General features: G+C 34.2%; 16 protein-coding genes across 31 annotated transcripts in view; 8 read left to right on the plus strand and 8 right to left on the minus strand.

The window, feature by feature from the left end:
- The first annotated feature begins 7,111 nt into the window (after nucleotides 1-7,111).
- On the plus strand, nucleotides 7,112-9,363 carry LOC120775612 (ubiquitin-conjugating enzyme E2 G2). Its single transcript, XM_040105854.1, has 5 exons — nucleotides 7,112-7,424; nucleotides 7,566-7,647; nucleotides 7,741-7,859; nucleotides 7,933-8,073; nucleotides 8,375-9,363. Exons 1-5 carry the CDS (start codon nucleotides 7,382-7,384, stop codon nucleotides 8,491-8,493), a joined length of 504 nt encoding a protein of 167 aa, XP_039961788.1. The 5' UTR covers nucleotides 7,112-7,381; the 3' UTR covers nucleotides 8,494-9,363.
- Nucleotides 9,364-10,859: 1,496 nt separating this feature from the next.
- LOC120774533 (MAP kinase-activated protein kinase 2) lies at nucleotides 10,860-31,508 on the plus strand. Of its 8 annotated transcripts, none has more exons than XM_040104250.1 (7): nucleotides 10,860-11,081; nucleotides 28,141-28,462; nucleotides 28,542-28,606; nucleotides 28,674-28,880; nucleotides 29,861-30,288; nucleotides 30,353-30,479; nucleotides 31,477-31,508. In XM_040104250.1, exons 2-6 carry the CDS (start codon nucleotides 28,155-28,157, stop codon nucleotides 30,446-30,448), a joined length of 1,104 nt encoding a protein of 367 aa, XP_039960184.1. In that variant the 5' UTR covers nucleotides 10,860-11,081; nucleotides 28,141-28,154; the 3' UTR covers nucleotides 30,449-30,479; nucleotides 31,477-31,508. The 8 variants fall into 8 exon arrangements, with proteins under 8 accessions (XP_039960184.1, XP_039960183.1, XP_039960187.1 ...); XM_040104249.1 differs by having other exon boundaries at nucleotides 10,861-11,081; nucleotides 28,122-28,462; XM_040104253.1 differs by having other exon boundaries at nucleotides 10,876-10,972.
- Nucleotides 31,509-34,232: 2,724 nt separating this feature from the next.
- On the minus strand, nucleotides 34,233-35,998 carry LOC120775663 (protein arginine N-methyltransferase 1-like). Its single transcript, XM_040105932.1, has 2 exons — nucleotides 35,148-35,998; nucleotides 34,233-35,068 (listed from the first exon to the last, which is right to left on the minus strand). The coding sequence occupies exons 1-2, from the start codon at nucleotides 35,877-35,879 to the stop codon at nucleotides 34,403-34,405; spliced, it is 1,398 nt and encodes a 465-aa protein (XP_039961866.1). The 5' UTR covers nucleotides 35,880-35,998; the 3' UTR covers nucleotides 34,233-34,402.
- Nucleotides 35,999-37,319: 1,321 nt separating this feature from the next.
- LOC120774207 (N-acylneuraminate-9-phosphatase) lies at nucleotides 37,320-39,360 on the minus strand. Its single transcript, XM_040103654.1, has 3 exons — nucleotides 38,947-39,360; nucleotides 37,919-38,404; nucleotides 37,320-37,846 (listed from the first exon to the last, which is right to left on the minus strand). The coding sequence occupies exons 1-3, from the start codon at nucleotides 39,136-39,138 to the stop codon at nucleotides 37,328-37,330; spliced, it is 1,197 nt and encodes a 398-aa protein (XP_039959588.1). The 5' UTR covers nucleotides 39,139-39,360; the 3' UTR covers nucleotides 37,320-37,327.
- A 504-nt stretch (nucleotides 39,361-39,864) lies between these two features.
- LOC120774206 (RNA pseudouridylate synthase domain-containing protein 2-like) lies at nucleotides 39,865-41,975 on the minus strand. Its single transcript, XM_040103653.1, has one exon. It carries the CDS (start codon nucleotides 41,914-41,916, stop codon nucleotides 40,240-40,242), a length of 1,677 nt encoding a protein of 558 aa, XP_039959587.1. The 5' UTR covers nucleotides 41,917-41,975; the 3' UTR covers nucleotides 39,865-40,239.
- A 331-nt stretch (nucleotides 41,976-42,306) lies between these two features.
- On the plus strand, nucleotides 42,307-43,378 carry LOC120775200 (protein lin-52 homolog). Its single transcript, XM_040105263.1, has 4 exons — nucleotides 42,307-42,388; nucleotides 42,447-42,533; nucleotides 42,868-42,972; nucleotides 43,033-43,378. Exons 1-4 carry the CDS (start codon nucleotides 42,352-42,354, stop codon nucleotides 43,179-43,181), a joined length of 378 nt encoding a protein of 125 aa, XP_039961197.1. The 5' UTR covers nucleotides 42,307-42,351; the 3' UTR covers nucleotides 43,182-43,378.
- Nucleotides 43,379-44,047: 669 nt separating this feature from the next.
- On the plus strand, nucleotides 44,048-45,809 carry LOC120775966. Its single transcript, XM_040106382.1, has one exon. It carries the CDS (start codon nucleotides 44,485-44,487, stop codon nucleotides 45,031-45,033), a length of 549 nt encoding a protein of 182 aa, XP_039962316.1. The 5' UTR covers nucleotides 44,048-44,484; the 3' UTR covers nucleotides 45,034-45,809.
- Nucleotides 45,810-45,962: 153 nt separating this feature from the next.
- On the minus strand, nucleotides 45,963-49,783 carry LOC120774754 (regulator of telomere elongation helicase 1 homolog). Its single transcript, XM_040104513.1, has 8 exons — nucleotides 48,601-49,783; nucleotides 48,009-48,541; nucleotides 47,530-47,944; nucleotides 47,225-47,473; nucleotides 47,018-47,163; nucleotides 46,797-46,926; nucleotides 46,397-46,699; nucleotides 45,963-46,339 (listed from the first exon to the last, which is right to left on the minus strand). Exons 1-8 carry the CDS (start codon nucleotides 49,633-49,635, stop codon nucleotides 46,127-46,129), a joined length of 3,024 nt encoding a protein of 1,007 aa, XP_039960447.1. The 5' UTR covers nucleotides 49,636-49,783; the 3' UTR covers nucleotides 45,963-46,126.
- Nucleotides 49,784-49,868: 85 nt separating this feature from the next.
- On the plus strand, nucleotides 49,869-50,830 carry LOC120774755 (DNA replication complex GINS protein PSF1-like). The gene is made up of 3 exons (XM_040104514.1): nucleotides 49,869-50,053; nucleotides 50,111-50,175; nucleotides 50,232-50,830. Exons 1-3 carry the CDS (start codon nucleotides 49,964-49,966, stop codon nucleotides 50,677-50,679), a joined length of 603 nt encoding a protein of 200 aa, XP_039960448.1. The 5' UTR covers nucleotides 49,869-49,963; the 3' UTR covers nucleotides 50,680-50,830.
- A 662-nt stretch (nucleotides 50,831-51,492) lies between these two features.
- LOC120774243 (integrator complex subunit 6) lies at nucleotides 51,493-58,536 on the plus strand. 4 transcript variants are annotated; one of them, XM_040103704.1, is made up of 2 exons: nucleotides 51,493-52,015; nucleotides 54,654-58,536. In XM_040103704.1, the coding sequence occupies exon 2, from the start codon at nucleotides 54,840-54,842 to the stop codon at nucleotides 58,209-58,211; it is 3,372 nt and encodes a 1,123-aa protein (XP_039959638.1). In that variant the 5' UTR covers nucleotides 51,493-52,015; nucleotides 54,654-54,839; the 3' UTR covers nucleotides 58,212-58,536. The 4 variants fall into 4 exon arrangements, with proteins under 4 accessions (XP_039959638.1, XP_039959639.1, XP_039959641.1 ...); XM_040103705.1 differs by having other exon boundaries at nucleotides 51,493-51,839; XM_040103707.1 differs by having other exon boundaries at nucleotides 51,493-51,645.
- Nucleotides 58,537-73,890: 15,354 nt separating this feature from the next.
- On the plus strand, nucleotides 73,891-107,153 carry LOC120775091 (heat shock protein beta-1). 2 transcript variants are annotated; one of them, XM_040105091.1, is made up of 5 exons: nucleotides 73,891-74,295; nucleotides 94,970-95,008; nucleotides 100,283-100,352; nucleotides 103,028-103,123; nucleotides 106,501-107,153. In XM_040105091.1, the coding sequence occupies exons 1-5, from the start codon at nucleotides 74,117-74,119 to the stop codon at nucleotides 106,693-106,695; spliced, it is 579 nt and encodes a 192-aa protein (XP_039961025.1). In that variant the 5' UTR covers nucleotides 73,891-74,116; the 3' UTR covers nucleotides 106,696-107,153. The 2 variants fall into 2 exon arrangements, with proteins under 2 accessions (XP_039961025.1, XP_039961026.1); XM_040105092.1 differs by lacking the exon at nucleotides 94,970-95,008 and having other exon boundaries at nucleotides 73,892-74,295.
- A 3,433-nt stretch (nucleotides 107,154-110,586) lies between these two features.
- On the minus strand, nucleotides 110,587-111,942 carry LOC120773728 (coiled-coil domain-containing protein 86). Its single transcript, XM_040102784.1, has 3 exons — nucleotides 111,938-111,942; nucleotides 111,200-111,514; nucleotides 110,587-111,132 (listed from the first exon to the last, which is right to left on the minus strand). The coding sequence occupies exons 1-3, from the start codon at nucleotides 111,940-111,942 to the stop codon at nucleotides 110,841-110,843; spliced, it is 612 nt and encodes a 203-aa protein (XP_039958718.1). The 3' UTR covers nucleotides 110,587-110,840.
- LOC120774043 (solute carrier family 25 member 40-like) lies at nucleotides 111,918-114,051 on the minus strand. Its single transcript, XM_040103343.1, has 5 exons — nucleotides 113,713-114,051; nucleotides 113,489-113,646; nucleotides 112,887-113,390; nucleotides 112,649-112,730; nucleotides 111,918-112,590 (listed from the first exon to the last, which is right to left on the minus strand). The coding sequence occupies exons 1-5, from the start codon at nucleotides 113,831-113,833 to the stop codon at nucleotides 112,352-112,354; spliced, it is 1,104 nt and encodes a 367-aa protein (XP_039959277.1). The 5' UTR covers nucleotides 113,834-114,051; the 3' UTR covers nucleotides 111,918-112,351.
- Nucleotides 114,052-114,390: 339 nt separating this feature from the next.
- On the plus strand, nucleotides 114,391-117,377 carry LOC120774042 (BTB/POZ domain-containing protein 17). The gene is made up of 6 exons (XM_040103342.1): nucleotides 114,391-114,729; nucleotides 114,796-115,116; nucleotides 115,183-115,660; nucleotides 115,739-115,942; nucleotides 116,730-116,887; nucleotides 116,959-117,377. The coding sequence occupies exons 1-6, from the start codon at nucleotides 114,610-114,612 to the stop codon at nucleotides 117,214-117,216; spliced, it is 1,539 nt and encodes a 512-aa protein (XP_039959276.1). The 5' UTR covers nucleotides 114,391-114,609; the 3' UTR covers nucleotides 117,217-117,377.
- A 17,021-nt stretch (nucleotides 117,378-134,398) lies between these two features.
- The window catches only part of LOC120774051 (ras guanine nucleotide exchange factor P), a 46,726-nt gene continuing 36,945 nt past the window's right edge, over nucleotides 134,399-144,179 (minus strand). For 4 of the 5 annotated variants that reach the window (XM_040103356.1, XM_040103354.1, XM_040103353.1 and 1 more), the window contains one exon: nucleotides 134,399-136,388. In XM_040103356.1, the coding sequence (XP_039959290.1) occupies nucleotides 135,541-136,388 (848 nt within the window). In that variant the 3' untranslated portion in view covers nucleotides 134,399-135,540. The remainder of the gene's footprint in view (nucleotides 136,389-144,179) is intronic. The other variant, XR_005705218.1, reaches the window with a different exon arrangement.
- The window catches only part of LOC120773520, a 50,074-nt gene continuing 42,220 nt past the window's right edge, over nucleotides 136,326-144,179 (minus strand). The window contains exon 2 of the mRNA XM_040102477.1: nucleotides 136,326-136,388. The gene's annotated coding sequence lies outside the window, so the exon portion shown is untranslated. The remainder of the gene's footprint in view (nucleotides 136,389-144,179) is intronic.

A 144,179-nucleotide genomic window follows, 5' to 3' on the forward strand; every position in this document is an offset into this window, starting at 1 on the left:
GAGCACTCGATAGATTTTTGGACAATTTCGTCATGTCAGTCATGTTCAAAAGTCCCGTCACCATTAATAATGCGTTTGATGAATGTTCCTCAGCTACGTTGCCGATCATCTCTTTTGCGGCTTCTACTCGACTTCATTTTTGCAAAAGAATCATGATTATGGTACGAGTCTAGCATCGGCACGCTTTATACCTAAAATTTTAACCCAAACGTGTTAAGTCAATCCCTAAGTGATGGGTCTGGTACCAACACAACGATTTTCAATCTGTTTTTTTGTTATTTTTTTAATGAGGCAAGATTTCGATGACCTCAGGACCCTCACTAATTGGTTTGTGGCATTCATAAACTCGTGTTTCTGATAAAGAAGTCTCCCAAAACAGTTCTGCAAGATTTTCCATGATTTCCTAACCATGTTTCTAGTAGAAACACAAAATTTTAAGATAAACTCGTTCTTCAGTTTTGGCTAAATATCGTCAGACAGATATTGATACTATATTTTATTTAAGATGAGTGCATATGTTATGGGGTACTCTGTAAATGAAAGGGTTCACACTTTAGATTAATACAAAAATTTTGATTTGACCAGTATAAGGTTATGTATTATTTTTTTAAAAGAATATTCTCAAATACTAATCCCTTGGTGCACGGTAGTGAATATATAAATACTGCATAATTTCGGAGATAATGATTCAGCAGATGTACATACATACACACATATGTACGCTTCCACATTACCAGGAGTAAAAATACATGCAAATATTTCGTAACCACTTTAACAGTAAACAATTCGCAGCCAATATACTGCCAAATAGGACAAAAAAATTATACACACACATAAACAATTTGATATCGAAATGCATTTGATTTTATAATTAACGCCCTGAGCAACGCGGAACACATTTGGCGGCGTTGATAATGGTTCTGAAATTGAAAATAATTCAAAAACGGGTACATTAATCAAAACCAGTTTTGCCAGAAGCCTGTGGCAACACAGAAATATTGTCTACCACCAGCAATATTTGGCGAGGCATGCACCGGCATTGGACAAAAGTGCAACGCAATGCAAATCGTGGAAATTGTAAAATTGGGAAAATAATTTTAGTTGCACTTTTTAATTGAATAAGCGCAGTGGCAAATACTTTAATCGATTGGAGCTCAACCAAAAGCGCTGGTAGCATATTGATGCAACGACAAACCCTTATCTGGTGGCATGTCCGCTGTCAGAGCACCTACACCACCCGCAATGGTGTAAAACACATCCGTTGCATCCGGTTCCGCCAAACAACACGCAACGGTGCATTAAATGCATTTCTGCGCAGATATCTACATACACATGCTTACATATGTATATATATTTTTTTTTTGTATTTATGCCCCCAACACTCTGTTTCGCATAACGGTAATGAAATAAATCCATTATTTGTTCATAATTTCCATAGTGACCACAACAATCGTCATATGAACAATGCCTTGGTGGCAGCCACTGTGGCAGCAGCAAACAACTGCAACGGCTGCCACGCAATCTCAGCCCACACTATTATGCAATTCGACCAAATCTGCATCCGCTGTGGCTTTCATTACATTTATTGTCATGTGAAATTTTTTCGTTTTTTGTTTAATATTGTAAGTCCAGTGATTGCATTAATTTCTCGTTTATATTCGTATTGCGTATCACAAATGGACTGAGGTAGACACTGCACAGGGTTGTGTTTGTGGCCTATATGAAGAGAGAGTGCACTCGCGGGTATAGTAGTTTTTTTTCTATGAAGCATAGCAATTTTTATTGCCAGTATTTAATTTAAAACGTTTAAGAAGGCGTGCCTTAGTGTGATCGCTTAAAAGTTGCATGATATATATTAATGGGATATATTTATAAACAAATGGTGAATATAAAAAAATAAAATATAGCGATGGCGAAAGAAGAGATTTCACAAATATAAAGCCTGCCGATTAAAAAAAAAACTGAAAAATTTACGTGAAAATTTGTGATTGAAAATAGGGGTATTTTTATTTTAAGTAGAAATAATATTATTTTAAATTAAATTAAGTGCAATGTGTTAGGGACTTAAGAAGGTAGGATTACACCAAATTTTCTGAAGTAATTTTTTTGTACAAGATAAAAATAAAAACTTGAATATTTGAATTTTTGATAAATTTTAAGGTTATGTGAAAAAGTGTTAAGACTGCTTCGACCTCTAGAATTTTAACTGTCATAAGGTGTTACATGGATTTCAAGTTTCACGGCTTCAAAAAAATTATTTTTTAATGTCTTATTTAATTCTATATCAGATTTGGAATGTTGTTTTGAATGCTCAAAACATTTGTCCAAGTAATATTTTTGGGAGATACATCTTTGAAAAGATTTCTAATTTTTCTCGGTCGGTTGTCAAGATTTCTCCTGAACTTTTCAGTCGATCTTAATAATATTTTACGTATGCCTTCGAGATATAATTTACAAGATCTTAAGCGAAGAATGTTTTTTCAATTACAACTATCTAAAAAAACTGACAAATTTTAATTTTTTTTCTTAATGTCTGTTAAAAGTAATGGTTTGCCAAAAAAGTCTTGCGGTATTTTTATTGAATATTTTTTTTATTGAAATTGAAATGAACTTTTGATGACTCACACCCAGCTCTTGACCGATGCTACGGCTGCTACTATGCCGTAGTAGTACTGTAAAATATGCCGTATTTTCTCTTTATTCGACTTAAACGAAACAACAATCAATCAAACACGTGTTAGCGCGTGAAATAAGCTTTCCAAAAAGGTATAGCTTGACCCGATACGACGAATAAAACTAGAACTACGCGCTTTCAGCGCCAACTAGCGAAAATACCACAAGACTTTTTTGACAACCATTATAATTCTCACTTGTTTTACTTCATGAAAACAAAGTAACCCCTTAATACAAAAGTTGTAGCGCTTACAAGATATTAAAGGTCAAAAAGAAAAGCCAGAGCTTAGCTCTTGAATATACAAAATTTAAAATTAATTAAGATATTTTATAAACTTGTAAATAAACAAATTATTTTCATTTGGCATATACATATGTATGTCGAATGTAAGTACATATGTACATATGTATATTTGAGAATATTCTCCGAAAATTTATTAAGAGCCTGCAAATAATTTCGGAAATATGGAAGTATTTTAAAGTTAGTGAAAAGCGCTGCCAACACTTTAATCGCTTTTTTCTCGAAAACTCGGTTTCAGAATCGTTAAGCAAAATTTCTTCGAAAGGGCTGGACGATCGGCTTAAAATATTCACACGTCCTTCTTGCATTTGTTTGCAGGTAACGATCAAATGAAATGTCTGTTCAAAAAAGAATCACCAAAAACCGCGTTTTTTTTTAGTTGCATGTAAATAGATTCAAATACTTATTTAAACTTGCTGAAACTTTGTTACTCTAGTTTAAATTTTCAACAAATGATTGTCAAAGTATTTTCATAAATACAAACCTGTCCATATTTTTACTTTGTCAAAGTGAAAATAATCACAATCTTGAAATTGAAGAAGCGTACCATAAAAACTGCCAATGAGGAATGTACATGAATTCAACTGGGTTTTTGTTGCATTATATTACTACTTACCCTGAAAATAAGAAATTATTTAGTTATTCTCATATTGATAAGTAGAAAAATAATACCTGAATGACATGCAACTTATTGCAGCCTCAGGTGCAGCTCACCTTTCATTGTAAGTTGCTATTTTCCAGTTACGCTGGAAACACCAAATTATAACCAAAACCCTATTATATGGACAGGAAACACACAACACTTTTATTTATAGCTTCCGCACAACTTTTAGACACTATAAAGCATTCCACAAAGTTTGGGGCTCCGCTTATTTGCAAATGCGACTGCACAATATAAAACACACGCATTTTATGAACTTTTCACTGCACTTCACTTTCACCATTTCACTTACACTACACTTGCACTTTTTCACACTTTTACGCGCACTTAAAATAAATATTTATAATAAAATTCTTAGTTTTCTGATTATAACGGCATCCGGAAAAATTTTTCAGCGACGCGGCGGAATAGCGGGATTTTTATTTGACAAATGTGTGTTCTTTGTTATTTTAGTAGAGACAACAACCAATTACCAATGACGTTCCAGAGAACGTATATTACAGAGAAGGTTCACGACGCCGATATTTTAGGGATATTTAATTTTGGGATATTACCTGTTTTGGATGGGTGCATTTCACCACAGAAAATTATTAGCGCATTTCACCATTTAACATCAGGGGCACGACAATAACAGAACTGAGTAGTTATTAGAGCCAATGGGAAAAAATATGTTAATTTCAATGTTTAGAAATGTACGCTTACAGATTCCCTTTTTACTATGCGCAAACGATGCTGCATATAATTTATAGATCGATATACATATGTACATATATTTGTTATGAAAGCACATAAGTGTGTACATACATATGTATATATTTTAAGATTGAGCTATTTTATGATGTATTTCATAAAATCTTTGCAAATATGTACATAATTCGATCAGATTTGTATTACTACCTAAATATGCATTTTATATAGGTTTGGTACGACATACATATGTATATTTATATACATATGTACTTAAATAAATATTTGCTTTGGTCATTAAACTTTTCGATATCATGTTAAAAGACCAAGCGGTCGCACATTTGTCCATATATAATTATGTGTGCATGTAAACAAATATGGACAGAGAACGTAAATTTATAGAGAAGGTCCAACAACGGACAGGCGTGTAAACTGTCAAAAGCTAACAAAATGCGATGAGTGCATTTCACCACAGCTAGGCTAAGAAGGAGAAATCTTAACAGTGGCGTGTGAACAGAGCTGAGCATTTAATGAAAATTATGCTCAGGAACATGCATTGCTATTACAGACGTATGTTGGCCTTTTGCTTATATTTTTGTATGCTCATATGCCATCATGTTAATTGATGTGATTATCATTTTGCGTATTCTATGAATATATGCATAATGTATATCATTCTAATTAAATTATGCTATTTTCAAAACAATATTTGTTAATGTGCAGTTAAGAGTTATTTATTAAAATATTTATTATGTTTGAGAATATACCTATTATAATTTCATATGTATATGAATATGTTTGTAAATATAATATACCTATGTATGTATATATATATGAGATACTATCATAATATCATAAAAACTTAATATACATATTACAATAATATGTCATTTAATTTTCATACGCATCTACATATCAGCGCATACATAATTACATATGCACATATGTATGTATGTAAGTACAATTCAAATTCAAATCGTAATGTCATTTATCAGTAAAAAGTGTGCGCGCACTGCTCTATATGTTTGTACATGCATATGTGTACGACATTGCCGAACAAATAATGTATACCAACCAACATACAAATATGAGTACACATGTAAATATGTGCGCATGACATTCCCACACAAATAATGCATACACAACATACATACCTATACATACGTTCACATGTAGATATGTCACCCGCAAAAACTACGAATATTGCTCTACAAAAACCACAATGGTTTCAAGTAGCATCAGCAGCGTCATAAGTCAATATGGCAGCCAAGTCGATGCCCAAATTTGTAGAAGAACACACAACAACAATATTTTCATTCATGAACGCAAGCACACTTTCAACAGGCAAACTTGCTTCATTCATAAAAACAGATGCCGTAACATCTCCCCGAGCATGCCTTTGCCTACAAGCGTCTTTTCGCAACGATGGCAAAAGCTAAAAATCATAAATTGAACAACTTTCTGATGATTCTTCACAGAAAGAAGTGACAAAAGTGGCAACATAGCCGTTGTCGATTTACAATATTTGTCTAAAATATTTTTCCGTGACTCGCAAAAATCTGCGTCGATATGTATGCAAGCTCACACACAAACATATATATCTACGCTGGTTTGCGGGCGAAGCTGGTACAGCGGCAAGGGAAGCAGTGGCAATTGGCGATCGTTCGTTTGTGTTTTCGGCACAGCTCGGATTTTCTACCAACAACACAATGTTGTGAAGCTTTGTCGTCGCGTCATTCTTTCGACACATTGATTCTTTGACATGAAAGCAAAAAATATGAGCTTCGCCATTGGTTGTCCGCGTCAACGTAGATTTCGCATGAAGCATTGAGTGTACATATGTTGCATGTAGACAAATTTACAAACATTATGCGTATGGTTTGTCATATTTGTTTACATGCACACATAATTATATGTATATGGACAAATGTGCGACCGCTTGGTCTTTTAACATGATATCGAAAAGTTTAATGACCAAAGCAAATATTTATTTAAGTATATAAATATACATATGTATGTCGTACCAAACGTATATAAAATGCATATTTAGGCAGTAATACAAATCTTATTGAAATATATGTTGGCAAAGATTTTATGCAATTCATCATAAAATAGCTCAATCTTAAAATATATACATACATACATATGTATGTACACACTTATGTGCTTCCATAACAAATATGTATATGTACATATGTATACCGATCTATAAATTATATGCAGCATCGTTTGCGCATAGTAGAACAGGGAATCTGTAAGCGTACATTTCTAAACATTGAAATTAACATATTTTTTCCCATTGGCTCTAATAACTACTCAGCTCTGTTATTGTCGTGCCCCTGATGTTAAATGGTGAAATGCGCTAATAATTTTCTGTGGTGAAATGCACCCATCCAAAACAGGTAATATCCCAAAATTGAAATATCCCTAAATTCTCGGCGTCGTGAACCTTCTCTGTAATATACGTTCTCTGCTCTGGACGTTCTCTGCTTTACATTCTCTTTTTTTCTTTCTTCTTTTTATGACTGTTTCGCAAAATTAATATTGTATGTTGCCATATTTATATATACATTTGTGTAAATAGACTTATTTGGAATGCAAAATCTTTTTCGTTGAGGAGCCATTTATTTTTATTAGAAATATTATAAAAAAAAACAACAAACCCAATATTTTTATATTTCGTCTACATGTTAAACAATTATTTGCAGAAAAAAAAAAACAAAAAAGATTGTGTTTTGTTCAATTTTACGCAAACATTGTCAATCTGGCAATACTTAGACTTCGCTGACAAACAACAAAAGACTGCTAAAGAGTTGCTCTGAAAATCTTCGTAGAAAGTCGCAAAACAACAAAAAATTAAATGTGTGGCATTAGTTTTATTTAATTCGATTTAAAACGTAAAAAACACAATTCAAATTGCAAAAATTACGTCGTAAGACGTCCGGGCCTCCGCCGAAACCATAACAGACAGCTGAAGACTGATTTGGGGTCGAGTGAACCTCTGGGATTGTGCGTGACGATTGTTACTGTTGCTGTCAGAGCAAAATAAAGAGTGACAAATGGCCGGGTCTGCGCTGAGAAGGCTTATGGCGGAATATAAACGTAAGTTTAGAAATTCCAAAGTTCGTTTATGATTTATTGCACTACAAATTGCGTAATTTGCTTAATGAAATAATAAAAATAATGTTCAAACCGAACACCTGACCCTACCTACTATTTATGTATTATGTTACATATTTACAGAATTGACCCTGGACCCACCAGAGGGCATAGTGGCTGGTCCAGTTAGTGAAGACAATTTTTTCGAGTGGGAAGCGCTGATAGCGTAAGTAGTCATGGAAAGTTGTTGTCAAAATATGAATTTACATACATTCCATTTTTGAATGTTTCTAAATTTCTTTCTCGGTCTCCTATACAGTGGCCCTGAAGGAACTTGCTTCGAAGGTGGTGTATTTCCAGCGCGTCTCCTATTTCCGCCAGACTATCCGCTGAGTCCACCGAAAATGAAATTTACCTGTGACATGTTCCACCCCAACAGTAAGCAATATAAACTTTCCAAACTTGAATACTTAGAAAGCATTATATATATTAAATATTATATTATTAACAGTTTTTGCCGATGGACGAGTTTGCATATCAATATTACATGCACCTGGTGATGATCCCATGGGATACGAGTTGTCTGCCGAACGGTGGAGTCCGGTGCAAAGCGTTGAAAAAATTCTACTAAGTGTGGTTTCGATGTTGGCTGGTGAGTTCACGTGGAATTCGTTTAAAAAAAATATTAATAGTCGGGTAAAAATAAACATTCAAAGTTACATAAATATACAACAACAAACTAATTTTATCGACCTTTGACCATTGAATATTTTTTTCCACATATCGGACCGATGAGGACATTTAGCATAGGTTAATCATGTTTTGAACATACATATTAACGAACTTGCGGTATGTTGTAAATTTATGTAACTTCAAAAGCAAAATTTGTCCGTTCTATGATATTTTTTGCTTTGGCGGTTTGTTATAAATTATTATTATATCTTATATTGCAGAACCAAATGCAGAATCGGGTGCTAATGTAGATGCAGCTATAATGTGGCGTGAACGACGCGAAGAGTTCAACGAAATCGCCAAACGTTTAGTGCGTAAAACACTCGGTATACCATCTTAAAATAGCCAATGGAACGACTACAATCAAAACGATAACGACATTAAGGACACTGTATTACTCCTTCCACAAAAAGAGATTCATTCGAACATCGCGACGGAAGTAATGTTAAATACAGTTGATCAACACCTACACACAAAGCGCGACTAAAATCAGTTAACAGCAAGCGAAATTTATATAAATGGCGTTTGAAAAAGCAACCAAAAGCATCTATTTGTTTGAAACTCTTAAAAATATATAAATACTTATATTGTTCTCGCATCTTGATTTTTAAATGCAGTTTTCTATGCTCTTTCATACTTAAATCACGCATAACAAAATGCAGCACTCTGAAACTATCTATCAAACTATCTTTAACGCACTTCAACTGAACTAATATTCTTATCTCAGTTGCATTTTGCAAACGCCAGAGAATTGCTACTATTTTATGTGCTCCATATATATATACATATACTATATACATATGTATATATGAACATAAATACAATAGTAAGAAATAAGTCTATAACGCAATAGAAAATTTGAATTATATAAAGTAACATATATAATTGTTTAGATTTAACGGATTAAAGCAGTAAGGAAAATAAAACTTAACGCAAATTTTAGGTTAATATGCTCTTTAAAACATATGTTTGCTTTACGCCGACGCCCATAGAACGATTAATTGTGTAATATACTTAACTACTACTAATCTATTCTTATAGGCTGTACTGTAGATAAAAATATAAAATTTTCAATTAAACTATACTAACAATTACTTCTTAAAAAGTAAAATTTTATCTACTTTCCCAAATTATTTGCAATTATTGTTAAAACTCAGCCCAAAAACACACAGGTTTTTATGTATTAAAAGATAAAAATGTATAAAAGGAATTATTTTTGAGTACCTTATTTTTTAACTTGACTTAAACTGTAAGAAAGAAAGTCAAACACATGCATCAAATTGCTATGTTAGTGCGAAATAAAATATATGCAAAGTATATATTTAATATGAAATGCTTTAAATTATTTGAAAATATTGGTGATATCAAGAGGAGGGTATATTTCATGTTTCATAGAATTAAATAAAACAAGTTTTGTCAAGACTGAATCGAGATCATTTTCCACAAGAAAGCCGACCGTCAGTCAAATGTTAATCGTCTGACTACGCGTTTGAAGAAAACACAAACTACTAATTCAGTGACACGCGGTCAAAGACCATTAAATTTCCATTTTTTCCGATGAAAAGCTTTTCACTGTTAAAGAAGTTTTCAATAAACAAAACGACAAAAACTTCGCAAAAAATGTTGTTCCAAGGTTTCAAATTGTCACCATCCAACTGCTCCCTTTAGTTCAATCTTTCACTTCTGTGAAAAAAGAGTTAAAACTGGTTCAAAAATGTAGTAGCACGATATTTTAGAAGGCGTGGTAAAACAGTTAAACAATACTCTCTTCGTTGGAGAGCATTGGATCTTCCAGCAAAATTCTGTTTCTGTACACAAGGTAAAAACCAGTCAGTGATCTTCCTAGCTGCAAACGATTGGCCGGCGGAAAACCAGATTTGAACCCCTTGGGCTACAGTTTGCTGTCAGAGTTGAAGAACATGGTCTGTCCATACTTCACAGAAATTGGGAGAGTCTCAAAAACTCTTTGATTCGAGCAGCATCGGCAACAGCACAAAAACTGTGCGCCCTGCTATTGATCAATAACCAAATCGTTTGAGAGTTTGTGTGGAAGCAAAGGAGAATAATTTCGAAATCGAAAATTAACTTTATTATCAAATGTATTGGATTGTAATTTCAATTTCACAACGGCCTTAACCTGTAACAGAATTTGTGGCAGGAGTGATTATCACAATCTTTCCACAATGTCTCAAACACTGGATCCTTGTGAACTAAACATTAATGCTGTTTCACTGATAATCTTTGGTCGGATATACATAAGTAAATCCAATTTCTTCCGTAAAAGACCAGCAGAACTTGTTTACACTCCGGCACTCCGGAAGAACTCCAGACGTGCTTGTTATTAGCACATCAAACGCCATTTTTTGTATTAATAAAATAGCTAGCAAATGCTATATGCAAACTTTTTCCAGCTAGTTATAGGTCCAATTGGTTTCTTCTGATTTAAATTCACCGCCACGCAAATGATTTTTAAAAATAATAAGTGTTATTTCAATTAAATGCAAATATTGAATTGTTTTCCTGCATTCTAATATCGTTGTCAATGTTTTATTAAAAAATTATATTATTTTATTATTAATTAACACTTCCAAAATATTTTTCATTTCCCTTTTCACGCCGTATCCGGTGTAAGCACTTGTCAAATCATGGAAATAAAAAGGTTGGCAGCAGTGGCACTTTGACACTAGCACTTGAATGCTGCCTCCAATTAGACAGTTTTGCCTTTATTGTTGGTGTGTGACAAGCCGTGCGAGTATCTGCATCTCGCCGATACTGTGGAAATTTTTTTAATATACTAAACCAAGCCAAAGCGCATCTCGGTAATTGTTTTTCTTTTGGTTTCAGCCATTTTGTACCTTTACAAAATTCAACCAATATAAATAGTGAAATAAAGAAAAGTGAAACGTGTAAAGCATTTACAAAAACAAGGTATGTTAAATACTGCATCAGCGCAAATAAAACGATTGTGAGTTTAAAATTGTAAAACTTGTGAAATAATGAAAAATCGGTGGACGCATGTACGGTGAGATAGTCGAAACGCTGGAAGGGAAGGTCGGTCGGTGCGTTTTAAAAGGCAGACAAGCATTACGGGTACGTGTATGATTCATTGAACGTATTCGAAAACGGTTAGCTAAGTTGGCCGCTTGCCTGTCTGCCTGCCTGCTGCCCTTGTTTTTAGGTCTATCGGTCGACGGTGTAATAATACCTAATTGGTTAGTTGGTTGATTTACAGTGTCTAGCAGAATAGACAACAATTTACTGGCTATATACACCACAAACCTATTCAAGGTTTTGTTTTCAATATATTATATATGTACATACATATGTATTATATATGAATATGTGTTAGTAAGTGATAGCATTAAGCATATAATTTTTAGTGCAAGACTTTTTTTAGAGACGAATTGTACTAACCAAACATACTATCTACTTTCAAATTAAGCTACATAATTGAATTAAGAATGTAGAATTTAATTTCTTTTAATAATAGAAAAAAGAGTTGAAATAAGATCACCATAAGCGCTTAGCACATAGTATTCAATAAGAAAAACAAACAAAATGCTCTCGTTGAAATTTCATCGGCAGCTGGTATTGCTGTTGTGGTTATATGGTGATTACCACATATTCAATAGGTATGTGCCCCTCAGATACAAATGTTGTATATTCATATACATATACATATGTATGTATATAAGTGTGTGCATGTACGTTATCTATGTTCGTAATTGTGTACATGTGCATTAATGCTAGCGCACACGTTCGGGCGGAACTGCGTACTTTGCAGCGACGACGACGACGACGCGTTTGGTTAGGTAATTAATGAAGAGCGACGCGACTGCGACGCAGCAGTGGTCAAGTGGCTCATGGTGCAGGCATGCGGTGAAACACTGGTGTAACTCATAAAATAATAAACTATGTAGATTTATGTGTATATTTACATACATACATACATATACATACAATATGTAAAATTCCAGACAGAAACCACTAAAATGCAAAATGTTTTGTTTTAACAAGAATGAGCATTAACGCCACATTAGAAGTAGATTAGCTGGCACTAAGTTATCTCCCGGCACACGCTGGATAAATCATCATCGCTATATTAAATCCACTGCTCAGATTGAGTTACGGACGCTTCACTTGTTGTTAGCGCACAAAGGCAGGCAGATGAAAGCAAACGTGAATTTGACAGCGTAAAATAATTTATGTGGAATGTAAACAAAAGCATTTATTGGCAAAGTTTTAATAACAAAAAAGTAAATGCGTGCAAAACACTGTGTGGGCTTTTAAGAACAAAATTTGCGCCAAACTTATTTATAAACATTTACAAATGTGGGCGTGTGTGCGTTTGTACGCGCAAATGTTATCAGCGTTATTTTCTCTAAATTTCAAAATTTTGTTTTTTTAAATTAAATCTTTAAATAATATAAACAAATATTTAGTTAAATAGCACCGCTCATGAAGATAAATATTGTTTTAGAAATAAATACAGTTATTAAGCAAATACGAAATTTTTTTAGCACCTCATAGACTTCATACTAATTGCGATCTAGTTGAAACCAAACAAATGAAAAGAATAAATGATTTTCCCGTGACGTAAATTTGTAACTTCCGCTGAGTTTACAATTCAAATTATGAATCCACAGCGAAGAAAACAATTGAGCCAAAGTGTTAGTCACGTTATTAAATATGCGCTTTTCATATTAATTTGCACTCATGATATTGCATTAATTTTAATTGCAAATAAATTTATAATCGCAATATTTACATAGCTCGACTTGATGTAAATTTAACGCCGAAAGTTCTAAACTTTATGTAAATATATTTTTATGCACATGTTGGAGTAAAAACAAATTTTAAATTTAAATTAATTATAGTTAATTAATGTAAATTGCTGTAAATTATTGAAAGTGTCATATACGTCAATGGCATTCAGAAGTACTAATTGGAATCAGCTGCTTCTCATTTCGTTGGAAAAAAATTGTTTACCTGAACCGGATCTATGAAATAGTCCCTTTTTTGAGATATCGATCTTAAATACTTCACACCACTTTTATTTCAAAAAAAACTTTTCATTTCTCGGAACAACGGATATCGCACCACTATAGCTTATTGCTGCCATACAAACTGACCGATCTAAAACAAGTCCTTCTATGGAAAACTTTTTTATTTGACGAGATATCTTCATGAAATTTGTTATTTTCTAAGGCAACGTTATAATATCCCAACAAATTGTTCAGATCGAATCACTAGCGTCTATAGCTGCCATACAAACTGATCGATCAAAATCAAGTCTTTGTATGAAATGTGATATTATAGCTTCGGTGGTGCCGAAATTGATTATTTTTCTAGTTTTTAGTTTCTAGTTTCTAACCAAAATTTTAAAAAACTTGTAGATAGAGAAAATTTTTACATAGACCAGCGTTTCTCAAATTTATTTAGCAATAGTCTCATCAGCTGGTTGATTGAAAAAACTCGATTTCATTAGTTTTAAAACAACTTTGCTTTATCATCAATTTTCTTGCTGAGCTTTAATTAAATGAAATTTGTTTTTGAAAACAAATTTACTCACGTGCAGGACATTTAAATACATTTGTACAGGCATACATACATATATTCAAAATCTGAACACATAATCCGCCTATCGCTGATATGGAAGATTTTCAAACTATTTTTTGCAAACTCATTTCATTACGAGTAAACAGGAAATTTTAACTTTTTTATTTGTGCTGTATTTTTTAAGAAAAATATTTGCTTTTGTCAGATTAGCTGATCTCTGAAAAGAAGCGTTTATTTACATACGAAAAATGTATGAGTACATATGTACATACATATGTATGGATGTCTGTGAATGTGATTATCTAAAATCACATATTTTTTGATTAAGAAAAGAGATTAGAGTCTGTTAAGCATGTGTAGGAAGGCAACAGTAGGCTTTTTAAAAGATAGGGTTAGTGAACTGATAATGTTTTTTACCCGTACCTAATTTACCGGTTATAACTGCATTATGAAAATTTCAACACTAATAAATTTAAACCTGATCGTTTAAATAGCCAAGGGTGATCGGTCTAATGCGATTCAGGTCTATAGTTTTGGAATGACCTGTTGCTCTAGATACAATTTTCTCTTTCGGTATAGCGTTTCGTCGTTTGTGAAGAATGCATCATGGAGAATAGAAATATGTATGTATGTATTAAACATATCGGATATATGTACATATATTATTTATAACTGAATGTCATTGAAAATCCGTCGCGTCAAACATTTTTCTCTCTGTTTTAAATTTTCTCATTCACGGTTTTTACATCTGCTGATCGCAATTTTGAACTTAGTGTATAACTTTATTATAAAACTGTTGATTTTTCAACGTTCTGACGTACTTAATTAAATAACCTGATTGTTTGTAAGCTTTCTTCCATTCGAGTACACTTCGTTACACACAAAAGCTCACGCGTGCATTTACATAAGTTTCAATTAATCTGCATCGTGTTAGCTAATTATTACATTTCCGCATATTTGCGCTTTGCTCTGGATCATTTACAAATACAAATATTGTCCGTTTTTTGTAATCAACTCAACTAATAAATACGCAAATTACACATAAAGTGCTGACGCTCTTCTAATGAATCGAGAGATGAGTAATTTTATCAGCATTGAATGTTTTTCTCAACGCAGTGTGTATGTACATAAGTTTGATTATATGTATGTACTATATGTTTGTAAATTGTCACTACTTTTTTAAACGATTTTTATTTGTTGAAAATTTCAAGTGTTCGGAATATTTATTGGATAATAATGATAATTATCGCATCAAAGGTTGCCACATGTTTAGATTTATTAATATGACTTCAAAAATGGTGTGTTTCTCCACTTTTTAATCCTCTTACAAATATATTAGCTGTCTTCGATGTAACGAATCGAACTAATTATAACGGATGTTCGAACAAATTGGTAGCAACTGCTTCTTTCTTTAATGCAGAACTTAGGTCCAAGGATCATGAAATGGTTGTACACCATGATTGTGCGACGTATAGGGTGGTGGCTTGGGCCTCAAAAGCTTTGCAGACTTCGGTAGGGCTCGATCTATCGAAGTCATGCTTGAGCTCACACCATTTCATCCAGTGATCGGTCAAGTAACAAGCACACACTGCTACAAATGACAGCAGACGGGTGTGGCTAAGGTAAGGTACTCGTCCCAGCGGATGAAACAGTTAAGTGATACAAGACCATTGGCCCTTATTCCAAGAGACAACAATACCAAAAGGGTTAACTTCACCATAAAGTTCAAGCTACTGCTTAGGAATAGTACGATCAAGTGGTACATTGACGGCTCTAAAACGTCGGAGAGAATCGGCGCAGGGGTCGCAAAACTCCCCTTACTTATGGGAAGTTTTCCGAGCATTTTTCAGGCCATAAGTCGGTGCATAAAAGTAAACCTCCAACGTAACTATCGACATATAACCATAGTTAGCGATAGCCAAGCGGCACTTAAAGAAATCAAATCGCTACTGGCTACCCCTCGCTCGCTACCTCTTCAGTGAGGTGGGCCCTCATACTATAAAGGAGCTGCTCCGCAAGGAATAAGGAGTAGACAGAGAGAGGTATTGGTAATATCTACACGGCATGCGGCATGTCAAGTTGCTAATGGGGGGTATAACCTCAGCAGGTTTAAATATGTAGTAAACTTCCCTAGGGATAAACTCAGACTACTAATTGAATTTTGCACTGGCCACAGCAAGCTTCTTGCCTGAAATGACGGTTCTACGACAGGGAGCTTGAAACACCAGAACGCCTGCTATTTGACTGCACAACAGTCTGCAGGCGCAGGACAAAAGCTCTTGGATCCACGTTTTCAAATAGGGATTACATCGCTTCGCTAGCACCCAGTAAAATATTGGACTTTATCAATATGCTGTGGCTAGGTGAGTCTTTGAGATTTAGGAGCAGACACAATAGACCTAAGGTCGTGGTGCGTTCTTCATTTATCAATAAATCAGGTCCGTTATAATGCCATGGATCCAACTAATGTAGGAATGGACCCTCAAACTTTCGGGGACTTCAATCATAAATTTTCAACTATTTTCTCAGTCTGACTAACAATTCCAGGCAGCGTTAGCAAGAGAAATTTTACACCTTTTAAGAAAATGTCAACTTCATTTTTCCGGATCATAAATGATCAGCGTGACAAGTTGAGTTGATTTAGCCATAACCGTCTATCTGTGTATACGGAAATCATCCCTCAGTTTTTGAGATATTAATCTGAAAATTTCCACTTGTCCTTTTCTCACCAAGAAACTGCTCATTTGTCGATACGGTCGAGATCGAACCATTACTGCATATAGCAGCCATACAAACTCAATAATCGGAATGTAGTCCCTGTAAAATTTTTTAATTTGACTAGATATTTTCACGAAATATGGCATGGCTTATTGTCTAAGGCAAATTTTCAATATTCGAAGAAATCGTTCAGATCGAAGCACTATACCATATAACGCCCATACAAACTGAACGATCCAAGAACCAAGTTCTTGTAAGGAGCCTTTTCTATTTGTGAAAAGTATTATAGCTTTGATGCAACCGAAGTTAATATGTTTCATGTTTTTTATTGTTTTCATCAACATCACACGATTTTGTTAAAAATACTTGAAAAAAAATCACACTTTTCTTTTAAATTATTTTGCAAACTAAATCAAAATGTGGAATAATCGAACAATTTGTTGAGCTAAATAGTCACTTCCATATCAGAAGTATGTGTGTATGTACATATGTATATATGTGCATATTAATTTGTATGTGTGTGCGCGACGCGTGCTTTTGGCACTCACATTTTCATTGAATTATAAACAAATCGACAAGTCACATTCATCGCATTGTTGTTGGCACTTGAAATGCTAAATTGATAAGCGTTTTATAAATGCTTGCGTGATTACAAAGTGCCACACACACATACATACATACATTATTTTAGTATATATGTTATAAATAGGCGTTTAGCAAATCGTGAGCAAAGTCGCACCTGCCAACGAATGGAGTAAGTAAAGAAGTTGGAAAATACTTAAAAAAAATTGTTACTTCGACGTCAGTTGGTCGATTGGTGCATGAAAACCTTTTAGTATTGGCAAATAGTACTAAAAATAAAAATTCTCGCATATTATGCAAAATGAACAACAACAAATGCTGAGCCATCAGCGCAAAAATGAAGCGTACCATACAATTTTAGACGGTACCATTTGCGACAACAGCAACAAAAACAAAAGTACTTGCGCTCGCATATAAGTATGAGTACAAACAAAAAAATGTACAAAGCAAACATATTTATGTATATTTGTATGTGTGTTTGTTTGTATGTTTGGTTGTATGATTTTAATAGCTAGCATGCCCAATAGAATACGAATGGGCGCGTTAAATTCAAAAGCAAATTTTGAGTTTACTTGTGGGCGCCCCGGCTTGTACCCGCACTACTACATTCCTTTGATTTTTTGAATCTATTCGGTAATACATTTTTTATATACATACATTTAGAATTATTATATACAATGTGAGAATGATATATGTATGTATTCATGGGAAGACACCTACGTTCTACATACGCTCTCATGCAGAAAATTTATGGAAAAAGGGCTAGCGGTAGTATGTCGCAGATCTACTTAGGAATCTGGCTCCTTCGTTGTCAGCTGTAAAATTGCTAAAATATTCAATTTTTTATAGAGCTACCTAAGTGGGCGTTAGAAGCTTTACAAGCTTATCTAATCTTCCTTCGGCGATATTTCTATGGTACTCAAACTCTCACTAGAGTACTAGAGTATCCTATAAGTTCATCAGCAGAAAATATTAATTTCGCTTATCTTTAATCTCAGGAGTTTCCAATATTGCCTGCCCTTACTCAGTTAATGAATCATGCAGAGTTGAAGAATTAAATGTTGAATAGATCTGCCTTAGTTGACTTCACATATCAGCTAGTTTCTTATAACAGTAGGATACAAGTTTTATGAAGGACGGAGCTAGCAACAATATCTATCTAGTGAAGAGAGCGGTGCTTATTTTTGAATATTTAATGATAGACAGGTCGACATAACCGAACCGATCCCAGATTTGTAGATTTAATGGCAGCAATATTTTGCTACAAATCCTTGACACATTCTTAAATAACCGCATAAGGTACATGATGATGATCAGCGTGATTAATTGAGTCTGTTTGTATAAATGTACATGAACTAGTCCACCAGTTTGTGAGATACCGGTTCGAATTTTTGCACACGTCTTTATCCTTCTAATAAGGTTTTTATTTTTCGGAACCGCCGATATCGGGTCATTACAGCAACAAACGGGTTTTTCAGCAGGGACGCTACAAAAGTAGACCGATTGGAAGCCAACGACGTTATATTTTTTCTCGCTCTTTTGACATTTCTCTTCAGTAAGGTTTGCCATTTCATCATGGAAAGATATACGATCCAACAACGAGTCGAAATTAAAAAAAATTACTACCGAAATTCGGAGCCAGCGGCGTCAACTTTGATAGTGATAAAAATTACGGTTTGGTGCGGTTTATGGGCCGGCGGCGTCATTGTACTTCTTTCGTGATGTTCAAGACCGGGACGTTATTGTGAATAGGAATCGCTATCGCTCAATGATAACCGAATATTTTTGCAGCGAATTGGATTATATGGACATGGACAATATGTGGTTCCAACAGGACGGCGTTAAAAGCCACACACCGAATGTCACAATCGATTTATTAAAAACCATGTTTGGTGAACTTGTTATCTCACGAAATGGCCCAATCAACTATTTCCTGCGGGGCTACGTCAAGTCTATGGTCTATGCCAACAAGCCAGCGACGATTGATGACATTTGTACGAATATCCAACTTGAAATTGCAGTATTATCGGCCGATTTATGCTTGAAAATCGTCGAAAATTGGGTTGAGTGTCCGAACTTCTGCTGTCCTACAAACTGACCGATCGAAATCAAGTTCTTGTAAGGAAGGCTTCTTTATTTCACAAAATATCCTAACGAAATTTGTAAAGAACTATTTTTCAAGATAGCGCTACAATCACCGAACATATTATTAATATCGGATCCCTATAACATGTAACTGCCGTATAAACCGATCAAACCGAAGATAAAGATTTTTATATCTTTTTATACTCTGCACAGGGATATTAAGTTTGCCACCAAATTTATAATACCCAGAAAGAAACGTATGAGACTCTATAAAACTTGTATATAAAAAGCATGATGAGCTGAGTTGATTTAGCTCTGTCCGTCTGTCTGAATAAACGAGAACTAGTCCCTCAGTTGTTGAAATATCAATCTGAAAATTTGCACCACCCTTTTTCTCCACAACAAACTGCCCATTGTTACTTGGAGCCGCTGATTTCGGACCACTATAGCATTTGACAAAATATCTTCATGAAATTTTCTAAAGCAATCTCCGCAGAAATTGTTCCGATCGGATCACTGTAGCGCAGCCATAGAAATTGAACGAACGAAACAAAGTTTTAGTGGAGGGTATTTAGCTTCGGTGCCACCAAAGTTAACCTTTTATCTTGTTATGCTCTAAAAATATGCCTGTCAATTGTGTAGGGTATTATAAGTTCGGTGAGGTCGAAATTAACGATTATTCCTGTTTATATTTTACAATGGTGTCACATACATCCCAAAATTCTAATGTCAAATATCGAAAATATGCGTTCAATGTAAACCAAAGCTGCCAAATTTTGTTGATTTTGCATGACCGCTTGTCAGGTATAAAAAAGTCTATTAAATACCGCATGGATCAACAGCTAATGCTCCGACAACGACCTTTCATTCTGTGTCTACCGTTATCATATGTTGCATGAAGGAACAAAACTGACGTCGTTTCCGCATGCTGTCTGACAGATGACAAACTTTGAATACCAAATATAGACACGTGTGTCTTTAAAAAAGTATTCACCACCATGTAATGCCAAGAGTCGACCACAATGTGGGGTTATTGTCGTCCATGCACACAGAAATTGGCTAAAGCGTTGCATTATCACGTATTGCTGGCGTTATCAGCTGTCACGATATGACAGAATCAACCAAACTCGGCGATATACACATCACATAATTATATAACATATAATAAGCAAATATGGTTATATACATACATTTGTATATGTATGTGTGCGCACATGTGACCGCTATTGTGTGCGCTTTTTGTTAGCATTTCTCCACTTGTTGCGGTTGAGTTCTAAATTTCTTTGCTGTTGTTTATTTTGCGACAAACGATAAAAATCACAACACACACACACGCAGACACTGGTCTTAAACGGTACGTTGACAAAACAGGTTAGGAAAAACAAGTTGTCGCATTTCACGTTTGTATGTATATTTTCTTGTCATATTTATCAGTCGACGTTTAGTGTTAATATGTATGTATGTGCGTGTGTGTGTTTAGAAGTGACATTAGCTGGCTAACGAGCCCACCGGCACTCTCGGGCGGTTAATTAAAATTTTAAATGATTACATACGTATATGTAAATATTTGAATTTGTAAACTTAAATACTTGTCTATATATAGTATGTAAACACCGTCGGATCAAATTTAAACCGGACTGATAAAATTTTTTATATTTTCTCATATTTCAGCACAAATCTTTATTATCGTCTGCATAATCGGCTCTTGCTGAACCTATGTTAGCATTACTTATCCAATTTTCCATACACTTGGTATACATACATATATATGTAAGTCTCGTCTGGGATGGCCTTCAGTGGCCTCGACGAATTTTGGTTTTTTAGGTTACGGCAAAGTTTTGGCGCCATTTGCTAAAGTGTCACCTACTTCTCGTCACCAGTAATGATGCGCTAGCTGACTGTAGCTACCTGGTTTAACATCTCTTTTCCGCCCAGTTCACGTCAGGACTTTCGGTAGAGTCTAGCATTGACTCGCTTCATACACAAAATTTTAACCAAAATGTGTTTAGTCGATCCAAAATAGATATTGAGATCCTTTGGTGTCTTTCTGATGTACGATTTTTAAGCCCTGGTTTTTAACTTTTTGAGGTTATGGTCATTAACAGAGGTGGATCGATGACACACACGACTTATTCGATGTTTTGTGCCACTCAAATACTTGTGTGATAAAATAGACTCCCAAAATACCTCTGAAACACGATTCAGTAGCCGTGTGTTCTTTGGGAACAAATTTCAAGCAAACTCGTTGTTTGACTTTCTTTCTGTGGTAAAAATCGGCAAACAAATTTAGGCGTCATAAAGAAAACGCTGCCAAACACACACGACATAGGCAAACCAAACTTCACACGAACAGAAAAAAGGTTTTACCAATTTAAGGCAAAAATTGTACCAGTCCGGTTCAAATTTGATCAGATCCTAATATACCAAGCTCTATAGTTATTGTCTTTAAGTGTGTTTGTTTGTATATATAAGTATCCATATCTGGCTCATTTTTCATTGACCAGTCCGGGTCAAATTTGATCAGATGCTCATATACCAAGGTCAAATAGCTATTGTCTTTATGTATGTTTGTTTGTATATACATATATACTTACAATTAAATATCTGGTTTAGGAGTCTATTTCAAGCGTGATTCGGTTTGCGTGGTGTTTTCATTGACCAGTCCGGGTCAGATTTAATAAGATGGTATATTTGCATATTCAAGCTCAAATAGTTATTATCTTTATGTGTGTTTGTTTGCATATATACATACATATAAGTACCCATATCCGACTCAGGAGCCTATTTTGAGGGCGATAATAAAAATTTGTATTAAAATACGTGAATATTTTTTAATAATCCGAGTCAATTTTGAACAGATGGTATTCTAATATGCTCGAACTCAAATAGTTGTAGTCAGTATATATGTGTGTATGTATATATTTGTCTATATATATATTATGCATATTTGCGCATCTATATTTAAACGCTTCTCATTAAAATATATGCTAAATTTAATTAACCGCAAATGCCACAAGAATGACGTCACGCATTGTAAAATATTTGCACAAAAATGCAAATATATCAGACTCAACGTCCATTTGACGCAGCCACTGAACCGCATTTCGTGTTATTTTTCACTTTTCGCTTTCGCATTGCTGAAATTTACAAATTTGCCTTGGCACAACAACACAAGAGTCGACTTTTAAGGCCTTATATGACTAGGTAAAAATCGAGTTTACTTTTTTAGAGCTTTTTCTGGCGCTTTGTGCTTAATTGTCAATGTGGTCTTTTTGCGCAGGCGTCTAGAATTTGCATTGCGCATTAGTAGGCGCTGCGTTTGGAAAGTTCAACAATGTTGTTGCAATCGGAATGAGTTGCAATAGCGCCAGTAGATATACATAAGCGAACTGGACACACATAGACACATGCATAAGTCTTTTTTATGCATACTTATCTATGTATATATGTGTTTTTATATACCTTCATACAACTATCGCTGCTTCCCCATCCGCTTTTCAATGCATCGCTCACGCCATGCGCTGGCGCATTCAACGCGGCTGCTTGTTTGAAATTATTCCGATCGTTAAGGCTTGAAAAAAATTTCCACCGTTTTATTGCTAAAATAAGTGTTGCACAATTTCTTTCGAATAATTGTGCGAAACAATTGACTGCATTCAATGAGACAATTGAAATCGCATAATTTGCTTATAGAACTGTACTTTGTGCATGCATGATAAATACAGTTATACTTACATAAGTATGTACATCTGTCCAAAGGTACAAATGAACTCAATTGAATTTATGGATTAAGACGGATGCACTGCAAAAACATAGCCCGCGGGCAGCATAAGTAACTGGTCCAATACCAACTAGTTCATAACTAGTTATTTTATCGCTTCTTATACTAATACATACATATGTATATATAAAAAGTTAATGGATGTCCTGTCACGCTTCGACAGTGGTGGCAACAATGATCTACACATATGATTATCTGTTTTATTTCGTATTCTCAAGTTTTTTTAAATTAAATTTAATGTTTCCTCCAACTCTAATTTTTTATATTCAAGAAATATGTGGCAATAATATCTAAACTATATAAATATATCAAAAAATATTTAATATTTAAAGTCAGTTCAATGTAACCTCAAAATTTGCTTGTTAAGTAAGTTAAGCATTGATTTGGTCAGATTATTGCTCAAAGGATCTCCTATGTTATAGGGCAAAACATAGTAAGACTTTGTTCATAATTTTAAAACTCTTAATTTATTCTTAAAACCTATGTCATCCCCCTCAAAGTAATCCCCCCCTTGGCCCCAATACTCTAGTGCCAATATTTTTTCCAATCTTCGAAACAGTTGTCAAAGTCAAATTCTGGAATAGCCTTCAATGCGCGTAGCGATTCACGTTTAATGTCTTCAATTGATTCAAAACAGTTTCCCCGAAGCGGTCGTTTGAGTTTGTTGAATAGCCACAAGTCACACGGACCTAAATCAGATGAATACTGTAGTTCCGGCGCGATATTCGTTGAAAAATTGCGAAAGACTCACGAAGAATCAACGCAGTTTGCGACTGTGATGCAAAAACCAAGATTTGTCGGCCCATAATTCCGCCCTCTTTTTACGAATAGCTTCGCCTAAACGACGCACAACACTCAAATAGTATTCCTTGTTGACAGTTTGGACGTTCGGAAGGAATTCGGTGTGCATCACACCTCGATAATCGAAGAAAACCGTCAACATAACCTTGATTTTTTACCTGCTTTGATAAGGTTTTTTCGACTTCGGCTCACCTTTGCCACGACATTCGGTCGATTGATCATCTGTTTCCGGGTCGTAAGCATAAATACTAGTCTCATCGCCAGAAATAATACGTTCCACAGACGTCAACACGACGCTGTTTTTCTAAAAAATTGAGTGATTTTGGAAACAATCGCGCTTTCACCTTTCTCAGGACCAATAGATTGGTTTTCACTGATCCTTCCGATATTCCAACGATGCCAGTAAGAGCTCTGACTTTTAATTTCGATTCTCAAGCACCAGTTCCTTTATTTTATTCATGAGTTGATTATCTGTTGATGTTGATGGCCGTTCTGGACGTTGTTCATCACCAACGCGTTATCGACCCTCTTTGAATAATTTGTACCAATCGAAAACACTTGCTCGCGTCGGAAAATTATCACCGAAGACCTTTTCCAAAATTCTGATCGTTTCCGCACCAGAATTCGATTGAGCACATAAAATTGAAAGGAACTTGCTGAATAATTTCACTCATCGTAAAAATCGCCGAATGCTCTTTATGTTCTTTAAAAAGACAAGCGTATACTAAACACTAATGATTATTTTGATGTAACATTTGGTACAGATACCATCCTAGAAAAAAATATATCGACGAATGGTTTTCGCGCGAAATTTAAATCAAGAAGTCTTACTATTTTTTGCCCACAGGAGTACAGGCTTGTTTGCACGATTAAGCATACTATATACATACATATGTATACATACGATATACATATATCGATGGAGCTGCATGTGAAATGAATTCATTTGTTAAGTCTCTTAATTACGTATGAATTAATTGTATTTATGTGTGTAGATATGTGCATATATTAATTTATTTATATTGAATGCACGATGATTCCGCGGAAAACTGAATTGCTGGAAAACTAATATCAAAACGGATTTACCGAAAATTTCTATTTTAAAACGTTCAGATATACCTGAATCACTTTAAATTGCAATGCTGAAGCACGAGTAAATTAATTGTGGTTATTGGTGGATATTGAGTAGGTCTTGTGGTCTGCTACTGACGTACAACTGTATTCTTGAACTGGCTGACAAATCCATATACTCTGTCATGTAGAATAATCACCTTTTTTTTGGAAAAATATATTATTATTCGTGTTTTAATCAAATAAGAAAACAAGAGGCAAAGATGTACTCTCATTCCTACTCAAATCATCTACTAAATCCTAAGTTCAAAAATCAAAAGACTAAACTCATATAGGGTCGATCCAATTTAATTTATATATGCGTATGTATTATTTTTCGATGGATTTTTCACCCATAAGTTATCCATGAGTAACTTAAACTTCAAATATCGTCTATCTTGGAACCAGTGTAAACACCACCAACAATGTCAGCCTAGGAATCCAACACAAGATAACTTCGGCCAACAGGTGCTACTTCGGACTGAGTAGGCAATTGAGAAGTAAAGTCCTCTCTCGACGAACAAAAACCATACTCTATAAGTCACTCATAATTCCCGTCCTGCTAATTGGTGCAGAAGCTTGGACTATGACAACAACTGATGAGTCGACGTTGCGAGTTTTCGAGAAAAAAGTTCTGCGAAAGTTTTATGGTCCTTTGCGCGTTGGCCACGGCAAATATCGAGATATATGACGAGATTGACATAGTTCTGCGAATTAAGAGGCAGCGGCTACGCTGGCTAGGTCATGTTGTCCGAATGGACGAAAACACTCCAGCTCTGAAAGTATTCGACGCAGTACCCGCCGGGAAAGGAGAGGAAGAGGAAGACCTCCACTCCATTGGAAGGACCAGGTGGAGAACGACCTGGCTTCGCTTGAAATATCCAATTGGCGCCACGTAGCGAAAAGAAGAAACGACGGCGCGATGTTGTTAACTCGGCTATAATCGCGTAAGCGGTGTCTACGCCAAAAAAGAAGAAGAAGAATCTAACCTTTTCACACTATGTTAAGCTTCGGATATTGTTTCTCACTCTATTTACGAGAATACCCATCAAGACTTCTATTTTGTAAGATGATTGTTATATTTATTATCGAGATCGAAGTACCAATCTTTGGTCCGACATAATACAAGCTCTAGTAAAAAGAAATCGATTAATTTTTCAACCTTTTTTAATATTGGACACACCAGATGTGACAACTAGAAAGGCTTTGCTATGTACTTGATGAAATTCGCAAAGAATCATCGATTATAAGCTACACACCTTCGGCCCAACTCTTAATTCAGACCTGTACTGTCAACAATTGAACCGTCTGAAGAAGGCCTGGAATCGCCCAGAAGCGGCCAACCTTGGCCTAATGGTAGGATTCGGATTCCATCAGAACAACACTAGCCCACAAATCTCGATAGGGACTCGTTAGAAGCTCCGGAAGTTTGGTTAGGAGGTTTTTATGCATCCGCCTAATAGTTTAGAACTGCCACAAAGTGATTACTACATGTGCCCGTCTATGGCAAATGATGTTTTTAGTGAAAAATTCGTCTCAAGACAAGCTTGAAAAAATCCCCTGCTCCAGTGTTTGTAAATAGGCTCGAGGGTTTCCATAAGCGTGACATTTTGAAATTAACTTCAAAATGACAATTAGCTGTCGAACAAAATGGTGTATGTTTGACTTAAATCGGATTTGAGCTAATACAAAATTAATGAATTTTTCGACCCGGACTGGTCAATTTGAACTTTACGCACATAAAGAAAGTTATATCGATATAGGAAATGAATCTTTATCTATTAATTTTACATGCGTAACTTAAATGAACAAGTCCGGATCATGTTTGTCCTTGAGTCTATGTAAATCCGGTTCTGTAACGTAACGGGTTTTTCAATAAAAGCGCTACAAAAGTTTTTTTGACTGAGCCATTTCCTGTGATAACACGTTCACCAAACATGGTTTTCAATAAATCGATTGTGACATTCGGTGTATGGCTTGTGGCGCCGTCCTGTTGGAACCACATATTGTCCAAGTCCATATCATCCAATTCGGAGCAAAAATTTTCGCTTATCATTTAGTGGTAGCGATTCCCATTCACAGTAACGTGGCAGTCTTGATCATCACAGAAGAAGTGCATCCCAATGACCCATGACGCCGGCCCATAAACCGCAACAAACCGTAATTTTTCGGGATGCAATGTTGACTCATAGCGTACGTGTAGACTGTTACCTGACCAATAGCGCATATTTTGCTTATTATCGAAGCCATTGGGCCAGAAATGAGCTTCATCGCTTAAGATGACTTTTCGATAAAAACTCGGATCATTTTCAAGTTGTTGCTCACGAACATACTATACGACGATTCTGGTGGTCGAGTGGCTTCAGTTCTTGCGTCAATACGATCTTGTAAGGATGTAGGCCAAGATCTTTTTGCAAAATTTGCCACAACAACGTCACAGAGATGCCTAACGCTTGAGAACGACGTGTGAAATAATGATTTGGGTCTTCCTCAATTGATAAGCCAGCGACAGCAATGTTCTCGACACTACGGGCACTTCTTTGTCTCACTGGCACGGGAACATTTTGTACTGACCTGTGGATTAAAATTAGTCCACTAGACGCTCAATTGTCGATCTGACAGTACGATTATGATGATCATAAATTGGATGTAGCGCTCTTAAAGTTGAGGCCAATGAGTCCAAATTTCGGTAGTAAATTTTAATAATTTCAAATCGTTGTTGGATCGTATATCTTTCCATCCTGAGTGAAATGGCAAACCTTACTGAAAGAGATATGTCAAAAGAGCGGGAAAAAATATGGCGTCGCTGTCCCTATCGATCTATTTTTGTAGCGTCCATATTGAAAAACCCGTCATATCCATCTCACGTGGAAACGTTTTTTTCAATAGTCCTACAATAAAAAAACAGATCTGTCATATCCTAATATAACTGGTGATTATATTTTCGTTTGAGTAGATTAAAACCTATTACTCATCAACGCCTCCACAACCTAACTAAAGCAACTACAAAATGAGTTATTGGATATAAATTATGCAATAATACAGCTATTTATCATTAAATATTGATTAGAATAAAGTGTAAACGATGAAAGGAATGCGATAAATCTTGATAAGCATATAAGCGACGATAAGATCAGACATTTCCAAGTGTTATCTGCTCATGAACCACCCACGAAACGATGAGTGTTTCCGATGAGAGCGTCAACATACAAGAGCTAGCGTCACCTACCGCCGATTACTCAAACATTTCAAACACATTAAATTGGTATTAGTGTCACATTATTTCCACTACTCTACACTAAGTTATTATCTAATCAGCGCCATTAATTTAGGTTCACCACAATTTTGCAGTGACTCAAGAAGACATGTTCAAGATTAATACGAAAGCGGATACTAATGCCGCACAGAGGCAAGCGAAGACGACACCGCTCGTCGACGACTACGAGATCTCCAACAAAGTGTTGGGCCTAGGGATCAACGGCAAGGTGGTGCAGTGCGCCAATCGCAAAACCAAACAAAAGTATGCGCTCAAAGTGCTGCTGGACAATCCGAAGGCTAGGCGCGAGGTGGACTTGCATTGGCGTGCGAGCGGTTGTCGGCATATTGTCAACATAATAGACGTCTACGAGAACACATATGGCGGCAATAAATGTCTGCTCGTCGTAATGGAGTGGTGAGTTGTTGTTTTTATTAAATATTTGCAATATATTTTTAAAATATTTACTTGATTTTGCAATTTTTGCTTATTCCAGCATGGAAGGTGGTGAACTGTTTCAGCGCATACAAGACAACGCCGATGGCAACTTTTCGGAGCGTGGTAAGTGCTGCAGTTGACATTATCTTATCACACTTTAATTGCATTGTCTTTCATTCTGTTTGCTCAGAGGCCGCACAGATCATGCATGAAATCTGCATTGCCGTACATTACCTGCACAGTCGAGATATTGCGCATCGTGACTTAAAGCCAGAGAATCTGCTGTATACCAGCAATGATAAGGATGCCATATTGAAATTAACAGATTTCGGTTTCGCAAAGGAGACGTTTGTAAAGGACACATTACAGACACCCTGCTATACGCCGTACTATGTTGGTGAGTCTCTTACAGTGTATATATAAGTACGTACGATTACGGTCTAAATTTCCGACAAGAACTGAGTTGTCGGGTACGTTTATTAATATAGGGTTGGATCGAATTTTGGATGTTAGGATGGAATAACAAGGTTCTTTTTTTCGAAATTTGTGACAATTATTGACGAGTCTGTAGAGTGAATCATCGCTAGCCATTAAACGAGGCAGAAGAGAAAGTAAAATTAGGAGAGCCAATGTTCTAAGAACTGTCTGAATCTGGAGTGGTGCAAGATTCAACATTACTAGAAGCTCAAAATAAACTGTGTGTTCAAAGCCCGTTAAGGAATGCCAAACCTCAGTGGCATCGAATAACTTTGGGATAAGTTTCGAGACCACAGCGGAATCGCAGGGCACTGAAAAGCTGACGGGCGGGCAAGGAAAACCACCCTATCACCGCTATCAGAGGAATGGGGACAGAAAGGTTTGTCTCCTAGTACGCGGGGGTAGAGAACTGGGTGCATATAATTGGATAATTCCCTTTGTACTCGGACATTAGGGATCTAGGTGGTATGGGGATTAGCTGGACTGATGGAATGCCGAAAGTATGACCAGAGACTTAATTCCGGTACCACGGGGAGCAGGAGCCCTTGGAGTTCCCGCCAAGCTGGTCATGCGGACTGATCCCTGGGGGAATATCATGATGTCTGCGGTTAAAACCCAAATGCGGGAAGAACTAACGCTTTATGGAGTTGCATTACAACCGGGCGCCAGACCCAAAATACGTTATTTGTGATCTCTACACGAAAAAGAGAAGCGAGAACTAGTGCTTCACTTAGTCCCAAACAAGGATATTTTTTTTTTTGTTAACTTATTCACTGATGATTTCCGGCAACGGAATTGAGAATTCTACTAATTAATTGACTCATTTTAGATATTCAATACTAATCTAGTATTCGTTTTCATCTGATTACAAATATTTAATCTATGCCTGCCCACTTGCAGCGCCCGAGGTGCTTGGCCCCGAGAAATACGACAAAAGCTGTGACATCTGGTCGCTGGGTGTCATCATGTACATACTGCTGTGCGGTTTTCCACCATTCTACAGCAACAACGGCCTGGCCATTTCACCCGGCATGAAGAAGCGTATACGCACCGGTCAATATGACTTTCCCAACCCGGAATGGGCCAACGTTAGTCAAGCAGCCAAGGACTTAATCAAAGGCATGCTCAATGTTGACCCCACCAAACGTTTGACAATCGAACAAGTGATCAGAAATAAATGGATTGCACAATATACACAAGTGCCACAGACACCGCTCTGCACGGGGCGCATGCTCAAGGAGGGTGAGGAGACATGGCCGGAGGTGCAGGAGGAAATGACGCGTTCATTGGCTACAATGCGCGTCGACTACGATCAGGTGAGCGAAAAAGTAAATTCAAATTATATGCGAATAAGTAATTCAATGAATTTACTATATTTTTGTATTTCTTTAGATGCATGTGAAAGCGCTGGACAAATCCAATAATGCATTGCTGACGAAACGGCGAAAAAAGTTAGAGGAAGAATTGGCGGCACAGAAGAAAAAGTAAATAGTTTTCAGCGCGATAAAAAGATGAAAAGGTAAAATCACTTAGAAATAATGAAGTTTAGTCTTAAATCGAAATTTTTGCATGTTTTTTAAATTGTTTTGAGGTTTTTGTTTCTTGATTTGGATTCAATTTAGTACCAAACGTGTTTGCTTTACCTTTCAATATTTTATTACGATCTCAAAAAGCAAATTATACACTAATTAATTACACTAGTTATGTTTCTTAAAAAACCCTTGCACATATTCTGGACACTTTTTATACTCTTACAACCTTTTGCTACAGAGTATAATAGTTTTTTCTAAATGTTTTGAATAAATTAATGTGCTTTCTTAAGAAGGTTAGAGATGTAAATTGTCAAAAATAAACAGTTTTATGCTAGTTTATTGATTCTTTTTTTAACCAAACAATTTTTGTGATTGAAACTATTTCACGTGGTTGTAACATCTGATCAAATTTGACTCGGATTGGTCCATATAAACTGTGTGCACCCAGTGCATTTGTGCTTGTATTGACACAAAAGCCTATTTTATAGGTGATAATAAAGATTAATATTGAAAAACGTAAAAATGCATTCTTTTGTCAGTCCAGGTCAAAATTGATCAGATTTTAAAACTAGATTTTAATGCAATTTTTTGTCAGTCCGGCTCAAATTTGATCAGATTTTAAATCTAGATTTTAATACAATTTTTTTACCAATCCGGTTCAAATTTGATCAGATTTTAAATCTAGACTTTAAGGTAATTTAGCTTTAACAAAGGCAATATTTTTATTTAAAAATTAAAAAAGAAGTTTTAGCACCAAAAGCCCTAGCGCTTCAAGAGCTTAGTAGTAGCATAAGAAGCAAATAAAATACTCAAAGGGCCTGTTTTTGTATTATTTTTTTTGTCTGAAAGTATTATTCAATGTCTGCAAATCTCCCGATATGGGTTTTCTTAGTTAACCAGTAATTATTATATTAAGAATTATGTTTTTGAAAATTTAATAATTAACATTTTAACCAACGAATTTTTTCTTTCTTTTTTCCCCAGTGAGTTGCCGCAGATTTATCAATAATCAAACATACATACATATGTATATGTATTTTGAATTAAAATGTGAAAGGAAAGTATAATTGTAAGTGCAGGAATTGATGCAGCAAAGTAAATTACATACTTATATGTATATGTACATACATACACACTTAGTGGAGCAGGCGAAAGCATAAATACGTAGATGGTAAATGGTAAATGGACTCGAGGTGCGTGCGGAGCTGGTTTGTATCTACAAGCGATCCACAGCAGCTCCCGAAGATTTCGGTTAATTTTTTTTTTAAATTGATAAATACAGCAATTTTGCTGGTGTTTTTGTGCTATTTTTACATGAATACAATAACTAGTATTTACCAATAAGTGCATAAATAAACATGTACGTATATAGCATACATACATACATATATGTATAACACGTAAGTGCTCTTTTTCCTTTACTGTGTAAAAGCTTAGTTTTGTAGATTAGAATATGCGCGTTGATTGCTTATAGCAAACGCTAATTAATTGATTACTTCACTTAAATATAAATACTTGAATACATACATATGTATGTATTTACGTAGCATTAAAATACGCTAAATGTAAAACGGTTGCGTGAGGCAAAAGTGATTTTTGTGGCAAAGAATACATTTATACATTAATATTTATGTATGTAATTGAAAATAAAATAAAAACATATTGACAAATCAGTTTGTATTGTTGGAAAAATAATTATGAAGCATTTTGTCGGAAGTTTTTTAATGTGTAAAAATATGTTTGCTTTGCATTTGTTTTGAAAATTTTTAAATAAAAATCTGCTTACTCAAGAAGACTACGTGTGGACAGAAAATAAACTGCTTTATTGCAACGAAAAACTAAATTGTTGTCACCGAAAGATAATAAAAAATGTACAACAAGCACGCATACATAAATATACATAGTTAGGCCTCTTCTATAGCTATATACATATACTATATATGACATTCATACTATATGCACAATAGGTTTCGCGTTTACATTAGGGTGTACGATATTCTCCAAGTTAATGGTTTTTTTACGAACGCTCCCGAAAGTTTCAGTTTTTCCCCTAAAACCCTCAATCCAATGTAAACAAGCGTTTTATTTTCAATTTGAACCGTGTCTAAATCATACTACTTACATACATATATGTACCATATATAACATGGGAATTTTTGATACATATTTTGTGATAAGGCAAGTAAGTCTACTAATTTGAAAAATTGATAATCTAATACAAAATTTTCCGCTTTATAAAAAACGTCTGCATGACTTTTCCATAAAAACTTTGCTATAAAAGTTATACGCAGTTAAAGTTACACATCAAAACGGCTGAGCATTCATACAAGTGATTTATACATTTTGTGTTGCTCATACGGCATGGTGTACTAAATGAATACAGTACATTTGGTGCATAAATTTAACTTCGCGTAACTTTTAAACAAATGTTTTAATGTAAAAATTTTTTCAGATTTTATGTAGAGCGGAAATTTTTGTGTTAAAATATTACCTCTTTAAAGTTTTGTATTTATTTACTTTGGAGATAAGGCATTGATTGCAAAAGATCAAATCAAAATATCCTTATAAAATACAAAGAAAAAAATTTAAATACAAAAATGTAAGAAATTAAAATAATTTAGGCTTAACTTAAAAATAATACGCTTGTTTACTTTGGATGCTTATTTTAAGCACAAAACCGAAAATTTCTCAAGGCGTTTGCAAAAAAAAACTTAAATTGGGAAATAACGGACGCCCTGATACGTACTATTTAGCCCAAAAAGGTGGTATTGTAATTTCTTCGTGCTTGTACATAAGTACATACATACATATGTTGCCTGTATACACACCTTGAGACAAACATAAAAATATGTAAATGTTTGTACCTACATAAGTAACTAAATGAAATTGTATTGTTAACTGAAAATTGTGTTAATTCATTGAAAATATATGCAATTATTAACTTATTATGAAAACAAAACAAAAGTACTAAAATTGTTGAGATAAAACATTTAAAGCCAATATTTATAATAATTGGTTAAATATATTATGAGTGTATGCAGATGTATTAAAAAAAACATTAATAAAGTATTGAATTAATTTTTGTAATTATGGTACTTCGTTTCAAACACACAATTTCTACTAGCTAGCAGCCTTCGTTGGTTTGTGAGAGGCAACAATGTTTGGAAGTAATCCTCATGAACTGCAAGAAGCAGAGTTCGTCTACAGTTTTATTTAAAAAAAATGGTATTAAGTGTTCGAAGATACTCGAAGTGTCTAGAGTAAGTATAATACCCTTCAGAGTTGCATTTCTTATAACATAAAACGGTATAAATATATCTTTATCTTGATTTGGATCGGTCAGTTTGTATGGGAACGGTATATAATAGTGATGCGATCTGAACAGTACATTCAGAGATTGTAAACTTGCCTTGGAAAACAATCTATGCCAAATATTGTGAAGCTATTTTGGCAAACAAAAATATTTTCCATACAAAAACTGAATGTTATCAGCCAGTTTGTATGGCAGCTATATGCTATAATTGGCCTATATATACGACTTAGGGAGAAAGAAATAAAGCTTTCCTACTTTTTTCAGCACAACTCGCATTGTTTCTATTTGCCTACAAATACATATGTATATGAGGCATTATTTTGAGTAATTAACATTTGTTTGCGCAATCATATGTGCCATCTACTGCCATCCAAACAGCAAAATTAAAATCAAAATCGATATTTTTAGACAATATAAATTTATTCTTTTTAATAAATGCTCTATAATTTTTTCTTTTAGTAACGATAAATTTGGTTTAATTCGTTATCCAAATTTCAGCCTTATCTCAGTGTGTAAAACATTTCATATAAATGTACATATGTGAAGTTATAATATACTCAAAAAAATAATAGAAATATTAAACTTTTTAAAAATAATTTAGCCTTTTTTTGAGTTCTTTGCTTTTTTGTTCCTCCTCACTACGTTGCAGGGGTATGAGTAATTTCCTATTTCTACGCTGGTAGGTACAATTGTTGCCGATTTCACTTCGACTGTTTTTGTTATTGGCTCTTTAGATACACAAACACTTTTCTTTGGTGCAAGCACAGTTTTACTTTTATCGGAATTAATTTGGTTTTCATCTTTAATAATTTTGTTTTTTCCACTTGCCTCACTCTTTTCTAAAATTCTTTCATTTATTATGGCTGCATGTGGTTTAAGCCTCCAGCGCATTTCTGCTTCTAGGTGCAGATGAGCTGGGTCTCCACTGAACATTTCGAGGCTTAACTCCATATTGTTGAGATCGCAACCGTTACCAACTGAACACATTTCTATGCCACCATAATAAAGTTCACCGGCTTTGACATACACAGGTTTGTCGAAGAAAAATACGGTCTGCATCCAATGTGTACGCCACACAGAAGGATCCGTGCTTAAACCCATTGATGTATGAGACTTCGAAAAGTAAACATGGAAAAAGGTCACGATGCCATCCATGTTTCCACTACGTTGCATTTCTAACATATATTTACAACGGAATTTCAAGTCTTTCTTTGTGGCGGTGTACATGTTGAGATACTTTACGCCGAATTGAGTGCTTATCAGCTGTTCGTAGAATAATATTGAATAAAATAAAAAGATTAGTTGAGTTATCACATAATTAAGTAAATAAAAAGTTACACACCTGCTTCGGCTCCACCTGCTGAAAACAGGGTTCGGATAATGCAAAATTACGCACACATTTCATATTTACACCATACACATCGTTCCACCATTCTACACGTTCATTCTTGTGCTTGGTGTCCTCTACTGCAGCCATAAATAATTTGGCCACATCGGGTAATATAATGCCATTTTCCTTATTTAGCCATTTGTCCCGAGCATAAATTACCATATCACAAGCCGCTTGGAATAACATTGAATATCCCAACCAATTACAAATAATGATATCAACTTCATCAACTGGTAGTACAATATTCTCCAATGATCCTTTGATCACATGAATAATGTCGGCATAACCATTATCGCTTACAATTTGTTCTGTGTAGTCTACTACATTTGACGAATCCACAGCATATACATGTGCTGCACCTGCCTTGGCAGCAAACAACGAAAGAATACCCACTCCACAGCCTATGTCCAAAACCTTGCGTCCACGAAACAAGTGTTTGTTATGCATTATCGCCGCTTGAAAGAAATTTATGCAGCAAAAATCTTTCAAATGCTCAGCAATTACTTCTACGTGTGCGTTTGTATCTCTTTGAAAATCACGGGAAGTCATGGTGTACACCGATTTTGCTGGCCGTTGGTTGATTTTTGGTGAACGGCATATCTGATGTTTTTTCGTAGTCTTCGTCTGAGGTTTTTGAGGCGAGATCAGTGGAAGTGGCGTGCGAGCTGTGCCTCGTCTAGTCATTGTAAACAAATTTAATTTTTTTTTAATAAGCAAACGTGTATACACAAATATGATGGCTTTGTTTTAACGGAACAACACAGATTTTGGCGCAGAAAAGAAACAGTTTATTTAAAATTTGTTTTGGCATGAAAAACTCAAATGTCAAACAAAATAAGCTGCCACTTAAAATCTAATGCAATCAGCTGTTGAAGTGCTGAGCTCGATTATCGATTATGTATAAGAATTAAAAAAAAATTTTCTTCACATGACCAAATATTGATATTTACAGCTAATTTTTTTAAAAGCGAAACTTACTTTCAATTTGAAGTGATTATGGTAGTAATCTAGAACAAATAGACACCTCGCAATGGCTTTATTGGAATGAGTGTAACGAATTAAAATATCTGAAAGGTAAAAATGTTCGTATTTTCAACATTTTCATGTGTGGGTCAGTAGCAATCGGATATATCGAAATATTATCGATATTTGCGAATCAACAGGTGATTGTATGAACCAAATGCAAAACTTTTCCTTACTGGGTATACTGTAGTAGACCGGATATCAGGATTCAATTATATAATATAAGGTTGTTTTATTTCAGAGCGTGTAGAGGATGATGATTTTTGTAATGGTATCCAGTTGTCACTCGAAAACACATTTCATTGGTTGAAATCATAGAAGTAGTAGAAAGTAACAGTTCTTTCATAATTTTTGACTAAAGAAAGCTTATTAAACTTGATATTTTGCTCATTTCCTTACAATTATTATTAATTTTGAAAAATTGTTTGAGCTATCGACACAATCTTGTATGAATGATATACATTCGCAAATAACTGAATGATGGCCGCAAATAAAATTGTTTTCCCTATTGTTTAGTCTTTTCCATCCTATACCCGATAAAGCATTTCAAAATCATACTGACATAACATACAAAATAAAATTCACTATAATTTTCTGGTTCTCAAATACATGTTCATATTTATTTATTAAGAATATTTTTACGTCTACGAAAAATATGAAAGCAAATAAACAATGCAAAAACTTAAAAATATTGATTAAAATCTTTTAGCTGATAAATTGTATGTTTTATTTTAAAATATACATACTATTTTATATATGAATTCGAATTTATTTAGTTACGCTTAGTATATACATATGTATGAATGTACACATGCAAAATGTATATATACATTTACTACCCATAAAGCAGCGTGTAAAGCACAACCATTCGAAGCTAGTGTGCGGGGAAGAGGGTAGACTTTTACGGTAACTATCTACATACACACAAATGTGTCTAAATTATAATCACGTATGTATCACGCGAAGTTCCGAAGCCCCTTAGTTTGTTGCGATTTATTGCAATTATATAATTGTACGTTCGTTTATATTTAGGATCGTAGAATGAGCATGTATGTTTGAGGTTTACATGTGAACAATATGCACAGCCATTATTAATAATAATTAATTATTTAGCTAAACAAACTGTCCGAGCTATTTTCTGCTTCACTATTCAAATAATCCATAGTTGGTAATGACCCACCACGTCGTTGTCTGCACTGCTCTTGATTCGAACGTTCATTAAACCATTCGTCATGCGATTCTTGTTCGTTCTGTACTTGTCCAAATTGATTTGGTTGTTGTTGATGTGTTTGATGACGTTGAAGATCACTGTAACAGGTACTTATGGTTCGACTATGACTAATTTGACTACCTCTACGACGATACTGAGGTAGAACAGCTGAAGCACCGTTAACACCATGTGCTAAGGAGAATGTTGTTCCAGTATTACATTGTGCATTTGTGCCGTTTGTATGACTATTTGAATTCGCACGCACATTTCTAGTGATATTTAGTGATGGAAAATATTTATATAAATCTAACAATTGCTTGAGAGTAAAGTCTGGCTTATGTTGTACATCGTTTAAGTCAATTTCGCCTGCATTCAATGGTATCCAAAATGTAGCACTAAGTCCCGCTAGACTACCACCCTAAAAATTGTGTAGGTGCATGATATTATAAATGAGTGTAATTGTAAGGCTTTTCCGTCAATTCATACTCACTTTAATGTCGGACTCGAGTTTATCTCCAAACATTGCACATTGCGATGGAGCTACTCCTAAGTAGTTGCATGCAGCATAGAATATTTGCGGATTTGGTTTCTCCCACGGAAGATCTGATGACACTAGCATGCAATCAAAATATTGACTTACATGCAACTTGTTTATCTTTTCCCACTGTGCATTGGATGGTCCGTTGGTAATGAGGGCCAATAGAAAATTCGACTCACGAGCACGACAAAGCATTTGTATGTAATCGGCGGATAGCGCCAAATAACGATAACGTAATTTCAACCATTTTGGGTAGATTTGCTCAGCCAAATGTTTGTAGCGTGGTGGTAGTGCTTCACGCCATAAATATGTACGCCAGGAATCTAATGACGTTTGCGAGTTATCTGGGCAGCGACGAAATGCTTTCAGGAAAGATTGAGTAGCGGTGTTGGCCTCCTCTTTCGATAAACCAAATTGATTTTCAAGCACTTCACTTAACTACGTATTAAAAAAATAGAACCATAATAATAAAAAATGACTGGTACAAAATTATTGTTCAAATTTTATATTGAACAAATTTCAGTTATTAAGTCTGCATTAGTTTTTGGATTATGAAATAAAACTGAAAAACATTTCTAACATGGCAACTCTATTAATTATCCTTGAACTCCCCGGAATACGGAAAGCATTGTCCGCAACGTAAACCACTTGTCCAGTTCATTGTTTTATTAATGTGTAACTATAAATACAAGTCCGCAAATATATACATACATATTCATGTATTTACGTTCTCTGTACGCTGATTTTTGCAATTAATCAGCACTTCGGTTACGGTATTTCCGTAATCTCATCTTCCTATCCCCTGACGTATACCCGGAATTTGTATGTATCATCTATGCAAAAGTATCGCGCGTGCTAGTCCCCCTACCTCCTACCTCCCATCTCCTGTTATCAATAAAACAGTGGAAAATTTCCAACGATTTCGCGTGTATCATTGTATGCCCAACCCTACTCCGTTCTCCTTTTTCTTTCACACAAACCTTTTTGACTGCTTTCAAATCACCCGAACGCGTGGGAATCAAAGTGTTGTCCAAGTCGAAGAAAAGTGCTGTAATCTTTCTTAACTTTTCACCCAACACAGCGTTATTTATAGAAGAGCTGTTGGTCGCGGTTATACAAAAATTATCAGCATTTTTTATGCTTTTGTCGTTGGCAGTTTCACCTTCGGCCATCAGAGTATAAACTTAGTGGACAAGCGAATTTTCTCGCTGATGTAATAAACAAAATGATATATTACGCACTGTATTAATATAAATACAAATAGGAGGAACACAAGTTTATTGTGATAAGAATTTAGTTGAATATACGTGTTTAGCACCAAATTTAGCTTAACTATAATTAATTAAACAATTAAAACTAGGAGACCGAACAACTGCACACAAATTGCAGTTGAGCAGGTAAAATGGAACTGGTAGAAAAAGCGCACGGGTGATGATAAAAAGGCAAAGAGAGATATTTTAAAGAGAAAATATTTGTTATGAAGAAAGAAATATACAAAAAATGAGAACTAAGAGATGCCAGATAACATAAATCAATGTACGCGATTTATTTTCAAATGATGATTTTCATTTTTAAATCGTAATTGTCTTTAGTTTAACTTTTGGGTTTTAAATTAATTATATTTATGAGGTATAAATTTATTTTATTGGTGTATATATTCAGTTTAATGTTTGATTGCATTGCAGTGTAAAAGTTAAAGATTCCTATATATTTTCTTCTAAAAACAACTTTAGCAAAATTCTTGAAAATAACTAAACGCACTAAAAATATATTTCAATTAATGTTTATTGTATTATTTTCAACTTACGTAAACAAAAATAAGTTAGTGGAAAAATATTAGAACAACTGTGATATAAATAAAATTATACAATAATTTATTTAAAACATATTGTCCTCTCTCTATAAAACCTTAATTTTTAAATGATTGTTCCGCAGACACAAATATTATATTTTGTTTTTCGTTATTTGAATTTAACACAATTCATTGTTATAACAAATATTTAAGAATGTTTATATATTACAATTATATGTAACATTGAATTAACTGTTTTCGTTCATACAGAATTTAGAGCACTTCATTATTTCACAATGAAATTAAATGCTTAGTTAATTTACTGAATTTGTTTTTAAAGTAACTCTTCATAAACTTACACGTCAATAATAAAAACTACTTGACCAGTATAAACTGTATAAAAGTGTTCCTAATATTCATCTAATGTTTATACAAGAATGACTTAAGGCGTAGAAGGTTGGAAACCCACAATAACTTTTATTTATTCAACAGATGTTTCACTCCAATCTTTATTTGCCCAGTTTGGTAATTCTGTCTCATACGCCCAACCAGGACCTCTATATTTCCACGCGTGTAAATACATAATTAAATCGTTAGGTTTAGGATCTTTAAAACGCACTTTACACTCATAACAATGTTCATCCACAGTTGCTTTTTCTTTATTATATGCAGTATCAGGTGGATCATGGCCGGTTTGTGTACCAACTGACACTCTATTAGTCTGTCCTTTCTCCTCTTCTTCAAGGAGGGGTTTATCAATTTTATTAAGATCATTATTAACTATAGTAGAAGTTTCTGAGACTGTCTCAACTTCTTTGTCACCATTTTCTATATGATCATGTTTTTGCAATATTAGTCCTTCACTTCCAAAATCTCCATCAACACCTAACCAATTTTCTGCATTATGTACATGAATCAAATCTTTTACTAGTTCTTCATCAGTACGTCCGCCAATATCGCCGCCACGACCTTTGAGTGGTCCGAATACTTCATGATTATACAAAGGATCATTTATAATAGGATATCCTAAATATTGTAAATGAACACGAATTTGATGCATTCTTCCGGTCAAAGGCTTACATAATATAACACTTGTGGTGCCATTGTAACTGATTTTTTCAAAAGTTGTGGAGCAGTCTTTGCCTTTTGGCGATACTTTGCAAACACCAATCTTATAACTGACAACTTCAATGGGTTCCTTGCATTCAATGATACCATCAGGGAAATTTCCTTCTACACGGCACACATACTCCTTTTCAACGTCTCTATTTCTTATTTGCTGCTCAAGTAGTCTAGCCTTCTTAGGCGTGCGACCGAAGAGTAGTAAGCCGGATGTCAATCGATCCAAACGATGAATTGTGCGTAAATTCTTTAAATTATATTCCTTAGCTAAAATAAATACAACAGTATTATGTCGGTATCTACCACACGGATGAACAGGTATTGAAGCGGGTTTGTTTATAACAACAATATCCTCATCCATATGCACTATGGTGATAGCTTGATCTGTAACAGGTACTTCATGCCGATGAACCGTATTCGACAGTAAGTCGTTATGTTTTAATTTATAGTCCACTGGCACACATTCGTAATTAACCTTCAAAGATCCAGTCAGTATGCTGCGTTTATATTCCTCAGGTGGATGAGCGCGAAATTCACGTGAAAATACATCTAATATTTTCTCATCCACCCACCGTCCTTTGGTGAAGGTTGTAAAAGTAAAGTAATATGGATAAACTTTACGTAAGCCATTCTCAAAATAATAAGATGTTTCCTCATAACGGTCATCGGAGAATCCAGGGCGCTTTGCTTTGAGTGCCTTAGTTTCCAGTCTGGCTTTCTTTAAGGCATCAACTTGTTCCGTATTATCCGCTTTTCTCTTTTCAGGAAGTGCGATTTTCAGATCTTGACTTACGATAGCTGTTACATAGTTGCGAACAGGCACTGCATTGGGATCTACATTATAAAACCACGTGCATGTTAAAGGCTCAGTGCTAGGCACAGTTTGATAGATTGCGTTTTTTAAGAGCACAATGTTTTCTTCATCAACCGTCGCGTCACCATGTTGCGTCTGAGCATGTCGTGGCATTTTAAGTATAAAATGATGTTGGAAATTTGGTAACATACGGTAGAAGGTACCAAATTTCGTTAAATTCATTAAAAAATTAAATTAAGACCACAGCCACCAATTTGCAAAACAATAAAGCAAGAGAATAAAACGAATTAGCCCGAAATAGATTTGTAAACAACCTGGGATAAAAACAATTTTGGCGGCAGTAAATTAAAGCAACGGCGATATAATAAAAAATTAAGTTTTTGTACAATTACTATTGTACAATGACACTTAACGCATGCAATATAATCATTTATCATTGATTTAATATTAGCTATTAGAAATAGTTTTGTTTTATGAAATTAAACATTAATTAGTCAATTTTATCTAAAAAGTATTTGTTAAAACTTGTTCAAAAATTAGAAATAGAGTTCGAAATGCAACTCTGAACGTATTGAACGTTACTTTTGACATTTGATATCCTTTGACATTTTATATAGTCTACTTTCGCATTATTTAATTCGTATATTTTGTTTTAGCATGTCGAGCTCAAATCGAAGTCGTACACTTTTAAAAGGTTTATTCAATTAACAATAATAATTAATAGAAGCTAATACTTCAACAAATGTTTACAGGGTCTTTGATAAAAGAGGACTCACCCGAGGATGGATTGTATTCGCTGGAAAAATTACGCACGTCCCCCGAATTGTGGCCTGAAAAAAGTGAGTGATGTTAAATAGAAATTTAAATAACGAAAAATATTAAGAAAAAGAAGCTATATAGTATATACTTTGGTTCTTGTTATATATTTGGTATTAAAGTCCCACTTTTACACGTTTTGTTAATTCAATATAAATAAGAGCTTTTCAAAAACACATCCATTTAGTTTTTAGGGTATGTTATTTTTTCGCAGGTTTTTTATTTCTACTATTTGTTCACAACACAAGTCTTTTTTTGTTAAATGAACGATTCACACAAAATGAAATGATACAAATAAATTCATGTTTAAGTAGTTATGTCAAAAGTTTTGAAGTTTGAATTTTGTTGACTTTGCAGTTCCTGGTATAAGTAATTTTATAGCAATGAGTGACACTCCTATACGCACCCCGGTACCGCAGTGGTCCAAGGATCTCTCACAGGAGGACATAAATGCCATGATACGTAAGTGCACCCTTTACTGAATTATTAAATAAATACTAAAGTAATTGTAATACTTTACAGAGCTTAGCAATATGCCCTTCAGTAATCTAATAATGGAAATAAAGAAAATGTACGATGAAGCCTATCAATTGGGTGTATCGGAGGCCAAGGAAATGACACGCGGCAAATACTTGGGTATTTTTAACAATGCCAAAAAGAAATCCATATGATTTCAAACCACATTTAATTTTAGTTTGGGTTAAATATTTGTAATAATTTTAAAAATAATAAATTTACATAAAATAGTTTTAATTGTGCAAACACTGATAGATTTAAATGAGTACAAATGCATTTATAAAAAAAAAAATAAACAATGAAAATGAGAGACTTGTAAAACTTAAATAAAACGTGAATGCTTTGAAAATCAATTCAACGTTATTTGTGCTTGTGCGTTTTGCAAATAATAGAAAAGTAAAGAAAATTTACGAAAATTCCGTTGTAGCGCTTGCGCACAAACAAACAGATCCCTTATGGACACTTGCAGCCTTACGTATGTATAGGGTAGTTAATTAACGAATAACTTTAGATTATGCACGTAATATCCAACTAATGTTACAAAATGAAAGGAAACTGATATGGGCTCCCATGAACGTAGCCAGGTTAAGCTTGAGGCAGTTCCATGAGAAGATTTCGAAAACGTTTTGATGAACTTAAATATGGAAAGATAATTATGCAATAAGAACAAAATTGTTAGCTTTGTAGAATAGACTACAGAATTGATGTAGTAGTGATCGCGGGGTTCGATCTGAATTACGGCCCAATTTCAAAAATTTGGTAATAATTTCAAGCGTTTTAGAGTAGCAATAGTTATCTTCGAACGCATTTCTGACATTCGTATGTAGAAAAATGTTATTTAGTACAAATTATAATGGAGGACTTTTGGTAAATCTTATTTTTTTAATTTATCACCATTCCGAAAAAAAACCTTTAGTAACTGTAACTCTTTGGTAACATTAATAATTTGCACCCTATATCTTCATTGACGTCTTCTTGGATCTACTCAAATGTATTTGGCTATCGATTGCATTCAGCATTTGCTCGCATCCAGTTTTGTTTACCAGCAGATAAAACACGCAAACGAAACGCGCAGCAGCCGACACTAACATTTGGAGTATTTTCTAAAATACAACTATTAATTTGCAACAGCTTAAAGTATAATTTTAATTGTTTAACACATTTACTTATGTGCGACGTTCAAGTAAAATAATGAAAACGGAAAATTAATTTAATAAGAAACTGCACGTTTTCTTCAGTTAGATTCTTATACTATATAGCAGCCAACTGGTGCATCGCACTCACACACATCAACTCGGTCACAATCACTCGACGCGACCTTGCCCCACTTTGTGTCAGTGTTGGTAAAACGCCCTATCAACCCCCAACAATACGAGCCAACGAACTAAATACAAAATTAAAGCCATATACAAACTTACATAAATCCATACATATAAATCTACGCTGCAATCCATTGTCATGGTTGAGGAAGGCGGCTGTCTTAGACAAACAGGCGCTTCGTTGTCGACCAGTATGGTGGCCAGTGCGAACCCAGGCAGCAATGTCAAGGGCGGTAAATACGTGTGGTCAGATCGTGAGTTGCTGATGCACTTACAAAATTACACACCCCTCATATTGCTCATTGACTTTGTGGAGAAGACGCGCACAAAACGCTTTTATGAGGCTGGTGAACGCTACGAAATACTTATGCTCATATTCATTATGCGTAAGGGAGCACCATTTTGTGAAAATAAGCGTTTTCCCGAAGAATATTGGGTCAATCTATCAGTGGGTCCTATTGCTGAAGCATTTGATCGTTTGTCGGCCGCTATCGACATACCGGATCCGCAGTTGCCAATACATATGACCGTTACGGACTTAACCAGTTGGAAGCAACAATTCGACGCAGCAATTTTAGATATACGTCGCTTTGCGTACTACACAGAACCGCTGATGTTAGCCGATGTGGGCGTTTATAATCGTACAACATTTGAGGAACGTTTTGGCTTACATTGGCGTATTGATTAGGCTGAATTTTAATTTTACTAATTTATATGCATCAAGTGGTTTGCTAGTATTGCTGAATTCCTTTTTCTTGTTATTTCCTCTTTGTGCTTGCGTACGCCACTTTTTGCGCTAAAATTGCGCGCTATTATTTCCGTATCCGTTGTGGACGAAAAAGGCAAAGTAGAAACGAAAAAATTGTATGTGAAAACAAAGAAATTAAAACTGTGCCTTTACATTCGCAAGTTAATGAATTCACTGAAAAAGTGAAATTCTACAACTTTTTAAATAAACGGAAATATTTAAAGAAAATGCATATATATTTATGTACATACATAAGTGCACATTATTTAGTGAAATAATCGCTATACATATATGTACAAAAATGAGGGATTGAACAAAGGAATTTAAAAGAACAAGCGGGTGATATCATCTAGCAATTGTGGAAAATTAAATGCTACTTAAACAAGATTACGCTCTATGAATGAATACATATACATACATATGTACACATTCATATATAAAATTTATGAACTCATCAATGTAACTTCCGTTCGAACAATCAACGTAATTTAGCTCCAAACAGCTGAGCGAAAAGAAATGTGAAATTTAGCTGTAATTTAAATTTTAAATAAGCATCTTAATTATATATATATACATACATATATTATATAAATTAAATATATATATGTAATAATAAATTGTATTTGGGGCAAAGTCATGTAATGGCTATGGTTAAAGAAATGTGGGCTCTTTTTGTCTGTTATACTAAATAAAAGGTGTTATTTCCTGCAAAAGCAGAATTTTGAATTTTAGTAATCATTCGCATAGCGACTGGAAAATCTATAGAACCTCTGACTACACTACATAAATTGAAATTGAAAAAACTCTATAAGTCCATATTTTTCACGTTTTTATTTTTAAAATATCTGCATATCGCGTTGTATTTTTTATTATTGTAAAACCAAAAAGTTTAAAAATTGATATACTAAATATAATATAGTAGCTTACGAAGTACATATATATTGTTAATGGGCTTACAAACGCCAACTATATAGCGTCGAGAAAAATTAGACCAAATGACCAAAGTTTAATCTATATACATACATATGTGAGGTTAAGACAAAATATGAGCAGTTTCCGAGTCAAATAACTCTTTGTGATTCACTTTTATAAATCGACGCATGCCACGCAGCATGTAATGCAGTTCCGGTTTGGACAATACTCGTATTAGAACCTCTAGAAATTCTTCGATTTTATCCTGACGGCTATATGCCATTAGCGCCGCCGTAAAGGCGCTAAAATCATCAGGAGATAGAGAACTGCGCAACTAAAAAAATAATATTCCTGTAACATTGAATGATATTTTGATAGAAATTACACCTACTACGCGCAAAAACTCCACTCGTTCCTGTGGTGCCTGTTTTTCCACTTCCACTGGTGGTTCAAGCGATAATCTAGCTTTTGATTTAAAGCCAAATGCATCCAGAGATGTAGAAGCGCAGCTGTTTGGAGAATCAGCAATGGAGGTATCCTTCACTAGCTTATAGCGTTTTCTCTTAACATTAGCAAGGGATGCACTCCCACTGCTGCTTGGACTGGATGTCGGTGAAATTCGCTCACGTTTATATAAACTAACTTGATTATGTCGTGGCGAATTGCTGCAGCTGGCACTATTGAAATCTATAGACTGTGACAAAATTTTATGAGCATTAATATATATTTTATGATATTAGAGAACTGATTGATATACATTTGTATATGCATATGTTTCTACATTGCAATACCTTCACGTTATTGTCTAGTCGACTCATAAAATCCATAGCGTTCGGTACCTTACTATCTTGGGACCGTCCTGCGGCCATTTTGTAGTCATCAGGTGTCCAACTTTCGATTGAATTGGTTTTCTCAACTTTCCTGTTAGATCATTATAATCATAGGTATTATTTTTGAAATATATGCATGTAATAAACTAGTACATATGTATGTATATAAATGACTTGCTTACATCGCCATTGTTTGTGCCGTTGTAAACTTATTTTTCGCTTCAAGTACCTTCTTTGGATCAGAAAAGAAACGACTTTGTACAATACCGGCTTCCTCACACGTTTCGCTAACTAGAGATTCGATACTGCGCTCTTTGGGCTTTGGAAGCTGTTTAATGAAATGGTTGTTAAAAAAATAGTCACTCTAAATGCTTAAACTTGTGAATTACAGATTTATCTGCATTTCGAAAGAATTCACGTAATTCTCTCACAATCGAACCGAAGGGTACACTTTTCGGTGCTGGGCCTAAATGTCCACGGACCCATTTGGACAGCTGTGATACCTGATTAGGTTGTGCAAAACGCATGTCACACAATAAGATTGCGCCATAATCATTTCGATGACGAATGACACGTCCGATAGCCTGATTAACGGCACGAGTCGCCTCTAAACTGTACCATGCTTGACCTGTTAGCAGCTGAAAAATCGTGTGTGGTTAGCAGGAGCATAGCAAAAAAAAATATATTGGCGCACCTCATTCTCTTTTGTTCGATTATCTTCTAAGTACCGTTTCTTTAAAATCACTTTCGGGTCTTTCAGTGGAGGAAATGGTAGGCCAGTAATAATCACCGCGCGACCATTACGATCGGCGAAATCGAGACCCTCGGATACTTTACCGCGACATACCGCCATAAAAACAGCACCCTTTGCATCACGTATACTTTTGTAGAATTCCTCCATTGTTGTTGTAAAGCTATCTTTACTGCGTGGTTCCACAAAAATCGGTTTATGTCGAGATACTTCGGCCCAAAGTCCGCTGGCCTGCCAAGCGTCTACGCACTGATTCAGCAATGGATAGGAGGGGAAGAACACGAGTAGACCATCGGGTACGATACGTGAAATATTTAGCACTGTTTGACCCAGAGAGCTGAGATACTTCGGATTGTCTCTGCGTAAATTACGGTTAATAAAGAAATGCATGCAGAAGCACAAACAATACACCGAATTCTTACCGATTGGCAAAATTTGATATGAGCTGCTCTCGATCGGGTCCAGTACCGATAATTTTCACGAACACTTGCGATTTATTAACAATGTGCGGATTTTCAAGACTTTGTGCAATTGGTACCGCCAATTCGGCAATTAATGGTTTCAAAGGCGCTAAGGTGCCACTCGTTAAAATTATACTTCGCACCTGTGTATTCAAAAGTTGTTCCATACCAAAACCAGGATTGAAACACCAGTAGTTAATAATTTTTGGTAATTTCGTGGAAACTGTGCTGTTACTGGACGCTTTTGACAACCAGCCATCCTTGCCGGCATTTTTGGTGTTCTGTTTCAATTCTTCGATTTGCACATGAACTTTGAAGCTTCTGAGCACCTTTGCTATAATATCTTCCTTTTTAACGAATACGACGCTTAGCAGGTTCGAAAGCACTTCGAAGCTACCACCTTTTCGAAATGCGCTATCTTGAGACTGAACAGTCATAAATTGAACGAGCCGTTCTAACAAACTTATTGTTGCAGGTGCTGTAGCTGGAGTGAACTGCAAAAAAATAAATTCCTGTAAAACTGGTGGAGAGGTTTGGTGAACGGAACACTTACTTTTGCTCCAGCTAACAGATCAAACATAAAAGCAGGTGGAAATGTGGTCCCCTCCGTTTTGTTTTCGACTACAATATCATCAATGCCTTTCTCCAGGTTCAACAGCATCTCTTTAAGTAGCGCCAAATCTTCTAATTTAAAGTCTTTCGGTTCGTCATTGCTCATAAAATCTAACGCGTTCTCGCTCATCATTGCCTTCATTACATGCGTCACATCGTCAATAGCCAAGGCTATGTCCGACGAACGTATTTGCACAGATGCAGATTCCTCACAAATTTTCTCTATGTTATGCGCCTCATCTAATATTACAATTGTATTGTTCAGGTCAACTTTATTTGCTTTACGTGCTTTTGGATCCAAAAGATAATTGTATGGCATAAATGTTATATCCGAGTCACTAGTCAACTCTTTAGATGCAAAATAGGGACACACTTTAAGTTTCTGCCCTACTTTGACCAAATCTTCAATATCCATTATGGATTGTTCTTTTAATTCGGGACTGTCTTTTTTTGATTCCACACGGTTATAGAATGAACAAGTGCGCGTTTGTATGCGCAATTTACAAAGTTGTACTTTGTTGGAATTGCCCTGTTCTCGCATAACTTCTGGATGAATGCATAATTGATCGCGCGATCCTAAAACTACAGCGCGCATAAAAGAATATGATGTACGTTTCAACTCCTGCATGGCTTGCGTTAATTGGGAATGTGTACGCGAGGCATATATAATTTTTGGTATGCCCCAACTGGCATTTCTCGACTGTATTGCATTGAATTCATTGACCGCTTGTTGTGCTGCTGCTCCACCTCTGGCATTCCTTTGTACTAACGATTGCATATCCGCTTTTCGCGACAATAACCAGGCTAGAGATGAACATAGTAGACTCAATGTTTTGCCAGTTCCAGTTGGAGACTCCAGCACACCATTCGTGCCATCGCGTAGGCAGCTGATTACTTTTTCCATATATGCCGTTTGCACATCGTAAGGTTCAAACGGAAAATGCACCGGTATGCCGGCGATTATATATTCCGGCATTTTTAAATGCACTTCAATTCTTTTTATAGTTGTTATAACTTATTTTGCAATTATATTGTGCGCACTACGTCTATTTCACTTTACCATACCATACCATACGAACTTATTTCCTTTTTTTGTAAATAGCGCCAAAACCAAAGAAGACAGCTGATTTTGACAGTACCTTATGGTTGATTGGTTTTTAAAATAATTGTACAAGCTACGCAACACTTGCATTCTGACAACGAAACGAGTGTAATGACATAAGTAAAACGTAAACAATTCAATAAAAACGCGCTTCAAATTTGTTTAGTATTTTAGTTAGCGAAGTGCGAAAAGTGAAATAAAAATGGCAAAATCCAATAAAATGTTTGCTGATAAAGCTTTTGAGTTAGTTAAAGAACTGGAACGTTCTTCACAGACAATTCCACCTTTTGATGTAAGTAAAAACGTTTATATTTGTCATATTTGAGAAATGTTCGAATGTACATTACAGGATGATGGAGTACGTCAAGTATTGGAAGAAATCAAAGCAATTTTTGAAGAAAACTGTGCACAAGCGTAAGTTGAATTGTGCTATAATAGTTGTATATCTTAAGTTACAATTTTTTACTTAGAGCTAATTATTCAACTTCTGGTGATCGGACTTTGTGGCCACTATTAAATTTTCGACACGCTGCCCTTCAAAGAAATAAGCGCTGCCTACTTACATATCTTTATAAACGTCTGCTGCGTATTAAAGCGCTTCGTTGGGAGTTTGGTCCTATTATACCAGCAGATATTAAAACATCCCTGTGCGAACCCGAAGTGAACTTCTTCAATACATATTCGAAGTCATTAGCATCCTACATGCGTTCCATTGGTGATGGACAAGGAATTGATTTAACGGGTGATTTACGCCCACCAAAGTCTTTATATATAGAAGTGCGTTGTCTGGAAGATTATGGCAAATTTGAATTGGAAGATGGTGAAGTGATATATTTAAAAAAGAACAGTCAACATTATTTACCGCGTGCGCAAGTGGAAACGCTGGTACGCCAGGGAATTCTTCAACATATTGCGTGAAAAGGTATAGTTAATAAAAAAAAATTATCTCTTGTACAATGTATATAGACGTCTAATGGAATTTGTGTAAACTTATCATTAATTTTGTACATGCTTTGTTGTTGCATAAATTAAAACAGATGCATTTATAATGCTCTTATCCGGATCGCAATTGAGATTTTTTTTATTTTACCGAGTTTTTGTTTTCTAATTAAAGCGCTCAGGTAAAATTTTGTATAAAAATAATGAGATATTTCTGCAAGTCTGTCTAAATTTAATATTTAGAGAAATTCCTTTACATTACAATGGTAGAAAAGTGAACAATCTCTACTCATATGTCGCTTATTATTATTATTATTTTGCATATTTTTTACGATAATTTATATTTATTCCATCTTGTCACTACACCAGGATTGCTTATACATGTAATTGTGATAATTTTTTTAGAGAAGTTATTCAAATAAAAAGAACGTATTGGGTTTTATGTAAATATATTTCTGAGATTACTTTATGATCAATATAATATCATATTATGTTATAAATAATAGCTGACCTAAGGTATTATATAGTTAATTGTTAATATTTTTAGAAAGAAGCATCTTTATATTTTTTGTTTAATATTCACTTGGTCTCGATTTCGAATTTTTAAATTCGAAACAACTGTATTCCACCCATCATCGAATGTCAATTTTTAGGGAAAATTGTATCCCCGTCATTATGTGCATATTTCGCTGTGCGAAAGTGAGCTCAAAGCAGATTTGAAAATTCTTGGTGTGTGCTTGTGCATATGTGAGAGGGGCGAACGAAGAACGAGGAACGAGGAACGACGACGAATGCTAGTAGTCCAGTGAAATTTTGACAGTTTGTTTCTTGCTTTTGGAAAGGAAGGTTGGTAGCACCGGTTAAAATCGTAATCAAAACTAAATACTCGGGACGGAACAAAAACAAATAGCAGTGCTCGCTCGCAGTGGTGATAAATTTGTTGTAGTAAGCAAATAGCAAAGCAGCGGCGCACAAAAGTGTGAAACAAAGAGAGAGAGAGCGAGCGAGAAGTAGAAGGAAGAAAGAAGAGGCAACAGCAACACTTCACAACAACAGTTTGCATTGCTTTTGGGGAATCGTTGGTGCTCCCGCAGTGGCGCTACCGACTGTTCGTCTTCTCATCTACAGTTCATTCAATGGTGTGTGTGTGTACGATATATTAACATATATTTGTTGTTGCATTGATGTAGTCGTTCCGTCGCACCACACACTTTGTGCACAAATTGATTACCACTAGAACGCCTCTTTAGGAAACTGAAGATGGAGAAGCTTTATTAAGCACAGCGTATGGAGCGTAGCTGACGAGCAGAAGAAGGTATTGCACAGCGTTCTATTGAATTGGGATGACTCCCACTTAAAGGAATATTAAAATAGCATAAAGTGTATTTATTAAAATCAAAAAATTTCAAACTTGCGACAATTGGAGCAAATAGTTTGAAACACGGTAATGACACTCAATGCAATGGTGACGACGGCAACTGTTAAGGCAACGACAACTGGCAAACTTCGTTTTTTTTGCATTCAGACGTTATTTACAAAAAAAACAAAACTTGAAAACAAATTAGCGAAAAAAGTGAGAAATTATGCTCATACATGTCGATTCACCTTAGTGATAGCAATAGCTGTTGGTTTGAAGTTGCTGTAAGTTAAATTGCAAAGGCTTTGGGGCTATTGCAAAGGTACACATGTATGTGCAAGTACTTATCAGTGTCAGCCGCGCGGTATAGTGTGTCCTCTCACCCCACTAATTGAACAATGCGTGCGTGCACTCATACCCTCACTCTTCACTTGCAGTGATCAGAATTTTGTTTACAATTTTCGGCAGCACGTTACCGTTTGTGATTTTCTTTACGTCAAGGACGTGCATTTAATTTGTGTTGGTGCGGATTTAATTTAGCGTTTAGTTGAAAGTGTTTATTTTTCTAATGCTAATTGTGTGACCGATTTGTTTATATGATTTAATTAACGTCAAAACTCATTTAACACATTTTTTGAGCACTTGTAGAGAATTGTAGAGCCACTATGAAGCTTAAGCTCGGTGTTTGGCCTTTAGTTCCTAGACGTGCTATCAAAATACAGCCAACCGTTGCAAAGCTATTGGATTTTATTCTCTTTTAAACGTTTTTCATCATTTTCTTATTTCAGTCTTTTTGTTGTTGCCAAATGTCAAAGTTTCGGTTGTTTATTGGTCGTCTCGCTTTCACGCACGTGAGAATTTTTCTGCTAATGAAGTGTTGCCGTCTGCTCTTAAAGCCAGGTGTTGAGGAAATTCGTTAAATTCATGATATAACTTTCAAAAAAGAACAAGATACTGTGACAACTTTTATTTTTTGTTTGAATATATTAGCCAATGTTTTCTGAAAGTTCAGCAAAATAAATTCTTTAACTTTTGAAATAGTTGAAGAAAAAATCGGAATATTTAGTAAATGATTTGTAAAGAAAAATCGTTAAAATCGTTGCTTAAATACAATATCAATATAATCCAAAAGTTTATTATTTTTGCAATTATTTTCAAATAATACATGCTTATATATTTATTCTAATCGTTAACATTTTTACTGAGTTGACAACACTGCTGCTAGTGGATTTCTCGCCTTTCTCGTTTCTCTTTCAGCCAAAAGAGAGGAAATTTGAATTGTTTTTAAATTTGTGCTATATCCAGTAACAAATAAAAAAACATAATGATAAAAAAGTTGCGATAAAGTTTAACCGTGCTAATAGTAAATATTCAGCAGTATCGGAAAAAGGTTGCAAAGCATTCTTTAGTTAGAATATTCGTTCGTCTGTGACAAGACAAAAATAGCAGTTATCTATCATTCATTTCGATTCAGCTACAAGTTATGTGTGAAAAAGTACCCAACAATTGCCTTTCTCACATTGCCGCTATTAATTCTGCCGCCACCACTATAAGTTCTTCTTCCGCACGTTGCTTTTCCCAGTTTCGGAGTGCGGTGCTATGTTTGAGCTGGGGACTTGCATGCTTATATTAAACTCAGAATGAAAGAAAGTTATTGCTTTATAAAGTGTAAAGTCGAGACGGTGGCGTGTCTGTTTGCTGTGCAATATACATTATTGTTTGAGTTTTATTTACTTTTCTTGATATGTGTTTCAAAGTTTTGAAATTTTCAACTTTTGGGATTACACATGTCCTTCCGGCCCTACAGCGCCATCTTTAGGCATAAAACATGCAAAGATTTTTGAATATTACTTCACGTATTCCTGTTAATATGAATTATATATTTTTTTGATATTGCTTAGTTTTGCTTAAAAATTCTTCAAGGCCAGAAATTAGTTATTATATTGTTAAACATATTGCACTTCACAAATTCTTACAGAGTTCAATACATTAAGTTTTTATTAATTACAAGCTGATTACGTTTTAGTAAAACAATTTACAGAACAAAGAGTGTTTTGTTTAAACTCTGTGTATTTTTTTGAGATTTCAAGCATTACAAAATAATGCGATGCGATTGAAAAACAACAAGCCTATGTTATTGACTAAAGAAATGCCATAATCATTCCTTGAGCAAGTTTGCAAAATCTAATATTTGAATTATTATTTATACAACAAATTAAGGAATCTATTCATATTTATAAACGTAGTGCAAATATGAGTTGAATAGGGACTGGTATTTTTGAGAAAAATCGTATTTTTTACTTAATCCTTGTTCAAATCTATTTTTGATTTCTTCATTATATGAGTTCCATGGATTTATTGTTTTATATATTTTTAAATAAGTGCTTAGTTGCTTTAATTATCAAATAATGCATATAATTATTTTTGAATATTTACTAAAGTAAATTTTGTTATATAGTATATACCGATACTTAATAAAAAAAACATTAGTACTTAAATATGAATAAAATATCCTTTTACTTCTCCCTCTTTCTCTCAGCTCTATACGAAATTCGATTGCTTAACATGCCTTATATTTTTTAAACTGTTTTTTCAGACATAATAACGCGATTTTTAATTCCCGAAGTCGATGCCGATGTAATTCAACAAGTGCATTATTTTTTTTAGACAAATAAAAAAATAATATTTAGAAAAACTAAACTAATCAGCAAAAATATAACTATAAAAGGAACGCACCGTCAAAAATCAAGAAGTGTATTAACACGATAACTCTGCAGACGCTATGACCATTATACTATTTTTGGTCGACACATCCGCGTCGATGTGTCAAAAAGCATACGTGAATGGTGTACAAAAATCATATCTGGATATAGCGAAGGGCGCTGTAGAGACATTCCTGAAATATCGCCAACGAACACAGGATTGCCTAGGTGATCGCTATATGCTGTTAACTTTCGAAGAACCACCCGCTAATGTAAAGGCCGGTTGGAAAGAGAATCATGCAACATTCATGAACGAGCTGAAAAATCTGCAAAGCAATGGACTCACCTCAATGGGTGAATCATTAAAGAATGCCTTCGATTTATTAAATCTGAATCGCATGCAATCCGGAATCGACACATACGGTCAGGGACGGTGTCCATTTTACTTGGAGCCGTCTGTAATCATTGTGATCACCGATGGTGGACGGTATTCGTACCGTAATGGTGTACACCAAGATATCATACTGCCGTTAAATACACAAATACCAGGAACAAATTTCACAAAAGAACCATTTCGTTGGGACCAACGACTATTTTCGTTAGTTCTACGTATGCCTGGCAATAAAGTGGATGAACGAGCTGAGGGCAAAGTACCGCACGATGATTCGCCCATAGAACGTATGTGTGTGGTGACAGGAGGACGTTCGTATCGTGTTCGTTCGCATTATGTTCTAAATCAATGTATAGAGAGTTTGGTGCAGAAAGTGCAACCGGGAGTCGTCTTACAATTTGAACCAATGCTACCGAAAGACGGCGTGCCAAATGAAGCGCTTCAAGACATAATATTTCAACCAATGAAGAAAATGATCTATGTGCAAAAACATATATCACAAAAGACCTTCCCAATTGGATACTGGCCCTTGCCGGAACCATATTGGCCCGACCCGAAGGCGGTTACTTTGCCGCCCCGCGATGCACACCCCAAATTGAAAGTAGTCACACCCGCAGTTGACGAACCGCAAATGGTGCGTAGTTTTCCTGTTGACAAGTACGAAATCGAAGGCAGTCCGCTGACCTTGCAGATATTGCAAAAACGCGAAATGAACAAATGTTGGCAAGTGATCATATCGAACGGAATGCATGGTTTTGATTTACCATTTGGTTATTTGAAGGCCTCGCAGAATTTAACACAAGTACATCTGTATGTATTGGCGTATAACTATCCGGCGTTATTGCCGCTGCTGCACGACCTTATACACAAGTATAATATGAGTCCGCCCAACGATCTCATGTATAAGTTTAACGCTTATGTGCGCTCAATACCGCCATACTACTGCCCGTTTTTGCGAAAAGCGTTACTAAACATCAATGTACCGTATCAGCTGCTCCAATTTCTATTGCCGGAAAATGTCGACAATTATCTGTCACCGAACATCGCCAATCAGTTGAAGCATATCAAAAACACCGCAAAGCAAGACCAAGAAAATCTCTGTATGAAGGTGTATAAACAGTTGAAACAACCGAAACCGCCGTATCGACAAATCGAAACAGCAAAATTAAATCCCGGCGTACCGTTAAGACGCGATCTGGTACGTCATCCATTGTTGAGAGAGACCTTTTCTAAATTACACGCCGAGATTGAACCACTTGAGAACTACACCATTGTTGTGCCACAGCTAACGCGTCAATCGTCGGCGAAGTCATACCGCAATCCATTCGATATACCACGCCGCGATTTGATGGAAGAAATAGCGCGCATGCGCGAAACTGTGCTACGACCCACACCTACCAGTTTGGTGGCGAAAGATTCCGGACACTGCCTACCCATTGCCGAAATGGGTAACTATCAGGAATACTTGAAGAATAAGGATAATCCTTTGCGTGAAATCGAACCGACGAACGTGAGACAACACATGTTTGGCAATCCATACAAAAAGGATAAGCATATGGTTATGGTGGACGAAGCAGATCTCAGTGATGTGGCGCCAATGAAATCAAATAATGGTGCCGGTGGTGCGCCACTACCGGGTGCGCCAGGTGGCATTGTGCCAAAGAAAATCGATGCATCACGTGCACGCAAGCGCAAAGCCGGTCCCATACGCAAGGACTACATATTTCGACGTACTTCCACGGACGTGCGACCTAGCACACCAAGTTTGAATGTAACATCTGCAAATGCTTCAAGCTCCTCGGTTTCTTCAATGTCCGATTTTGATGATGACAGCGCTTCAGAGACCGGGTCCATATCATCGAATATGTCCGATGACGGTGATCCGGATAGACTTGTTGTTGCGTTTGATTTCAACGAAGACGAACCTGGTGAACCGCTAATTAATGGTTATGTACGTAATTTCATCAACGGTATTAGCGACGAAAGTAGCTGTGATTCCGATATGAGTGGGCCCAGCACAACGCCGATCAATTCGACGGCTGGTATTAGCATGACGGTTGGTGGCACATTGCCACTGCCACCTGTGGTACAGATGCCGGGCAATAACAATGTATTAACACCCATGTCGCCGCCAGGTTCCCCACAACCCTATATAAATAATTTTGGTCAATCGATTATGACACCTGTGGATGTGGCGCCTGCTGCTGTTAGCTCTATAGTAGCGCCAAACGTGTTGACAAATACCAACGCAACGATAGCGCCTAACGTTTTCGCTGCACCACTTCAAATCAACGGTAACGCTTTGCTTAGTATTCCTACAACCACGCCTGCACTGGGAGCGCCAGTATCCGTTGCAACCCCAGCGACAGTCACACTTAACACCCAAGCACCTGCCTATCAACACAACGATATTAACGATGCTCAAGAAATTTCGCGCATATTACAACAATGCCACAATGGCAATACTGGCATATCGAATACTGCTGCCGCGCCGAATCCCGACACTGCAGCCATTGCAGTTGCGCAAGTCAAAATGGAAACAGCAGAGTCTGTGCTAATGCCACCACCATCAGCCGCAGTGGCGAATTCCCTCTCAACTGTGACACTTTCAACCAATTTCGATACGTTGAAACGCGAGTCAATGACCAATAATGTGGGTATAGCCAATTCCAATCATGTGACCAATCATAATCAACACAACAGCGTTAACAGTATAACAAGTAGCAATAATATCGGTAACGGCGCTAGTCAACGTAACTCAATTGTGGTGTCGGGTCCACCGCCACTCACAGATGAACAACGCGATGCCGCACGTAAACATAACCTAGAAATACGAACACAAGTTTTTCGCGATATACGACGTCCAGGTCGTAATTATACACAATTGTTAGAACATCTCAATTTAATTAAGGGCGATTTTGAAATGAAATCTAATTTTATAAAAATGTGCATCAGCGAATCGTTGCGTTTCCGACGAAAACAAATGATTGACAGCATACAGGAGTGGTGGGACAAGAAACAGCAACAATTACAAACCACAACAACAACGGCGGCAAGTTAACAATTACTATTATGGAGTATCAATTGAGCTAGTGAGCCATATACAGGCAAACCCGTCAACGGCGATAGTTTTCGTTAAAAAAAGAGAGAAATACCCTAAGATCATCATAGACCACCGAGCCACACAGGCTGATCTTATCAAATGCAAAATTATAAGCCCAAAATGTGTACAAGTTGTTGTATGTGACATGCCGATTGCTAATCAAATTACACTTAAGGGTGCGTTGTATAAATGTACGTGTGTGTGTATGCGGGCGAGTGGGTGCTCATTTTCGTTAAAGAAAACGGGTACTAAATGTGGTTCTTCACAAAAAAAAAAAAACAAATATTAACAAAAACGTAATGTGGGCGTGGGTGAGTTGGAGTGATGAATCCGTAATGGTTAACAAATCCCTGTACATGCATGCTGTTATCATAGTGTACGTGTGCGTGTGTGCTTTGCCACTCGAATTAACAGCAGGCAACGTGCTAGGTGTGCTTTTATATGTGCAGAAATGGTTTCAAAAACATTAGGAGTTACATAGGCGCATATGCATAGTGGAATGCTATCAATACGAGTAGGTCCACAGAGTTCCAATGGTCTGCTAATAACCGTTTAGAGCGCATTTTGCAAACTGGCGTGGACTTTAGCGCCTTACGAACGTTTGCAAGCAGATTTCGTGTATTTATATACGATTTGATTTATAATTATTATTTTTTTTAAATTTAAAATTAATTTTTCGGTCATTAAGGGACTCATTTTGTAATTAAAATTGTAGCAAATGTTAATATTTTTTTTTACTCATTATAGTAAACTCAATCATTTAAGTAATATTATTAAATTTAGATATCGCGCTTAAAATTAAAAATTTGTTTCATTTACACACCTAATTGGCAATATGTTTGTAGCTCTTCTTCAAATTAAAAAAAGATTAAAATCTCAAAGAAAAATAATTTTAGTTTATTAGCGAATTTTTCAAAAATGCCCAAACCCATTTTTTAATATTTAACTTGTTAAAAAAATGGTTTCTGTGGAACCTACGATAATTTATAGTATTGATTACATATCAGCTAATAAGAGCATAACTTTTGTAAAATCTGCACACGTGATAGCCTTGCCTGCTTGTTTTAGTTCATAGCGCGTTTCAGCATAAAATTTGTGTGACAAATTGTTTAAAATTTTTGCAAAAATATAATTTTTGCTCAAGCTTAAACAACTCGCAGCAAATTTTTAGGATTCCCGATTACGCACCAGTGGCCGTTACTTTAACACTTAGTCCTTTTAATTTGTTTTTGTTGATTTTGGTTTCAATAATTTCCGTCGTTTATCTTTAGAAGATATAAGAGAATAGACTGATAACTTTATAGTTGAATGACCACGCCCACAAGCCCAAATCTTGGTGTTATGGTATGTACATAGGTTTGTACATAAACTGGACTTGTCAGCTGGGTACTTGTGCTCCGTTATCAACCACTTAAAGACACACGTGATTGCGCTGCTTTAGTAGATTAAAATTAAAGTAATTATTTTGCTTTGTTCAAAACACAAAAAATTCCTTTATTTTCAGAAAAACAAAAACAAAAAAAACAAAAAAAAATATATTAAGTTTAATTAACGAAAATGTAGAACGAGAGGGAGCGCGCTAGGCCTTTCCTCACACCCAAGCGAGAAACCACTTACATTTTCATGTAATTTTATTCTAGTTTAACTTGTTTCAGTAATCTTATAATTTAGTAAATAGAAATAAAACTTGCATATGTACATATGTATATGCATAGGTATGTAAATAAAATATTTACAGATATAAACAGAAAAAATTGAGTGACTAGGGTGACTCTAGCGTATGCAGAAATTTACGAAAAAAATAAATTCAACTCAAATCAGCTGGATGTATTCGCAAGTACATCTGTTTTCTTCTTTGCGTTAATTTCAACAACAACAACAAAAATTATATAAAAATATTAGCAAATAAATAATTTTCAGTGTTTTCATTTTCTCATGTTCAATTTTAAATTTTGTAATAGTACATATGTACATATATACACACACGTAATTGGTTATTTATATATACTATATGGAAAATTGCTTAAAGAAAATTTATATAATTAAATTAAAAAATACTTAGTACAGACGGTGAAAATGTTTAAAATATTGATATACATACAATATACATATGAATGCATAACGTAAATACTTAAGTAAATTTTTGAATGTAATTTAAATATTTTATAATATAAATTATAAAAGAGTGAAAGAGACACAAATATAAATACATTTATGAGAAAATTTTAACAACGCTTGATAACTCCCTGCATACATATCTACATGTGTATGTGTAAATTAGTTAGAAAAACGTTAAAAAGGAGAAAACCCGGAAAACACATTCCCTCAAAAAAAATCAGGAAATTAAAAAAAATATTAAAATATATTTTTTTTATCAAAAACCAGACGAAACCAAAGATAGGTGTTTTTTTTTTATCAAAAATAATGAGAAGAATAGTAAAAAAGGCAAAAATTATAAAAAAAAACCAGAAAACATCTTCCTGCCTTCAAAAAAAATCAGAAAAATATAAAAAAATATTTTTTTTTAATCAAAAATTAGACCAAAACAAAGATAGGTTTTTTTAATCCAAATAAATAAATTGAGTGGTAAAAAGAAGAAAAAAATTTATCAAAAATCAGAAAAGGATCAAACATTTTTTTTTAAATCAAAATCAGTAAAAACCAAAAAAAAAAATATTTTGGTTTTAAAAAAAATCAGATAAATTAGTTGCCTAAAAAGAGAAAAACCAAATAACCCCCTCAAAAAAAAACAACAAAAAAATTAGACGAAATCCGAAACTTTTTTTTTCAGAAACTGACCAAAACGCAACATTATTTTTTTTTACCAAAAATCAGAAACAATAGGTAGAAGAATGGTAAAAGAAGAAAAATCAGGAAATTATTATTTTTTTCAATCAGAAATCAAAAAAAAAAGAAATGGATTTCAAAAAAATCAAAAAGTGACCAAAACGCAATATTATTTTTTCCCAAAACTCGGGGAAAAATAGAAGAATGGTAAAAGAGGAAAAACCAGAAGACATCTAGAAAAACATAGGAAGTTATTTTTTCAATTAAAAATACAAAAAAAAAAACAAGAAAAATTATCAAAAGTCAGAAAAGACCAAAACCTTTTTTTTATCGAAAATTGGACTTTAACGCTGGGTAGGGTTAAAAATATTTTCATGACTCGGTAATAAAAAAAAAAAATGATTGAAAGTTAGAAAGACCAAAACTATTTTTTTTTATCAAAAATTGACTCGGTAATTTTATAATTACATATTTCCAGCTTTAATTAAAATCCTGAACTTCCTGCGAAATGTACAAAAGCATGTCGTGAATATCGCTTACCGTGATTAACGATGTGCTTATGTATGTATGTATGAATGTCTATATCCCTGCTACGTCGCAATTACAAAGGAGTAATTACAATGGATTTGCATGCACTAAGGAAAGTATTAGAAATTATACATTGAAATGCTACTAAAATATGCACAAAAGCAAATAACAGTTTTTTCTTTTTTTTGTTTTTGTTTTTGTTTTGTTTGGTTAATTTTTAATGCGTATTTTTATTTCAATTAATAATGCAATTGCGAACACACATACATACATATGTATGATTTCATTTATGTGTGTGTACCTATTTAATTTTATTGCGCCTAAAATCATGCAATGGAAACGTAAGTTTGAAAATAGCATCGATTTGTTGTGGATAGCATATGAAATCTGCTAATCTGCTTGCATACTTGGTTGTATGTATGTGTTCATGCCCTGCAGCCAAAGTCGGGCATCGTTGAGTAATTCTATGGGTTAGCATTCTACAACTTGCAGAATATGTTCCGTAAATGGTATAATATTCTAAATGAAACGGAAAATATGTAAATTGTAAGTTGTCATCGACTGTATAGAATTTGAATGTTTGCGAATTACATAAAGAATTGGTATAAATCGAATAACAGCATAGTCAATCGAAGAAGCAACTGGTATAAATGCAATAGACTAACAATTTAGATTGTTAATTGCAATAGACTACAATACAATAGTACTTTACAATAGACGTTGAAAGGAGGTGAATCGAACAAAATAACTGGTATAAATGAAATAGACTGGTATAATGAAATAGCAAGCTAATATACCAATAAACTCAATTGGGTAGCCTTTTCTAACACACATCAAATTGTTGGTAAGATTCAACATTTTACGAATAGGGATGCGTTGAATAGAAGATGGCCATGTTAATACTAAAGGGTGATCCATTACTTTTTTTTTTTAAGAAAAGACACATACTTTAAACTTAGTATTTATTATCATTGGAAAGAACATTCTTTGGTATTTATTTTTTTTGAAGATTATCTATTTTAAATGTTGGCCGCGGCTACGTCTCAGATGGTCCATCCGTTGAGTCCAATTTTCGATGATTCGACTGTTAACTGGCGAATGACGCGTGTTATGTTTTACTCGAAGGCTTGAATCGAAGCGGGATTGTCCGCATAGACTTTAGACTTTTTATATTTTCACAGGAAAAAGCTTAACGGTGTTATATCATACGATCTCGGTGGTGATGCGAAGGGTGGGAAGTGGCGCCGTCTTGTTGAAATCAAACGTCGCCGAGATCGCGAGCCTCAATTTCAGGCATCAAATAGTCGGTTATCTTGTTGCGATAACTGTCCCAATTGACGGTTATGTTTTCACCGACATCATTTTTGAAGAAATACGATCCGACCGGCCCACAAACCACGCAAAACCGTTATTATCTCTGGATGAAGCTGCCATAGCTCTTCAATCTCTTCAGGTTGCCCTCGTCACTTAACAAAATTTGGCGCGAAAAAGTTGGATCTTTTTGGAACTTGTGCCCATAGAGCGAAGTGATGTCGCTCGGGAAGGTCGAGCGGCTCCAGTTCTTGCACAAGTTATATTTTGTACGCTTTCAATTTAAGAGCCCGACGTAAAATTCGCAAAGTCGTTCTATACATCAGTCCGAGTTGCATCGAACGGCGCCAAATCGTCTTTCCACGGTCTTCGTGTACACTCTCAGTTATGGCTGCTATATTTTCGTCACTGCGTACTGGACGCGGTCTATTCGGTCGAATATTAACCAATTATAAATGCTGGGTCTCAAGATGGATGATGTTGCGAACAGTAAGATCAGTAGGCGGATTATGTTGATCATAAGTTGTCAATGATTTGTAAACGTTCTTCAGGCGTAAGTTTCTCCATGATTAAATGCCATACAAAAATAATATGACAGCTTAACACGACCCACGAATGATCTGTCAAAAAAAAACTATTGAAAAAAGTACCTCTACTAGGATCACCCGTTATGTCAACTCCGTAATAGATAAGATATATTGCAGTTTATTCCTACTAGCTCTATTATTATTTGAACTGCTACGACCGCGATAGTTAAGCAAGATAAAGATCGAAACTTAGGAATATTTTAGGTCCTATGACTGACTACAAGGCGGCGATGGCGCTTAAATATGAATACTTTGCGTTGTCAGACATTTCCTGAAGTTAGATACTTTCATGACAGCCACCAAATCTTGGAAAACTATAGCCTGAAGGTAGTGCACAAATTAAAAATTCTTTAAAAGTGGATCTTTACTTCGCAAAATGTTAATGCAAGAGAGCAAGTTTTACAATACTGTTAGGATATGAATATTTATTATCATATCCCGTTACTATTGAAATCGAATTTAAAAAATTCTCTTGATGGATTACTGAGGTAAGCCATTTTTCCCGCCCCCACCCTCCTATACTTATAATATGCAAAAGCTTGGGTGTATATGACATCACAGCGTATAGTTTGTATTTCGAGTATTTTCGAAATTATTGCCGCCACCATGAAATTGACACAGACTGACAGGAGGTTAATATTCTTGATATTATGCATCAGCCATAAACAATTTGAAATGATTCACAATTTAATTGACCAGATCTTAGCGAAAGCAAAATAATGAAATTATTTGTCTATAAATATACTTGTACATACATATGATATGTATATGAGTAAATAGACACACGTCTGAAGACAAAATAGAAATATACATATGACGAAAATATATTAGCGTGTATACTAGTAGCCTTGCGCGTGACTATATATCTGACAGTCGTTGGTCCAAGTCCCGCAAAAACCAAAATATAAGATTTATAGAAATAACTTCTAAATGTAAGTTTAAGGATCCTCAAAGTGACAAATAAAATAAAATGCACTTAAGTAATTTGGAGGAATGCTGGTGAGTTGACAGTCCTTGGCCGGGAAAAAATCTGAATCCGTTCCGGTTACGTAAACTCCACTGTCGTGGAAACGGAGCTGATGCGTCTGCATTATGTATGGTGCACATAATATATATAAAAATTGTACATTTCCGTATGTATAGTAGTTTATACATACTATATAAAGTCAGGTCTACCAAAAATGTTTAGGAGGGTTGAACTTTTTAGTTCTATATAACTGTAAGCACTACGTTGCTCCTCCAATCCCTATTTAGAACAATCTTTAACTGCCCGGAAACTAATTTTAGAAAACTAAAGGGAGTAATACTCAATCATAAAAACATTCTAAGTACGTTCAGGGTAAAATAAAACCTCATTAGGTGGAAACTGCTAATGCTAGAAGACGAAAGCAAAAAATGTAGATAGCAACCTACGTATGGGAAATAATTATTTATCGGTTAGTCAGATGGTTACTATTATATACAAGATTGTGACAAAAAAGCACACGGATTTTGCAACTAATTTCCCCGGTTAATTGATATTTCAAACAAGTAAGGAAGGGTGTCACCGAACATTTTATACTCTCGCATGATAATCGAGATTTCATTATCCGTCATTTACATATTTTTCAAATACCGTATTTGTGTAAAGTTTTATTCCGCTGTCATCATCGGTTCCTCATGTACTATATATTATACAGAGAAGGCAACAGATGGAATTCAAAATAGCGTTATATTAGAAGAAGGCGTGGTTGTGAACCGATTTCACCCATATTTCGTACGTGTCATCAGGGTGTTAAGAAAATATTATATACCGAATTTCATTGAAATCGGTCTAGTAGTTCCTGAGATATGGTTTTTGGTCCATAAGTGGGCGAGGCCACGCCTATTTTCAATTAAAAAAAAAGCCTGGGTGCAGCTTCCCTCTGCCACTTCTTCCGTAAAATTTAGTGTTTCTGACGTTTTTTGTTAGTCGGTTAACGCACTTTTAGTGATTTTCAACATAACCTTTATATGGGAGGTAGGCGTGGTTATTATCCGATTTCTTCCATTTTTGAACTGTATATGGAAATGCCTGAAGGAAACGACTCTATAGAGTTTGGTTGACATAGCTATAGTAGTTTCCGAGATATGTACAAAAAACTTTTCCAAAAAAATTACGTCCAAATATGCCCCTCCCTAATGCGATCCTTTGTGCCAAATTTCACTTTAATATCTTTATTTATGGCTTAGTTATGACTTATGACACTTTATAGGTTTTCGGTTTCCGCCATTTTGCGGGCGCGGCAGTGGGCCGATTTTGCCCATCTTCGAACTTAATCTTCTTATGGAGCCAAGAAATACGAATATATAAGAATTTTGCTAAGTTGGTAGAACTGCCCTTTATTACTACGCCAAATATGAGTACGACCTTGCTTAGTGCGATTTTTACATGGATAAAAATATCGAACAAAGAATTTGTCTCAAATTTTGTGTTAGTAACCAAATTTCGTGTGTGGAATCGTTGCGAATGTTGGAAAACGCTTACGGTGGTTTTATCAAAAACACAACGGAAGAAAGCCTTTCAAAGACGTTCGTGCGATCGTTGAATACATGTTCTGAACGAACTTCGACCTCTCGATTTGATGAAAATATTAAAAAAAGTGAAGGTCATGGTGCTTGAAAATAATCAGGAAAGTGTTAAAGAGATGGCAAGAGAGCTCAACATCTCTCGGGAGTCTTTTCGAAAGATTTTGGTGGATATTTTTGGTATAAAACGCGTTCTTGCTCGACGCGTCCCGATAAAGCTGAATTTTTTTAGAAAGAGTACGATTGTGACTGAATTTAAAGCCAAAAACGCAATGAATACCATCGATCAACCACCGGATTCATCAGATTTGACTCCGTTTGATTTTTTCTTGTTCACTAAACTGAAATTGCTACTCCGTGAAACCCGTTTTCAGACGATCAAAGAGATAAAACGAAATTCGCTGAAGGAGCTGAAGACCGTCCCAAAATTACATCTGGTGGTGGCGACAAAATAAATATTGATGAATAATTATTTTCCACAAGTCCACTGGATACGTTAATCCAAATTCCTCATTTATTTCAGCTATAATCTCTCGGGAAGGCTCGGGAAGGCTCGGGAAGGATTTTATACTTTTCAGCAAAATAGGATCACATTTAACAATATTTATGACATTAAATACCATTTTCCTGGAACAAATCATAATTTTGGCGATCTGATTCGATTTTCCCCTTTTTTGTGTAGTACGAAAATATTTTTCTTCTTTTTTTATTGGCGTAGACGCCGCTTATACGGTTATAGCTGAGTTTATAACAGCGCGCCAATCGTTTTTCCTTTTTTCTGTTTTGCGTCAATTGGAGATTCCAAGTGTAGCCAGGTCTTCTCCACCTAATCTCTCCAACGAATTAGAGGTCCTTTTCTTTCTCTGTTTCCCCCTCTCAGAACTTATGTGAAAAAGGTGTCAACGATTTTTCGACCTCTACATTTTACAATCTCTAGAATTTTAACTATTTTAAGAAGTTACATGGGTTTCAGGTTTCACGGCTTTAAAAAATCAATTTTTATTATCTTATTGAATTCTATATTATGTCTAGGATATTGTTTCTAACACTTAAGTTCATCCGAGTAATATTTTGAGAGACATAGCTTTGAAAGGCGGAGGAAGGAGCCTTTTGTAGAACTTCACGCAAGTGAGGAAAGTTCACGACTTCTGGTCTTAGACTAAGTATCCTCTGGGTAGCCAAAAAACATCTATTTGAAGGCGAGCCAAAGTGAGAAGGCGAAACGTCCCCTCCTCGGGGTTGTGGGCTGAGTTTGAGACCCGCTCACTGAAAATTAAATCAAAAATCATTTTCCTTTATTTTAGAGTACAATGCAGTTTTCTAAAGTGTGCTATTTTTTGGAAAATGAAATTAAACAAATCCCAATTTAATTATGTTTACATATACATATGTAAATATACACATATGTAAATTATTTAATAACGCCATTAAAATTGGTTGCTGCTATCATCATCGACCAATTGTTGGTATGTAAATATATATAAGTACTTTTATTATATTTTAATTTGATAATCTGTAGATTTATTCTGCACACATACATATGTATATACATATGTAAATACGCATTCATAAAAGCTTTTGATTGATTCGTAGAATAAATTTTCGCAAATTAACTTGGTGAGAATATTGGACCCACACAGACATACAAGTGGCCGTTTCACAGAATTCGCACAAAAATGCTTCCAAAATGAAAATGAAAGCGAAAGCGCATATACATACATATGTACATACAATTAACTTATGCGATTTTGTCATGTGCCTGTTTTAAGATGTGACGAAGTGACCGACTATGACAGCGACAGTGATTCTTTCCCTGAGATCTCTTCAAGGTCGCTACTGTGCGCGTTTATTCGCTTAGACGTGCATTTAGCCGTTGCAAATGCTAACACCGAAAACGCACGTATTTACATACAAAAATATATACACGTTGTTATATACATACATATGTATGTATACATATGCGTTTGGGTAATCGCATGCCTCCTACACCTGTTGTTTGAAAAATCGTTTTCGAAATGATATTTTTAATGTGTTGTGTTGTTATGACTTTCTTTTTTACGCTCATTGTGGTTATGCGCTTACAAATACACAATTTTACTATATATACTGTAATATGAACATAGTGTGTGTGTGTCGCCGTATGTGTAAGCAGCTATTTTCAATTTTATTATGTTTAATTTGAATTTTTTTCACAATTAATTTTGGCGTTATTTGAATTGTTTTGAGAAGCTCGCAAAAAAAATATTCACTAAATATATAATTGCGAGGAAAATAAAAGCAGTTGTAGGCACTAAAACAAGTTAACCGAAGAAATATAGTTTTTTCAAGTATGTGACAAAAAAGTACCCGGAAATTGCAAATAAAACGCAAAATATTTAATTATTCATCAATATTTGTTATGTCGCCTTCAAAGGAATCCTCACCAGAAGTAATACAGTCCTCGCAAGACTTTGCATAAGTGCTTTTTGGGATGGCCTTCAATTCCTTCGGCTAATTTTGTTTTATCTCTTCGATCGATTGAAAATGAGTTCCACGGAGCGGCAATTTCTGTTGGGGGAATAAGAAAAAATCACACGGAACCAAATCTGGTGAAAACGGTTCATTGCGTTTTTGACTTTAAATTTAAATTAAACTCTTTTTGCAAAAAAAAAAGTTCATCTTTATCGGGATGAGTCGAGCACGCGTTTCATACCCAAAATATCCACCAAAATCATTTGAACTGACTGTCGAGCTATCTCCCTCTAGAACCGTGGAACATTGGCATTAATACTAATACTGCATACCCTCAGGCAAGAAATATGTCCTCAAGTGGTCTTATATGGTAAGGTGCTATTAAAAATCATAAATATACAATATCTAGAACTTTTGATTAATAATAACGATTAAGAGAAGCCAGCTCAGGGTAAGGTTGGCGCAGCTGTATTGGCCCCTAAGGCCAAGACCGCGTCTCAGTCTAAAGAACAAGCTTCATATATGTATATTAAACGATATCCAAACCGATCTGGTCGTATCGAATTCGAATCTGGGGGAGCTCAGTTGATTCAAATTTTAAATTTCTTCAAATCTTTCAAAATAACATTCTTCGCACTATAATGGGTCCACGTTTCTTGAAACTATGCGGTCGTTACGATATCTCAAGTTTCTAATTAGTCGATTTACTTCTCTATATAACGGATGATCCACGTTCAGGTATTTTTTTCAATAGGCTGCTCTTTTGACAGATAACGTAGTGTAGGGTGTGTCAAAGTGTCATGTTATTTTTGTTGAGTATTGTTTGGCATTTTATCATGGAAAAACTTACGTCTGACAAACCTTTATAAATCGTTCAACTTTTTTACGAAAGTTCTGTAAATTCTGCAAAGAATGTATTTCGCGTGCTTCGCTCAACTTATGGTCAATAAAATCGACATACTGAGCGTACTATTCGCAACACCATCACCGATCTTGAGACCCATCATTCATTATTGAATAATATTCGACCGAATAGACCACGTCCAGCAGGCAGTGAAGAAAATATAGCAGCCGAAGCTGAGAGTGTACATGAAGATTGTGCAGAGTCGATTCGGTGCAATGTAATGACGCATTTTACGTCGATATCTTAAATTAAAAGCGTACAAATACAGTGTGTGCAAGAACTGAAGCCGCTGGACCTTCCCAAGCGACATCGCTTCGCTCTATGGGCTCTTGAAAAGTTCCAAGAAGATCCGCCATTTTCGAGCCAAATTTTTTCAGCGTTAAGGCTCATTTTTGGCTCAATGTGTATGTAAACAAGCATAATTGTCGCATTTGGGACGAAAAGAAACCTGAAGATATTCAAGAGTTGCCATTTCAACCAAACTAAAAAACGGTTTAGTCTGGTTTGTGGGCCAGTGGAATCATAGGTCCATTTTTCTTCAAAAATGATGCCGGTGAGAACCATCATGCCATCAATGGTGACCGTAATCGCGGCGGGATAACCGACAATTTGATGCCCGAAATTGTCGTGATCTCGGCGACATTTGGTTTCAACCAGACGGCGCCACTTTCCACACATCGCATCAGTCAATGGATTTATTGAGAAAACACTTCGATGAGTTGATAATTTCACGTTTTGGGCCGGTCGTTTTGCCACCAAGATCGTGTGATTTCACACCGTTAGACTTTTTCCTGTGTAAATTCTAAAGTGTATGCGGATAATCCCGCTTTGATTCAGACCTTGAAGAAAAACATCACACGTGTCATTCGCCAGTTACCAGTGGAAATGCTCGAACGAGTCATCGAAAATTGGACTCCACGGATGGACCATGTGAGACGTAGCTGCAGCCAACATTTGAATGAGATAATCTCTAAAAAATAATTCCCAAAGAATGTTCTCTCGAATGATAATAAACATTCTCCATTAAATTTGAAGTTTCTGTGTTTTTCCTTTAAAAAAGTAGGGAATCTCGAAATGGATCACCCTTTATTTCCAAAGGCTCTCTAAAAAGTAATTCAATCTAGCATTCTTTTTGGAAAAATTGTACATTTGAATACACTTGTTGGCATTATTTCAATCACAGGTGTACCAGTATGCGAATATGAATGTACATTTACATATGTACAAATTTGTGGAAAAAAGCAAACAAACTTTGGAAATGAATTTTAAATAGTTATACAAACGAGCTTATGTACATATGAATTCATGAGTGCATGAATCCTATCAAATTACCTAATGCACACATGGTATGTAGGTGTATGCCAATAAAGCTGAAAATTTACTAAAATATTTATAGGTAGGTATCTAAGTATAGGTAGGTATGTATGTATGTCAGTTCAAGAAAATAATAAAAAAGCGTGAGCTGGTGGCTTCCAGAAGACACGACTGCATTCCATTTGGGACATCAATAAGCCACCGCCATTTCATAAGCATCTAAGCATCTCTGACTCATTGCGCACTTAGTGTAAACAAAATATAGAAAATATATGTATATGCACATGTTATTGTTTTTGTCATTTAATTTAAAAAATATGTTGTGCTATATTTAAATATATGATCATCATTCCCATTTGACACTGGGAACCAATTCACATACATGGATAGATACATAACTACATATATGAATACATACAATGCTGCCAATATTTCCATATAAAAATTGTAGCTAATGTTGATTTGATTTAGAACAAATGTGTGGGTGAATCTAGATTTCCATGATATATTTTTTTCATTCATTAATTTTTCTAAATTCGCTAAGGTCATGATGCACGATTTTGTTTACAAACAAAATACGTTATTCTAGAATCACCAATTAACTAGCTATGTATATACATATTGCATGTATAGTATGTACAAGTAGACAATCTTTCGCCAGCTAGCTCAGCGAGTGTCGGAAGGAGACAATCAAATAAATTCACTTATATCGAATATTTTTCTAAATTTTTACTAGATCTCATATAAATATATTATGGAAATAAGTATGTATGTATGTTTGTAATAAAAATTTCGAATGATCTACAAATGTGACGTCACATCCTACAGCAGACATTCCTTTCTCGCCCACCATTTGGGTAGCTTCACTTGATCGCATCTGTCATAAAAATATTTGTCATTCAATTTATATTTACAAACTGATTTATATATGCATACATATGTACACATGTATATATTTAGTAAAATTTACGATTTTACGAGAACTCTGTGATTTTACTAGAACTCTGTGATTGATTCCATTTCTGTATGTAAATACTATAGTGACCTCTTGTTGACTAGGCTGGCTTAAAATATAACTGCTTATGTTTTTGATTTTGCATTTCCTTAACAGGCCAACTGCGTGTACCGGTTACTCCTACACCTCTTCGAGCGTAGTTAGTTACAGTAAATGAGTAGAAATTGTAAATGTTTTTACTAAAAGAAGTCAAGTTCAAAATTTCCATCATTGAGTGAGTACATTATTTGAAGTAAGAATTTTCTGCTCACAAAATGAGTGGTACCTGTCATGTCAGTATTAACGTGTAAGTCTTCAGGGTGGCTGTGAATTTGTTGTGATAAAAGTACTTTGCATCTTTAAAGATATGATCTGAGCTCTCTACTAAATCATTTTTAAGCCGTAAGGAGGGTTTAAAATGCCTTCTCACCATATAAGTAGGTGAGTGGTGTAACCACTTAAGCACTTCTTTTGTCATGGATTTTCCTTCGCCCCGGGTGAGATTTCACAAAACTGCAAGGCAAGGTTTCCAAGGTGGGCCTATTGCAAGTCAGTTTCTATTCTTCCAGCGTCCAATTATGCCTACGACTTTGTAGCCATCATTAAGCGATTATCTCATCGTTTATTGACTCCAGTTCTATGGGGCCGTAAAGTCTGAACGATCAAATTGAAATCCCTGTATGGAAAACTATTTTATTTGCGAAGGGTATTATAACTTTGGTGCAACCACAGTTAACGTTTTTTCTTACTTTTTTTTATAAATTTAGTAGGAAAGCATATCATATAGGTAAGGTGGTGAATGAAAAACATGTGAAGAACTTTCAATGAATTCTCGGCTTGACCCACATGTCACAAAAATTAAAAATTGACCTCCTGCTTTTAGCAGAAATTAATGAGTACTGAAAATAAAGAAGGTGTCTTCAGTATTGAACCATATTTCAAATGTCATCAACATTTTTCAAGCAAAAACCTTTTTCACCTTGATGGGTTTGTTAGTCGCCAAAAATTGTCACAACTTGTTACTGTTGTAGGCATAATTGGACCATACTCTTCTGAAAAAGAGGCTGATCGCTTGATCTTGAGTGACTGTTATTGGTGCTCGATATCTTCTTATTGCCGAAATTGGATGATATTTATATGGCCAATATGTGGTTTCAAAAAAACGGTGTCGTGAAACACTTCAATTACTCTATGAGACATTACCGCGTCGTTTACTTTATTGTATTGGTGCATTGTTCCCCAAGATCGTGCGATTTAACTTTTTTGTGAGCTTACTTAAAATCACAAGACTATTACAAAAAACCCACAATCACACGAGCTTTAAAGGAGATTTAATGCTGGAGAGTCGTGGAGGTCATTCCACTTATACATCATAACTTCTTTATAATTCAATAAGAAAGTTACAAACGAAAGTCTAAAGTCTGTGTTTTCTATTTAATTCAAATCTCTCCCTTCATATGCCTACTTCTAACACTTACATGGTTACATGGGTTTACGAGTTTCAAAAAGTCAAATTTTTTATTGTCTTATTAAATTCTACAACACCTCTAGAAATTTGTCCTAAGTTTTCAAGTTGATCCGAGTAATAGTTTCGGAGATACAGCTCTGAGAACTTCTGCGCTCGAGGCTAGCTAGTCGCCATCTCTAAACGCGTTTTTCTGAAATCTGTGTTTTTGTAGTCGGTTGGCAAAATTTCTCGAGAACTACTCAACCGATCTTCATGAAATTTTACTCAGGTCTTTGAGATACAGCTATTTGAAAAAAAATGTCTTAAAGTTTTGACTGAAATTTTCATTTTTTTTTTGTAAAAATGTCTGCCGAAAATCCATTTTTATTTTTTTCCTTCGTCCAAGTTCTAAGTTATTGTTTTTTCCATTGTTTTCACCGGAAATATTTCATTTTTTATATAAGAAAAAAATTGTTGAAAAAAGCTGTTTTTTACCCCAGAAACCCCATGTATCATTACTTTTATTGTTGAGAAATGTAAATTCAACAATTAGTTTGGTAAATTTTCAAACCTATACTCTAATTATCACTATAAAATAATAATACATTTTTTCGTATACCACTAAATGCAACCCAACCATTTGAGTGTGAATCAACTGTCTCTCTCACGCTCTCAAAAACAATTTTGAGCGCATTTCTTAAAGTATCTTCACATGCGCAACCAAAAGCAACCGCCGCGTACGCCAACAAATAAAAATCACTGAATGAGTGAGATACAAATTAGTCTCAAAGCAGAAATCCAAGTGATAACTTCCCAATTGTGCGAAGCGAAAAGTCATTTTGTGCTAAAACAAATACTAAGAGAGCAGAAGAAAAGTTGTCAAGTGTGAAAGCAGACAAAAAAACAAAAAAGAGCAAAACAAAAATTGTTTCGGCAAACAATACTAATTTTTCGTGTAGAAATCAATAAATTTGTGTTAAAGAATCAATAAAAATGGCCGATGCTAACAAGAGGAATATCCCCATCAAATTGGGCGACTTCAGCATTCTCGATACAGAATTCTCAAGCATTCGTGAGCGTTTCGATGCGGAAATGCGCAAAATGGAAGATGAGATGAACAAGTTCCGGCATGAGCTGATGTCGCGCGAGGCAAACTTCTTCGAGTCCAGCAGGTGTGTACAAAACTTATACCTAAAAGTAAAGCTCTTGTAGAATTGTGTAAGAAAAAGACATACTTATGTAGCTCAAAAAGGGATGTTACTGGCCATTGTTATAACTGCGCAAAAAGTGGTGTTCAAGATGAAAAAGTTGTGTTTATGTACGAGTATATGATATGAAAAAGGTGTCCTGCGCGCCCAAAAGGAAGCGTGCGGAGTGCGCAAATTGCGACATCTGTGTATAGGAGCTGCTTGGCGCATATAATAGGAGTTGAATTGTGTTAAATATAGTAATTAGTGTTAAAGGCGTATGCATGTCGGCTATTCTGGTATATTATGCAATTTAATACCTCGGCTTTACTAGTCATTATGTGAGCTTTATTTTTCCTTAATTAATTTTTGCGTCTGTATTACTTTAATTTAGTAGCATGGAGAATATACATAAGTATCGTCACAATACTTAATTCATAGACCACTTCTTGTTAGTTCTGAATCTTAGTAACGCTTTGTAACCGCGAAGTTGCCTTATTAAACGCGACAAGCTCAAGTTTCACACTTTCCCACACTACAAGCACTGTTTGGGGTTGAAGTAGTGGTTACTTGGTAAGGTGCATAGTATTCTATGAACGTTAAATTTGTTGTTACAAGCTGTTGCGACCTAAAGAAGATATTTTTTATGGATTTGAGACATTTCCTTAATATATTTTCTTTTAGAGTTATAAATTTTTATTTTGTAAAAATATAGGGTATTGAAATATTTGCTCAAAATTTCCAAATATGGTAAAAAATAAGACTATAAAATACAAAATAATTTTAGTAGCTAGTTTGAGATCTATATTACATACGATTTTTATTATAATATTGGGTAGTCGAAAAAGTCTTTTCGTATTTCTAATCAAACTTCAACTTATTTTTTTTAAATTTATACTAATAAATAAATAAACAAATATGTACCATTTTGGTCGACCACTCTTTGGCATCTTCCGCTAGAGATATTATTCCATTAGTTTAAAACTTTCATCAGTATAAATCGAAATTTCGAAATTTTCCGTTCTGGAAAGCAAGCGAACCATTTTTGTGCTACACGCACTGATACAGACAGCATCGTCTCCGTAAACTTCACAAATTTCATTGGTGGCTTGGGTGGCACTCTTCCCTTTTTTATACAAAAATTTCAAAATATAGCGAATTTCTTCAATATTTTCACTCATTTTTGAACAGCTGTACCTTTTTTCAACTTCCCCGAATAATTTCTGTTGGTTAAATGAAGCTTAAAATCTCACCTTTCCAACACTATATCGTATGTCACAATGTGATTGGTAGCCCTGGAGATATTCGACTGCAACGGCATCTATTGACAAAATACCAAAATACTTTTTCGACTACGCAATATATGAAGAAGTGATATAAAAACACCAAGAAAGGGATTTTGTGAAAATTTTTCGAGAAATGTTTCAGTTGACTTATTTTCTATATACTTTAAAAGGATCCAATAACCGTTCTTAGATAAAATGAAAAATTAACAAAAGGAAAATAATAATAGTCAATATTACAATACTCGTAAAATAATCAGATTTTTAAAGCAATTGTCCCACTGTAGTTTTGGCACGTCTGACTGATTTTCTATAACAACGACCTCCTACTTGGCGGCACGACATAACGTCGCGAGAAGAGCAGAAAAATAGAAGAATCACAAATGCATTATATACAAATATCTACATATATGTATATAAATGCATTATATACTATTTACACTTATTTCATACAACGCATAGTGCAAAGTTACCAACGCGTTTTCCGCACTGAATTGCTACAATTCTCCGCAACCCCAGCCAACGCGGCTAAAACTGTGCAAAGTGCTTAGAGCTGCCAGCCAACAGCCCAGTCATATGCACACATAACACTTTAGATATGTATGCTATATGTTTGCATGTATGTATGTATATGAACTAAGTTAGCGAAAAATTACCGCTTGAAGACTTTCTGTCAACATCCGATTATGGCTGGCAGCAGCAATGGCAAAGTAGATAAAGTTTGCCACGCTAATAACTTCATTAAATCGGTTTGTATAAATAGCAAAGAAATGAAGGGTGCATACACCGAAGACGAAGAAGATTCTTTGGTCGATTATATTTGTATAACATTTTTATAAAACAACCTGGAAATGCTCTTAGCTGACAATGTTTAACTGAAGTTGCCAACAAATAGAGGCAACTCATACTTCTTCATCTAACTTACTTTTTCTTAGTTTTGTTATGTTTTCGCCTTTGCTTACTTCTCTCTATCTATTTATAAAATACATCATCATCTGCAGCGCTAAAAACGGTTGATCACGAAGCGAGTGAAATGAAAACATGCCGCAGAAACGCTTGATTCTAGTGGTTCTACTGTTGCTGGGCTCCACTGTGCACTCGACAGCGGCACAAGAATGAAATGGTTAGTGGCAGGCAAGCGCTGTGCACGGAAATCCACAGAGAATACAATCATTTAGCGTGTTTTTTATGTTAAATGCTCTAGAGATTTGTAGATACATATCTGCAATAGTATAAACACATGTATACTTTTATTATTTTTTCTTATTTGCATGTATTTTTTGTACGTGAGTTTGGAGAAATGGATACTTGAAATCTTATTTTTAGCTCATGAGGATCTAGATTTTTACGATTCTTCTATTTGGCTATGGTTTTAAGATAACCATTCTTATTTGTACTTATAAATGTGGAAAATAGATAAAAAATTAATTTTTTTTTAAATAAATTTCTACTATAACTTGTAACGTATAGTATTGCGCAAAAAAGAGTAATATATGTAGTACTCTAAGTTGATTTTCATAATTAGCCTCTTCGATTTAACAAATCCTGCAATGTACCGAATCGAACAAACAACTAGTATAACTCACATAGACTATCCTAATAAAGCTATAGATTAACAAGCAGTTATACCGCTTATATTATTAACACACACACTCTCTCTCTCTCTCTCTCATTCTCTGTTTTGTTACTTTCACAGGTAAATTTGTACCAAGATAAACTTATTTTCTTTTCGATTCTATTCCAATCTAGTGCTTTCCAAATGCAAGAGTCATTCTACGTTATCTTCGAAATTTGCGAGATAACTATTTTCTTAATTTCTTTTTTACTAAGAACTACGTGCTTATATAAAAAGTGCAGAACAGTGTCAAAATGAACACGTCAAGTCAGAACACAATGCGTCTTTCACCAAGTCCGATAGCTTCTTAACTGATTAGATTAGATAACTGTCAGAACTATGTATATATTCAAGAAAACAAAGGTGCCCTATTCTTCCCTTCTTATTTGTTATTGTTTACGAAAGTGTGCGTGTAGAGAGTCTTCAGAAGCTCACCTGCTTTATCAGGTGTAATGACCCCGCTGATGACTGGACTACCACATGCTTCGTTTCAACATATTTCTATTATATGTAAATGTGGGAAAAGTACAATTAGGAGAGTGTCTCAACTCCATTCGTTATTAATTTGCTCATTATGATAATCGTTGAGGGCTTTCAGCCAAAGCTTTTCAATTGACAGCGGTACAAAAAATCGCCAAGAAAGATTGTGTAGGTATTTTAAAGACATTATAGAAGTTAAATATCTATGTATATACTAGAGGAGTATATCATTTTATATAACTATGTATGTATATTCATATGTATATTCATATGTAAATTTGTATCATACTTGAAATCCTCAGTGCCAAGTGCTAATGATTTATTTACACATCGGTGTGCATAACAATTTAGTAAAGTAAACAATGCATGTAATATTAATGCCAACGAAGAGTAAATATCCATAATTTTGAAAATTTCCAAATCTTCGCATGTTTAGTGTAATTTTCAATATAATGAGGTTTTGCTAGAAGACTTTTATATGAAAAATAAACTTTTCGTTTCATTTTAATACTAAAATAAACAAATGCCGTTAAGCTACGCGTAGCAGGCAAACCAGCGTGGGTGTAGCTGGCGCATTTGAATAACAGCTGTCGATGAACAATTCACAGCTATAATAAGCTTACGCTATGTGCAAATTGCTATACTGTATAGGTGAAGCCTGTAGGAAACTGAAAATATTGCAAAGATTGCTAAGAGATTGGCCCTGTACTTCAGCGATTTTTTCGGTTTCTGCTCATTTTTGGAGCCGCCATTCGCTACATTGTTGAACAGTTACTAGTAATGACGCCTTCGGTGAATACAGGGTTCTCAGCCATGTTGGCAAGCATCTCGTTTGCGATCTCTACTCCACGTCGTTTTTGCAAAATATTCAGGTTTTTTGATACGAGTCTAGCATTGATACGCTTCATACCCAAAATATGTTAAATCGATCCATAAGAGATATTGAGAGCTTTTGCTATCTTTCTTGGCTATCTTTTCGATTTTCCTGAATAAACGACTCACATGAGACAAGTTTTCGAAGACTTCGCGACTGTCACTGAGTATTTTTTGCTACTCACATACTTGGGTTCATGATAAAGTAGATGTCCCAAAGCACTTCTGCAACATTTTTAACGATCCTATTTTAAAAATTTTCAAGAAAACTCGTTTATAAATTTTTTATTTAATAAAAAGCGCCAGTTAAACTTTTTGGATCGTAAAAATACAGCTGTCAAATACACACTAAATTTTCATATGGAGAACAAGCTGCACACGATCTTGTTTTTTTTTTATCGATTGGAACCAGTCCGGGTCAAATTTGATCAGATGTATGTTTATCAGTAATCGATTCAGAAAGAAACAACTTCACACGATCATGCTTTTTTGATGGAATGGGACCAGTCCGGGTCAAATTTGATCATATGCATATTTATCAGTAATCGATTCTGGGTGTCATGTGCTCAATTTTCGTCTTTCTTAAGAACAAATTCAATTAAAATAGCATATACCTAAGGTTTTTTAGAAATATTAACCTCTATTTAATGAAGAAGAATTTCTAAAAGAAAAAGAAGCAGATACATATGGACATACATATATGAAGGCTGTTTGATCCGAACTGTTTTAAATTCCATTCTATGGTTCCATTCATCCTTTAATGTTGAACTATGAATATTTTAATACAGTATATTTCCTACAGGTAACTTTAACTGTATATAGTCACCTACATACATTTACTTATGTTCACACACTGTGATGTAATTCCACAGCCACACTTTTTAATTTTTCTCGTACCGACGCTAATTACTCCGATGATATAATTGATTCTCAATTTAGTTATTTTGGTACAGGTGATGTTTAGTGCTAAGCATGAACAATTTGTAAGCGCTTTAATCACCCAAAGTGATTCCAGCACGCAAGAAAATAAACAAAATACAAATGCATACATAAGTATGTATATTACTGCAAACATGTATGAATATACATACAGGTGACCTTATATATTCGCAGATTTATTATCGTTTAGTTGGCAATTTAACTTTAATTGCCGTCAATCTAAACATTGTGAGTATTACCCATACTGAGCCAAGTGTAGCGGCGTAATTTCCGTTGAAATTGCTCGCATTCAAACATTTGATTTATTTAGATATAATTTGGTTTATACTGACGGCATGTCTGGCAAAAGTTTAGCAAAGTTTGGCAGGATATTAACTGAAATGCTCAAAGTACACATACTATATACTTAGTACATTAGGCAGCCATAATATATGAGAATAAAGGCGCATGTGTGTGCTTTGTGAGTATCCTTGTAAAATAATTTCCACGTAGCGCCGCTTGCGTGCGCTCTGGCCAGCAATAAATTTAAACAAGCTTCAGTTTACACTGGCTTACTTTACTCTGGGTGCACACCTCTCTATATTCATTCATAGTATATGTAAACTATTTTCAAACGGCTTCCAGTTTACCCACCCACTTCCAATTCGTATGCAAAGCACGCTGAGTAAATAGCTCTTTAATGCATAGCTTTAGTAAGCACCTCTTGCTTGATAGACGCAATAGAGGCAAGGCCATAGGTGCGGGCAATTCTAAGCTGTTTGTACATAGGTACATACATTTAAGGTATTTTTGGTATAATATAGTAAACAATTGGTGCTAAATAAACTACAAAAGTATTAAACCGGAGACTATCATACACACAAAAATATATGGTTAAAACTTTTGGGTACTAATACCTACAACTTAGTCTTCGAGGAGTGCGCGAAGGGTGGTGCTGGACGGACTGGGTGCAAGTAGATACAGATAAATATTTCTTTTAATGCATATGTATACCCACAAAACATATTTTTATACGCTTTAAGTATTGGTAAGTCCATACATATCTGAAATTGTTCTGTCTTTGCCGTCTGTCGACAAGTAAAATCGATTCTGTTTGCTTTGGATAAACAAAATTGACCCAAATTTTGACGTGAACGCATAAACAGTTGAGCAGCTTTAGACAATCCCAATTGTTTACACCCAACGCGGTGGAGTCTGCCAAAGTACATATGTACATATGTAAAGACTATTATCCGTCTACTTAGAAGTATACATGACGTCATATTAACTTTTTATAAGGCTACAGGGGGCACTTAGTTTTGTTTAGAGACGTGTCTCATAGTTTGAGAGTTATAAAAATGAGGTTAAGTGAGATCACAACCAAATGTGGTGTTTTATGTAATAGTAAAGTTCTATGTCAAGTGTTGTGAGTGCAGTCGGAATAAAATGCGTGAGATGCTGGACACAACTCTGTAGGTCTCTCTTGCCTACACAAAGAACTATAAAATATAAAAAGTTGAGGACGAAAAAAGAAAGTCTCATTTGTTTCCTGGAAAGAGTATTCTTTATAATTTTTGTGTGTTCGCACCACCAACTCCATCATTTTGGAAATTATACGATGGATTACTGTTTTTATTAATATTTCTTTATGAAACTCCTTCACTTCCAATAAATTCTTTGTAAAATCGGCGATAAAATTTTGGTTTTTATGGACCGAGTCACGGTCACGGTCAGTTTCTATATTTTTATCGGTTTTTTAGGCGAAACAAGTTAGTAAAAATTTTAAATTTTTTGGAAGAGTCATCCCATCCTCCTTGACTAATTACTTCTATATCCTATTTCTAACACAAATACATATGCATGTATATGTATAACTCCAATACATAGAAAATACTCACATGCATTCATATGCAGTATGTTGATAAATAACTAAAATACTGTTATATTCAACTTTCTGCTCTTCGTCAAAATCATAATTAACATAAAATCGCTATTTTTACAACTTACGCGGAAACACTCCACGTCTGCCTTATTTCCTGCTTTATAAAGCAACGATTGTCTAAATACTATGTAATATTTGAGTCCCTACACAAGCCCAATATAATTTTCCAGGAATTTCTTTCATTAACATGAAATATATGCTTATTTCCAACGAATTCAAATAATTTATATTTATATTCGCATTTGATATACATTTCTATAGACTCAATTAATAACAAGCGAGTGCGTTAATTAATTTACCGTAAATCAAACTAGAGTAGCTTCTCTCATATTACGCCAACATATTTACCGCTGAATCACGCATGACGCATCGTAGCGCCGCGTGGCAAAAACAATGGGTCATAGGTCACCAAGGCACGGCAGTGGCACGTTGTTCTTACAAATATTATTACTATTGTCCTTACAAAAAAGCCAACCCGCTTTCCTTCATACCCAACAGTATATTTGAGGCACAACAGGAGCTTTGCTCATGACTCATTTGAAACTTTGCTCGACTTGCAGCGTGCTCTGTTGTGACCACGTAGAAGAGAAAGCTTGTCCAGTGAATGAATAATAACTGGCTGTGTGCCTGTGCGTGTCCATTATGTGGGTATATATGTCAAGGTTATATTGCGTCGCTACTCTACAAATTACTTGTGTATGTGTGTATGTGATTGTAGTTTGTTTATGAACTAGTTGACTCGTTGCGATATGTCACTTGTCACTAGTGATTTGTTGAAGGTGTTCTGTTTTATTTTATTTTTTAAATCATGGCACGTTTTAAATATGCATAGACATACAGAACTATACATACACATATACATATACATACATATATATTTATTTATATGTATATACTTATATGTTTTGGTTAGATAATTAGCGTTAATAACTAAATGAGGTGAACACGTGGGGTGAGCTGAAGCCTTTAAGAAACGCTAACTTCAATTACAACTAAGATAAGGTGGCCAAACACATTGTTAGGGTTGCCAACTAGCTGGGGTTTAAGAAGAATTGAAAATATTATTATTTATGGTATTTTATTAGAAATTTTATAGAGGCAAACCTCTTTTATATTATATTTAAAAATGTCTTTATTTAATGTTTGAAACGTATTTAGGCCCTATAACCAGTGCAACCCATAAAAAATTAGCGATTTTCGTAAATTTTTTTAAAAGAAAGTACACGATTGTATGTTTCGAAGTTGTTTGGACATAATAAGGTATATTTTCAGCTCTATTTTAAGATTTTTTTTTAGCTTCGATGTAGTCGAAATTAACGTTTTTTTGTGTTTCTTATTTTTTTGACGGAAACGATCTTGTTTTTAGCAAAATATTTTTAGTTTGTGGAAACAAAATGCATATGGGCAAGTTGTGAGTGGTGTCGTATACATACATATTTATGTACATATGTGAGGTTGACATTTTCGACATGTTTATGTCTTTACGCTGTCAACACTATGCGGTCATAAAAATAAAATAATTGCCCATTAAATATTTTGAAATCTGGTGACAACCAAACTAAAATTCTTTGGACCGTGTTTTCCATAATTTCGCTTAAAAGCTTACCAAAAATGCAGAACCGAAGCTATAAATTAATATTTAAATGCAAAAAAATTAAGATTTTTAAAGGATTAGAATAAATAACAAAATAAATATTGATCGCAATTCCAACTACAAATATCGATGTATGTACATATATTAAGTGAAAATTCCAAAAAGTTTGCCCACTTCGCTTTGAAAAGTAGTATTCAAAGTAAAATCGCTACAAAAAAATTTAATTTCAATATTTTCTTAATAAACACAAATCGAATAGAAAACCCTCATATATGCACTTTCATTTCAAATAAAAAATTTTCACATTCGTCACAGCTAATAAAAAGCCAATGACAAGCTAGCGTATCCACGTTAATCACTTTGGCGTGCAACCATCGCTAATGGAGGCTGTGCATGCATACGCGCAAACACACCAATACGTGTGTGCGTGTGGGTGAAACTATTGCGAAAACCGCTAGCCATATTTGCCGTAATGCAATTTGCACACAATACTCATACGCCCGCGCGTACCCATTTGATTTACGAGCCCGAAAATTCAATGATATTTGCATATATAAACAAATACATACACATCAATGTACATACACACATTCATGTAAATATGTATGTGCATGCTGTGATCGTAACGGCGAATTAGACGAAGAGAAATTGAGCAAACGCATTAACTCATAGATCAGACTGTGGCTAAAAATAGCAGGCGTTGTCATCATTGTTAAGTTCGCATTTATTCAAATCGAATTGTAGCTAATACGGAATGCAGAATTATACACATGTTCATACGTACTTACGTACACACATACATACAGACATCTGTATATATTTCAAAATTGCATCTGATCAAATGTGATCCGGACTGAAATTTTTTTTTTCGTATTTTAATAGAAATTTATTGTTGTCTTGAAAATGGACTGCTGAGTAAATTTACATAAGCCTCGGCCAATCAAATACTTATGTGAGGGATAGACTTTCCGAAACTCTTCTGAAACATTTTCAACGATTCCGTTATACAAACACGAAATTTCAAGCAAACTTGTATTTCAATCTTTCTTTTTTTTCAAAAATGATCCAGTCCGGGTCAAATTTGAGCAGATCACATTTTCAACGATTCCGTGGCAGTAATGCAAATTTTCGGGCAAACTTGCTTTTCATTCTTTTTTTGCACAAAAAGATTCAATCCGGGTCAGATTTGATCAGCTGATAGTATACTTGCAACTTTTCTGCGTTTCTTGCTTGCCAAAGCTATTTTCTGTTGGCGCAAATTGAAAGCAAGTGCGTCAGCAACAACAACAATGACAACAACCAATTGAAAAGTAGTCTCCATTAACTGTATGAGCAGCCAATTCAGTTCAAGTTTTGTTCAAAATTAAAGTGTCAACAATGAGTCCCAACAAAAAACAACAACAAATGCAATTTACTTACAATTTAATGTATTTACTTGTACAGCATTTGAATAAATGCATACATATGTGTGCAACAACATGTTAATTTCGCATTTATTAACTGAAATCATGCAAATCGTATTCCATATCCATAATTGTAAACATACTTCCATACATATCTATATACGTACATACATATGTGTGAATATATCAAGTATTGCTTCCAAATGTTTAAACGCTTAAACACCATAAATAGCGTTATGCCTTTGTACTTCCAAGCGAGTGTTTTGCTCATTCATTTACTTGCTCATTCATGCAGGCCTGCCATTGCCTAATTCAGTGTTAAATACTCGTACCAATATATAATTGTTTGCGTATGTATGTATGTATGCATGTGCATTTCGATCATTACCAACAATTATGAGCAAAACGTGCTTGCATACATAAACACTTGTCTGTCTGAAGTTACTTATTTACATACATACAAACATACAGCAGTACATCTGTGCACATGCAAATACTTTTGAATGAAGTCATAATGAGCGAATAACTCAATTGGATACATGTTCGTGTGCTGAGAGTGCTCTGGATTACGATTTGATCAGTATTTAAGTTAGATTTAAAAAATTTATATTGATTTTTTTTCAGTGTGGAATGTAATTACGGTAAAGCTCACAAGGGTAAAAAATATCGAACGAAGCTCAGAATCCTAGCAAGAAGAATGGATTTGAATTTGAGTAGAATAACTTCTGAAGTGAAAGAAAAAATATACTACATATCTGATCAAATTTGACCCGGACTACATTTTCATATATTTTTATACAAATCTTCATTATCGCCCTTAAAACTGGTTTCTGTGTCAGTAGAACCATGCCATCGCATAATGCAATTTTTCATAAAGAATGAAAAAAATATACCATCTGATCAAATTTGACCCGGACTACATTTTCATATATTTTAATGTAAATCTTCATTATCGCCATTGAAACTGGCTTCTGAGTCAGTAGAACCATGCCATCGCGTAATCCAATTTTTTATACACTTGTAGTAAACCTCGATTGGTATGACCTGGGATGCCTTCAGACTCCATTATAACTTCATTCGCTAGATTGTTGGACAGTTCATACTCGTAAACCTACGTCATATTCATAAACATAAGATTTCAGTACGCCTCTAGCATAAACACACTTCATATCCAAAACAGCAAACAAAATGTGTTGAGTCGATCCATAAGCGATGTTGACCATTCTGGCAAAAAAATTATTGATTCGTTTCGCGGGCGGAGTTAAATTTGATGAGAAGCTATATAGACCAAACGTTCCTATCTCCGTAAACGCCTTATTTTACTTCCACAAAATATACCTGGATAGCTGAAATGAAGTGGGAATCAAGGTTCTTACACTGTATCTTGGCAAAAGTAGCCCAATTAAGAAGAGAAAGGTTCGGAAGTAAAGATCAGGCAAAATAACCTTTTTCCTAAAGTTAGTATTCCACCATGTTTTCGAAGAAGACAATGTCTAGTTAGAATCCTTATTACTAACGAAAAATTTGATTTACTAAATGCAAGTAGCTTCGTATAAATCATATAGTTCTTGGATTAGAAAAACCTGAAAACTGAACTGAATGGAAAATCCATCTATCCAGCTGTAAACCGCAAGGTGACGAACTCTCATCTACTCTCAACTTGGTTAGATATGTATGTAGAAAATAAAAAGATGTTGTGCTTTTATAAGTCTATGAACTTTCTCATAGATTAGACATACATATGTACATATCAGTTTCGAGTGCGCGATCACTAAGCTCTCAACGAAATATGCAAATTAAAGACAATTCAGTACACCAGAGGAAATTCAGCTTAATTGGTGTCTCTCCCGTTCTGAATTTTCATGATTTTTATCGATTTTTTATTCAAAACGGGTTTACCTACACGTAAAGAGTGTTTGTTGAAAAATATGAGATTAGATTCTATAATTTAATAATTTTATTATTGATCATATTAGTATGCCTCTAACAAACCTGTTTAACTCGAAGAAATGACAAAATAAGGCATTATAATAATATGTAAATAGCAGGTTTTTCAACGAAAACTTCGAACTATTCTCCAGCCAATCAATTTGTTATCGGTAATTAATTGCCGCTGAGTTGAGAACCTTCACCTGTTCAAGTGATTTAAGCGTGACGACGGCGATGATATTTCACAATACTGTTATCTTTGCTAATTATGCTGTTCCGAGCAAGAATTTATGTAAGTGCTTAAATTTCCATAAAATTTTTTCTGATTTTGCTTCGCTGTAGTAAAAAAAGAAAATAGTGAAGAGAAATCACTTCTTAAATACTACAAAGAACCAACTATCGTATAATGAATTAATAATAATAATAACAATAAAACCGATATCATGCTTATCTTGAAGATACTTATAAATTATAAATATTTGCAAAATTTATTATTTACACGTCAGTGATGAGATCATACAGATAAACACTTTATGATCCACTGTACGAAAATGTAAATAAATATATGACAAAAGGGAGTAGAAAAACAAGTTTAATTCAAAAAACAATCGAACACAGCGCAACTGGGCATTACTTTATACATACATATGTACATATATGTACATATATGTGGATGTAGCCCATGCCTGCAAACAATTTCGAAAGAACAAAGTCTACATGAGCTTGCAGATCTGAATATACTACATACATGTATGTATGTATAAACACGTGTTTGTTTGTATGGATGTGTGCCTATAAAAAGTTCATTAATTGATTAATAGTTGAGCGCAGGGTCGAACCCAAATATTAGCGGCGATAAAATCGAACGGTGGCGCGAGTTTGGCATTTAAATACTTCCGTATTGCTGTGAGTGGCATGAAGGGTAGGAGAAATCGGTTTTTAAACGAATAATACATATGTACATAGGTACGTATGTATATTTCTAATAGCAAATGTAGAAAAAACAAAGACATTCCGCCACAAAAACCATTTTTCATGCTTTTTGGAATATTTTCTTCTAGTATCGCCATAAATCTTTCACTTGACACGCTAATGGCATTTTCCAATTAAATTAATAACAGTATTTTCGCACTATTCGAAAGTGATTATTGGCAGAAAACATATGTAAATAAATATGTGAGCACATATACATATGTACATACTTACACTAAATAATACATTTATAGTTCTGTTTTCTGTTAGCGAGCGGCAAGTGAATGCTTAACTCAGAATAAATATTCCTGGCGGTAATGAGAGTACAGAGTAACTCTCAGCTGTATAATATAAACTCAATTTTATTTCTTGTTGGTGTTTAGCAAGATTTCAGTTATGATTAAAAACCCTTACTTCCAATGAAGCTTCGCTGAAATCAAAAAATTAGCAAACTTTGGATGATTTTCATGTTTTTTGTTAACTTAGCAAGTGTTCTTTTGCTGCTCGCTTAAAACAAAATGTGGTTAATAAAAGAGGTGACAGGACTTAACCCATAAAATATGCCAACGAGTGTCAAAGGACTAACAGTTAAGCCATAATTTTTCAACATCTAAAATATTCTGGTTAAACAAGCTTGAAACCGAGGTGAAAACCTGATCAGAACCTGATCAGATCAGAAATGTGCTCAAGAAAAATGATGCATCCCACCTAAGTAGGTTTGACCGCTATTAAGGCAAACGCAACTGTTGAGCCTGTTAGAAAAGTATACTAAGAAATGTTACTGCCACTGTAGAAATTTTACCTAATGAGCAGCTCATAATGATGTTTCTAAGAAAAGTTCGGAGATTATATTATGTCATCATCAGCAGTATGGTAAAGCATTTTACAAGTCTTAAAACTGTTTTCGTAAAAATGAAGACTTTCATATGTATATTAGAAGACAGTTCTGAACCCAAATTTATAGAAAGTAAAACATAATCACAAAAAAGTAATTAAAATTTATGTAAAGTAAAAATAGTCCCAAGAAAGTTATTTAGAATGGAGGACTGATTAGAAAAATTCACCTAATGCTAAGTAGAAACTCAAATCCCTATGCTATATCGATTAGCTGGCGATACTTACACACATGAATTGCTTCAAAGATATTCGAAGTGTTTTCGGTTATGCTGAGTTCTCTATTAACTTTTCTGGGACGAAAATAAGCAACCATATTCATTCGAACCGAGAATGGGTTATCCTACTGGGTACTAACTCAGGTATGAAGTATAGTCGGGAGAGCTTATATGGTACAAGCCACATTAATTTATATGTATGTATTCAAGTAATATAGGAATATATTGCCTTTGCATGTCACAAAAGCGCCAGCTCGCGCTGCGACAATAACAACAATAATAACTAAACATACAGACCGGCAAGGCAAGAAAGTTTATTATTTGAATTTATATTTAAACTAAAAATGCGATGACATCATCGTCGAAAGAGCGGAGCGAGTAAAGAATTTCAAAACAAGAGAGCGCAAATAACTGAGAACGTGTACATACGACTAGGAGTGTATGTATGTACGAGTATGTATATTATAAGTAGTATATTCTTACTTACCTTTAGATTTTTATATTCGATAAGAGATGAAAACGCCACAGGCTATTGCGTAAAGTGTCGAAAGCCCGAACCAACAATAACCGAAAAAAAGAAATAAAAATAAAATAAAGTATAAATTGACACAAAGCACAACAAAAAAATGCTAATACTTTTGAAGTTCAATACAACAAAGTACAATAATGAAATGTAAAAACGGATGGACAGTTGAATTATAGAATAAAAAAACTGTCAGACAACCGCTATGCTACCTAAATAAGCTTTAATGAAAACATAAAGGTAAATGAAAATAGATACATACATATGTCTGTATATATGTACATATGTACATTGGTACAGTAGTCGGTAGAGTCAACACATCATGTGGGGCACTTAACACCGCTACCGACCGCCAACTCGACTGTCAGCAATAGTCGACTTGGTTGCTGACAGTATTGAGTACTCTTCCAAAGCTGTTTGAGTGAGTTTTTGGCGCCGCGCATAATGAGCGTAAGCGTACGGCCGCTGGTGGGCCAAGGAAATGTTGGCTTTAGACTTTTGTTCCGCATGATTTGCTGTGTTCACTGACGAGTTTTGGGAAACATGACGACACCGCGGTGACTGCTACGAATCACCAACGCGCACCGTCACACGCAGACGCCCATGCGGAATGAGTTGGTAACCAAGAATTTGTGGAGCACCCACACATATCTAATTAAAACGTGCACGCATACATACATACATACATTGACACAATACATTCTTAGCACGTTGCGTCCAGCAATTTCTTAAGTGATTATACATAAGTACATATGTATGTACAAATGTAGGTGTTTTAGGTGACTAGATTATTTTGCGTGTGTTAGTTTATGTGGATCTGAGTTGTGTTATATGTCAAATGTGACAATTTTGGTATAAAAGGCGTTAAGTGTAGCATTTGTTTGTTTATTTTTCACATATTTAAGGGTACTTAGGAATTCCGATTAAATTCAAATTACTTTAATTTTTTATCTGTGGAAGATGTACATACATACATATGTGCATATGTAAGCATATGAAAATAAGCTTAGTTATTAAGAATAATTAATATATAAATTTAGAAAAAAATACTCTGAACTAAGCCTCGAATTATTGTCAATTTTTACTAGAAACGAAATTAGCCAAATGATTGCGTTATACCATCCGACCAAATTTGACCCGGATTGACAAAAAATAAATTTGTTGTTGTAAATTTTTATTCGGAACGAAATTAGCCAAATGACGGCGTTATACCATCCGATAAAATTTGACCCGGACTGACAAAAATTACTCAAATTTTGTAGTTGAATACAATAAAATCACCTTCAAAATAGGCTTCTGCGCTAATACAAAAATGCCAACACATAATTTAGTCTTCTATAAGCAAAAGCAGGAATGGTCTTCAGTCCCTTCAGCGTCAAGCCTCTCTTTTTTGACCTCTAATCGACGTCTTTCTGGCATTTTGTCTAGCATTTGACACGCATCATACCCAAAACATTATCTGAAATCACAATCACCTTGTTCATTTTTTCTTTATCCCGGGATAAATTTTTCGCTTCGTAAACAAAGATCTAGGTAGGACACTATTTTTTTTGTCGATTCGGGTGCGAGTGCAGTGGACCAGTCCGGTTCATATTTGATCAGATCGATTGATATACGTACATATGTACATACATAGACTATACCTTACAAAAGTCTGTTCACATCTAAACCCGAGAGTAATGCTTTTTTTGACATTTGGACTTAAATACTAAAGATTATTTAACCCAAACCTTCAAAAAAATTAAATCAATAAATCGTTTAGTACCTCCTCATAAATAACTAAAGAAATCATATTTTCCTTTCCAAATATTTTCTCTTCTATCCAATAAATAACAGCTGCCACCCTTTCATTCGTGATTCTGAATTTCTCTAGATCTTTCTCTCTAACTTAATCATTTGCGAAGGAAGTGAATGTCTCAACGTGCTGCACACTACAGACAAAGTCACAAAAAATGTCTACCAACGACTAGACTCTGCAATAATTCAGTAATCATCACAGAAATAACAAATTAACTGCGCAAGCAATTCGAACAAAAAGTTGCAGAAAAAATGCAAATACTAGTAGATAGTCGGAAAGCATGAAAGTATGTCAGTACCGTTACTCGCTTCTTTCACATAGACCATACCGTATTCGATATGCTATACACCGTTATTGGTGTTCGTTTGCTATTACTTTGCACAACTGTTGCATCTTTGATTAGAAAGGAATGCTTGTCTACTCCCACGCCGACATGCTGCCGGCTGGCAGACTGTCGGCTGGTTTATCGCTCTTTCTATTAAATTTACATTTTTTTTGCTCTGTTGTAGTAATTCAAATGCTGTGCAGAGTAATAAATGTGTAGCAATGATATTTCAAATGGCAAGTTGCTTTCTTTCACATTTTCAGCAAGGAGGTTGAGGTTACGGGGAGCGTAGTCTAAGCGCTGCTATGAGGAAGAGGAAGCAAGTTATTAACAACCGTTAGTCTATAATACATACTACTGATTTATGTTTCTCAGTAGCTTTTTTTTTTTTTTTTTGGTTAACAGTACTTTCTACTACAGAAAACATCTCAGTTTATAAGTGATGTGACCCATTTACTGACTGCTGACGGTTGCTAGTCAGCCTCTCTTACTCAAATCTGTCAGCTGTCATTTCAAATATGACATTTCTAAAGTGCTTAAAACACTTTTTTACGCAAATTCTAATCAAATTATTTTTTTAGTGCTCATATACAGTCAAATGTAGCTGTATTAGAATGCGTCTAATTAGTTTGTTTTTCCTCTGCGAGTCTTCAAATATTTTGCTTCGTGCCCCATTTACGTTTCCTTAATGCTTTTATAGTATATATGAGATGACATACAAAAGTTATGCAAATTATTTTTAATTTCAATTGTATTTAATGTGGTTAGTAGACACAGTTACAAACGAAGAAATGTACACATCTGTTCATACTCTGCCATTATGACTCAATCGCTCACAAAGCGTGACGGACAAATTTGTTTAAAAAATGCCATAAACGTGGCGTATGCGATTATGTCGTAATATGTATTAAAAATTCAAAATTAGTATGCCACTTAAGTGTCTACAACAAGTGAATTTAATGTTTGACTTTTCTACTGTTGCTTATATAGTAAAACTGTTCTGTTGAAAAGAGATGAAGCTACTATCAAGGAAAGCAGTAAATTATAAAAGCTTCGCAGAGCAGGAAATATTTATAATTTTTTAAATTTTTTTTCTAATTTTTGCCAAAAATATATTTTATGTATTAAAATTTTTTTTATATATTTTTTTGTAATTTTTGGAAAAAATATATTTTTTGTATTAAAATATTTTTATGTTTTTTTTTTGCAATTTTTGTAAAAAAATATATCTTTTATATTCAATTTCTTTATTTCAAGGTGACCCATAATTTTTACTTAAAATACATATAACTCTCATAAATAAAAAAAAATATATAAGTATAAAAACTCTACACGTGCTTTGCTTAATTCTAAGCTTTTCTTCCTGTATTTTGTGTTCTTTTCTTACTAGCGCTTCACTCTCGCACTAACTCCAGCATGAATTACCTACAGTTTTCATAAATTATACTAAAAAACATAATGCGATATTTTATTACATCATTGTTGTAGAAGTGCTGGAAACCAGTTGAACATTAGTTATAATGTTTATGACTGAAGCTGTTTACTTTGGTGCCATTACCGGCAAGTTTGTTCTATGGAAGATATGAACTAATTATGTAATAATAATAATGTGTTGTTTGGCAATTAAAACAACAAATATAACCTCACGAAATTTAACAAAAGGTGCCAAGTTTTGTTTATCTGCCAAACCTCCCAAAAACATTAACAAAAAACTTTGACTTAATTACTCAAGCTGTTATGTTTCTATGTTTCTGAGCAATTATACTTGCTTTATCGAATCATTATTACAAATTCACCCAAAAATAAATGAGCATCATTTGGGTAACCAGCTAAGCGAGAGTGCTGATGGTGGAGCCTTTATTATTATTATTATTTTTTACAACTTTCTGAAGTAAATTTAATGTTTGGTGGATTTGCAAGAATTTTCAACACATTCAAGACAAAAAATATATTTAGAGTAGAAAGGTTAGGTTTAGGTTAGAAAATTGTGACGAAGACCGCCTGTTGAAGAAAAATAAGTTATTCTTCTTATTCTATAATTTTTCTAAATTAGAGAAATACAGACTTGCTGAAAAGATGTCTTAAAAAACACCTTCAAATGTTTTGGCACATTTTGTAATATTTTTGGCTTGTTGGTAGTTGGCAACTCTTTTCTTGAAAAGGTTAGAATTTAAACCTCCCAAAAACATTCACCAATCGCTTCTGTGGCTTTTATTTTGTAATATTGGTTTTTAAGCATTGGTAGCTCTATTCCAAAAGTTTATGACCAGAATTTTCAGACCGTTTGGTAGTAGGCAACTAGGTTCTGAGCAATTTTTGAATAAAAGACTCAGTAATCTTTCTCTGAGGCTTACTGTGGGCCCCATTTTGTAATATTTTGCCTTGTTTTATAGTTTTCGATCATCGGAGACTCTATTTCGAAATATTTCGAGGCTTTCGACTTCCTGAATCTTGCTGGAATAATCGCAGTTTCGAAAGTATTTTTCATTTGTAACGTTTTTTCCTTTTCTCTTTTCTCTCGTAATTTCAGTTCTTTAAGACTTTAGTTAAAAGGGAGGTAAAGTCATTAACATTAATTTCTCTAAGTTAGTGTCCCATTTTTTAACATTAAGCTGTTTTTTGGTTCTTATATTTTAAATTAGATTTGCATCGGATTTTAAAACACAAGGGAACATTATTAGTAGCATTTCTTCAGAAATATTACTATTTTCGTTATATCAGTTCTTTTTATATACGAGTACTATGTTAGCTAACGTCTAACAGATGCTGTTACACCGATTTCGAGCTGAGCGTTATCCTTCTTAGAAATATGTTTGTTTCCTTAAGCCTTGCGATTAGAAAAATGTTTTTTGAAGTATATTACATAAAGAAAAGGAAGATGTAACAACAAATATGGACTTTACTACTGTTTGCAAGATAGTTCAGACCGAAGGAAGGAGATTTAAGGGGTTATATAGAGTTAAAAGGCCGAAAAAAGCCATTTTTTTTAGAATTTTTTCTCAGAAAATTTTTAAATTTATTGATCCAAAAACTTGTACACATATTTTGGTTTTTTTTAACTGTATTTTAAAACCTAGTATTAGTGAAAATATTTATTCGGAAAGGAACTACAGCTGATCCCCGGGAGCTCCTCTCAAAAAAGACGTTTTGCTATGACCACTACACTGAACTGAATCCTCTGAAATTAAAAACCGAACAAATTTCTTTAAAGTATGTAATGTTAAATCAAGTAATTAATCCAAGGAATAAGAAAAAAAATTTTTTGACAAAAATCGATTTTTTTTTAATTATAACTGCATATGTATAACCCAATTCCTATATATATTTTCAGTATATTCAGTAGTTTTCGAGTAGGTAGGGCACAGTGTTCTCATGAAACGTCATGGGTGGCCGATATGCAAGAGCTTAGTAAATATATTTGATATATAATATAAAATATTTACTTTTTATTTACATGCATAAGTATTATATATTCATTGGCAAAAGAAAAATAAAAAATTTAAACATATTGATTTCGAATTATATTACAGTTAATCACTGCAGAAAATCATACAATCAATATTTATAATCTTTTATATATAAGTATATACATATGCACATATACTATACATATTAGTACATATAAATACATTATTAAAAATATTAGGTACAAATATGTATATATGTATAATAAACATACCAAATAACATGTCTTCTTTCTCTCTTCCTCTCTGCTCTTTTACATGCTTACAAAAATAAAATAATGGAACTGCAAACTGGCATTAAAATAAAAAATATGCTACATTTCATAAAAAAAATAAAAAAAAAATTAAATAAAATGAAATATGACTTCAACTGCTTATTAATGCTTCTTTTATACAAAATTTACCAAAAAAAAATTGTTTCAAAACAGTTCTACTAAAAAGACAACAACAAAAACCAGCAGCAGCAGGTACATACCAGCGATATTTTGGCTATTTTCGTACTATATGTGTTCTTTGGTTTTGTTTTAATTTGCTAATTGAAAGTCACAGTTTGCATGCTCACTCTACTCAAAGCGTTCCGATTGCTGCGAATTGCGAATATTTTCAACATGAAACATATTTATTTGTGTCATAAAAACTACATAAAGCAACCATGATTCAATAATTTATTTTGACACTCAAATATTTTCATTTCAATCTCGCGAACATTTGCATGCTGACGTGTGTGTAATTTACTAATCCGAACATTTTGATGCCGAATGCGAAATGGATGTCAAGCACCTTTCGTGCTTTGCAAATACTTCACAAGCGCCTCTCGCGCAAACATATACACTTATCTCACACATACACACATTTATAAAGTTATATTATATTTAGCACACATGGTCAAATCATAAAGTTATACAACTATCATTAATATTCAAAAAATATTATTTTATTTAAAATACTCGGTGTTTTCTAGTACTCAAAAAAATTAGTAAATGCTAAAATATTTTAATTTCTCTAATTTTCAATTGTTTTGCTTAAAATAAATTATAATTTCTAGAAAATTTCGCTTTAACTGTAGTTATAAAATCTAGAAAGTTCTGCTTTCAATTTCATAGATTTCCATTTGCTTCAGTGTGTTGAAATTTCATTTGCACAACAAAAAAAAAACAAATTTGGCATTAATAAGACGTCTAACAAAATTTTGGCACAAATGCCAAATTCCATTGAGGCAAATCGTGCATTGTCTTTTTGAAAAGGAATATATTTAGAAGAGCGAAATATGAAATAACAGTGAAATATAAGAAACCGGTGGAAGGTGAAAATGTAAATGAAATTTGAAAACATAAAAATATATTTAGATAATTAGTAAAGTTAGTTTACTTTTACAACTTATTAAATTTTATATATAAAATGAAGAAAAAACTGAAATTTACTTTTTAATCAAAATCTCAAAATAAAATATTAAAAATGTATTTTTATTTAATAAAATAAATTACCAAAACAAAATCTAAAATTTAGTGGGAAAGATTATTGAAATTATAAATGATAATAATGAATGAATGAAAAAAACTGATATTAAAAAAAGCAAATTTTAAAATAACCTAAGAAAAAATATTTAATAATAATATAAAAAAATTTAAAATAACACAAACAAGAAATAGCAAATAAGGATAACGTAAAAAACAGTAAAAAAGTTCAATTTAATTAAAAATAATAATGAAATTTGTTTGTATCAATCAAAATCTTAAAATAGAAAACTAAAAACGTATTAATTTTTAATAAAATAAATTATAAAAGCAATTAGAATTAAAAATAATGATAATGAAAAAATAACTAAAAAAAAACAAATAATAAAATTATTTAAGAAAATATATTTAAAAATAATATAATGAAATTAAAAAAAATGTTTAAAAGGTAGCATTCATAAATAAATAGTTAAAAGTAAAATAAAATAAAAAATATTATTATAAGCAAAATCTTAAAATAAAAGAAAAACTTAAAACTATAAAAGCAATATGCATATATACATATACATATATATATGATATTAAAAAAAAACAAATATAAATTACCTAAGCAAAATAGTTAAAAACAATATAATAAAATTAAAAAATAATACGAATTAAAAAAAAAAGTTAAAAATTAAAGAAAAAGTTAGACTAAATCCAAGAAATAGAATAAAATAGTAAGAATCCATAAATTAAAAAGAAAATGAAAAAAGAGATCAATATTATAAAAAAAATTAATAAAATTAAAAAATATGATTTAAACTTAAACAGAAGAAGTAGAAAATAATAGAATAAAGTAATAAAAAAATCTTAAATATAAAAATAACTATTTTAAATTAATTGTTTTTTACAAAAAATAAATACTAAAATGTTAATAAATACCAAAAAATTAAATGTTATAAAAGAAAAAAAGTAAAATTTAAACTTAAACAGAAGAAAAAAAGAATAGGATAAAGTAAAAATAAAACATCTTAAATATTTAAAAAATAACAATTTAAAATACATGTTTTTTTTACAAAAAATAAATACTAAAATATGAATAAATAACAAACGAAAATTGAATAAAAAAATTTTAATAAAAATCTAAAAATTAAATTACAAAAATTGTAATAACGAAAAAAATATTAAAAAAGTACAATTATAAAGAAACAATATAAAATTGATGTAGACAAATATTATGGGCATAAAAATAATTTAATTGATGTGAGTTAATTATTAAAAAAAAATAAAAAAAAGTAGTAAGTAAAAATATAGGTAAAAATAAAATAAAAAATATAAACTCGATTTTTAAAACTTGAATGCATTTATAAACACAATATCAGGGAATAAAAAAAAATTAGTAAATAAATATGTAATCAAGTTATATAGCAAAAGTTAAAAAAAAGCAATTAAAAAAATAAAAATAAGAAATTTAAAAAAAAATTGCAAAACTAAGTTCATGAAAAACACATTGTATAATTTTTACTTTATTTCAATAACCTTGATTAAAATTATAAAAAATATTATAAGCTTTCTGTAATAAATTCTTTCTAAATATTATCGCAAAAATTAAAGCTTCACAATGCATGTTCCAAATATTTATTTATTTACGAACATATGTACATATGTATAGCATGCATACAAGCATACTGTCACCATTTTATTGAAATGTATGAATATTTCACAAATATTTTACATTTACAACAAATTAATTGTCACCTATCATTTATTGTACTCTAAGAACTATCTCAGAGCCATATGTATACTTATATGATAATTATTAATACATGCACACACAACAGCCTGACAATGATTTTTAGAAAAGAAAATCACATTAATTTATGCTAAAAATAGTGAAGAGAAATACGTTTACGTTTGACTGCAAGCAAACGAATGCTTGGCAACAGCTGCCATAGAAATGAGCGCATTTGAAAAAACAATGAATAACAAGGAAAAAAAAACAATGAAGAACAAGAAAAAAATTACATTGTGTGAAAATGAAGCAAAATTATAGAAAAATCGAATATAAAATAATATGCAACTACAAAATTAATAAATATACATATATAGCATCACTGATGCATTTAATCTTTCCTGCCTTCAATGTGCTGAACCCTAAAAATTTATGGTTCAAATAGCGCATTAAATATTCATACCAAACTGTCATACTCCCGCTCTCGCACCTTATCTCTCAATAACTGTATTTGCCGTTTAATTGTGCGCATACTGACGCTTAGCGCCAATGCCAGGGGGTCCAACCCCTCCCAACACAGACACACACAACTGCATTGAGACGCTATTTTTGGCTCTTACAGAGGAATGTACTTAGTATACGCGTATGCTACTACGCTGTTGCATGCAACAAATGTTGGGCAGCTGTGTCAATGTGAAATGTATACAACAGCGGATAATGCACTAAATATGTTTTTACAAGCGCCCCAATGCAAGTCATCGATGATCTAAGGTAAACAGATTGAAATGTCAATAAGGCGCCGATATCTGGCCGCGTGTGTATCAGTTGCGTACGTGCCTTTGTTGCTAGCTCCCATGGTTGCAGAACTGCAACAATTTGTACTTCATGCACTGCGAGAAATCGAACTTAAGATTACACATCTTCGTCAAGTGTGCGAAAGTTGTTGTTGTTCTTAGTGAAATATCGTGATACTAAATTTTCTTAGAAAAATATTAGGTTTAAACAAATTTTTTACAAAGCGAACATGGAATCCATGTAACTCGATGACAATTTCAGACTTCTTCTAATATAGCAAATTTAATTTTCTAAAAGTTTATACACTTTCTTTAATCGCAATCTTAATCTAACCTAACTTCTAGACCTTCTATCAATTGTTTTAAAATTTTTAAGAAATGTTATAAGAATACACAATAAATTTTTTGAAGAAAAAATGGAATATTTTTCGAGTTAGAAGTGATCTCCGACACAACTAAAAGCAGTCCTCAACTGCTGAAGTTGTTGGAGTCTTCTCAGTAAATGACAAAAAAATAAATGTACAAGTCCTAAGGTCAGAATAAAATAAATAAATTATATATTTTCCATGACTTCAAATCGTCAAATGCTGTCCAAAATATTATATTTTCTGGTGTAAATTTTTTCCTGAGCGAAAAAATGTAATCTAATTCGCTCCGATTTCCCTAAGGGGTCGTACATCACTCCCTCTTCGACTGTTGACAGTTGTTTACGTTACTAAACAACAGTACTTCGCCTCTCCCAACGATGCTGTTAATGTTGGGGAACATGTGTTTTTCATCAATAGCCGACAATGGCTCATTGAACCACAACGCGACGCGTAAATGTCACTGCCATAGCGTGCCATCAATGCATGTACAAATGTAATTGCGTACATACATTCATACATACACTACTTAGGTACATGTGTAGAACAAATGGCGTTTTATTGCACGTGCTGCCGGAAACGGAAGTGCACACAGTCGACAGTCAACAAGTCAACGCATTTGGGGGTGTTTGCTTTATTGATTTCTGTTTTAGTTTACAAAGCCGGCGTTATGGTGCGATACTACTGCAAATGGAGCAGCAAATCGCAGCTATAAATGTTTAGGAAATCTTCGGTTCTGTTGTCAGTATGAAATAATAAACGAAGTGCTGCAGTGCTGTTGGCAAACATTTTTGTGAAAATTACGAATTGTTTGAAGTTTAAAATTTAGTTTTTGCAAAACATTATATAAAATATAGTTTAAAAGACACACACGCTCACAGTTACAAACAAACATTGTGATTAACCATGCATTCCTACACGCGCACCTACGAAACACACACACGCACGCATAGCACTAGGTAAATAATACGCGTAAAAATAGTGAAATGCAAATAAAATAAAATTTTTGAAATTTTTGTTAATTGTAAATGTAACGGTTGTTAATAAAAAAAGTCATTTAATTATTTGAGTGCAAATTGGAAAAATATTTTATATGTGCGGAAGTGCATGTGATCATATTTATTTATTTACATTTTTCATAAATACCACAAGTAAATAAAGTGTAAATAAATATTTTTGTCTTAGTGAATTAATTATTTATAATTAGTTCTCTTTTAAATAAATAAATAATATTGTATGCGATTTTTTTTTTTAATCAAATGCACCGTATTTCGCATTTCCTTATCGCCTCCTTAATTAATCGTGCATAAATTATTATTTTTAATTTTATTTAATAATTTCTTTAATTATTTATGTTCATTAATGTGAGTTTTCTATAGTTAAACTAATATTATTTCACTTTAATTTTTTGCAGCGCACAAAACTCGCTTTCCCGACCAGCTCCCAGACCAAATATCGATTTCGCCACCTCACCCCTGATTCAGGTAAGTGATATTTTTTTTTTTATTATTTAAATTTTATTATTTTAAATTATTATTTATTTATTTTAAAAAAATTATTTTAAATCATTATTTTTTATTTAAAATTAATATTTTATTTTACTTATTTAGTTTTAAAAATTTATTTTATAACTAATGCGCACACAAACTGCAGGAGATATTGCATAATTAAATGCTGCCATTTGTTTGAGAAATCTAAATTTCATGCAATTTTGCAAAAACGTGTTTGAAAAATCTTTAGAAATCAAATAATAAATAACATTTTTTCAAAACCGTTTTCTAGAAAGTAATGAACAATTGAATTTAATAAATGCAGTATACAAAAAAAAAAAATCAAAAAAATTGTTATAAAAACACAAAATAAATATACAGAAAATATCCAAAAAATTTTATTTTGTCAAAAAAAATTGTTAACCTAATAATTTTCAATATTTCCTTACAATCCTATTTTAATGCCATAACTCTCCAGGATTTTCTAACCAAACAATATTATGTGCTCGGAACCCGGTTAAGTGCGGTAATTGAATTTTTAATTTACAGTTTTTTAATGCTTAATAAACAATAAATGAAAAATGTAAGAATTAAAAAAAAAATTAAATTAATTAAAAATTTAGACAATCGATGAAAACATCACATTTATATTAAATGAATTAAATTAAATTTAAATTTTTTTAATTAAATTAAATTTAAATTTTTTTAAATTATTCCAAATTTTTAATTTATTTTTATGTTAATAAAAAATTATATTTTTAAATATAGAAAATGATCGGAAGTATTATTATTTCTGGTTTTGAAAACATTTTTTTAACAAAAATAAAAATTAGATTGAATATAAAATTTTTTAATGTGATTAAATTTTTTTAAATAGCTTTGTATTAATAACATATAGCATATTTAAATACACAAAATGACCGGTAATTTGATTATTACTTGTTTTTAAGACATTTTTTCAATAAAAACTTCAAAACATGCATTAGTCCAGCACTTTGGTTAAAAATAATATTTGCAAATACCAACAAAAGCTTTTATTTTAATTTGTATACGCTTAACGGGGTATATTAAGTTTGTCACGAAGTTTGTAACACCCAGAAGGAAGCGTCGGAGACCCTATAAGGTGTATATATAAATGATCAGTATGTTGAGCTGAGCCGATTTAGCCATGTCCGTCTGTCTGTCCGTCTGTCCGTCCGTCTGTCTGTATATATACGAACTAATTTTGCAAACGTCATTTTCTCTTCAAGAAGCTGCTCTATAACATATAGCTGCCATACAAACTGAACGATCGGAATCAAATGCTTGTATGGAAAACTTCCTCATTTAACGATATATCTTCACGAAATTCGGTACGAGTTATTGTTTATAGAAATAATGTAATATACGAAGAAATTGTTCAGATCGGCTTACTATAGCATATAGCTGCCGTACAAACTGAACGATCGGAAAAAAGTTCTTGTATGGAAAACTTTTGCATTTGACGTGGTATCTTCACGAAATTTGACGTGGATTACTGCTTAAGGTACTAATATAATCTCCGCAAAAATACTTCAGATCGGATTACTATAACTTATAGCTTCCGTACAAACTGAACACATAGTAGTTACTAAAACGCATAAAACTGATAGGTTATTGTATGAAGAAAGGTTAGGTTAAGTATGATGGCTGCTCCAATGTTACTGCCATATGCAGCCCTTTGTGCTGCTATTTCAATGGCATATCCGAAAGTGTGAGCTCCCAAGTGTTTAAGCCTTGATCTCGCAAATGCGGAACAATCAAAAAGTAAGTGATGAGAAGATTTCACTTCATTTTCTTCCATACAGTTTTCGCAGCTGACGTTGGGTTCTCAACCCAGTAGCATGGACGCTGATAGGGCAATTGCCTGTTAGAACCCCATAGGGACATACAGTGACTAACGTTCGATAAAAAAATTGTACAGGGTTTTAGACGGCAAAAATTAGGTTTTTTAACAGATCAAAAAACTGGTAAGTCATAATTAAACAACAATACCAATATTAACAATACAAAAAGGTATCAGCTTTAGCGACTAAGGCCATCAGCCTAAAAGACAGCATAAGCAAAAATTTTGAATGAATATAGTTTAAATTCGCTAAGAAAAGCACGAAAAAACAAACCAGTGGCTAAAGTATAGATATTTTATGTATTGCTTTTATTTTTTTGACTTTCTAGAAAGAATCTGTTTTCACCCATCCCACCAATGCTAAATGTAGAAAATGTGTTTTTTCGCCAATAATGAAATGAAAGCTACAACTAGGGATATTACTATATAATATTCTAATAGATAAATAACGACAAAAAAAATCACAAAAGTAACCATTTAAATTTATTTATTTTTTTTTAATCATAAGTACGAACATAACCTAAAAAAACTTTTTTTTTAATAATTTTTGTATAGCATACAACTTTTCTTAGCTTATTATGTAGTTACAAACCGCGCATTAGAATAAAAAAAAAATATATTTTTAATTTTTAACGCATTCGAAAATTTCTTTAGCGCTAATATGAAGCTCTGCTCTTCTCCCACTCATGCAGTATGTGTGCTTATAACTAAGTCAGCAACTTTTACATGAAAACCAAATAAATATTTATTTATTTAAAATGTATTTATCTAAATCGTATTTTGTGCTTTGTTTTTGTTTTCGTAGGATGATGGCGATAGCAAAGTGTTGAGGTTGCGTTTCGATGTAAACCAATACGCCCCCGAAGAAATCGTTGTCAAGACTGTGGATCAGAAATTGATGGTAAGTCACATTGAAAAAGCAGCCAAAATCAACAAACAATACAAAAAAACACCTACACACACACAGACCGAACATTTTAGTGACATAAAAAGATAATGAACATATATATTGTATGTGGCTGCAACAACAATAAAGAATGATAATAAATTTACACAAATGGCGCATAGCAAACGCTTAGGTGATGAGTTGTTGACGCTTAAAAAAACAAGCAAAAAATTAAAATAACAAATTTAAAAATAAAATATAAAAAAATAAATAAAAATAAAAATAAAATTAATAAAAAATAATTTAAAAAATTCAAAATAAAAATAAAATAAATAACTTAAAAACAAAAATATATTAAAAAGAAATTACAAAAAAAAGTCAAAATTTTTAATAGAAACTATTGTGGTATTTTCGAAAATTTTTCGCATTTTTTAAAATAAAAGATAAAAAAAGTAAAAAATAAATAAATAACAAAAATGCAAAAACAAAAATCGAATACGAATATTCAATTTTTTTATTTTTAAGAAATATGTATGATAAACTTTTCAAAAAAAGTAAAAAATTAAAATAAAAAATATTTTGTGGTATTTTCGAATATTTTTCGCATTTTTTAAAATATTTGATTTTTGTTTTTGCATTTTCATTTTTTGTTATTTACTTTTCTTTTACTTTTTTATCTTTTATTCTAGAAAATGCGAAATATATTCGAAAATACGACAAAATATTTTTTATTTTAATTTTTTACTTTTTTTGTACTATTTTCAAATTTTTTTCGCATTTTTCTACATTTTTAACGCTTTCATCAAAGCCTTGCCACTGACAGTTCGTCAAAAACATATTTTTTATATGTATGTATGTATGTGTGCATTCACATCTGCTTTTTTCATCTCCACTTTACCTATCTTTAAGCTACATACATACACATACACATCCATGCTGGTACTAATTTCTAGCAAATCCCATATGTTTTTCAATATTTTCCTCTAGCTTGCTGACTGTAGCCTCATTCAAATGCCTGTGTTCGAGAATATATTTTTGGAAAATGACTCATGGCCATGTCGCCGTTATGTCGAAACCAAATACATATATACAAACGTCGATTTTTCTTGTTTCAAATAAGCCAGCCGATCAGTGGCGGCAACAGCATACTATCGCTAGGCATTTTCTAATTTTCAAGATTTTTCTCGAATTATTTGAAATTTATTTGTGTACCCAAACCATTGGATCCTCTTCTCATGACGGCATTTTTCGCTTTAGTTTGTTGTTTATTGTCTGTTTTTCTTGATTTTTATTTTATTATTATTTTTTTTTTGGATTTGCAAATTTTCTGTCTTTTCTGCTTGCATATTTTGTTTTAAATACTTATATACATATGTATGTATGTATGGACATGTGTATACCATACACCCATGTATATATGTATATGCAGATATCGACTTGAGCACCTATAATCTGCTAATGGCCAGCGGTAGCCATTAGGCAACAGCATTTCACACCTCAATTGCTGCGTAAAGGAATAAAAGCAAAAACTTTGAAAATAACAAAGTCCCGGTTTTTGCATGTCATCACAGAAATTCATTTTACGGTTACGTATGTACAGTCAGATATACATAAATATACATATGTATATGCAAGTGTCTGTATGTATGCGTTTCATGCTGTGCACAAATGATATTTCACAGGAGTTTATCTGTAAAATTAAGCTAATAAAATACGGTATTTAAACACATACAATTTTAGCGAATATTTACATTTAGCAAATTCGATTAATTTGTGTGTATACATCAATGTGTATGAACTTATGTATCAGAGAGATTTCTGTGAACTTATTGCCCATCATAATTTTTTATACACAATTAACATATGTACAAATACATATCTACCTTTTTTACACGTATACATATGTATGTGTCTGAATATTTTTAATTTTTTTGATAAGTTTAAAAAACAAAAGCTTTAATGAGAAATATATTAGGGTAGGAATAAGAAAAGAAACAACTATAAGGCCTCTTTAAACATCTGATAATCTAACCGGTCAACGGTCACTTTATATGACAGCTATATGCCAAGCGGTTCAACCTCAACAATATTTTCAGAGATTGCACCGTTATGTTAGACAAGAATCTGTGCCGAATTTTGTGAAGATATCTCATTAAATAAAAATTTTTTTTTTTTATTTTAGCAAACATTGTAAAAGCTAACATAATAAAAATATAATATCAAATAAACACATAGATGATAATAATGATAATAACAATAATAGTAATAGTAGTGATAATATGATGATAATATTCTTTTTTTTGTAATTCTGAAAATCTTAGAAAAACTATTTTTTAAATTTTATTCCCAATACCGGAATGAAAACGAAAAAAAAACTAATCACAAATACTAAAATGAAAAATATTAAAAAAAATTAAAATAAACTTATTAAAAATTAAACGGATAAATTCTTACATAATTTAAATTTTTTCTTGTTTACGTACTTCGTGATTCACCATTTTGGTTATTTTTCAAAAATAAAACTTGTTTTTAAAAGCAATAATATATTATTTACCTGATTTTGTCTTATTTATTTTTAATTGCTTTTAATTATACTATTCCAGTTAAATTTATGTAAATATTTCCTTTTTATACCTTTTCATTCGAGTTTTATTAAAATGAAAAATAATTTTTTATTTGTCACTCCAATTTTTAAATAAAATTAGAGAAAATATTTTAAGCCAAGATTTTTTATTATTAAAATGAAAAAATAAATTTCAGTTTTTAATCGACAACATCTTGGACTAAAAATTTAATTTACAAAATTTTCTGAAGACAAAAAAAATCTTATAATTTTAAATTTACCCGGCAATCAAAAAATTTCCTTGCTAAACGCCTAAAAACACACATTCGCATTTAAGAACATTTTTTTTTGTTGTTATTGCATTTGCTAAAACGCCTCTTCGTGCACTAAAAAGAAGTAACGGCAAATTTTATGATGCTGTGACGACGCTCCACTTCATTAAATCATGGCAAAAGTGAGTGTTGAAATTCTGCTTGTTAAAACTTATGAAGGCGAAAAGCAATATACACACATACAAACATACATACATACATACATGCAACCACAGACTGCACAGACAAACCGCGCACTTTAGATTCAAGTGAATCATATGCCATAAATGTGGTCGGACACCGGCCCACACGCTGTCAAGCAGAGAGACAGATAAAATACAACCTCTGCAAAAGATCGCGAACGAACATAGTAGAAGACATACTAGAGACACATTTACAAAACAAAACAAAAACAATTAAACGGCCAATATGCCACTTCTAATGCTGCTACTTTCACTCAAGACTTTTTATACAAATTTTTATTAAAATGTTTCCTTTTTATTTCTTACTTCGCACAGGTGCACGCCAAACACGAAGAGAAATCGGACACAAAGAGCGTCTACAGGGAGTACAACCGTGAGTTCCTCTTGCCAAAGGGCGTCAATCCCGAGTCCATACGCTCGTCGCTCAGCAAGGATGGCGTCTTGACCGTGGAAGCGCCACTGCCCGCCATCACCGCCGGCGAAACCATGATTCCCATTGCACATAAGTAAATTAATCCAATAACAACAGCAACAACAACGAAATTATTAGCAGCAACTGCCGCCAGCAAGCAAACAAGAACAATAACAACAACAAATAGCAGCAAAGCGGATGCAACAGTTGTCAATTAGCGGTCCGAATGTGAAACTTAAATGCAACAACAACAGCAACAGCAAAATTGCTGCAACAAATTATTCTTTTTGGACATTAATTTTAACTACTTAAAAGAAAGAAGAAGAAAAAAACAATTTTAATTAATTACCTTATAATTAATTATTTTCGCTAATTTTTTACGTTATTTTGACTTTGTTTATTGGATTCTGCGCAAGTGTGCGGGAATTCGCAAAAATTTATATTGAAGATCTTATATAATGTATTAAAACGGATGTTGGAAAGGAAAAAATGAAGTGAAAAACCAAACATTTTTTTGTATTTAAATTGATATTAAATTACACTATGAAACAAAATATGTTTATTGAGTTTTCTTTTGTTGATTTTTCTTTTGCTGAGTTTTTTTTATTTATTTATAAGGACACCCCTCCGATTTGTTTCAAAATTTATGCAGACATTGGACAATTAAATTAAAAAAAAAAACAAAAAAGTGAAAAATTGAATTTTTTTTTCCAAACAAAAAATCAAAATAAGTAAAAATTTCAAATAAAAAAGGCGAAAATTTGAAAAAAATTACAAAATTTAACTAAAAGTACTCAAATAAATCAAAAAAAAAAATAAAATTAATTATAAAAAAAAATTAAAATATAAAAAATCGTTGCAGACACTCATGAACCTTTGATAACTTGCTTTTTTAAAATAGTATTAAAAAAATTTAAAAAAAATATTAAAAAAACTTGAAAATTCGGAAAAAACTACAAATTGAATTAAAATCTCTAAATAAATAAAAAAAAGCAGAATTAATTACAAACAATTTTTGCAAACATCCATGAACCTTTAATAATTTTTTCAAAAATAATATTAGAAGAAATAATTTTCAAAAATAATATTAAAAAAAAATATATTTTTCAAAAAAATTTAAAATACATATTTAATTTTTATACAAATAACCCCAACGGATTCAACACAGGCATTCGTATATATTATTTTTGATTTAAATAATAAAAAATGTCCCACTTTTTTGATTACCGCCCAAAAAAGACATAAGCTTTAAGATGGTTTTTTAGTTCTGATTAAAAAAAGTTTTTTTTTTACCAAAAGTCTTGGTTAAAAAAACCAGAACTTAACTGACAGATGGCTGCTATCCAAACATTTTTATTTAAAATAATTTAAAAAAACGTGTCCTCTTTTTTGATTACTGTCCCAAAAAAGTCATTAGACGCCTTAAGTACCAGATTTTCAATGTCTGGTTAGCAGTCATCAGTCAGTTAAGTTCTGATTAGGAAAAGATTTTTTTTTACTGTAGAAAAGACTCTTGGTTAAGCTGCTAACGAAACACTGAGAAAACGGCCTTAAATCTCCTAATAAAATCTTCTAGATAACCTCTGCGTAAATTTGGTTGCAAATCGGAGGTTTAACCTAATCGGAAGTATAACCGAAAATTGTTTGAATTTACTTTGGTTTACTTGAGTTACGGTTTATTATGGTTTCTTTCATATCATTTCCCTCTTCATTTTTCGTTCTTCAAATGCATGCGCTATAATTTCCGCGTATTTGGCGGTTATGTGTATAAGTGATGTTGCCGAATCCGTATTAACGGATAAATACTACTATCTCCACCAAACAAAAGTGCTTTATTTAATCCACTGCAAATAATAAATATTACAATAAATGAGAGAAATATTTTAAATACTGTATTAAAATTAGCATTAAATGAAGCAAAACAAAAAGAAATACTATCCTATAGCAAAAATAAATGTGAAATAAACTTCAACAGTGTGTTCGTTAAGAAAAGTTTGTTTATTCTAAAATCACCATTATCCAACAGTTTTGAATTATGGGTTCACTTGCACTTTTTTGAGCAGAAATTTAATTTCATAAATAAATTTTAATTTCCCTTGTTCTCATAACCGATCGCAATAAGAACCACCGAAAAAAGGTGTCAGGCTGTGAGCAAGATTTTTCTGCTTCAAAATATTTTTAAAATAAAAAGTAATAATAATTATTATTATTTTTGAAGACAGGTAATGCTACCTTCGATCATTTCCTGACAAATAGGTATATAAACGATCGCCCGTTTCGGAGAAATTAAAAAAAATTCTTACAAAAACGCAAATTTCTCCCAAACTCCTCCGAATCGCGGTCTGTTCTGGATAGGAGGAGTTTAATTCCAAGTACGGCATTTACTGAAAGGGTGTTGATGGCTCCACTGTAAAGGGCGGTCAATGCTTTGCGGAAGTGATTTGCGTCCGAAGTCTGGTCGGCGTATGGTCTTGATGTTAATAGGAGGCGGTTCTGCTCCAAGCAGGTGACTGCAAGGATGGTTTCTGCGAAAGCACACCAACAGGAACTGCTTGGAGAGGGAGCATAAAGGCTCTGCAGGTATTCAATAGGAGACATCAAGAGGCATCCTGTCGTGATCCGAAGTGCAGTATTCTGACAGGTCTGGTGCTTCCTCGTCTGCGTTTCATTGCATCTAGGCGACCATAATGGTGCGGCGTAGTTTAGGACCGGCCGGCCGATTGCCTTGCAAGTTGGCAACAACGTTTCTTTGTCCTTTCCCCATGTGCTGCCGGCTACCGACTTAAGGATTTTATTGCGGCGTTAAATTCCGTGCAGAGAGGAAGCGAAAAAGGTCACAGTTTCCATATCAGCCGGTTCTACGCACTTGAATTCACCTGGAATTTATCCGGCCAAGGGTTGTTGCTTCGGAGATCTAACCCGGTTTAGATCGGCAAGTCTTAATTTAAGCTTGTCGTCACTGGAGCAATGCCTTACAGCCAGATTGCTCCGTATCCTCCTGACTCGTGCTGGCATTTAGCCCAACCCGATCCTGGAGGACTATTTCTGCTGTGTTTGCGCCAAAAGGCTCCATCTAAACTCCAGCTCGGTCAAGTGTAATACATGCAATGGATGGAGCCATCTTAAGATACACAAGTTATGTGACTCCATGTTGTCAACGCACTACTGCACCTAGTTCGCGCACTACACCGCCACTCCACCCAAGTGGCCAACAGAGGACCTCCACGGCCCATTAGAGCTCAAATAGCCAACATGACTCCCATTCTGATGTGATCACCCACGGACACCCGCGACAAACCTCCTCTCTCAGTCGCTGCACATCGCCTTCTATCGCAATATTAGGATACTTCATAAAATCACATTGTTCCTTTTCAAACTTGATCCCAACAAATTCAACTTTTCCAGCATCATTCTCCATTGCATAACGTTAATATAAGTTTGTAAAATAATCTTCTCCCTTTGATCAACAAACGATTCGTTTCTTGGGTCACCGTTTAGAAGATTTCGCTGAACATATAATTTTTTATTACAGTGTAGGTTTTGAAGTCTCTAAAACAACAATATAATATAATTAATTTACCGGGTTGCCATTTCAAAATGTCTGGCATCCTCTTTGGCATATTTATTATATACATGTTGATATAGCTGTAAAAACAGGGGAATCCCCTATTTGTTTTGTTATCAATGCTTAATACAATTGCTTTTTCTGATAATTGAATAATTGAGTATTATATAGTTTATCAATATTACAATTTAGCGATAGTGCAGGTTTTAATTACAAAGAGCCGCAATTGTTGCAAAAGTTCTTCAAGAGACCACATACAACATTAAATCAAGAAAGTGAAAAAGATGCTGTTAAGTTAGTTCAAAATAGTTAGTTTTCAATAGCGGCAGTAAGTAATAAATACTTTAGAGAACTTTGTTTTTAGATATTCAACGAAAACATCAATCGCTTCGTGGCTTTTCGTTAACGAAATAAAAAAATTCAATTTAATTTTCTTATTGCAGATTTTTTTTTTTATTAACAATCTACACTGAATGTCCAAAGCCAGCAGAGTTTAAATAATGAAGTATTCTTCAGAATTTAATAATTTCATATAAGTATTTCGTTTTCAGTATACATAATTTTGTAATTTTCTTTTTACAAAAATATACATGAGTATAGCAACTACAAAACTTAATCTACCCTCCCGCTTTGAGCCGCGTACTAGGTTACCCTCCAGGATACTTTCCACAAGCTCAACTACACCACTTTTACTTGACTAACATCGCGTTTCTCAATCATACGCATTTGCTTCTTCTTCAAACGTTTCAATTTAGATGGATTCTTTATTATCTGCACCACTTCAGCTCGCCGCTCATTGGCCAACCGGCGTTCAGCATTTTCCACACGTCTTTGATTCTTTTGTACGGCCGCTTCCTTGCGTTGCTCTTTTATATCCTTGGACAACTCCTTTATGTGTCGCAGTTCATTACGCAGCTCCTGTTTCTTCTCGAATGATAAGCGCTTTGTAGTCTTCTTAATTGTTGTGAACCTGTGGTAACGGATTTATTTGCGATAATTTTATTTCCGCAATGTGCAAATTACGCCCGAAAACTTACTTTTGCTTTGGTGTTTTCCATGGACGTCCAGACTTGGGTAAGCCGCGTATGGGATTATTTTCAACGGATTTCTTTTTTGTTGGCTTCTTCGTCGACGGTTGTTTCTTGGTTTTTGATGTCTTAGAAGCGGGTTCATTTGTAGCAACATTTTCACTGGTTTCTTTAATTTCTATATTTGTGTCCGTCTTTTCTTCGATTTTTTCCGTCGTCACTTCTTTATTTTCCTCGGTCATGTTGCTAATTTGAAACTTAAATTTTTTAAATAAACTAAATGCAGCCACACGTGTTATTATTTTTATATCAACTTTGGCAGTTCTTCATTCCACTCTGACAGTAAAATTATGATCCACAAAACGTTTAGGGTTGCATTTTTTTGTTCTTGACAAGAAACCGATTGTAAACTTATTTTAAAATATCGACACAGTAAATTTATCGAAAATAATTTATTAAAAAATAATCATCACTTCAAAATTAGTTTTTTAATTTTTGAAGTGTCAGTTATATACACTTTTACATGCACTGTAAAGTTAGTTTACAATTCACTCGCTTTCACACATAAACTTTTCAATTTTGAAATCTGATGAGTTCTATATCCGTTCCCACGAGAGTCGGTTCTACGTAACCGCAACGCTCCCGGATTTTTTATCCGGCCAAGGACTGTCAACTCGGCAAAATACTGCTGCTACAACCACAGAAATTTTATATTTGGGCTCAGGAATTATGAATTTATTGCTTTACGCCATAAAAGCATATTTATTCACATACGAATGAACATTACATTTGTTTCTGCACATATACATATTATAAAAATTAACATATGTATGCATATTCTTTGAACTCATTCGATTCAAATTAGGTATATACAAAGTTAATTAGGTAATTTGTGCTAACTACCATTATAACGGTTGGCGTTATTATTGTGGTTAAGAACAACAAAAGTGCCAAATTTTACGAACTATACAAAAAATATTAAAAGGTACAAATGACTATATCAAACCATATATTACATTTACACTTCATTACTATGCCACCCACTCCTGTGAATTCTTTTCACGAAGACTAAACTAGTAATTATTCAACGTTTACGTTGGAAGTAATTTATGTTTAGTTTTGCAGAAACTTAAGTATAGTATCACAAAGTCTCAATAACTCTCAAGCATCATTCTGTTTTTGGTTTGACATTAACAAGGCCTCATTGTGCTTCTCCACATTGTAGTGATAAAAGAATGCTTTACTGTATTCAAAAGTTGAAATCATTATGGCACAAGCTGGCGCCACTTTCAACAAACGCGGCCATAGACCCGCAAATAAACCTTTTAGTCCATTTAAGCGATAAATTGACCACAGCCGCTCTCTTACTTTCATATTGGATACATTACTAGCTGGTTTGTCTAAACAATTTGGAAAGGAGTCAATACTGTTAAATAAATGTTAAATATATTTTCTTACCTGTGAAAAGAACCTTTTCGCCAAATTCAATTTGTTCATGTGTTTTCACAACATCGAATGGTGTTGTAATGGTTGCTGCCAACTACAATAATTTTTTTGCAAACAAAATGACAAAAAAAAATAAGATAAGATATCTTTGCTTTTTCGTTATCAAGAACTAATACTGAACTTGTTAATTGTGATATCAAATTATTCAATATTTATATTATTAGAAATAATACCACTATGCTTAACGTACCGAGCCAGATATAGCACCTGCCATAAAGCTAAAACCAAATGTTGGCTCCTGAACACCGAACATACTTTTAATATTCTCATAGCAAGTCCAGTATATGCCAGAGAAGGGCACGTCACGCAGAATTGTTGGTGGTAGACCACGAAACAAGCCGAAGAAACCCTGCGTTTTGATAACCACACGCACAGTGGAGACAATTTCGCCATAGCTCATTTTTTGTGACTGCATTTTTGTGCGAATCAGCTCTAATGGACTAACAAAGGTGACCGCACAAACACGCGCCGACACACCACTGAGCATTGGTATATGGAAGGGTATCTCTCGACCGCGTGGCGAGCCCTTCACCTCAGCTAAATATTTGTAGTGAAATTCAAGCGCATGTTGTTTGAACTGTTCATAAGCGACGAAATATACAATTGTTGATGGCAGCGCTGACACAAGTGTGGGACTCAGACCAGACCACAGCGATCCAACACCTTCGTGTCGTGTAATTTTAACAAACGCATCCTATACGGAAAAACATAATTATGTTAATTATAGCTATTATAAATGCATTCAATTGTATGTATGTGTGTATGTGAGTTCAATGAAATCGTTTTACATACAATTGTGCCATTCAAACGTTTTTCCGGTTTAAGATTACTGGGCATATTCGGATCGCATGGACATATGTGATCCATTAGGCCATTGCAATATAGGAAACATTTATTTGTAGCGGTCTGTTGGGCTTGCAGGCGCGTTTTGACAACGTCTAATGGCGTCACTGCAAAAGTTATAAAATATTAGAAAACACCTTATCTGTGTATAAATAAACAATATGAATACTTACTAAAACATGCTGTAATAAGTGCACCTGTGCAGGCAGAGACTACCTGCTGTAAAGGTCGTATGCGAAATTTGGGGTCTTCCAATAGGAGATTTGTTCTTTTATGCACCACTTCCGACTTCATATTCAAATTCACGCGCACGTTGACTTAACACAATTGGAGGGCACTGACAAACCGGCGCATAAAATTGAAATTATGATGAAATACAAATGTTAAAATAGCCGCTGTCAGTTGCGATAATTAGTGTGCGCGACACTATAATTGTATTTCAGTGTTTTATTTGCTATCCATATAGTTTTTCAACAGATTCGTAAAAAAACAAAAGTTAGCTCGCAAATTTTGAGGAAAAATACCTCAATTCATTTTGACACATTTACTTCAAAGAAATTTGATGATAAGAAATATTCTAATTGGTAGGGATGCATTGCACAAAAATAGTGTGGAGTTTCAACCATAATTAATACTATTTTTAAGAGAGGCTTTATGTTATAGCAAAATGTCAATTAAGCTTTAATTATTATTAAGCAAAACTATTGAAAATAAATTATAATGAATTTGTTATATTTTCATTGTATTTATATATTTTTTCTCTTAAAATGTTTTACATTTCTACTACAGAATTCCAATAGGAATATCTCGAACATGGCAGCACTTATTGTATTTTGTTTTGTTTTCATTAGCTCTTCCTTCGTTCACAATTTCTTTTGTATATTGAATGATAAATTGAAAGAAGTGTTGTTACAAAATTACTCGAATGCAACAAAATTTATTTATATAGATAAAAATCTATTTTCAAAAAACAAATAAACATTTAAAAGGTGTGTGTCGCTTTGGCTGAAACGTTTGCTCGTTTCGTGAATGCGCCTGAGGAAGCACACAATTCTTGATTTGACACCAACATGATGGACGATTCTGTAGATTTTGGTGGTGATGGAGACAAAAATAGCAAAGACAATAAGCGAAACACAACAACAACAAAAATGGAGGAAGGCGAGGAGCATAGCCAGGATTCAAGTGTTGTATGTTTAAGTGATAACGAAACACTCAACTTTTTTTTTAATTGATTTGTTTTTCTGTAACTATAGATGAACAACTCGCAAAGTGTCTTGGAAAAGATAGCGAATTTATATGCCGAACAATTGATGTCCGACATAATTTTGGTTGTGGGCAATGAGCAATATCCCGCACATCGTGTTATACTCTGCGCCAGTAGTGAAGTGTTTCAGGTGATGCTGATGAATCCTCAATGGAATGAGTGTCGCAAGCACGTTATCGAGTTGGTTGAGGAACCCTGTTGTACGGCTGTTTTTCCACAGTTCTTAAAATACTTGTATGTTGGCCAAATAAAAATTTCGCTACAGACGGTGATGCCAATGCTGGCTTTAGCAGACAAATACAATGTCAAGGTGAGTAACAGGAGTGAGTATGCATTGTATGTGTCAGTCACAACTTACACCAATCATATTTTACAGGACCTTGTAGAGCTTTGTGTTGATTACATGATGAAGCACATCGCTAAGGCAGCCACACAAGGTTACCTCGTCTCTTGGCTGCAGTACACAATTGCTTTTAGTCCCTACCATAAGGAACTCACCGAAACATTAAAGCGATTTTTGAAATGGAATTTAGAAATGGTGAGCGAATCAAAAGACTTTGTAGAATTGGATGCGGCAATAATGGTGCTGCTGCTGCAGCAGAACGACATTGTGGTCACCAGCGAGTACCAGCTGTTTGGCATTTTGCAACGTTGGCTTTTGCACCGCAAAGAAGTCTACGACAATGATGAGACCTTGACGCTGGAAGAGAAAAATGCCGCATTCTTGCAGTTGGTCGAGCAGACGGTGGTGCATATACGATTTGCAATGATGACACCGCGTGAATTGGCGCATTTGCTACTCTTTCCACTGCTAGAGTACCACAAAGAATATATTGTGCAACGCATGGCAATAGGCGAGTGATGTTGTTATTTACATTATACCCACGTTACAGTTATATTTTATTGAAGTGTTTTGTTCTGCGTATTTCTAGGTATGAGCTATCAGTCGGGACAGGAAGACCGCGTACGTGAGGTACGTTATTCACCTGAGGGCATGCTGCAATTTACACCGCGCCTGTATTCCAATGACACTTGGAGCGTGAGCATACATGTGAAGGAGTTCGATCAAATCGAAAAATATACAAATTACGTGACGTGCTTCTTTTCGCAACGCAACATAGCCGAAACTGAAGATGGTGTGTATTTATGGGTCCTTATTTAATTTTTATACCCTGAGCAGAGTAGGCCCAATAAAATAATAATATAAATATTCACCATGTTAAGCTGAGTCGATTTAGCCGTGTCCGCTGTTGTTGCTGTAGCGGCAGAATTGACAGTCCTTGACCGGATAAAAAATCCCCGAGCCCGTTCCGGTTACGTAGGGCCGACTGTCATGGGAGCGGGTTCGTTGTTGTTGTAGCGGCAGAATTCTGCCGGGTTGACAGTCCTTGATTGGACAGAAAATCAGGGTATTTTTCGGTCCGTCGGTCTACCTGTATATAAGCAAACTAGGCCGTTAGTTTTTGAGATATCGATATGAAATTTTGCACACATCTCTTTCTCCCCAAGAAGTTACTCATTTGTCGGAACCGCGGACATTGGACCACTACAGCATATAGCTGCCATACAAACTGACTGGTCAAAATAAAGTACTTGTATAGAGACCTCTATCATTTGACGAGAAATGTTCACGAAATTCGACATGGATTATTGTCCAAGGCAGCTCCATAATCTCCGAACATATTTCTTAGATTGGACCATAATAACATATAGCTGCCATACAAACTGACCGATATTGCTCAATTCCTCAAAATACTTCAGGGATGCTTTCTGTCTCAACAGTAGCCATAACCGATCAAAATCAAGATAAATATCATTTTAATAAACTTTTATGCTATAGGAAAGGCACCTATAAAGTGTATTACAACAGCCGAAGTTATCTTTTTTCTTGTTTAAGCTACTTCTGTCTTGTATTTGTTTCAGATCATACAATAACTTGGGAGATTGAATTCTTTCCGCGCGGTGTCAAATACAACAAAGCGAAAATTATCTGGGGTGAAGATGTACCAGAGTTTTCGCTGAAAACTGTGCGCCTGCGCGTCACCTGCAAATATCCACAGCTCGACGAGGAGCGTTTCAAGGTAATATCGCCTACACATGCAAACCTAAAGTAACAATACTAATATTCTGCTGCTCTTTTCTACACCTTTAGGTCGCCGTACTGATCACTGGCGTACAAAATAAAATCGATCATATTCTCACCGTACACGAACGCACCGAGTATTTTTCGAATAAGGTGCGCGTGCTGAATGTGGACAACCTAATACCCTACGACGAGTTGGCGTTGTCTTCCATTAAGCTCAGTCCCCATCTAATTGGTGCCGAGCGCAATAATTTGTCAATACAAGTGATTATAGCGCCCATGGGTCCTTACACGTGCCGTGATGCGCCGCCATTTGATTTTAAGTGAAATGCAAAGCACTTTAGTTATAAGAATGTAAACACCGTTGTGTGCGCTGTGTGTGACTATGCTGTATAAACATACATATATTATATTATAGGTTAGTTGGTTTAGTTGAACGTAATTAAAATTGGAAATATGTATTTACTATATTTGAAAAAACAAAAAAAGTAATTATGTTTGTTTTGCTCTTTCATTTAACGCGAGCATTAAACGTTTTTGTATATTTTTTGCGTCATTGGATGAGCTAAGCAACAATAAAAATTGAAAACAGCTGTGTAAATTGTGGAAAAGGTTGTCTAATCCAATAAACAATATTTGCACTGTTCTCCTCCTTTTATGCAATTCAGCTATGTGTGGTCAGGGTTTAACGCTCTCAAGCTTTAGCTTTATACGAATGTTTTTTCTAATTTACCGTTTGTTTTATAGTCATTTTGTTTTTATTTTGTCGGAAGCTGAATTCAAACAGCCTGTGCAAACGTATTGATTGTTAGTCAGTTGACTTTGCTGTTCAGTTTCAATAGAAAATAGTGAGGCATAGGTCTAGGTACCAGTCAAACAAATTCAGCTAAAACAATATAAACCGTTAATTTCTCCGATGCTACCGTATAATACCCTTCACAAAAAAAATAGAAAAAAAAAAGTTTTCCATACGAGAACTTGATTTTGGTCCATCAGTTTGTATGGCTGCTATAGGTTATAGAGGTTCGATCTGAACAATTTGTTCAGAGACTGTAGCGTTGCTTTAGGCAATAAATTGTGCCAAATTTCGTAAATGGTCCATAGAAGAACTCGATTTTGATCGTTCAGTTTATATCACAGATACATATACATATGCTGTAGTGGCCCGATGATTACGATTCCGACAAATAAGTAGCTTCTAGGAGTGAAAAAGATGTGTGTCAAAAACTGAGAGCCGATTTCGGGTATATAGAGGCCGACTGACGAGCATGGCTAAATTTCAATAGCGACGCTACAAAAGTAGATCGATAGGGACAGCAAACGACGCCATCTTTTTTCCGCTCTTTTGATATTTCCCTTTAGTAAAGTTTGCCATTTCATCATCGAAAGTTATACAATCCAAAAACCAATCGAAATTATTAAAATTTAGTAGCGAAATTCGGAGTCAGTGGGCTCAATTTTAAGAGCGATACGTCGAATTTATGGTCGTCATAATCGTCCTGTCAGATCGACAATTGAGCGTTTAGTGGACTAATTTTAATCCACAGGCCAGTACAAAATGTTCCCGTGCCAGTGAGACAAAGAGGTGCCCGTAGTGTCGAGAACATTGCTGTCGCTGGCTTATCAATTGAGGAAGACCCAAATCATTTCACACGTCGTTCTCAAGCGTTAGTCATCTCTGTGACGTTGTTGTGGCAAATTTTGCAAAAATATCTTGGCCTACATCCTTACAAGATTAAATTGACGCAAGAAGTGAAGCCGCTTGTCCACCAGAATCGTCGTATGTTCGTGAATTGGGCTGAACAACAACTTGAAAATGATCCGGATTTCATCGAAAAATTATCTTCATCGACAAGGCTCATTCTGACTGAATGGCTTCGTCAATAAACAAAATATGCGTTATTGGACAGGCAGCAATGCACACGTACTCCATGAGTCACCATTGCATCCCGAAAAAAATACGGTTTGGTGGGGTTTATGGGCCAGCGGCGTCATTAAGGTGGACCTCTTCCATGGTGATCAAGACCGGCACGTTACTGAGAATGGGAATCGCCACCGCTCAGTGATACCCAAATATTTTTGGCTCGAATGCTCGGACAATATGTGTTTCCAACTGGACGGCGCCACAAGCCACACACAGCGAATGTCACAATCGATTTATTGAAAACCATATTTGGTGAATGTGTTATGGTCCAATTATTTAGCCGCCTCGATCCTGTGATTTGACAGCGCTATAGTATTCCCTGTGGGGCTACGTTAAGTCTATGGTCTATGCCAATAAGCCAACGACGATTGATGAACTTTGTGCGAATATCGAACGTGAAATTGCAGCAGTATCGGCCGAAAATTGGGTTCAGCGCGTCTAAATTTCTGGACATCCGTCCTAATCAGACTCTTTTTTAATGAAAATTACATGTTTCTTAACGTCCCTTTAACCTTACCTGACTAATTAAACAACCCTTACCGAAGTAAGCGCTTGCTTGTAGCGGAAATTCTACCAAGGGGCTGGAAACAGCCCTTCCCACGACAGTCGGGTCTATGTAACCGGAACGAACCCAGAGATTTTATCTGGACAATGATGGTCAACTCGACAGAACTCTGCCGCAAGAGCAAAAAAATCCCTTTTTAAAATAAGACGATATTCGACTTCTTATCCGTAACATTGTTTCTAAGAACTGGTATCACAACTACTACTCCAAAGCACAATGGGGGCACTATAAAAACTTACAGTGAACTCATCATAGAAGAAAACCAGAAGAGAATAGAATTTGGACAATTTGAAATTGTTCGCATCAAAAAATTATTTTTTTTCCTCTTCCGGCATTAGCTGTACCCCTTCTTTATACCTGAGCAGGGTATATTAAGTTTGCCACGAAGTTTGTAACACCCAGAAGGAAAGGTCAGAGTGACCAGCTGAACTGATTTACCTATATCCGTCAGCCTGTTCGCCCATTCGTTCCTGCCTAATGTGATCTATATAACTACTTTTACTATCCCTAGAAATTCCTCGGATCATTGACATTTCTAAGCTTAAATCTAAGTCTAACTCTACTATGATATGGTCATATTACTTAGAACATATATGGGGTAGACTAATACCTGAATGTTCGAATTGTAACCCGACTCCAGCAGTTACTTGATAGTGGTTTGAAACTAGAATACTTTCTGATTATTTCAGTCCACTTTCATTATTTGCTATATTAAAAACCATTCAATACAATAGATGTCGCTTTGAATAAACTGATGGTATGGATAGCATTTCAAAACCATCAAGAAAATAGCTTTCCAATAAAACAGAATTATTTTTCAGCATGCCAACCAATCCCTTTGACTGCTCGAGGCTGAATGCTTGGTAACGATATTATAAATTGTACAAGAGTATGGGTTTCTTATACGTTCTATATATACTAAATATATGCTATGGCCTATGCTAAAGTGCTTATCAAAAGAGGGTGTTGCTGAGCAATCGACAAGTGCAGAAACATCTTTTATTAATCACTTGTTTTCGCATTTTTCAGTGTTTATCTTCTAAAATCTAAGATATAATTTTATGATCCAAAAAAATACATTAATAATCTTGGCAGATGTGCCTTTTGTCGCCTCCACACTAAATGTACTTATCTTAGAAGATTTATGTTTTATTCTAATTGAAGGTAGAAGCTAGGGATTTACCAAGTTTGGCCTGATAAAGAAGTTTAGTATCTTTATTAGCCAGAGAAAGTAGTTATTTTGTTAAAAAGTGTAGATTAAGCTTATTTGACATTTCTGAGTGTTGTTGAAAAATATGCCTTTGATCATACATATATAACGGGTGATCCACGTGGAGGTATTTTTTTCAACAGCCCTTTTTTGACAAAACACGCTTACTTACGCCTTAACAAACAACAAATCGGCTTACTGAGCGTACTATTCGCAGCATCATCACTCATTTTGAGAGCCAGCATTTATTATTGGATAATACTCGACCGAATATACCATGTCTACCACGCAGTGAAGAAAATGTAGCAGCCGTAGCTGAGAGTGTAGACGAAGACTGACGTATGGAACGACGCATTTTACTTCGAGATCTTAAATTGAGAGCGTACAAAATACAGCTTGTGCAAGAACTGAAGCCGTTCGACGTTCCCGCTTCGCTCTATGGGCTCTTGAAAAGTTCAAAGAAGATCTGACTTCTTCGAGTCAAAATTTGTTCATCGATAAGTGCCATTTCTGTAAACAAGCAAAATTGCATTTGACTTGAAGACAAGAGCTGCTATTCAATCCAGAAAACACAACGGTTTGGTGTGGTTTGGCTCCATATGACCGACTATTTGTTTGCTAAAATTAAAGCTCGTAATCTCGGCAACATTTGGTTTCATAAAGACGGCGCCTCTTCCCGCACATCGCATCTATCAATGGATTTATTAAGAGAACATTTCGATTGGCGAATAATTTCACGTTTTGTGCGAGTCGAGTCGAGTCGATCGTGTGATATTACATAGTTAGACTTTTTCCTGTGAGGTTTATGTAAAGTCTAAAGTCTAAGCGGACAATTCCACTTCGATTCAGGACTTGGGGCAAAACATCACGCGTGTCGTTCGCCAGTTACCAGTCGAAATGCTCGAACGAGTCATCGAAAATTGGACTCAACGGATGGGTCATCTGAGACGTAGCCACGGCCAAGATTTGAAGGAGATATTCTTCAAAAAATAAATGCCAAAGAATTTTCTATCGAATGATAATAAACATTTCCCATTAAATTTGTAGTATCTGTGTTTGGATATAGAATAGAAACGGAAATTGATCACCATTTAGTTGAAAATCGTAATACAAAAAGTGAGTTGTGTTGATCTGAAGTTGAATTGCTTCAAATTCAATTCAAACGACGTCGAGTAGAGATCACAAAGGAGACAACGTAGCTGAGAACGCTACATTTGTCGAACATATCTTTACTGGTGAGAAAACTGGTGCTCCAAAAATTAGATGAAGCTAAAACAAGCAAAATTCGCTGAAACCACTGAAGGTCTTCCTAGCTGGGGGTTATATCAAGTGTATAGATAATTGGATTAATGAGCCTCTTTTGAAGAGGATAATAAAAATTCCTGTTGAAAATATTATTTTTTTCAGTCAATCCGGATCAAATTTGATCAGAGGGTATTATAATTTTTTTCATCAAACTGTTGTTTATAAAACGTAAAATCAATCAAAGTTATGTAGATTGATAATGGGAAAGTCGGTGCGCGGTTTTACAAGTTCTCTCATTTTAGAGTACGGAAATGAAGATGAAAGAAATGAAGAAAGCGTGTGATAAGATACTTACCTTTTTGCAAGGATCGGCTCGAATTTTCACTTATTAACAAATGTTGAATTAAAGTTTTACGAACAAATTGTAAGTGTAATTAATATAGCGTTGAATCCAAATTCTTCAGAAAACCTATTGACTCTTTACTCTTCAGAAGTACTATTTACAATGTAACCTCTAATGGGGCACTCTATATCAAGTAGTGACACTTATAATTACAAGTTTACTATGTACACAAACAAATGCAGATGTATTTATATAACTGTAATACAATGTGTGACAAAAATAGAGTTCTTTGGGAATTATATATAGAACACCAATATATGCTTTATCAATATGCTTCAAATAGAAACTGAGAACACACAGAAATGGTACTTGAAAAATACACCAAAAGGATTACAAATTATCTGGTGATAGAGTTTCAAGAAGGTCTCAAGCAATCTCAAGTAAAAAAGTACAAGACCTTATGCAACAAATCTAAGAAAATGCTCAAGACAAATAGGTTGACACATTTCCGTATTTTGCGGAGTTCAAAGCCATTACCGGACATTTAAATTATATATGAACCACCATCAGCTCAATCAGAGTAGAGAATGAATCTTTTGTTACAACGTTCAATTAAGATCTATTATGAAACAAAGAGTAGTGGGTTCTCAACTCGTTCGTCAATGTTCATAACTGTATTGACGCGTTTGCGGTGAGAACATCCTTCGAAAATGGCCGGAATTGTGGAATTGGATTCATGGATTTTACACGATGATAATGCACCATCGCATCGAGCCACCATTGTGACCGATTTTAAAGCCAGAAACCGAATTTAAATGAATACCATCGATCAACCACGGTATTCACCAGATTCTATAATTTTCATAGGATCGCCGACGTTTTCTTCTAGGTGTTACAGACTTTGTGAACTTATTCTACCCTGTTCAGGGTATAACAATAAATAATTAATTAAAGATTTTTTTCATTTATTTCTTAGTCATTGTTAGCAATTTGTTCATTCAGCTTATAAAGCAATTTCTTATACTGAATAGCTTCAATCAGCCCTCGTTAAGTCGATTGTTAAAATGTTTACTATTCTGGCTTATTAAAATAAATAAAATTAATCGTATACGTGTGTACATCGAGAATGTTTATTTTAAACTTTTAAAAATTTCTACTTCCATCAAATACAGTTATAATTGAAAACAAGTATCTATGTAGAATGAACAGATCAGCGATTAGAACTATAGAAACTAGGTTTTAAATAAAAACTGCAGAAATTAATGAAATTAAAAATATTAAAACCCAAAAATTTTCAGTTTGCAATTTGTACAGCTGTTGACAGCTAATTAGAAACGACACATATTTAGAAGTAAATTATATGTTTTGGATTATTATTATGTTGGTATTTCCATATAACAAGCAAATTCCTTCTTAGTTCAAGGTAGAATGACATTTTTTAGAATGTCGACGTATTTATCTTTTTTTAAAATTACATCAAACGTATGGAACGGACCTACAACATTCCAGGGAAGCAGTTCCCACACCATGATTGATCCTCCACCATGCTTCAGTACGTGTGAAACATAGCGAGGATCAAATTCTTGTTACGTTGGGCGGCGAACATACGTTCGACCATCAGGATCTATGCGATTAGTTTGGGTTACATCGCCCAAACAACATACTGCCATTGATTTGTTGTCCAAGATCAATAAGAGTTGGAAAAGTCTACGCGTTGTTTACTTTGAATTTTAGTCAGAAGTGGTTTCCGGCATGCAGTCCTACCGTGAAGTCCAAACTCGATCAAATGCCGGGAAATTGTTTCCTTGTATATTTAGCCATTATATTCGTCTTGAGCTTTATGTAGAATGTCAGTGTAACTCTTTTTTGGGCCTCTTCGGGCGATGGTAGTAATTCAGCGGTCTATTTCTGTTGAAGTTTTTAAGGTTATTCTTTGCGTGTAACATTGGAGATAGTTTTAAAATTCTGTATATGCTTAAGAGCATTGAAAACATTTTTTGTGACCTGATTCAAAATTTCTTTGTACGTCATTCCAGACTCACGAAGGTCAAAAATGTAGCTGCGAAGGGTAGGTGTAGAGCTGCAGCTTTTTCTCATTACAAAACTTAAATAATACATTTTAATACATTTTAAACCACAACGAAACGCATCCTTACCAGAAATCAATAATATTATTAATAAAATTTCGCTATAGAAGGAATTTTATTTCTTTAAACAACGGTTTCTAATTAGCTGTCGCACTTAACTCACATTCTACTCTTTTGCAAAATAACCGGCTTTATCTCAAAGAAAACTTTTTTATTTGACAAAATATCATTGCGAAATTCGACATGGATTATTGGTCAAAGCAACGGAACAATCTCCGAAAAAATTGTTCAGATCGAACTACTATAGCATATAGCTGTCATACAAACTAAACCATCAAATTAAGCCTTTGTATGGAAAAGTGTTTTGCTTGAAAGGATATTTTCACCAAATTTGGCATGGATTAATACCCAAGACAACGCTAATATTTTCTAAGAATTTTTTCAAATCGAACTACTATAGCTAACACACAAACTATACCTTCAAAATCAAGCCTTTGTATGGAAAAGTTTTTTGCTTGACAGGATAGCTTCACCAATTTTGGCACAGTTTATTGCTCAAGCCTAGGCTACAATCGCCGAAAATATTGTTCGAATCAGACTACTGTAGCATATAGCTGCCGTACAAATTTACCGAACAGATACCATTTTTTGCTGCTTTAATAAATTTACCTCTGCAGGATATTATAGTTTATATCTAAAAATTGATCTTATGTATTCATATATACTATACATACATATATGAACATAATTTTATGATCAATTGTATTGGTATTTTCTATCATACATATGTATATTGAGCATACACTACCAAGCTATTAAGCACACACTACATAGTATGTACATTTAGTACTGTGCGACGGTGCGTATGAGTAATATAAATAATTCCGGTAGCGGAGGCCGCAGGTAGCAACTGCTTGCAGGCAATACCATCCCTTGTACAAACACATACGAAAATATAAATATGCTTAAACTAAATTAAGCTTATAGTGGAAATATATATTCATACTCAGCAACATGAATTTTGGCTAAATATTTACAATTAAGGTCCGTATTTAGACATATTTACACAAGTGCGTGTAAGTAAATAAAAAAAAGATGAAGTTCAACGAATCTCTTAATGCTTTCCTAAGCTAGATGATAATGAAAAAGCGGTAATCTGATGCCGTTATCATTGCCAGATGAGATGAAAGAGTGCACATACACACATATCTAATGGTTATTATTACAACCAAATTTGAATGTCAAGAAGTCTTTGAGTGTATGTGTAAACTGGAGAATATTTGTGTGCATATACATATATTATTATTGCTGCCTTTTATCAGTTATGTTAACAAGTTTTTCGCACAAATTAGTCGCTTAGTATTTATATTGCGTACATATGTATGCATGAATGCAGTTGCTTTTGTGTGTATGTATGGCTGTGTGTGCTTGCGTGTGCCTGTAAATACCTGATAGCTGTGTAAGCAAAAGTTTATGTGGGGAAAGTGGCGCTGTCATATTCGTCGCTCTGTTTATCATTTCGACATTAAAATGCCGTGTCAGGAGATCGCCGCTTTCAGTTGACGTGCGAAGCGTGAAGCGACTTTAACGGCTTATCCAACGAAAAGCGGTGCTAGTTATTTGGCCCCACTTAAACGGTTCTAGTAAGCGGTTGTGTGAGTGTGTGCAAGTGAAAAAGTGCAAAATTATAATTTTTTAATTCAAGAAAATAATTAAAAATAATTTAAAATTATCAAATTAAACTAATGTTTCAATTGTTAATTAATATGAATTTTTGAAATTAAATAATTAGTTAAAGATCGGAAGAGCTTAATTAATTTAATTAATTATAATTTTAAAATTTTAATTAATTTAATTAATTTTTAATTAATTTAGATTAAATAATTATTTAAAAATTTCAATTAATATAGATTAAAAAAAAATTTATTAGTTAAAAATGTTAATAGCTTTTTGAATAGTGCTAACTTGTGTCGATGAATTTTTTATAAAAATAATTTTATAAAAATTATTATCATTATGTGTTTGTGATTTTAATGAATAAATAATTTTCACTATAATTTACAGTTTTTTTTAATATTTAATTCGAGTAAGAAGTAGCTGTTTGAGCTAGAATAAGTGTGTGAATTGTTAAAGGTCGACAAATCACTTAAAATTAAATAAGAAAAATTTCAGAAAAAAATAATAAAATTAAAAAATGGATAATTCAGCGTTTATAAATGACCTGGAAGATGATACTGGTGAGTTCACAATACTTCAACAATTATAATTTAAATTAAGTAACAGATGTACAAGTATGACCAGATTAAATAATTTTGAGCATCAATGTTATCATTCAGATTTCGGAAGTCCTTTATAACTTCGATTCATTAATCAATGTTAGAAAAATTAGTAGCACCCTGCATCTCCTTCCAGAAATCCATCTAAAAACAGATATCTCTTCAAATATGCGTTCCAATTAATATTTTTTCTTGGGGCGTAACCCAGCCCCTTACCAAATACCAACTATTTATGTAGTAACTGAAAAAAAAAAACTTTTTGCAAATAGAGCTTATAAGGCATGCCCATGTCACGTCCAAAAACAGTCCAAATTGGGCCATTACTTTTAAAGTCCCCAGATACCTAGCCAATAGATGACTTTCTCTACATTCTCGGTACAATTTCGACATACAGTATTGAATTCAGAAATACTGGGTGTCGTTGCAGTCGTATATTTTCAGTACTATCAATCACACCTAAGTTGCTGTACTCCAACGAGTACAGAACTAATATACAGAAGTGCATATAAGATATACATGTGTACATACTTATAAACAGCTTATTTTCTATATGGCAAATCTAATATATGAAGCCGTTTAAGACGGTTAATTTCGTTTGATTCATCTAATAGGGCTATTGCAACTGGGTTAGTATGATAACTCAATCTATTAAAATAATTTCTACTGAATCTTTTGATTTCATTTTTAACTAAAGCTAAACCTGTATCATTAATGATTGTTTTATTTGACACAAAACCAGGTGCATTTAAAATTTTCCTAAGTGCAATATTTTGAAATCTTTCGAGAATTTCGATGTTTGAAGTATTTGCTGTACCCCACAGCAATTACCTTTTCTCAAGGTGAAGGTGACGTGCACAGATTTGTCTACATATGTTCACTGCAATATTCCACTTTTTGAGCCAAACATCAATACTTCTAACTACTTCTTGTACCATAATCGAAGCTTCAATTGCACAAGGGCTGCATGCTTAAATTGCTGTGTCATCTGCATATGTGGCAGTTAGTACGTTATCTAACAAAGGAATATCACTTGTGTATATTGTATATAAAAATGGGCCTAACACGCTACCTTGTGGGATTCCTGCCTCAATTCCATAAATATTTGATCGCTCTTCCCGACCTTTGACGTAGAAAAATCTATCATTCAGATAAGATTTAAGCAATAGAAAAAATGGAGCAGGTAATAGTTTTTTGAGTTTGCACATGAGCCCAGTGTGCCAAACACGATCAAAAGCCTGTTGAATATCGAAAAAAACAGCAGAGCAGTACTGTTTAGATTCTAGTGCATTTCGAATAGTATTAACAATACGATGGCATTGCTCTGGTGTTCCGTGATTTTGACGAAAACCGAACTGGTGTTCGGGAATGATAGATCGTTTTTCTAGCTCAGGCAGTAGGTTTGAATCTACGCGAATTAGTCCCTCAGTGTTTGAGATATCGCTCGAAAATTTTGCACAAATCCTCTTCTCCCCAAGAAGCTCCTCTTTTCTAGGCACCGCCGATATCGGACCACTGTTGCAAATAGCTGCGCAACAAACTGACCGACCAAAAGCAGTCTCGCAGAGTTATAATAATAATCTTAGCTCGGCGCAAGGATTAAAAATTCCAATCAGAAAGAAATTAAAAGAATATAAATAATCATATAAATTGTATTTACATTACTTGTAATTACTTGAATTTAAGTACTTGGCTTACATGTGCTTTTTTATGAAAAAATATGACAATAAGATAACAATACAGACGAAATTTATTATATTAAAAAGAACACTTAAAAGCTTGTGTGTAATTAAACTATCAACTGAAGGGCTACCTGAGTGCTGCGAAGTAGACAGCTACAAATAATGTAAATAATTGAGTGGTTGTTGTTGTTGCTAGTAGGCGCATTATAAGTAAATAACCGGGTGAGTGCGAGATTTGTGCTAAGGATTAGATATTAGAAAAATTCAAAAGAAAACACAAGTTATATTTGTAGGTGTAGTTAGAACTAACAACTTCCAACTCAGATTCGCGATTGCGAAATGATACGGAATTCGAAATAGACAATTTCGTAGTTCAAATATTTTTTCTGCAAATCATGTCTGTATATACTTGGAACAAAGTGTCTTTATGAACATTCACACACAATCACATTAAGGTATCATTAAATAGCGTTATACCGTTATTTACTTGAATTTGTTAGCGCAGAGATTACAGTTGTTTTATTTGCATTTAACTGTTATCGTTTGCCCCTGAAAGTTCACGATAAAAAGTATCAAAGCTTTCATCATTTCTTTTTGCAAAGTCGTGTGTCTGTATATATATGTCATAAAATTATTTGCCAATGTGTGTTCTGTGTTAAATAGATTTATTTTTATACTTAGAAGGATCATAAACTCACAGAGGGAGAATGTCGGAATTCTTTGTGAATTGTGAAATTGAGAGACATGTATTTTGTATTTTTTGCGTCATCGGAATGACTCTGACACATTTTTAGAGAACTCCACCCAAACAGTGATCGCATTTTCGAAAAGTGAAACACAACAAGCTAGGAAGGGCTACACTTGCAACTTATAAGAATCAAAGCCAAACGTCAACTTGAGGATCGAAATCCAAACAATTTTATATACATACATATAAATTCTACTCGTATATACAAGGCCTGTCGCAAAAGAAACAGAACTTTTTAAATATAACTGTTTCTGGTGCCGCCAGCTATTGGTGTGTATATGAAATAAAAAGTTTGATCTCTTGTTGACATTTCGTAAAAATTTTACGACAATTGGATAGCTACAATCGATGTTATCGATCAAAAAGTGACAGCAGCTTTTGGTCATCGGTCGTAAAATGCAAAGAGTAAATATTAAATTTTGTTTTAAACTTGAGAAAACGTTTACTGAAACATTTTCAAAGATGAAAGTTTATGGTGATCAGTGCCTATCCTGTAGTAATGCGCATGAGTGAGTTAGGCGATTCCAAGAAGGTCGTGAGGACCTCTGTGACGATCAGAAGTCGGTCGTCTTCAGAAGTCAAAAATAAAGACAATGCTGATTTGTTTTTACGATTCCGAGGGTATTGTACACCGAGAGTTCGTCCCACCTGGCCAAACGATTAATGCTGTGTTTTACCTTGGTGTTATGAAGCGTTTTTTGTCACGCATTCGTCGTGCTCGACCACAATACCGTGAGGCAGGGTCCTGGCGCCTGTTGCACGATAATGCGCCGTGTCATCGGTCGACGCTTGTCACTGATTTTTTGACAAAAAACTCCATATTAACCATTAATCACTCACCCTACTCACCTGATCTGGCACCCTGTGATTTTTACCTATTTGGAAAATTTCATTTGCCCATGAAAGGACACTGGTTTCAGGACATTTCAGCTATCCAAAAGGCGACGACCGATATTCTCAAGAGCATTCCGAAAAATGACCTTAAACACTCATTTGAAATACTAATTGACCGGGCTAAACGCTGTATCGAAGCACAAGGAAACTACTTTGAATAAAAAAGTATAACTTTTGAAAAATATTAATTTTTTGTTGTTTTTTTAGCAGTCCTGTTTCTTTTGCGACAGACCTTGTATAACTCATTTGCTGACAGACACATAAGGTTTGTTAGAAAAACGAAAAATATAATATGTAGTATATGGAAGTTTTATCTATTTTTCCCAATACCACATACTATTAACATGTTACTTATTAAAAAACTAAACATATAGAGTAAAGTTAGCCGGATGTTCGAAAATACTGTTAATAGTTATATGGTAAGTCAAGATTCCGCTAAAATTGATCTATTTTAGGCACAAAGATACACTGTTATAAATAAAACACGCTAGCTCATTTTCATTGAGATAGCTCTCACATCGGCCAATATATGCGCTACAAAGTCACCCGGAAGTTCGATTATCTTCATTTTAGGTATATGGGGACTAATGGAAGTATTGGGCCGATTCAACCCATTTTTTACGTACAGACATACCAATGTCTGAGAAGAATTTTCCCTGAATTTCAATTATATATCTCAGACTTTGACCGATATTTTCGAACAAAAGTCAACTATAGGTCCGGGGTTTAAATATTCGTTAGCAATTTTCAGTTCTCAGTTGGCATATACTAAAGACATTATTAGTGCAAAGTTTTATCCCGTTATATTAATTATATCTTATTATATTAATTTTCGCAATGGAACATAAGAATGTCAAAAGAATGCCACGTACTAAGTTTTGTCGAAATCGGTTGGACGGGTCTCGAGAATTGGGGTTTCATCAAAAAAGCTCTCTCATATTATCTCGGTGGTAAAATTTAAAGTATCTGTCGCGTTTAGTTATTGATTTGTCGCCATTTTAGTAGTACCTTTATATGGAGAGTGGGGAGGGTTATCCACCGATTTCATCCATTTTCACACTGTCGGTAGAAGTTCTTATAAGAATTGGGCTCAGCAAATTTGGTTATTGTAGCTTAGGTAGTTTAGAAAATACAAATGTATATTAAACTTGTTTAAAAAAAAAAAATTCCACAGGTGCCCCTTGCTACTGTGAACCCCTGTATCAAATTACAGCTTTATATCTTAATTTAGTGCTTAGTTAAGGCACTTTAAATGTTTTCGGTTAATGACGATTTGTGGGCGTGGCAGTGGTCCGATTACGCCCATCTACGAACTCGATTTTTTTTGCACTAAGGAACCCGCCTACCAAGTTTCATCAAGATATCGCAATTTTTATTCAAGTTACAGCTTGCACAGACGGACGGATGTCCTAATCATTTATATATATTATATATAACCCTATATCATGCTGTAAAACCATGTTTCTTTCTTTGGAACAATATTAGAGGGCCTAACTCGTAGGGATATAAATAATAATTAACTAAGTTCTGTCTAAGAACGGCAGATTTAAAAGCTCGATTTACAGCAGATAATTGCACCGAGTATACATACATTCACAACAGTTGATAAGAAAAAATCTTTAAAATCGTTCTAACTAAGAAGTCCAATAGCCTCGTCTTATCAAAAACCGTTTGCAAAGATGAATCTTACTTTACTTCATCTTCATAAAATTCGTAGCGCACAAACATTGTTTATAGATTCTCCAAGAGAATGACATTCTTGTTTTTGGATGACAATTTAGCATAAGCTCAATCTCATTATTTAGTGGGATTTACTTCTAGTAGTTGCTTCCTATCATATTTGAAATGTGGGATTAATTATTATCTGATAAATATAGAGTCTTACAATTTTTAAGTAGTTCTATGAGAGCCATTCTCATGGCTGAAATATACATGGAGGGGAAAAGGAAGAGATTCGATTGAAATCAAGTTCTGCTTGGAAAAGGTGGAATGTACTATATGATTAAGAATCACACGGACTGCCGAAAAAAATATAATTTATTATCACCTTCAAAATAGGCTTCTGAGCCAATACAAGAATGTGAACACTTAACCTAATGTACCATTCGTTGTTTTTTTGTTTGAATTTTGTTTTTTTTTCGGTTTCGACTAATTTTTGCAGTGCAACTTGCTTGTTTGTTAGACAGTTTCATATTAACCCAATCATCCCACTTCAGATAGATTGACAAGCATCTCTTTTGCGACCTCTACCTGACGTCGTTTCGTAAGAGCTGTTAAGATCTTCTGCTATCTCTTTTAAGCTTACACTATGATTTACAACCACTGTTTCTTTAACATTTTCGATGCTATCATCATTAACAGAGCTGGATGGACAATTCGCTTTAGGCAAGTTGTCTATTAGTTCGAGACCTTTAATAAATGCTTTGTAGTAATTAAATACTTGTGTTGGTGATACGGACGTAGAGGAAACAAAACTGGGGCACCGAATGATTCTAACGCATTGTTGGAGAAATAAATCAGTAAACATTTTTGCTTAATACTGCCACCCTCTTAGGATTCCGTAACCGGCAGGAATAGTTCCCCTTATCCCTCGATTCTGTTTGTACGCGCAGGATCAATGGATCAGTCTGGGTCACTCTAATTACTTCGTTTTTGTATTAGAATTGCTCTTTCATTATGGTTACAAAAGCTACAACTAGAGAACAACGTCTGGTAAACCTTTTCTGAACCAAACTTTGCGACGAATATATTTCTTCGCTTTTGGAATGAAATTAAAAAACATATAGTTTCTAAAAACCTAGCGCCTTTGAGGTTACGTCAAAAAAAAGATCGTATTTAAGAAAAAGTTCAACAAATTTATAGTAAAATAATTTTTTTGATAAGCAGTCTATATACATATGTATCCGATTCGTAATTGTTTATCGTAGTTTCAGGGTAAAAGCCTTTTAGTTAAGCTAAATTCACTTTTAGGTTAAACTTAGCAGTAAATAATCGTTTTTGTTAATTTCTATAAAAGCGAAATGCTGAAAATGAGGTTAAAAGTTTCAATAATGTACTTACCACCACAAAATTCTGCTATTTCTGGAATTGATTTTAATGAGGGGGAGTATATGAACTTTTGAAACAATTTGCCAATATACGAGTATTATATTTTTCACTGACTGTCCCACTTTTGATTAAATGCACACATATGGTGCTGAATGAAAACACACACACAAACTAACCCGTTTGTTAAAAACTAAAAAAGAAAGAAAAATGTATATTAAATCAAATGAAAAAATGATTTGCAAAAGAAAAATAATAATAATAAAAGATGTTAAATTTTGGATAAATTTTTTTTTTTAAATAAATTTGGAAAAAAAATTTAATAAAGTTAATAAATAAATATGGAATAAAGAATATAATGAAAAATATGTGAATACAGAATAAAAAATTAAAAAAAAAATTAATAATTATAGAACAAAAAAATATAAAACAATTAATGCAGCTAAACTAAAATTTAATAAAATTGATAAATGAATATAAAATAAAAATATGGTAAAAAATATATGAAAATGGAACAAAAAATCAATTAAAATTGTTTAATAAATGTATCCTAAAAATTTTATAAAATTTATGTAGAATAAAAAAAAATATAATAATAATTAATTGATAAATATAGGAAAAATTAAAAAAAAATATAACTAATAAATTTAGATTAAAATAGTGTGTTAAAACCAATTAATAAGTATGAAATAAACAAATAATAAATATAAGCCTACACTCAGTCGCATTTTCTTTGCTTTTAAGCATTTTATACAACCCACTCGTAACTGCTCTTACCACTTCGCGTTCATTCAATTCGAACTTTGTTGCCTTTTCAACTTGAAATTATGAATAAACAAAAATCTCTTTGTTTTATTACAGTTTTTTATTATTATTTATTTCACATTTTTCGTTCAACTTAGTTTTAATTATTGTTTATTTAATGTATTCGCCTTTTCAAGTAAGTATATAATATTATTTACGTCGACGAACTACAGACCCTGCAGTAGTAGTGGTCTTCTTATCTTTATTATCATTTCAATCCGCTTATTTGCCAACTGCAAGTCATTGATGTCAAAGTAAAGGCCTTCATTTGCAGTTCACAAAATCGCTTTCCAAATACCTAACATACCCATACATATACATAGTGTGTAGTTCTAAATATATGCAGCAACATATGAGTGCTTTCGGCTGGACCTAGTCGTTTCCTTTCAAATTTGGTTTATTTTTTCATGTGCTTTGCCTTTTGCTGCAGGATTTCTGCAAATATTCATTTATTGCTTGCATTTTTTGCGCTCTCCCTCTCTACTTTGGCCGCTTTGGCTTTTAAGCCTTTGTTTAAGGCCGGCTTCTTTAACTCTCTAATTCCACAATACATACATACATTTCTTTGATATACATACATATATAAGAGCTATGCTATTTGATCTTTCGTTTTTGGTTTTTTGTTGTTTTTTGCTTTTTTGGTTCTATATTTCCTTTGTTTTTGTTTTTTCATTTTGTTATTGTTTTTGTTTTTTATTATTGTTGGTGGTGTACTTGATTTGATTTGGTGATTAAATTCTTCACTAGTAAATGCGCGCGTGTATGTGTGTGAGTGTGAAAGTGGCGGTGAACATGGCGTTTGAAAAAGTGGCTAAGTGATTCAGTAAGTGAGTGTGTGTGTGTGACTAGTTACGTTGCTGAAGACGAAGTGTGTGAAAAGTTGATAGCGAGTGGTGGTGGTGGTGCCATTGGTGTTGAAGAATAAATGCGTTCTCATGCGTTTTCATGCGTTTATATGCGTTTTATGTTTTTATATGCTTTTATATGCATTTTAATGCGTTTCATGCGTTTTCATACATTTTAATGCGTTTTCATGCGTTTTTATGCATTTTAATACGCTTTATTGCGTACATGTGTTTTTATGCTGCCGAAATGTGCTACGAACCATATGACCAGTTATACAAAGTGGTGTAGTGTGAGTTTGGTGTATAGGCGGGAAGGTTTATTTATTTAATTTTTTTTCCGATTATACATATATATATAAACATACAATACGAGTATAAACAGTACATACAGACGATTACAAGTGTATTTTGGTTGTTGGGTATACGGATATATAAGATTTTGTTGTTGTTATATTTTTTTAGATATTTCATTATTCAGGTTTTTTTGGTTTTTGTTTTTGTTTTTGGTTTTTATCGCTAATCGCTACACATTCAAAAATTTGCTATATATGCTCTAGTTTGTTTGTTGTTTCCTCTTTGCTTATTGTTTTCTGTTTTTCCATAGTTAAGTGTTGTTGTTGTTGTTGTTGTTGTAGCCGCAGTCGCAGCAGAAATGCACTTTGTAAGCGTTTTTCTGCTGCTGTTGCAGTCATTGCTTTTTTTGGGGGGCGGCAATAGTGGCAGTATTTTTGCTGTTGTTGTTGTTGAAATTGTTTTTTACCTATGATATGAGCCAATTATGACATAGTTTGCGGTTTTCTCTACCAAATACCATACATTGTTTCTCGCTTTACACATGTTTACGCTCGGCTCCGCAAGCCCTCACACTGCCTTCCGCTAAAGTAAAAATTTGTGTTCTTCTTAACCTCACTCTGTCTCACATTCACTTCATTTTCCTTAACTCAACAATTTTTTGCATTCCTCATTCCTCATTCCCTCTGCATCCCTTATTTTTCGAATATAAGTTCGCCGGTCAGCAGTGGATTCATGTAGGTTTGCGTCTCGTAGCCCGCGCGCTTGCGCGCACCGCCGCTGCCGCCCCTACGCTCGCTATGCGTATAATATATCGGACGTTTGTCTTCGCGCGAATTCAGCACCAACGGTATGGGCAGCTGGGTGTAGGGCTCTTGCACCACAGACAAGATGGGCGGATTCATGGGTGGCGACTCCACTACAAATGGTTCGGGTTCGTAATCGTTGTTGCTGTTATTATTGTTGTCCGCATTGTTGTTGCCGTTACCGTTACCCGTGACGGCGGTGGACTTTCGATGATTTTTACGCGATGTATGCCGATGATGATTATTGTTGTTGTAGTGTTTGCGATGCGATTTACGTTTGGTATGTCCGTTAGACGCGCTGGCCGCGGCCAATGCTGCCGACGATGACGACGACGACGACGATGAGGAGAGCGCTGTTGCTAGCGCTGATGCGGGTGCCAGCACAGGTATGGGCGCTTGCGCAGTATCCAAAATCGGTATACGCGGTTCGAGGCTGTTCACTATGGGTTGTGATGGATCCAGCAGGAAGGTGCCATTTGTTGGTGTAATCGGCTTACGTAACGGATCATGGGCATTCGCTTGTATTATTGTCGCTGTGGCAAAGATTTCTTGAAATTTGTTGGCGGCAGCCAGTTGTTGTAGATGAATATGTTGTTTTTGTAGAAATTGTTGTCGCTGCTGTTGCAACTGATTGAGTAAGCGATATTGTTCGAGTATGTGTTTGTAGAATTGTTCGGCGGTGACCTCCGATGAATTGAGTAGGCGTATAGCGATTTTCTCTGGTATCACAATTTTGTCTAAATGCAAAAACAAAAAATGCAATGAAATATTAATGATTTAAATAAAATTGCTGCGAAAATGTATTTTATATTTTGAAATTAATAAAAAAATATTACCTTAGTTAAATTTTTAGTTTATTATTATAAAACATCGGGTTTTTGGGTTTCAGTTTTCATGCTTAAATTCTGATTCAAGACATTGAAAAACACTGTAATTTTAGTTTCTATGTTTAAAAGTTTGCTTTTGCCTGATACGAATGGGCTTGATTTGTCCATACGAATATAAAGGGTGATCTATTTCGAGGTTCCCTACTTCTTTTTTTAAGAAAAACAAAAAAACTTCATATGAATGGCAAATTTTTATTATTATTCATATTCATATTAATTTTTAAAAATTATATCTTTCAAATGTTGGCCGCGGCTACGTCTCAGATGGTCCATCCGTTGAGTCCAATTTTCGATGACTCGTTAGAGCATTTCAACTGGTAACTGACGAATGACACGGGTGATGTTTTGCTCCAAGGAGACTGAATCGAAGTGGAACTATCCACATAGATTTTAGACTTTACATATCCCTACAGGAGAACGCCTAACGTGAAATTATCTGTCCACCAAAGTGATTTCTCAATAAATCCATTGATTGAAGCGATGTGCGGGAGTGGTGCCGTCTTGTTGAAACCAAATGTCGCCGAGATTACAAGCTTCTATTTCAAATATCAAATAGTCGGTTATCCCGGCGCGTTAACGAACCCCATAGACGGTTTTGTTTTCACCGGTATCATTTGTTGTTTTTTCTGGATGAAACGGTAGCTCTTGAGTCTCTTCACGTTACTCTTCGTTCCAAATGCGACATTTTTGCTTGTTTACATACCCATTTAGTAAAAAATGTGCCTCAAGAGTTCATGGAACGAACCGTTGTCGCTTGAAAAGGTCGAACAGCTTCAGTTCTTGCACAGTTCAACTCTCCACGGTCTTCTTGCAAATTCTCAGCTACGGCTGCTATATTTTCTTTACAGGGTGCTGGACGTGGTATATGGGGTGAATATTATCTAATCACGAATGCTGGGTCTCAAGATGGTGTTACGAATAGTACGCTCAGTAGGCAGATTATATTGACCACACCGATTTATAAACGTTCTTCATGTGAAAGTATTTCAATGATGAAATGCCAAGCAATACTGAATAAAAATAATATGACAGCTTCACATGACAAGTACCTCTACTTGGATCACCCGTTAAAAGAAATACGAAAAGAAATTCTACAAAAGCAAACTTGATTAAAAAATAAAGTTTTCCCTTATTTTTGGTATAGGAGAAACTCAAATTATACATGCAGAAGTCAGATCCCAAAAACTTGTCCGCCAGTGTAATCGATCATATCTTAATGCCTGTGTGAAGTCATGCTTTAGCGCCCGGTGTTTTGTAATTCCCCTATTGTAAAATTCATTTCATAATTTCTATAAAAAAACAACGAAACTAACTTGAACCGATCTTCATTGTCTAGCGAAATAATTCAAATCGCAACCGTATTCAATTTCGACAGCGAAGTTGTTGTGAAAAAATAAATGTTGTATATAGATATGACTTCAATTCAATGTATGTCTAGCAGTATTTTTTCTAATCTTTTTTCGTACTGAAAGTTCACTTTTCATGACTCTATTAGATTTGTCTCTAAAACTTCTACGACTTCTCAAAAACTTAAAGAAGATTTGTTTGCTGGAACAATTACAGAGTTGTCTCATTGCATTTCGTCTTCTGTGTTATATAATAGTCACATCATCATAATTTCTAATCTGAAACCGATTGTCTCAGGTAATAGCATAATCTAGATACTGTTGGATTCTTATAAGGGACGAGACTAAAATACTTTTTAATAGGTATAGTAAAAAGAAATATATTATTTCTGCATTAAATTGAGTGTTACTTGGTATAGTTAGAATGATCCGAAATGGTCAAATTTAAACCGTTTTTCGACAGCTTTTTGCAATTTTGAAGATAATTTTATGATGCCCCTTATCGCAATCTTATTTCTTATTGATAAAAAATTGGGACAGTCAATTTTTACAAGCTTAAAGCTTACTTTTCACCAGCAAAATTATTCGCCATAGACAGAAACGGGAACCTCTCAACTAAGCTCTCTGAGTCTCTATAGAGTCAATGTCGATGTGTGTGATCTAGTTTTATCCCACTGGAACACAATTTCTCTCTTATTAACCAAAGCTGACCGTCTCTGGGAGATTACTGCCTTCAGAAGGTCCAATTGTTAAAAGCATAAGTCTGAATTATCTGGTTTGGCCGTACGAGAGCATCTCATAAAAGACGATTCCGTGATAAATCTATCAGACACAAGCAAAACCTTCAATCCTTTCATAACCACTGTTTGCGTGGACCCATCGCGAAATCATTCTACATACATAATCGTACTTATAAAGTCGTTGAGGTGAATTTTCCGAAAAGATCTTGGCCTACATCCTTACAAGAAGAAATTGACGCAATAACTGAAGACGCTTGACCACCAAAATCGCCGTATGTTCTTGAATTGGGCCGAGTAACTATTTGAAAATTATACGGATTTTCATCGAAATATCCTCTTCAGCGACGAGGCTCATTTCTGGCTGAATCTTTTCATCAATAAGCAAAATATGCATTATTGCTCATTTAGGGATATGAGTGAAACCGAAACCTCCTAAATTTGGAATAACCGAAATAGACAAAGGCTTATACCTGTATAGAAATAGTAGTCTTAATCCTTATTCTTTATATTACAAGAGTAAGAACAAAAAATAAAATATCTTTAAGTCATACCATTTCCTTCGAAAAGATGAATATCTTGTTATGCTGACAAAGTTAGTAGTAAGTAGTTTAGGCAAGGAAAGATGGTGAAGTTAAAATGAACTACTTGAACAGATTTTTAGGGTTAATAAACGACTTGGAGCGAAGTTTGTTGGAAAACATGAAATCTAGACATTTTTTTAGAGACAGGGCAGTCTAGTTAAAAGGAAACGTCGGATATCATATAAAGTATATGTATGTATATAAATGATCAGCGTGACGAGCTGAGCCAATTTATCCCTCTGTCTGTATATAGTCCCTCAGTTTTTGAAATCGAATCGATCAACTGAACATTTAACATTTTTGTATGGAAATTTTTTTATATATGAAAATAAAGTTTTTTTCTCTAATAGTATATTGCTTTGATTGAATTTTCAACTAAGAACCAACCGAATGATAGTCATATACTCAGCTAACTCGTTTTAGATACACCAGATAACAATATAAAATTATGTCTAAACTTATTTCTGAATGCTAAGATGCTGCTAGCAATAAAAATGAAAGAAAATCTCAAATTCTTAAACAATTGTGGAAATATGAAAATAAAACTCGCACTCCTCAGTCTCAGACTGCCACGACTTCTTTCATCTATTTCCAACACTCTTGATATCCTTTAATGACAGCTTCAACAATGTGCTTTTTATTTGCGTAAATTTGTAAATAAGTGCTACATAAGTATTTATGTGTGTATAAATGGCGGCGTGATTGCTTTTGTTCTTGTGATTTTGCCTGCACATGGTCATAACCTTGTCGCCGGCAATAGACGGTGGCGTTTGTGATGGCTGCACTGCTCTTATTTGCTTTTGTTGTTGTTGTTGCTGTTTGTTATTATTATTGCAGTTGTAGTTGTTGTTGTTGTAGTTGTCGTGCCTGCCACCTTGAAAATGCCAAGTGGAAATTATGCCAAATAACAAGTTTGTTTTGCTCCCCTTTTCTGTTGGCCTGCCAGTCGCCGACGACGACGCCGCCATCACCGCCAACGCCTGTGCTCCACTTTATTTATTTATAGACTGCGCATATATAATTATGTACATGTATATATTTATAAATATATATGTAGATATATGTAGGCGAGCGCAAGACTCGGCTGGCACTTCATTCATATTTATTGTTGTTGTTGCAGCCCACCTAATATTGAAAATATTAGAGCAATGCAAATTTTGCAATTAAAATATAGAAACAACATCAAGCACATAGAGCGCGTGGACTCAGCGCAGGCGAAGTAAGCGAAGTGGGGTATGCTCGACAGAAAATAACGGAGTTATGTAAGCGATATGGTCGCTAAAATGTGAAACGAGCGAGTGGGCAGTAAATGGACAGCGGCGAATGAATTATGGCCTTTTGATGGCGAACGAACGTTTACTCGGATTTTGACCTGTCAAAGAGTCGAACACAAACACAAACAAACTTATAAACAGAAAAGCATAAAACTAACGGTGTATGTGTGTGTGCCAGTAAATGCATGCATGTCACGAGCAAAGCTGCACGAGTACACGCCCACCGGCCTCCAAGCGTGCGCGCACACATCTACACTCACCTAAATACATACACAAACACACTGTATATATATATACATATGCATATTTATATGTATACACATGTATATATATACATGTAACCACTACATGTACATTTCGTGTTCACGCTGCTTTGCCTGCTCCTTATGCCAACAACTAACCTACCTCAATGCCCACTTTGGCGCGCCCCATTGCCATGCTGCAATAACAGCAACACCAACAACAACAATAACGACCCACTTTAGAATATTGCCACCCCATTGACCTAATTTTTCGGTGTAAAGCGAATTTGCAGCGCTGCAACCGCAAAACGCGAACAAATGCAAACAACAACAGCAACAACAATGCACAAATGCAAACCCACAGCCAGACACATACATTCATACACGCCAATGCACATAACAATAATAATGATATCGCTAAGGTTTGCGCACAACAATGGCAACAATGTGAAACAACAGCAACAATAACAACAATAGCAACAATAACAATCGCGTAAACTAGGCGTTGCACTTGTTGGCTACTCGTCGCCATTATAACATCTCTCTACTTCACACACACGCGCACACACACATACACTCTCAGGCACATGCAAAAAAATACTTTTGCCTACATAACTATCGCTCATTTTCTATCGCATCTGGCATCCTTTGCTCGGCACGGCACGGCACGGCTGTGCCCGTTTGTTGTCACGCATGAATGGTTGACTAGCTGACTGCTTGGCTGGAATATGCCTTGTGGCCTAGAATTTCAACAGCTGCCACAAGTGGAGGAATTTCAATTCATAATACAACCAAAGTGGAAGCACAATACTACCAACCCGCAACAACAACAGCGGCAGCAAAAACAGCGCCAACAGCCAGTAGTGGCAATAGCGGCAACTACTTTTTCATTAATCGCACGCTTTTCTCCGCTTCCATTCCATTCCATTCTGCGGCTGTGCGCTTTTATTCTACTTTCATTCTGATTTACTTTTTTCAGTTTTGTTTTTGCTTTTCCTTGTTGTGTTTTTGTTTTTTTTGTTTTCGTTTGCCCAGCTTTTGTTCGGCAACTCTTTCTTTCACCTTTTACCGCACGTACTAATTTGCAAAGGCTTTGTTTTGCATTTTGTTTTGTTTGTTGTGTCCTTTTTAATTTTTTGGGGACGAGCGCCAGGGCAACCGAAGCCAGTTCACTCACGTACGTAACGACTAATTTGCACAGAGTGCAAAAGGTGACATTTGATTGGGTAAAATACTAACAATAGAAAGTGAAATTTGCTGAACAAGAAGTGAAGAGAGGGGAGTTTGAAAATTAAAAAAAGGGTGGCGAGTTTTAACTTTTTAATTATTTTGGTACAATTTGTTGTGACACATCTCAGAGCTAAATGTTTTAAGGCATGTTATGTTCAATTTTATATATTGTTGTTGGTAAATATAAAAAGGTGCTAAGCTTGAAAAAAAAAATATTAGTTTCTAACCTCAAATCATATTTTGTGAAAAAAATTGTTGAAACCAATGCTTTTTATCGTTATATACATACATATATCCAAATTACCATTTGATTAAATTTGACCCGGATTAATTAAAGAAAATATATTTTCAAGTATTTTGAGGGGTTACATGGATTTACGGTTTTCAAAAAATTGAATTTTTTTGTATTGTTTTATCGAATTCTACAACACCTCTAGAATATTGTCCTAAATGTTCAAGTTGATCCGAGTAATAGTTTCGGAGATACAGCCTTGAGAACTTGTGCGCTCGAGGCTAGCTGAGCTAAGTGCGCCGTTTTTAAACGCGTTTTTCTCGAAACCGTGTTTTTGAAGTCAGCGTTTTTGGCAACATTTCTCGAGAACTACTGAAACGATTTTCATCATTATACAGGTCTTTGAGATACAAATCTTAAAGACTTGGACGAAGGTTTTTTTTTGATTACAACTATTTGAAAAAAATGTCGCGGAATTTTGACTAGAAGTTTAATTTTTTGTGCAAATGTCTGCCAAAAATCCAAATTTCAGTTTTTTTGCCCTTCGTCCAAGTTCTAAGTAAGATCACTTTAGATGATCCTGTAAAGAACTATCCTGCCAACGCGGGCGAATTTTTTTCCGAGGGGTCACCGGAATGGGCGTCGCAATGGCCAAGTTTAAAATATTTGTTTTTTTCAAAAATTTCAGAATTTCTTTGTTAATAGTGCATGTTTGTAACAATAAAAATATTTAATAAAATATTTTATTTTTTATATAAAAAAAAATTGTTGAAAAAAGAATGTTTTTTACCCGAGAAAACCCATGTAACTCCTTAACGGATAGGTTTAGAAAATAAAGTCAGAGACAACCTATCTAATTTTCTGTGAAGCAATAAAAAAAACACAGACTGAAATAGAACTAATCCAAAAAAGACCAACACTGGCTTAAAAAATTCTATTTTACAACCAGTATTTTGATGCTGAAAATGAAAGGTATTGCAGAACTAGAATAGTTCAAAACAGGTCGAATTAAAAAAAAAAAAAAACATTTCATTAAGGAGCTTTTGTCTTAGTGACAGAAAATATTCCCAAGTTAATTTGAGAAATGTTCTTGAGTTAACAGTTTTTGATCGGAAAAAATCAGACTCCGTTGCGGTTACGTAGATCTAACTGTTGTGGGAACGGTTTATTAATCAGTGGCCAAATGAGTCTCAACACACCACACTACCACATAACATTATGCAGGTGCACAACACTGACATACCGAATTCACTACTTCACAACACATATTCCGCATCACTTTACCACACACCAACACCCACACACTATATGGTACATTATCCATAATGACATCGCAATTGCAGATCTCACAGCTGGCCAGCACCCCACACCAAACATCAACAAAAGGGAAATCGATTAGCGGTCCGGCCTCTTTTCGATATCACGAGCGCACGGAAACGACGACGCACTGTTCGACAAATGCGCCTGTCAATTGGTTAATCTTTTTTAAATCATTGGTTTTAAATTTTGTAAATTTAATAATTCCGTGATTGAGTGAATAAATAAATTGTAAAAAGGGTACTTTATTCCTTTAGGTTGGTGATTTGTAAATGTGGTCGATTTTTACAATCAGTTATTTTGTTTCATTTCAATGATTTGTTGATATTAAGTGGCTATAACGATATATTTTTTTTCTGCATATATAGTATATCGAATCTACATATATTTGAAAATAGTTTCCGAAAATTTAAACTTGATTCGGTAAATAATTTTGAATATGAGGTCGTTTGTTAAGAATTTTCCAATTTAGTGTAATCGTATTGCAAAATTTCGAAAGTGTTGTTTTCCAAACAACAGCGTAGGTGAAGAAACCTTCTTCGAAAAGACATTGCCAATTGTCTTGAAATTTTCGCACGATAATGTCCGAAAGAATAAGACTTTTGATAATCATTTTCTTTACTGTCAGATACCATTTTTCGGAGGTGCTTGTGGAGATAGGCAAAGGAATCGAAGGAGT

Source organism: Bactrocera tryoni, chromosome 4 (genome assembly GCF_016617805.1).
Source record: "Bactrocera tryoni isolate S06 chromosome 4, CSIRO_BtryS06_freeze2, whole genome shotgun sequence".
NCBI lineage: Eukaryota > Metazoa > Arthropoda > Insecta > Diptera > Tephritidae > Bactrocera > Bactrocera tryoni.

Bases quoted from the DNA above. Each gene is read 5' to 3' on its own strand.
- LOC120774206 (XM_040103653.1), bottom strand. From the start codon at position 41,916: ATGAATTTAACGAAATTTGGTACCTTCTACCGTATGTTACCAAATTTC.
- LOC120773728 (XM_040102784.1), bottom strand. The intron at 111,133-111,199 runs GTAAGTTTTCGG...CCGTTACCACAG, and splicing joins TGGAAAACACCAAAGCAAAA to GTTCACAACAATTAAGAAGA.
- LOC120774754 (XM_040104513.1), bottom strand. From the start codon at position 49,635: ATGCCGGAATATATAATCGCCGGCATACCGGTGCATTTTCCGTTTGAA. The intron at 47,474-47,529 runs GTGCGCCAATAT...ACGATTTTTCAG, and splicing joins ATCGAACAAAAGAGAATGAG to CTGCTAACAGGTCAAGCATG. The intron at 46,927-47,017 runs GTAAGCAAGTCA...ATGATCTAACAG, and splicing joins ACGGCACAAACAATGGCGAT to GAAAGTTGAGAAAACCAATT.
- LOC120774243 (XM_040103704.1), top strand. From the start codon at position 54,840: ATGACCATTATACTATTTTTGGTCGACACATCCGCGTCGATGTGTCAA.
- LOC120775612 (XM_040105854.1), top strand. From the start codon at position 7,382: ATGGCCGGGTCTGCGCTGAGAAGGCTTATGGCGGAATATAAAC. The intron at 7,425-7,565 runs GTAAGTTTAGAA...ACATATTTACAG, and splicing joins GCTTATGGCGGAATATAAAC to AATTGACCCTGGACCCACCA. The intron at 8,074-8,374 runs GTGAGTTCACGT...CTTATATTGCAG, and splicing joins TGTGGTTTCGATGTTGGCTG to AACCAAATGCAGAATCGGGT.
- LOC120774755 (XM_040104514.1), top strand. From the start codon at position 49,964: ATGGCAAAATCCAATAAAATGTTTGCTGATAAAGCTTTTGAGTTAGTT. The intron at 50,054-50,110 runs GTAAGTAAAAAC...TGTACATTACAG, and splicing joins AGACAATTCCACCTTTTGAT to GATGATGGAGTACGTCAAGT. The intron at 50,176-50,231 runs GTAAGTTGAATT...TTTTTTACTTAG, and splicing joins GAAGAAAACTGTGCACAAGC to AGCTAATTATTCAACTTCTG.
- LOC120774533 (XM_040104246.1), top strand. From the start codon at position 11,169: ATGTACGGTGAGATAGTCGAAACGCTGGAAGGGAAGGTCGGTCGGTGC. The intron at 11,244-28,121 runs GTACGTGTATGA...CCATTAATTTAG, and splicing joins AAGGCAGACAAGCATTACGG to GTTCACCACAATTTTGCAGT. The intron at 28,607-28,673 runs GTAAGTGCTGCA...CTGTTTGCTCAG, and splicing joins TGGCAACTTTTCGGAGCGTG to AGGCCGCACAGATCATGCAT.
- LOC120775091 (XM_040105091.1), top strand. From the start codon at position 74,117: ATGGCCGATGCTAACAAGAGGAATATCCCCATCAAATTGGGCGACTTC. The intron at 74,296-94,969 runs GTGTGTACAAAA...GTTTCAAAACAG, and splicing joins AACTTCTTCGAGTCCAGCAG to TTCTACTAAAAAGACAACAA. The intron at 103,124-106,500 runs GTAAGTCACATT...TACTTCGCACAG, and splicing joins CTGTGGATCAGAAATTGATG to GTGCACGCCAAACACGAAGA.
- LOC120774042 (XM_040103342.1), top strand. From the start codon at position 114,610: ATGATGGACGATTCTGTAGATTTTGGTGGTGATGGAGACAAAAATAGC. The intron at 115,117-115,182 runs GTGAGTAACAGG...CATATTTTACAG, and splicing joins CAGACAAATACAATGTCAAG to GACCTTGTAGAGCTTTGTGT. The intron at 115,661-115,738 runs GCGAGTGATGTT...GCGTATTTCTAG, and splicing joins TGTGCAACGCATGGCAATAG to GTATGAGCTATCAGTCGGGA.
- LOC120774043 (XM_040103343.1), bottom strand. From the start codon at position 113,833: ATGAAGTCGGAAGTGGTGCATAAAAGAACAAATCTCCTATTGGAAGAC. The intron at 113,647-113,712 runs GTAAGTATTCAT...TAACTTTTGCAG, and splicing joins ACTTATTACAGCATGTTTTA to TGACGCCATTAGACGTTGTC. The intron at 113,391-113,488 runs GTATGTAAAACG...TTTTCCGTATAG, and splicing joins AACGTTTGAATGGCACAATT to GATGCGTTTGTTAAAATTAC.
- LOC120775966 (XM_040106382.1), top strand. From the start codon at position 44,485: ATGGTTGAGGAAGGCGGCTGTCTTAGACAAACAGGCGCTTCGTTGTCG.
- LOC120775663 (XM_040105932.1), bottom strand. From the start codon at position 35,879: ATGACTAGACGAGGCACAGCTCGCACGCCACTTCCACTGATCTCGCCT. The intron at 35,069-35,147 runs GTGTGTAACTTT...TTCTACGAACAG, and splicing joins AGCAGGTGGAGCCGAAGCAG to CTGATAAGCACTCAATTCGG.
- LOC120774207 (XM_040103654.1), bottom strand. From the start codon at position 39,138: ATGGCCGAAGGTGAAACTGCCAACGACAAAAGCATAAAAAATGCTGAT. The intron at 38,405-38,946 runs GTTTGTGTGAAA...TTTAATACGTAG, and splicing joins ATTTGAAAGCAGTCAAAAAG to TTAAGTGAAGTGCTTGAAAA. The intron at 37,847-37,918 runs GTGAGTATGAAT...CACAATTTTTAG, and splicing joins AACTCGAGTCCGACATTAAA to GGTGGTAGTCTAGCGGGACT.
- LOC120775200 (XM_040105263.1), top strand. From the start codon at position 42,352: ATGTCGAGCTCAAATCGAAGTCGTACACTTTTAAAAG. The intron at 42,534-42,867 runs GTGAGTGATGTT...TTGACTTTGCAG, and splicing joins CGAATTGTGGCCTGAAAAAA to TTCCTGGTATAAGTAATTTT. The intron at 42,973-43,032 runs GTAAGTGCACCC...AATACTTTACAG, and splicing joins GGACATAAATGCCATGATAC to AGCTTAGCAATATGCCCTTC.